Genomic DNA, 137035 nt, shown 5'->3' on the forward strand with positions numbered 1-137035 from the left:
CCTTGACTATGTTCGGACTGACCCTGGTATTGACCCCTGCTTTTGCTGACCACTTTTGGACTGATATATTGGCTTTGACCCTTGCTTCTCTCGGACACTCTCTTCTGGCCTTCTGTGACTATGAGACCATCCTGCTTGGAATCCATCTGCGGCCTTTATCCGACCAGACATGCAGGCGCTGCCTGTCTCACCCGGAAGGCCTTCCTAAAATGTTACCTCCCTGAGGTCTCCAAGCTTCCAGTTCGGGTCTGGTCTATCCTCTCTGCATCAGCTGCACACCCTTTCTCGTGGTGGGCACACCCCTCCGCTACCTCTCCGGGAGATCACCTGCGGAAATGCTGGACTGTTATTGGCGAAGCTCCAGCTAACCTCTGTCTCCTCGTATGCTCCGCCTCCTGGTGGCAGGAGCTCTCTGGGTCTGACCAGAGGGCCGTACCAATCCTGCACCAGGCCAAAGGTCCACCTCCAGTGCAACAACTGGAAGCTGGGTCCTGTCCTGATTAAAAGGGGCTCAGCCTGCCTCCCCCCATTCCTGTCCGCCCACCCACAAGAAAAAAAGGGCCTGCAAATGCAAATTGATCAGCAACAGGCATTTCAAGAGCAGGTAATGCAGTAAAACACAGTATTAACTCAGACAACAGAGGCCTTGAAAACTGCTCTGAGCAGGATACCGCAGGCAAATTCAATTCCTCGCATTCTGTTTAAAGTGAAGGCTGGTGAAAACCCAGAGGTCTTACTGAAAATCTTTGCACGAACCACCCACTTCTCAGTTTGGCCCAAAATGAGCTGGACAACCTACTTGGCTAACTTGTGTTGCGTTCGAGGATCCATGGAGAAGGCCCGTGATCCACAGCTCTTGCCTTCAGCTCTGGGCCCAACACAACTCCTTCCCATGCCGAGGGAGACTTCCAGGTAGATGCGTAGCAGGCTGCCATGCCCTGCTGGCCTCTACTGCCACTTCCGCCGATGCTGACAAATGTCCTGGTCTGAATGTGCAGCAGGCCCCCACGCTCGGCCTGCCTCCCTGGGGATTCTTAAGGCATGCAAACACCTGACTGCGCTCGTCTTAAAGGGCCTTTGGCAGGAAAACTCCAGTGACACCTGGTAATGACATCACTGGTAAGGGCCTATAAAAGGCCACTTCAGCTACCTCTCCTCACCTCGGCAATAGGTTGACTACCCAGGTATAGTGAATTGCCTCAGCGTGTTCCTGTGTATTCGTTCCTGTGTTACTGGTCTTTGTCCCTCCATTCTTCGGCTTTGTCCCGTGTTTGTCCTCTGGTCAAGTCTCTGCTTCATCAGTGTCTTCTCCTGCTCGCCTTTGCTATTCCTTGCCTTCCTGTCTGAGTATCCATCATATCTTCCCTCAGATGGATCTCTGCTTCTGACTTCAGCTTGCCTCTTGACTATGATTGAACTGTGCCTGCCACTGACCACTGCCTGATTTTCATCCTCAGTTGGACTCTGCCTGCCTCTGACTACTGCCTGGTTCTTGACCTCACCTGAACACCACCTGCATTGACTGCTGCTTGTGTCTAATCGCCTGTATTCAGTCTGCACTGGACTCTGGCTTGTGACACAACTGCCTCCAAGGATCTCCAGCTCAGCAACAGAGGCCTGTGCCTAGGTCCTGCCAGTCCTGGCACCTGAGGGCTCAACCTAAGGGAAAAAGAGCTGGTATAGGTGAAGCTCCAGTTGGGCTTCTGCCACAGCCAGCTCCTCCAGCTGATAGTTGGGACCTGCAGAGCTCCTCCCCGCAGGTTGCATCAATTCCACATTGGCACAAGGATCCATGCCCGCAACAGATTGCCAAGGCTGTGGACTCAGCAGATGCCACTGCCTCCAGGCTATTTTATGCCTAGCTCATAAACTCCAAAAGCAGCAGTGCTTCCTTTAACTCATGGAGGCTTCCATGGAGCGACTCATCACCTGTCTGGACACCACCTAGGCTGTGACCACACCATTCCTGCCTGTGGCTGCTTCACCTGGGTTTGCCGCTCTGAGTCGCCCAATCTTGCATCTACCTGCTCCTCCCCGGTATGCTGGGGACCCGAAATAGTGCCATGGATTTCTTAATCAGTGCTTTATTAATTTCTCCCTCCAGATGGCACTCTTCTAGGATGACACAGAGAAGACAACCTTCATTTTATCCCTCTTTGATGGTAAGGCTCTGGCCTGGGGATCTCCGTTATGGCAGCACGTTGATCCACTTCTTTGATACCTGCAGCGGTTTGTATCCTCTTTTAAACAGTCTTTGATGATCCAGGCTGCCTGGCCATTGTGGACACCTCCTATATTTACGCCAGGGCACCCGGCCTCTAGCAGACTTACGCCATAGAGTTCCAGACCTTGGCCATGGAACTCAACTTGGAGGGAGGATTGCCTCCGCAGCATCTTCCTGAAGGGCTTGTCCTCTAGGGTGAAGGATAAGCTGGCTGCCAGTGAGCTTCCGAAGTCCTCGGATGAACTCATTGACCTGTCTGGCAGGATTGACTGCCACCTCCAAGAATGGACCAGGGAGTGCTGCCCTCCTCATAGGGCAATCATGTTGGCTCCCTGCTTCCAACACTCGCTCTCACCACCAGCACCAGTCTCATCTCTCTCTATATGCTCTGGTGAACCCATACAGCTCAGACAGGGCTGCCTCACACCTGAGGAGAGACTCTATTGTGGACCTCCCTCTCTCTAAAGGTGCCACCGTAATCTGGGTGGTTATTGACCACTTTTGAAAGATGGCTTATTTTGTCCCATTCCCGAGTCTCCCTTCCGCCCCAGAGTTAGCTCTCCTATTTATGCTTCATGTCTTCTGCTTACACGGACTATCTAAACACATTGTTTTGGATTGGGGAGTACAGTTCACGGCCAAATACTGGCATTCAATATGTAAAACATTCACTATCACCTTGGACTTCATGACCACATACCACCCACAGGGGAATGGTCAACTTGAGCGTACCAAATGAATGCTAAACTTCCCAGGCTTATGCCAATGAACGACAGGATAATTGGGCTTCCCTTCTCCATTGGGCGGAATTTTCTCACAATTCCCATGTCTGTAGCTCTACCAGATCTTCACCATTCCAAGTGGTCCATGGGAAACAACCTTTGCCTCCTTTTCCTTTCCCTGTGGCAGTACCTTCACCAGCAACTCAGCTATCTGCCCAGGAACTCCAGGATCTCTGGACTTGCATCAATATCCTCCTTCAAAAGGCCGTCCAAAGAGCCAAGAAGACCACTGATGCATATCAGAGGCCCACTCCTCAATTCAAAGTGGGTGAGATGTGGCTAAGCATGAGCCGGATATACCTCAGAGAACCCTCTATGAGGCTCACCGCATGGTACATTGGACCTTTTGCTATTCTCCACCAGGTAGGACCCGTGAACTACCAATTAAGACTGCCCCTCATGTTGGGTATACACAACATGTTTCACATATCTCTACTGAAGCCTTTAATCCTCTCCTGGCCCTCAAGAGTGCCACTTAAACCTCAAGAAGTGATTTCCGAAGATAGCATGATATATGAGGTGAATGAGATTCTGGATTCCAAGCATCAGGGCAAGAGATGGGAGTACCTCATCTCCTGGAAGGGGTATGGCCCTGAAGAAAATGTATGGGAGGCCACTTCCAACATCTTGGATGCTAACCTGCTAAAAGGATTTTCATGCTTCATACCCCAAGAAACCAAGACCCTCAGGGAAGGTGTTTAAGAGGGGAGGTTGTTACAATCGTCAGTCTTCGACGGCTTCTCCCCGCCTACCTCTCACTACTTGCGGCTCCTCCCGCTCACCTCGGACTACTGGCTGCCGTGGTGTCTGTTTGCCGTCCTCTCTGGTGTCCCCGGACTGGCTTTGGTGCTGCCTCCCGCCATGCTCCTCCAAGGTACCTTAGGGCGCACGCCGCCCTCATCTTTATTTCCACGTTGGCGCGAACCTCAGGGGCGTCCCCCTGATATGACGTCACGGTGCCCGGATATTTAAGCCTACAGTATTTGCTAGCTCATCGAATTAGCAACGGTGACTCTACAGATGGGATTCGCTCTCCGTACCGAAGCTGCTCTGCCACTCCAGCGCTATCTGGAACTCTTACACCTTTGGGGTTGCTAACGGGGTACCTGCTCCTCGGGGGCCTCTTCTGCTTCTTTCAGGTGCTATCAGGAAACCGCTACTTGCTCTTCAAGGGCCCATGTTCCCTGAGTCGCTGACTACATCTTCAAACCCTTCTACTTGGAAGACTTCACTAACAGTTTCCATCTGTGAGTACAACTACCATCTATTCCACAGTACTGCTTTACTGGAACCAGGTACTCGCTCCTTGAGGGCCTGCCTTCTGTTCCGGTGCCAGACCTCTCCTCTAGTGGAATCTCTGTTACTGCTACGTGAGTACAATACAACTGAGTCTCTCTGCTCTAAGTGATCAGGTACTCACTCCTCGAGGGCCTGCTCTCCCTGTCTCAGAGCTTCTCCTAATTCTACCTGGGACTCTGAATGCTTCTTATCGTGTATTCATATCTCTCAGTCTCTTTCCACTACAGCACAGCCTAGCAGAGGATTCGTTGTTCCAGTGTTCTGTGGGAGACCTGCCCAGCAGGGTTCAACATCTACTACTCACTACTACCACCTCTGGTGGTTTCCAAAACTATTTAATAAAAGATTCAAATCTGTGTTTGTGTGTCCAGAGTCTAGCCTGACACTGTGGTCCCTCACGGGACTGCCCCCTGTGGGCATGGTCAGCTGCCACAGTGTCCAAGGATCCACCCAAACATCAATAACCATAACAGATTGCTAACTCCATGGATCTGGCTCAGCTCAATGCCTTGCAGGCCATTCCAGGCCTGGCCTTGCGCATTGGAAAAACTCACTACTGCTTTTCATCAGCTGCACGCACAGAAGAATCAAGGCTCTACTTCCAGTAATGAAGGTCAGATACCTGAAGTAACTGTAAAGACTACTGTGCCTCTTGCTGCTCCAATACGTTTCTCTGGGGAGATTCAGAGAACTAGAGGCTTCTTAAACCAGTGTTGTATGCATTTTGCATTACAACCTTCTCACTTCCCTACAGCCTATGCCAAGACTACTTACATTCTATCTTATCTTGATGGAAGGGCCTTGTATTGGGCTTCCTCGCTGTGGGAACACAAAGACCCTATACTTCAGGATATTGATGGATTTATGGACTTGTTCAAATCCGTTTTTGATGATCCTGCCTGACACACTGTTGCTGGTTCTGCCTTGGTGGACCTGAAGCAAGGCAACCGACCACTGGCTGATTTCACTGTAGAGTTGAAGACTCTTGCAACTGAGTTACGTTGGGACCCCAGATGCCTGAAAACTCTCTTCTTCAGAGGTTTGGATTCCCGCTTGAAGGACGAGCTGGCCACTCGTGAGACACCTGACTCGCTGGATGAGCTAGTGGCCTTAGCTACTAGAATTGATCACCGGCTTCATGATAAGGTGCAAGAACTCAAGCCTGGTAAAGGTCCTGTTCAGAAAGAAGTTCATGCTAAGCCTGCACTCAGGATGGTTCCTGTAATGCCTGTTGCCAGTGATGAAGATCCGATGCATCTTGGTCGCAGTCACCTGACATCCAAAGAGAGAAGACTTCGGAAGAGGAATGGTTTGTGTATGTACTGTGGACAAGCTGGTCATGCAGTCCAAACATGCCCCATATGTCCGGGAAACGGATGGGCCTAAGTCCTGTGGGAGGACTTTTCTTAAGGCCTTACTACACTCTCTCCTCCGCTCTCTCTTCCTGTCTCTCTGATCTGCGTACCTTTGGAATTCCAGACCCTTGCCCTGGTGGACTCAGGGGCAGGAGGTAATTTTATTCTACAATGATTAGTGGAACATATGAGGATTCCCCTCACCACTTTGAAGACTCCACTACTCTTATCGTCTATACATGGAGAGCCGTTACCAGGTGATGTTACCTGTTGTACCGAACCGGTATCCTTCCACACCGGAGCCCTCCATACAGAGTCAATTTCCTTCTTTGTGTTAGATAAGGCCATGCACCCTATCGTTCTGGGGTTACCCTGGTTGCAGCTGCACATGCCACAATTCAACTGGGCTACGTTAGAACTCTCCCGTTGGGGCCCAGAATGTCATGGCAAATGCCTAAAGGAAGTCTCTCCTATTCTCTGCATGCCTACAACTCCAGTGATGCCAGGAGTGCCGCCTCAGAATGCATCATTTCATGATGTTTTCTCCAAAGAGGCTGCTGACATCCTTCTGCCACATAGATCTTATGACTGCGCAATTCGAATGAAACCTAATGCTGAACCTCCTAAGGGATGTGTCTACCCGCTGTCAGTGGTAGAGAACAAGGCCATGTCCGAGTTCATTGAGGAAAACCTGCAAAAGGTTTCATTAGACCATCTACGTCTCCTGCGGGCACAGGCTTCTTCTTCATGGGGAAGAAGGACGGCACTCTGTGTCCTTGTATCGACTATCAAGGTCTGAACGAGATCACGATTAAAGACCGATACCCCTTACCTCTGATCTCAGAGCTGTTTTATCAACTTCAAGGAGCCAAGATATTCTCAAAACTTGACCTAAAGGGAGCCTATAACTTGGTTCACATCCGCGACGAGTGGAAAACAGCTTTCAACACTCGAGATGGCCATTTCGAATACATGGTAATGCCCTTCAGCCTGTGCAACACTCTTGCCGTGTTTCAGAACATGATGAATGACATTCTGCGGGACCTTCTGTACAAAAGTGTCACTGTTTACCTAGATGACATCTTGATATTCTCACAGGATATGTCTACTCATCTAACAGATGTCAAACAAGTATTACTGAGACTTTGAGAACATCACCTCTATGCCAAATTGTCAAAGTGCGAATTCCACAAAGAGTCTGTGCCTTTTCTTGGCTATATCGTCTCGAAACAAGGCTTCCAGATGGATCCCCAAAAATGAGAGAGTATCAAGAATTGGTCTCAACCTACCTGTCTGAAGGCCCTGAGATGATTTTTGGGGTTCACAAATTACTATAGAAGCTTTATAAAGAACTACTCTTCTTTGACAGTGCCCTTAACTGCAATGACACGGAAAGGGGCCAACGCTTCTAAATGGTCTACAGAGGCCATTTCTGCGTTCGAGAAATTAAAGACTGCCTTTTCCACTGAGCCATGTCTGCATCACCTGGACCCCAATAGACCCTTCATCGAGGAGGTTGACGCTTCAGATGTTGGAGTAGGGGCCGTGTTAAGCCAAACTGGATATTCTAAAGCCTTACATCCCTCCTCCTTTTTCTCGCAACACTTTTCTCCTGCAGAGAACTACTATGGGATCGGAGATAAAGAGCTCCTGGCTATTAAACTGGCATTCGAGGAATGGCGGCCTTGGCTCGAAGGTGCCCAACATCAAATTACCGTATTCTCGGACCATAAGAATCTAGAGTATCTCCGTCACGCGCAACGTCTTAACCACAGACAAGCCAGATGGTCCTGGTTTTTTAATCGCTTTGACTTTGTGCTCAAATATCGCCCCAGAGACAAGAATACCAGAGCTGATGCCCTGTCATGGTCTTTCCTCTCTGAGGATGTCCCTGAAGAACCTCAGCACATCATCGACCCGAAGAAAGTCATCTTGGCGGCTACCCATTCTGTGCCTGCCGGTAAAACAATTGTGCCTAAGAACCTCAGAAAGAAACTTCTATACTGGGCTCATGATTCCAAATTGGCTGGCCATCCTGGTCAATGCCATACCCTGCTGAAATTACAGAAGTACTATTGGTGGCCTACTATTAAGGAAGACACATACTCCTATGTAGCGTCATGCTCCAACTGTGCCAAACATAAGCCTAATTCTGGTCAGCCTTGGGGATTGTTACAACTGCTGCCAGTTCTGGAACAGCCATGGACTCACATCGCTACTGACTTTGTAGTTGATCTACCTCTTTCTGGAGAATGAATACTATCTGGGTGATGGTTGACCGTTTCAGCAAGGTGGCTCATTCCGTGGCACTGCCTGGCTTACCCTCAGCCTTGGAGCTTGCAAAGCTCTTCATCACACACAACTTTCGCTTTCATGGCCTACCGAAGCATATAGTCTCGGATAGAGGATCTCAATTCACGGCAAAATTCTGGAAGGCTTTGTGCAAGCTATTTGACATCTGCTTATCATCCACAATCTAATGGCCAAACTGAAAGGATGAATAGGACCCTAAAACAGTTAATTCAGGCCTATGTGAGTTGCCTTCAGAATAACTGGGCCGAGCTGTTACCATGGGCTGAATTCGCCATTAATTCACATCCAGCATCATCCACTGGATCAACACCATTTGAAGTGGTATATGGACGTTTCCTTCACCGTCACTTCCACTGAAGCTCTCAGTGTCATCCCCAGCAGCTCAATCCACTGCTGATGATATCCATCAATTATGGACTCAGACTAAAGATATGCTAATTAAAGCGGGTGATCGAGCAAAGAAGTCCTACGACGCTCACCATTCTAAAGCGCCTGCGTTTCAACCTGGTGACAAAGTCTGGCTATCAACTAAGCATCTGAGACTAAAGTTACCCTCCACTCGATTCGCTCCTTGCTATGTTGGACCGTTTCCAATCCTCCGACGTCTTGGCAACATTACATACACTCTGAAGCTAACGCTTGGATTCAAAAATCCACAACGCATTACACGTTTCACTTCTGAAACCACTCATTCTCAGTGAGTTCTCATCCAAGTCTCCTGAACCAACTTCTATCAACACAGAAGATGATCTTGAATATAAGGTTGAAGCTATTCTTGATGTAAGAATACGTGGCAAAACTTGGGAATACCTTCTGTCTTGGGAAAGTTACGGCCCTGAAGAAAATTCTTGGGAGCCTCAGGCTAACATCCTTGATAAAGAGATGCTCCATCAATTTCATCTCGCACATCCTTTGAAGCCAAAACCTGGTACCCGCAGAGGAGACCACCCTTTGAAGGGGGGTACTGTTACGACTGTTGCTGTCCGACGTCTCCACTCCACCCACCTTACCTTTTTTGCGACTCCTCCCATGGTTGATGGATGTCTGGCTGCCGCGGCATCTGCCTGCCGTCCTCTCCGGCGTCCCCGGTTCGGCTTGGGTGCTGCATCCCACCATGTTGTCCAGGTACCATAGGTCATGCACGCTGCACGGCCCTCCTTCTTATTCTCTCTTTGGCACGAACCTTAGGGGCGTCTCCCTGTGATGACGTCACACATCCTGGATACAAAAGCCTACACCTTTTGCCATCTAATCGAGTTAGCAAGGGATCTCCTTACAGATGGGATTCGCTCTCCTTACCTAGCTACTCTGCCTCTCTAACTTTTGAACTTTATCCTAATGGGGTACCCGCTCCTCGGGGGCCTCTCTCATTTCTTTCAGGTCGCTATCAGGAACCGGTACTCACTCCTTGAGGGCCCTTGTTCCCTGACTCGCTGCCTGAACTTATCACTTCTGCTTGGAAGAAACCGCTGCCTACATCTTCAGTGAGTTACCAACTTTATTTCCTCCGAGCTGTTCCCTGGAACCAGGTACTCGCTCCTCAAGGGCCTGCCTCTATTCTAGCTTCTGTGTCACCTTCCGGGAGAAACCGCTGTGTGAGTAACTTTACCAACGAGGCTCTATTTCAGAACTCTGTGTATGCTCCACTGTACTCACTATCTCAGTTTTCTCTACTACAGCACAGCCATAGAGGGAATCGCTGTTCCAGTATCCTGAGGAACCCTAGCCCAGCCGGGATTCATTTCTACTCACTATTGCCACCTCTGGTGGCTTCTCAACTCTGTCTAATAAAAGATATAACTCTGTGTTGTGTGTTCCAAAGCTGAGCCTGACCTGTGGCCCCTCACGGGACTTCCTCCCGTGGGTGTGGTCAGCTGCGAAAACCTTACAAACAATAACAGAAAGAGTCCTAGAAATGGCTGAAGCCTTCCACCAGGCACAATTAATGCCCAACTGCATAAAAAGGCTAGAAATGCAGCCCTTACAAACCCCATGGCGAAGTTCAGAGATTGGATGTCCCTAGCAATGTCCCTCAGAGATGGTTAGCTCTTCTTCCATTCCCAGAACCCAGGCTACAGTCTCTTTCACATTCTTTAACTGTGGTTGGAGAGGTCACTTGGCAAGGGACTGTCAGTATGAGGGAAGTGAAGTTATAGACATCGGCCTAGTGACCCAGCCAACACTAGAGGGTAAAATACACATGGGGGTATGAATAACTTATCCTTCTGTGCCTTTTGTGCAGGGAACAGTCATGATGAAGAGCACTGCCTGTATCGACAGATAAAAAAAATGAAGAGCCCTTAGGAGAAATGGCCAAAGAAAAGGGGATCAGTGAACACCAGGAATTCTTTATTCAGCACAGAACATCATAAAAAGCCCAACTCAGGTCGAGTTTCGCTCTTTGAGCTGCTTCAGGGGCTATTACATCTAATGCTGGTGGTTTGTCTCCATACAGCAGTTCAGCCTCTCTGTGTACGAAAGGCTGAACTGCCGGTGGTTTGTCTCCATACAGCAGTTCAGCCTCTCTGTGTGTGAGAGGCTGAACTGCTGTATGGAGACAAACCACCGGCATTAGATGTAATAGCCCCTGAAGCAGCTCAAAGAGCAAAACTCGGCCTGAGTCGGGCTTTTTATGATGTTCTGTGCTGAATAAAGAACGCCTGGTGTTCACTGATCCCCTTTTCTTTGGTCGCTACTGCAATATTGGATCAGTTTCCGGTTTGGTTTTTTGGACCTTCCCTTAGGAGAAATGGGCAATACAAAAAAGCAATCTGCTCCACCAACTTGCTCTTTCTGTAAGTTGGAAGATCATATGGAGAAACAATGTCCCTGGTGTGAAGACCTGGAGTGGGAACGCAAGTTGGCAGTACAACATGAAAGGGAGCCAGAAGTGGGGATAGAGCCCCAGAATGAAAATGACAACTGGGAGCATGAATGGGATTACACTTTGTTAAAGCTCCAAAGCTGCAACTTTGTGGATATTCCTCATTCAAAACTCAAGGACTTTATAATCCAGGTCAAAATGGATGGAATTCCCATCCAAGCATTGGTGGCTTTAGGATATGGCAAGATTCTCATTTGTGATATCTTGCTTCAGGAAGAACACATCAAGCATAAAAGGATAGAGACACGGGAACAAATATAAATGTCCAACCAGTCAGATCCTGTTAATGACTCCAGCAAGATAAGTCATGACGGAAGTAGGAGTCTTTCCCGAACTCCCAAATCCAATAATTCTGGGATGAAATTGCCCCCAATTTTCAACCCCTTGGGGTCAGCTCATGGACAAACAGGACAGAACACCCAGAAAAGGGATGTCCTTGAGGAGGATTTATCCTGGACTCGGCTGGATGCTTGACCTGACAAGGCCAAGACGAGGGGGAGGATAAGTGAGGGAGTCTATAAGAAACTCCCTCATAACACCTTAAAGGACCAGCCACAGGTATCTGGTCCAGTCCTCCTTAAGGACAAACACTGCAAGGAATTCTAGTCGAGTTCCCTTTAGCCTGGGATAAGTTGGCAGGGCCAGGAATGTTAGGGAGGCCCCAGGAAGCAGAGAGAGAGAGAGGGCTGTCGTATGCAAGGACATCCTATGTTTAAAGGACTGTGCAATACTTGAAGTAAGATGAGCCATATTGTTTATTGTGACTCCTGAAGTAAAAGTGAGATGTCATATAAGTTTCTGAGTTTGTTTCACTGTAAATAAAGTGCACTTAAGGAACAGCCAGAGTCTGCCTCTTGTTTCCTCTGGCTATTATCAAGCCACCTACCGCTCGAGCTACCACAGTTATTCATCCTAAAGCATATGGCGACAGACTTAAAGATCTAAACATGTATACTCTACAGGAAAGGTGGGATGGGAAGAAATAATAGAGGCATTTAAAAACCTCAGATGTATCAATGTACAGAAGGTGGGTTTCTTTCAATGGAAAGGAGGGTCATGGAATGAGGGTGAAAGATGGGTAGACTCAGGAATAATCTAAGGACATATTTCTTTACAGAGAGGGCAATGGATGCATGGAACATCCTTCCCATGGAGGTGATGGATACAAGGACTGTATCTGATTTCAAAAAAGCATGGGATAAACACAGAGAATCTCTGAGGGATTACAAAGCTGAATAGTTGGTGGGGATGTGTAGACTAGATAGCCCGTTATGGTCTTTTTCTGCCATCATATTTCTATAATTATCCACACATTCCTTTTGTGGCTTCTTAATTATAACAGTTAATATTAATATGATTTTTTTTTAGCAGTAATAAATACCTGCACCAGTAAAAGGTTCACTGTGAAAAAATATACATAAAAAGGATTGCAACAAGTCCAATGGAAACATGAGAGCTTTTTCTCTTATCAGTGTCTTCTGACAGCAGCATCCATGTAATGAATCCATGTGCGGCGAGAGTGTATCTCCTGCTGCCTAATTGTTGATAGAAGAATGGGAAGCTACTGAAATGCTTTGCCACTTTGTGTAGATGTCACATGCATGTGTGTCTGCTGCACTGAGTTTATTAGGCATTAGTGATGGAAGCTGCTAAAGCCATATGGATACGCTGAGGTTCAACTCTCCCTTTCTTCCCCCTTCAGGGGTCAACTATATCATTTTGTAAATATCGATCTTGCTAAGCCTGTTTTTCTCATTGGAAGAAGAGAAGGGCATAGGCTCTAGGAACAACAGGTAGGACAGAACCAACTGAAAATGATCTGCCCATGTCAACCTTAAGCCCTGTGCATGTATACAGGCTTCATAGGATCCTAGGTAAGAACCACAGGTGGATTACTAAACTGATATTTTTTATCAGAAGTTTGAGCATCTAGCACAGTGAGCTTTGGAATATCAAGGCTTCCTCTGATCTGCACCAAAGGCACAGACTTGTACAGATTTCTTCATGCACCGTTGGTTACAGATAAAAATACAGCCTGCTGTTAGGAAAGATAAAGTTCTCTAAGTGGGAATTTGGATGCGCTTTAGCTGGTCCCAGGCTATTTCTGGAGCCCATAAATGACAGGGCAGGCCAGAGCAGTTCTACCTGACATACAATTAGTGGGTTACACAGCTATGAAGCCAAACCTCTGTTGTAATAAGAGCTATTAAGGTGCACTGAGATCAGTTTCAAGGTACTGGAGGATTTAAAACCCTGTCCACCGACGCCAGTATAACCATTATGGTGAAAGCCACATACAACTGTCTGCTGGAGCTTTCCTGGGCTAATAAAATGCATGCATTCTATTCCAATAAAATAACCAAAGGATATGAAAGGGGCCTGGAATGCAGCTTGGAAACTCTCAAGTCAAATGAAAAGGGATCTTCATACAATACAGGATTGTTCTGTGTTTAAAAAGAATCTGAGCATGTGGCTTTTTTGCTGGCATTTGATTCCTAATTGGGTTAGACAGACTGATGTACACTAAACATTAAAATTTTATGCATATTTGTGTCTAAGCTTCTTCTTTTATCTTATTCTATGGTTTATGTTATTGGGACCCTGTATAATGGAAAGAGAGGTCAGTATTTGTATTTTAGGGATTGATTCTTTGCAGGGCCATCCTTGGGGGAGGAGGATTGGAATGAATTTGAACAATTGCACCAAGCCCCTTGTTTTGGGATGGCCTCGTGCCAGAAAAAAAAGCACACTGCCCCTAAGTTTGTACCTGTTCATAAAACATACTCAGATAAGATCAACAGTGAGACCAGTCTCAATCAAATCAAACTCAGTCAATAATATATACAACATTATTCAGACAGTTATGGTCTCATAAGGGCTAATCATCATTATTATATACACCCACATAATCAAGGCTCACTCCAGGGGTTGCAGGGCCCAAGGCAAATCAACCAGACTGGGGACCTCTTCTCTCTCTCTCATCCTCTCCCTTCAGCCTAGACGCATCTCCTGCTGCACGTCACCTTTCTTGGAGTCCTTAGGCCCGTGTTGAAGAAGAGGCGGCAGCCGAGTCGATATGTCATCATCCCGTGCCAGGAGGTGGAGAGTGCCTACTGGAATCTGGGGAGGGAGGGTAAGGAAGAGGGAAAGTGTTGGCTGGGGAGGGAAGAGGAAGAGTGGTGGTGGTCATGCATGGGGGGGGAGGGGGAGAGAGAATGAGTGAGAGAAAGTTTGCCCAGCCTCCTCCTCTGCCAATCTAGTCTTTCATGGTAGTGAAAGACTGAGCACGTGGTAGGAGAAGAAACATGAAGGGGTTAGACATTGTTTTACCCACCTTCAGTTCCAATCTGGGACCACTAACTTCTTCACTATTTTATAAAAACAGAAGGCTTTCGCCCCAAGAATCACTCACGGGTCACTATATTAATGCGGGTTTCAGCACGAGTTTTTGTGTAGTTTATTACACGAGCACACATTTTTGTTCGTGTTTTCGCATGGGTTTCACTTTTTCATGGATTTTCTGCACGCATCTCATTTGCATATACATCTTTTATTACATTCCACAGAGGCGCCTGCTTTTGTTGCACGCAGTAAAAAAAATACGTGCTGACAACTAGCACCGATTTCACAGCAGGTCTTATTACAACGGCCCCTTAGAGTATAAGCTCGCTGGGGACAGGGAAATACCTCCAGTATCTGAGTATAACTTGTTTTCACCTTGTGTTTGGAAAGGCAAGTAATTACATCTAAAATCCAAGAGGTCCATATTCAGAAGCATTTAGCCCGATAACTCAAATATTATTTGGCAAAATGAAGATTCAGGCACTTACCTGTTATAATTTCAGCTGCTATGCAGTCTCACTGTATCCTGACTACGGTGCCTCCCTGCCAGCAGAGGCCTCCGGTGAGCCCTGTTTAGAACTGTTCTCCCTATTTCGTCCCTGATCTCATGTCTCAGTCTGTCTTGCAGCCTGCCCTTCACCGAGGGACCTCAATGAGCATACACTCTAGGCTGGCCAAGCCCCCCTCCCTGCCTGCAAACACATCCAGACTCCAGCCCTACATAACCCTGCCTTACCAAACATGCTTCTGCATCGAGTCTCCCTTTGCTTCTTGCCCTAGCCACCGTTGCCTTGTGGCTTACCCAGGCCTATCTTGTCTTGCCTTGTGACCATCCGGCACATCTAAGGGCAAGGCTAGATGGATAGCACTGTAATAATCCAGAACAGGCAGCACGGATGCCTGAACTACCATTTTGAAGTCCTCGACTTCCAACAGCATTTTTAAGCCACAGAGCACCTGAAGCTTGAAGAAGCCACTTTTTATAACCATCTTAATATAATGAAGAGCCAGTTTACTATCTAGCCATACCCCAAGGCTTTTGGCATAAGAAAGAATTGGAATGAAGTAATTGCCTGAAACAGCAAATTCTGTTTTCCTGCAACTTACTGAAGGGAATCATAGCGTAGACCCAGAGAAATCTGTGACTTGTAAAGCTATAGCTGTTGATTTGAATCCTGATACAAAAACTTTGAATTCTGGCAATACTAAAATAATTGATCCCTTTACTACCTGCCAGCCCACAGCCATGATTCCCCCAGAGTCAACTAGCTCTGACTTTCCAGCAGTAAAATGTGCACCTGAATTAAAAGAATGAATTTCTATGGCTGGCACAGACACAGCAAAGCCCATCCACTAGGATAACTTAAAATTTTTACTAGTGCTAGCTAACTCGGTTCTTGATTGCAGGGATCCTGTGGCTCTCCCTGCTCCGATCACAGACACCAGACTGTCTAAAGCAGAAAGGATTAATTGACTCAAACAATGCTTAGCTGCCATCAACTGCAACCCAGCTACTACTAATGAGACCTTCAGAGAAGCCTGGGAGAGCAGCGTGTGCCTTTACTTGGACGTAAGCTACGCACACAAAATTCAGGTTCTGAGTCCAACCTTTGTTCACAAGTCCTGCTCCAAAATGCTGTGCCTACACCAGTGAAGGTAGGGGAATTACGTACCTCTGCTCTGCCACCTTGCCATGTGAGGACACCCTCAATAGTCCTTACAAATTCCTCTCTGCCCTGTCAGCCAGAGTGAATTGAAAAATAATCAGAACCTCTGTTTGTTGCAACTAAGCCTCTGAAGGCCACCGCTCCTGCAGAACCAGCCCAGAAGGGGCATTCTAGCTCAGGAGAGTCTCCTGCTCCAGAGGTCCAGACTCAGGACAGATCTGCCTCAGACACTCAGTGCTCAGGAGGAAGCACTGTCCACATCCTGCGCCCAGCCACCAGGCACCATGCACCAGATGCTGGTTATGTTGTCTCTCTTTAAAGAAACCCTGTGCCAGTGGTTACACTCTTCGCACTCCCTGCACCAGTGGTCCAGTCGTTTAAGGATCCTGAGCCATTCCACATACCCCCAAGAGAGTGGGCCAACTCTTCACATACCCTGTGCTGGTAGTCCCATCCTCTAAGGATCCTAAGCCAGTGGTCTTACATCTCAGTTACCTGTGCCAGTGGCCCTGCATATTGGACACTCCAAGACAGCAGGCCCCTTATCCAGCTCTGACCCAGTAGGCCAAAGAGAGGGCTCCAGCTCTTATTCAGCCAACCCAGCAGTGGGTTCCAGCCTGGATTCAGTCAGCCCAGCAGTGGGCTCCAGCTCTGATCCAGTCTGCCCAGCAGGGGCTATCTGACCAGTCAGTCCGCCTAGCAGGGGGCATCTATTCCCAGTCAGTCTGTGAGGTGCCTGTCCACAACCAGTCCACCCAGGAGAGGGCGCCCACCTACAGTCAGTCCACCCAGGAGAGTCCGCTTACAGCCAGTCCACCCTGCAGGGGGCGCCTTTCCACAGCCAGTCCATCCAGGAGAAGGCATCTGCCCACTGGCAGTCTGCCCAGCAGGGGGAGTCCGCTCAGAGCTAATCTGCCTAGCATGGGGTGCCTACCCTAGCAAACAACTCCTCAGCCAAGCCTCACCTTCCTCACCTAACTATGACCCCCATGGAAAATGGGACCCAGGAGGATTTCAGCTGCTATGCAGTACCCTTACTACAGCGCCTCTCTATCAGCAGAAGCCTCTGGTGAGCCCCATTCATAACTATTCTTCCTATATCGTCCCTGGTCTCATGACTCAGCCTGTCTTCCAGCTTTCCTCCAGCAGGGAACCTCAATGAGCATATGCTTCAGGCTGGCCAAGCTCCTCCTCCCTGCCTGCACCACATGTAGACTCCAGCCCTATATAACCCTGCCTTTCCAAACCCAAGATGCTTCTGCACTGAGTCTCCCTTGGCTCCTTGTGACCTACCCAGGCCTATCCTTGTCTTGCCTTGTGGCCATCCAGCCTTCTGCTCCTAGCCTTGCCTTGTCTTGAGGCCTAAGAAACTTCTTGCTCTTTGCCTTGTTCTCTGGCCTATCTAGGCCTTGTCTTGTTCTGTGGCCCTCTAGGCCTACCCCTGGCCTATTATTGGCATCTCCTTGCCTTGCCCCAGGGGTCTTGCCTTGTCTAGCCCCTACAGACGTCCTGAATTGCTGTCCTTGGGCCTGTAAGTTCCATGTTCTGTCTTGTCCTTGTGTCATTCTATCCTGTCTCATCTTAGCCTGTTCCTGTCCAAGCCTCACTTCCAGCCTTATCTGCATGCTGTTCTTGTCCAAGCCTTGCTTTAGCCTTACCAGCCTATCCAAGCCTTGCTTTAGCTTTGTCATGCCGTCCTGCGCCACTCCGAGGGTGGTGTGCCCTGTGTTCTGCCTGAACTGGAACCATAACATTACCCAGCTAAATTCTGGTTGGATAACTTTTAATCCAGCTAAAATTAGGCTGGATAGGTCAGGGGCATCCCAGGGACGTAACTGGGAGGAGCTGAGTTAGCCAGATACGTTATCTGGCTAAGTTTGGTCATCCCATAGATCTGTCCAAATTTGCAGACATGTCAATAATTGTGCCAATATATAAACATATGTCACTGGGATCTTTCTTCCCCCAGTAGCATATAGTATCATTGTGGATTTCAACAGAAAAGGACCATTTGGCCTATCCATCTGCACAGCAACCCCTGCTTATAATACCCCTGCTCTGGCCATTACCCTTCCTTGCCCTTACCATTGCCCTCTGTGTTAAAGGAGATTCCCCAGCTGTCACCATAGAAGGCATCGGACATACAAGTGGGACCACATGCTAGAATTCACTCGTTCTAAATGAATGCCAAGAGGAGTCTTTTGCTCTGTGGTAAATGAGAATAAAATGTGTTCCTGAGATTCCTCACTGCCTTTCTGCAGCATATGCACCACTGACTGTCTCCTGCTTCTTTGTTTTCTTTTCTCTCACCATTTTGTAATACCAAGATGCTTCACCCTCCCCCCCATCATCTTGCTGGCTTTGAATTAATATGCCAAGAATAGCCCCTGCTAATTAGATTCAGGACATGTAAGGGCCACTGTGCAGCCAAACTCCACCGCTGGGGCCTCAGAGCAAACCCATTGCACACTTGTGCAGAGACACACAGAATGCTGCACGTTATAGAAATGTGTCCCTTCTGCAAACTAAGAGGTGGATTAAAAACTTTGAAGGCAGGTAACAAGGAGGTTATTGCATGGTTTCGCAGATTTGCATTCACTAAATGCATAATAAGGAAAGCAGAAAGTAACTGAACGCTGAAGAAAAGTGGATTCTTTATAGGCTGTGACATCTATAATTGCACCAACATAAAAATTCTCCAAAGGCATCCAGCCCAGTAGCTCTGTCACAACTGTGCACAGCCACAAGAAGAACCTGGGTTTGATTAACAGGTTGGGTCTTCTGCTTTCCAGGTCCACTGGACTAGGGATGCCGCAGAAGCAGGGTTCACATCTCCTAGGGCAGAGAAGCCCCGTCATTGCACAATGGTGTCACCTAGTGGCTGGATTTAGGTCTAGAAGGAGTCTTGGGGTGTGACCCCTGACCAAGGACTGTTGTGGCAATGACTGGCCTAAGTGAGTGAAGAAGGGATATAACACAGAGGGGAAAAAAATCACCAGGTAGCTGCGAATGAAGTCTCATGGAGCCAGATCCTAGCCCTTGTTCCTATTAAACTGGAAGCCCCAAAAAAGCAGGAGGAAAGGGCTGAATCACAAAGAAAAATTATTCAAAGTTGCTACTGTACCTGAGCTTTTCGGCCTATAAAGATTCCTCTTTCTTTGCTGTTTTGCTGGACGATAACAAAAGGCTGACAACTAGAATTAATCTGAACTGTTTTGATCCACAAAATATAGGTTTAAACTATGTGCCTATTTAGCAAAAGAGCACCCTGCACTTTACGTTTCTTTTGATAGACTGAAAAACAAGTGAATATATACACAATCTTTTCACAGAGTCCAAGCAGTGGAAAGCTAAAGCTTCTTAAGCTCGATTGTAAAGTCTGGCAGCCGTTTGGTAGGCTGAAGGTTTAAGGACTAGAAACTATTGCAGCCACCAGAGTCCCCTGCTGCAAAGACAGCAGCATCAACATTGGGAATGGATTAAGTTCATTTAAAATGAAGAGATTAGGTGGCAGCTTCTCCTGCCTGTTCTCTTCTACTTTCCTCTAGCCTTTCACCCCTTCCATTTTAATGCCTGGGGCAGGCAAGCTTATTTGCATTACCCTATGCCCACTCCTGTCTCCCTCTTCTCCCCCTTGACTCTGATCCCCAGTCCTTTTTCACTCTCTCGTCTCATCCTCCCCCCCAACCTGGATGGTAAGAGGACAATGCCACACTTCCTGGCCTTTGTATCTGCTTCCAGCCCAGGGCCACATTTCTTTTTCAATTATTTTTCCTCCTCCAAAGGGCTTTGCGCCCTAGGTGGTCCATATTCAAAATGGCCTGCCCGGCTAAGTTTGGACTTGGCTGGAAAAAAACTGCAGGATGCCTGTTTTATCTGGGTTTATTCAGCAGTGTGGCTCTTGTCCATGTTATCCGAGTACGTTTATCCAGATAACTTAGCCAGACTGCCCGTAGCTGAATACTGAGTTCAGTTGTATATGTCTGGACTTGCCAATCTATGGGTGTAAGTAACCAGGAAGTAAATAACGCTCTCACAGGCGTTCCTGCTTCTCCAGGGCCACACGTCTGTATTTCTTTTTTAATTACCCACCAGCAGGTTTTTAATTAGAAGCTACTCTGATTAGAAAATCTCCAGATAGTGTTTACTAGATCATAAACAAATGCAATCATAACATGCTGAAATATGAACCTACTTCTGTGAGCACCAATAAGCAGGCCTCTGTCATTGCAATTTGCTGACAGTTTCACTTCTCCAGCAAGTTCCTGCATTTTGCACAGGTCCTCCCTTTCCTGAGAATGAGGCAGCATTTCCTTGAAAAAAGCTTCTGTTATGGATTCAAAGAAACAGTTTGTAAGAGAGATTTATAGCACCAGAATATGCTGTACCTAGAATAAAACATAACTACAATTATGAATCTGGAAATAAGAGAGTGATGATGCAGGGCCAGAGAAATAATTGTTTCCAAGAATCACTGTATTTACAGTGAAATGTGTGTGTATTGGGGGGCCGGGTTTCATTCCAGTGTTCTGAAGAGAAGGGAAAATCACTGGTTGCCACATCTTGAGAACGATATAGCAGAATAAGAAAAGGTACAGAGAAGGGGACCAAAATGATAAGGGTGATGGAATGATTCCCCTATAAGGAAAGACTAAAAAGGTTAGGGTTCTTCAGTTTGGAGCTATGACAGAGGTCTGTAAAATCATGGCCATTTCACACCTATGGCCAAGGGAAAAAGTGCACCCTCAGCCTGAACACAACATACAATACCACGAGTTGGGAAGCTCTGTTAAATTTACTGGGCTTTAAATTTTATTTTAACTTAACAATTTTCTCCCACTCCTTTGGGCTTCCAGCCCAGTCAGAACCAGTTTAGGGATCCTGGTGCTGTGAGCCTTTATCTACAACTACTAGGGATCTTTTTTTCCCCCTTATTTTATATCCCCTCCCAACTTACATTTATTCCAGTCTTTGCGTTGGCAGTTCTAGAACACTGCAATCCTGGTCCCCCACTCCAAGCACTAGGAGTCACCCTTAGGTAATGACCATGACTCCTTCCTCCCTGAGGGCGTGAACACAGCCTCTGCAACATCCCCAGACCTGGCCGAGCCAGTGATTTACGCAAGGCAGAACGCCATTGGCATAAACATCAATCATATACGAATTTTTCAGTTTATCAGATTAAGTTGACTGTTTATAAAGCCTCTGCTGACCAAGCAAATTGTGAGTGGCATGTCTCTGGTATGATGGCAGCTGCTTCCCAACCACGCAAACTGTTAAAAATTGTTCATTCTCTAACCATCACTCCTGAGCAGAACTCCCTTCCATCTATTCATGCCACTTGTGAGAGGTTTGCCTCCTCTTTCCTTATGAAGATGGATTCATTTTCCATCTCCTTGTCATCACTCTCTCTGCTGGCTTCTTCATTAGCATTACCAACTTCACCTGTGCCTCAGCATGTTTCTGTTGAGGTGTCTTCTGCCCTAAATAGGATGAAGGATAATCACAGTGTCGTTAACTCTTGTTCCTCGACCTTGATAAAAATCTTATGCTCTGACGTTGGAGGTTTTATGGCTGGTCTAGTGAAGGTCTCCCTTTCAGAAGGTCTGTGTCTAGCTGCATTAAAATCTGCAGTTATGTGTCCTTTATTTAAAAAGAAACCAAATTCAGATCTCATAGACGCAGGCAACTACCATCCCATCTCAGCTTAGCCTTTACTGACTCAAGTAATTGAAATGATAGTGTTTATCCAAGTGCAAGAATATATCAATACCAACTAGCTTCGTGATAATTCTCAGCTCAGATTCTGCCTGCTCCACAATACAGAATCACTCCTATTGAGCAGTTTACAATTCCATTCAGCATGATTTTGACAAAGGAACTCAATTCATTTTAGTTGTATAGATATCTCTTCTGCTATCAATACAGTTAATCATGACATACTGTTTTCTCACCTAAGAGCCTTTGGATTTCCTCCTATGTTCACTTCTGGTTTGCTTCTTTTTTGGCTGACCGCTCTTTTCGAATCATGATCAGAAATAATTCCACTGATCGATATCCACTGTTCGCAGGTGTGCCTCAAGGCTCTTTGCTCTCTGCAACTTTATTTGATATCTGTTTGGCTTCTCTATGTTCAGTTTTGGCACAGCTAGATATCTCTTTTAAATTACATGCAGATGATATACAGTTCTTTTTTTCTATCTTCTCCTCTCTTGAGCTTGTATTTAAGAAATTATCTTTTTATCACAGATTAATACTTGGCTCACTGCCAATAAATTGGCATTGAACATCAGCAAAACTGAAATTGTGTAATTATCTCGGGCTCCTCTAGTTAATACTCCCTCCAGCTTTACATTAAATAGTTGCTCTATTCCTATTAGATCACATACCTGTGACTTTGGAATATTGGTTGACTCATCCTTGTCACTACGTTCTCACATGCATGCCTTATTTATTTATTTATTTATGTATTTGTCACATTTTCTATATCGTCATTCACACATGCCATCACAACGGTTTACATATTTGAAAGAATAAAAGACAGGGTTACAAAACTAAAGAGTCAAGTTAATATTAAAAACTAAGGGGCGGATTTTAAAAGGGTTACGCACGTAACCCTTAACCCCCCCCCTGTGCTCGCCGAGCAAGACCCGGGACGCGCATATGTCCCGGGGCTTGCAAAAATGGGCGGGGCGTGGGCAGGGCCATGGGCGGGGCCACAGTCCGGGGGCGTGGCGGTGGCCCAGGGGCGGGGCCTGCTGCGCCAGCAGACAGCCGGCGCGCGCAAGTTACACCTGCCAGAGGCAGGCGTAACTCAACAAAATAAGGTAGGGGGGATTTAGGTAGGGCTTGGAGGGTGGGTTAAATAGGGGAAGGGAGGGAAAGGTGGAAGGGAACAAAAAAAAAGTTTCCTCCAAGGCCGCGCCGATTTCAGAGCGGCCTTGGAGGGAACGGAGAAAGTCATCGGGCCTCCCCTAGGGTTTGGCGCGTGCAAGGTGCACATGTGTGCACCCCCTTGTGTGTACCGACCCCGGATTTTATAACATGCGCGCAGCAGCGCGCGCGCATGTTATAAAATCAGGTGTACATTTGTGTGCGCCGGGTAGTGCGCACAAATGTACCCCCCCGCGTAATTTTAAAAATCTGCCCCTAAGAAAATAAAACGCCAATTCTCAGGCTTAAGTACTTAAATATAAATATAACACAATATAAAAGACATAAATATCAAAATCTAGAGTAAATCACATAAAAGTAAGGTAAAATAAAAATAATAAAATGATCGTGAAAATGTCAGCAGAGGGGAAAGAGGATGAGTGTTTTTTTAGGCTGGCCTCATACACCTCCCTTATAAGCTATGCTACATAGCCATGTTTTTTAATTTCTTTAAAGATCTTAAAATGGGGTTGCTATCTTATATCAGTGGGTAACTCATTCCATAATTTTAGACCGGCTAGCAAAATAGCTCTCTCTCTAACTTGACTTAAACAGGCAGAGTTTACAGACTGAATAGTCAAAAGGCCTTTATTTGCTGATCTGAGGTTTCTCTGTGGGGTGTGTAACCGTATAGCCGCTTTTAACCAGTCTCTCTGGTCTCCGTAGATTACTTTGTGTAAAATACACAGCACTTTGAATTGAATGCAGTATTCAATCGGGAGCCAATATAGGGCGATTAAGATTGGTGTTGTATGGTCCCTTTTCCTAGTACCCGATAAAACTCTCACTGCAGCGTTCTGTAATAGGGATGTGAATCGTTTTTTGACGATTTAAAATATCGTCCGATATATTTTAAATCGTCAAAAATCATTAGGGCCACGATACAATACCAATTCCCCCGATTTATCGTTAAAAAATCGTAAATCGGGGGAAGTGGGAGGGCAGGAACTTACTTACTTGCCCTAAACCAATGGCAGGAAAACCGGCACACTAAAACCCCCTAAAACCCACCCCCGACCCTTTAAATTAAATCCCCCACCCTCCCGAACCCCCCCCAAATGCCTTAAATTACCTGGGGGTTCAGCGGCGGTCCGGAACGGGCTCCTGCAATTAAATTGTGTTGTCTTCAGCCGGCGCCATTTTGCAAAATGGCGGCGGCCATAGACCAACACGATTCGACTGCAGGAGGTCGTTCCGGACCCCCGCTGGACTTTTGGCAAGTCTTGTGGGGGTCAGGAGGCCCCCCCAAGCTGGCCAAAGGTCCCTGGGGGTCCAGCGGGGGTCCGGGAGCGATCTCCTGCCGCGAATCGTTTTCCGTACGGAAAAAGGCGCCGGCAGGAGATCGCTCCCGGACCCCCGCTGGACCCCCAGGGACTTTTGGCCAGCTTGGGGGGGCCTCCTGACCCCCACAAGACTTGCCAAAAGTCCAGCGGGGGTCCGGAACGACCTCCTGCAGTCGAATCGTGTTGGTCTATGGCCGCCGCCATTTTGCGGCCGCCATTTTGCAAAATGGCGCCGGCTGAAGACAACACAATTCAATTGCAGGAGCCCGTTCCGGACCGCCGCTAGACCCCCAGGTAATTTAAGGCATTTGGGGGGGGGGGGGTTCGGGAGGGTGGGGGATTTAATTTAAAGGGTCGGGGGTGAGTTTTAGGGGGTTTTAGTGTGCCGGTTTTCCTGCCATTGGTTTAGGGCAAGTAAGTACTTCCCTCCCAAAGTTGATGAAGTATTAAGGCATTTGGGGTGGGGGATTTAATTTAAAGGATCGGGGGTGGGTTTTAGGGGGTTTTAGTGTGCCGGCTCATGATTTTAACGATTTTCACGATATTTTAAACACCCAAACGGCAACAATACGATTCCCTCCCCCTCCCAGCCGAAATTGATCGTTAAGACGATCGAGGACACGATTCACATCTCTATTCTGTAAGACCTGCAGTGGTCGGATCGTAGAGGAAGGCAAGCCAAGTAATAAAGAATTGTAATAGTCAGTGCTTGAGAAAATCAAAGATTGTAAGACCTTTCTAAAATCATTTTGTGATAATAATGGTTTTAATCGTTTTAAGGTCCTTAATTTGACATATCCTTCTCTCACTTAGTTCAGTCATCATATTTTAAGTTATGCCTTTTGCACTCTTGAGCCTTTTCTCAGTCATTCTGACTTTCGTACAGTAACCCAGTTGATTATCCTCCCTTCCCTTAATTTCTGCAATGCACAGTTGATAGGCCTACCACAGTCCCACCTAAAAGCATTGCAGATGATACATAACTCTGTTGCATGCTTAAAAGTGAATTTTCAACGCTGGACTGCACCAAAATCAGGAGATGGGCAAACATTTAGTACTTGATACGTGAATATCTCTTACTGAAAAAAGTAGCAGTGTATAGGAAAAGCATGAGCATTTCAGGACATGGCCAAGAGATGTGCGTCCAAGTAATTACACGCCTGTTATAAAATACCCTCACTTGTGAGTCCATAAGCTGACTTAGGCTGCTGGACATGCACAAGCTTAAAATTAAGTGCACATATAGGCGCGCCTAGGCTATTTTATAATATTTATAAGTATGTGTGTGCATATTATAAAATTGCCATGCATTGGGTGTGTGCCAACACACATGTCTATATGTGCGTCCACGTACCCATTTGAAAGGTACCATTCCTATCTCTGTCTCTTCTTTGAAGGAACATACACCCACTCTGATTAATCTGCACTGGCAACCTATAATGTGGAGAGTAAGATTTAAAATCCTCACTCTTGTATTTAAAGCCTTTCATAACTTGCCTCCTTCTTGTCTCCAATCCAATGATATTTCCCAAAATGGTCTCTTCACTCTGCTTCTAAACATTTGTTTGAAGAACCATCTCTCAAGTATACACACTTAGCCAGCTCTAGAGAATGGATTTTTAGTAAAGCTGGTCCCACTCTATGGAATGCCTTACCACAGGAAATCAGATCAAAAAATGACATTTATTAGTTTTGTTGGATGTAACTCCGACATTTAATACACTGAGCGCCCGTCGCTCCCTGTGACAAGGTAAGGGCAAAGGCGATCGGCGCCATACTGGCAGTCTATCGCCTTTGCCCTTACCTTGTCACAGGGAGCGCCCGTCGCTCCCTGTGACAAGGTAAGGGCAAAGGCGATCGGCGCCATTTTGAAACCTCCAGCACCGGCACGATTGAAGGGATGGCTCCTGGACCCCCCGCTAGACCACCAGGTACATCTAAAAGGTTTTTGGGGGGGTCGGGAGGGTGGGAGAAGCAAAGGGGTAATTTGAAAAGGGTCGGGGTGGGTTTTTTTTTTCGGGCCATCGGCGCCTTTTTATCAGTGGTAGCCAAAATGGCGCCGATGGCCCGAGAGCGGGAGATCGCGCCGGGGACCCCCCCCCACTGGACCACCAGGTAATTTAACATTTTGGGGGGGTTCGGGAGGGTGGGGGAGTGTAAGGAATTTGTTTTAAAAGGTCGGGATGGGTTTAGAGGTTGTGTTGGTGTGCCGGTTTTCCCAGCCTCCCCCAAATAATTCCCATGCCCTATTTAACGATACAATATAAATGCTCCTGACGATAAATCGTGGGCATTTGTATTGTATCGTGTACTCTAACGGTTTAGAACGATTTTAAAATTATCAGATGATAATTTTAATCATTCAAAAACGATTCACATCCCTAGTGATGACTTCCAGGCAAAAGAGAATACCGAATAAGTCTGGGAACGAGGGCCCTCGAGGAGCGAGTACCGGTTCCAGACTGTCACCTGAAAAACAAAGGAGAGAGCGAGGCCCCCAAGGAGCGGGTACCCCTAGTAAGTCCGAGGAGGCAGAGTAGCTTAGGTAGAGTAACCCTTGCTAACACAAGGAGCAGAGTAGCTTGGAAAGTCAAAGCGAGTCCATAGTCATTCCTTGCTAACTCGATGTGTTAGCAAATTCTAAGACCTTAAATATCCATCGCGGGTGATGTCATATTCGGGGGATGCCCCCGAGGTTTGCGCCATCACCGGTACTTCAGTTGGGGCCGCGTGTGCGCCCCTAGGCCTCCAGGAAACATGGCGGTTTGCAGCGTCTAGCCGGTCCGGGGACGCTGGAGGACTTCGACAGAACAACGCAGCAGCAGCCAATCTTCCCGTGGATGAGGAGGGAGGCACCAAAGAGGTAAGGAGGGCGGAGAGAGGGCGTCGGCAACCGACGGACACAACAGTGAGAGGCCTCCTGTGGCACAGCTACAGGAGGAATCGTAACAGTCTCATGCGCATTCATTGTGGATATTCTGAAAACTAGTTTGGCTAAGGTTACTCAAGAACCAGATTGAGAACCATTGATCTAACCCAGTCTTTGAGAAGCACACATCCAGTCATGTTTTCAGAAAAGCTGCAATAAGTAAAGTATGCCTAGATATACCTGAAGGTTTCTAATGTCTGTGACACTATAGTGTATGTATTGTTGAACTGATTATAAATGGTGAACCTCTGATACTTGTAGATGTAAAGGGTTATACTTAGTGTAAGATCTACCTCATAGACTGATAAAATGTAAGGTTTCTTTTGAATAGTTCTTACCACACCTGCTTCATAATCATTTGCTTGTCCTTTAAATCGGCAGTTGCAGTTGCAAATTATAGGCTGAATTTAAAAGCCTTTAATGTTTTAAATTAGCATGAGATGAAGAAACTATTTTTTTGATGATGTGATGGTGCCTGGAAAATGGTATACAATTGTTTGATGCAAAAAATGTTTAAAAACTCTGTAATAGTGGTTTTACAGAGGTAATTTTGTTTGCAAGAGAAAGCTTGACTCACTCGCTAATAGCAAATAATATAGGTCTAATTGTATGCCCCTTACACTCAATTCATTCATTATTAACTGCATTAAATATGTGCTGGGTGCTTATCCAGGCTAAGCCACTGACTCACAGATTACATGAAAATACTTGTCCCCTTGGTCAACCCTGCTGTAGACATAGGATAAGACTGAAACCTCACGAGAGAAAACAGAGGTGCTGCATCCAACTAGAGCTCACCCTAGCACATTTTATGGTATGCATAGATGTGCTACAAATTTCTTACGCAGGGGCTTCCTCCTGTCCTGCCCCATTGGTTTAAATATTATTTATTATCATAAAATAATTTAGAAAGGAGATCTCAGGAGCCGCCATCCAGAACATCACTTACTGAATGAAAACATTTAAACAAAGAAGCACTGAATATGATGGCAGAGAAGGACTACAAGCCCTATCTAGCCTGTTGCTGCAATGACTGTGGACTAAAGTAAGTTGTTGGGAGGGGATATAAAATAAGGAAAAAAATCCCTGGGTAGTTGTCAAGGTTCATGGAGCCGGATCCCAGCCTTGATTCCAACTGGGCTGAAAGCCCAAAGCAGCAGGAGGAAACTACCAGACCCAAAGAAAGAGAATGAAAGGAAGTGCTGAACATTTCACACCATCATTTTGTTCTTTTTGTTGAGTTGGGGGGTTTTCGTGTGCCCTTGGGCCTCAGCTGGACCCCAGGCGGATCCAGGGCCGAACCGAGGGTTGACAGCGTGTTCCAGCATGGCAGACGGTCTTACCCTCTGCCAGGCCTGCAAGCTCCCAAGGCCAACAACATGATGTTGGAATGTGAATGGTCCTCCGACCATTCCGAGCCCTTTTGGACCTGCCGCTTGGAACAGCATGGAGCAGCAGGCCTGGCCAGAGGACGAGGGCAGACGGGCCTTGACATGAAGACATTACACCAAGGTTAATGCTACGGCATCATAGACAAGGATTGTTGAAGACATGACACCAGGGCTATTGAAGACGTGACACCAGGACTATTGAAGACATGACACCAGGGCTGATGCGAAAACATCACGGACCAGGGTCAATGCGACGGCATCCCGGACCAGGGTCAATGTAACGGCATCAGAGACATGATGAGCAACTTGACAAAGTCCAGATGAGACGAGAAGCTGGGCAGGAGGACATTGGCACTGTCTCTCAGGGCGCCCTACTCAGCCCACCTTCACGGGCAGACCCAATGGACTGGTCGTGGACCACCCTGTCCCACTGCGCGCCCTCCACAGCCCGAGGAGGCTGGTCATGGACCACGCGGAGAGCGGGACGAGCGCAGGGAAGAATCCAGTCGAGGTGGGACTCCGACGACGGAGCCAGATGTTGTCCGAAGCACCACAAAGGCTGGCAGGACATGACGGCTCAGGAGCACAGGAATGAATTCCACCTGCAGGCCACTCCACGCTTGGGAAAGACGTTGTCCGAGGGAGCAAGGCCTGACAGGACCAGAAGGCTCAGGAGCGTTGAAGCGAGCACCAAGAAGGACAGGACACCAGGAGGTGAAACACCAGGAGACGAAACACCAGGACCCCTGGACGAGGACCTCAGGCATGAAGACATGGCATGACGAGAAAAAGACAAGACGAGGAACTCCATGGAGAAGATAGAAGACCTGACGGAGCTCTGGCAGGCAGGAGCCTCCAGAGAGAAGTAACTCCGATGCAAGGCGAAGACGTAATGCGAAGACAGCCCTTTTATAGGGCTAGCACAGGAAATCAGTCCATAGGTGGGGCCACCACACTTCCTGTGTCTGGCCCTTTAAATTCAATAGAGAGGCGCGGCCGCGCGCCTAAAGGAAGAAGCAGGAGCTTGTGCAGGACCACGGACAGCGGCCTGCACCGACGTCGGCGTCAGAGGCAGCTGGGCTGGGCCTGAACGCAGGCCCCGATGACGGCAGCAGCTCCAGCCACTGTAGGAAGCCTCGGGGGCGGCTCCAGCCGCCAATCCAGGCCGGGGCTTGCAACCTCCTGCGCCAGGAGTCCCGAGGACGTCGGCGGCGGCTCCATGCCACGTGATAGAAGGCAGAAGTCCACGGCTCCGGCCGCGGTGAAGACCAGGGCTAGATGGGCGGCCTCTGGACCACGAAGATAACTGAGGCCGCGGCTCCAGCCACACAGGAGGGCCCAACTTCGGCGGCTCCGAGCCTCGTCGGGCATGGCAGCAAAAACGAGGTGAGCAGTGCCTGCTCATGGGGGTTAGCTCCGTGGCAGGTTCATAACAGTACCCCCTCCTCAAATACCCCCTCCTCAAATCTCCTGTCAACAGTCCGAGGAAAAGGGTATCAGTCCATACTGGATGGAGGTATTCGAGGGCCCAAAAAACGGAAGCTGGTAAATCCGGGGACTGCATGAAAAAAGGCAAGAAACTACAGACACACAAGAAGACCACGACGAGAGACCAGAGAAGACAAGACCATGGGAGCACGAGACCAAGGGAACACGAGACCGAGCGAGCGTTGACCGCGCGAACGACAATACAAAATACACAAAAGAGGGAGCAAGGGAACAGAGAGCAAGGGAACGGAGAGCGAGAGAGCAAAGAGTGAGAGTGTGGAAAGCGAAGGAGCAAAGAGCGAGGGAGCCAAAAACGAGGGAAGGGAGAACGAGGGAGCGAAACACGGGAACAAGGAGGACGGGAAACACGAGAATGGAGAGCAACAAACGGGAAACAAAACAAACAAACAGAGAACAAGACAAACGTGCAACAAAGAACAAAAGCAGAAACAAGCAACAAGCTAGAAGCACCAAGAAACACCAAGAAGACCTGGGGGAGGGAACCCAGGGTGGGCAAAAAAAACAGCAAAACCAGTAGGGGTGCAGGCACCTCCTGCAGGTCGGAAAAGCCCCAAACTGGCAAACAAGACAAAAAGTCTGGATGCAGGCGCCTCCTGCGGGTCGTATTATCCAGACAGCTGGCGCCTCCAGCAGGTCATAGCAATGGCAAAGCTGGCGCCTCCAGCGGGTCGAGTACACAAAATCTTGAAAAAAAATTTCGGTCCCATAACCAGTCCAGGAACAAACAAGACTCTGGAACAAGGCGGATCCATCGCCGGAGCACAATCATCGGGCACATGGCCTTGCATTCTGTCGAGTTGGGGGGTTTCCGTCTGCCCTCGTCCTCTGGCCAGGCCTGCTGCTCCATGCTGTTCCAAGCGGCAGGTCCGAAAGGGCTCGGAATGGTCGGAGGACCATTCACATTCCAACATCATGTTGTTGGCCTTGGGAGCTTGCAGGCCTGGCAGAGGGTAAGACCGTCTGCCATGCTGGAACACGCCGTCAACCCTCGGTTCGGCCCTGGATCCGTCTGGGGTCGGGCCGAGGCCCAAGGGCACACAAAAAACCCCCAACTCAACACTTTTCTCCTCTCTAGCCCTCTGCAGCAGACTCCTACCATCACCTTGATTTGTGCTGCTCCCCTGCCCCCTTCACCCTGTCCTGCTTATCTCTCTAATCCCTCTTTGATGTAGTCATTACAATCTGATTCCTAGCACTCCTAATATGGCTGCAGACATTAATTCACATTTAATATATGTAGTGAGCAATCACAAAGACATCCACTGTCACACAATGTGTCTCTTATCTGCCTTTTGTCAGTGTAAACAGATGCTTTTTTCATGTGGCTTTTAATGTTTTATTCAATAGAAATTAGGCTTGTAAATAAGCCCTGCAGGTTCCAGTCTCAGGTTCAGAAAACACCCTCCACACTCTGATGTGTTGTGAGAACCGGAACTACTGGGACCATTAGGCCCCTGGATTTCAGGACCATGTCCACTTTTCATCTGCAATACTCAAGCTTAATGAAGAAAGATTCCTTCACCCTTCAAAAGCCTGATATAACGAATCCCTTATCACTTGACAAGGTGAGAAAACAACTGCTTTAGCTTTTGAAAATCATAATATTGCAAAAATGTGGTGAAATTAAATTTATAATGAACACAGAATAATAAGTAAGTGTTTTAATTCAGGAAAATAATATTTTAGAAACAAAGAGTAAGCAGGAGAGCAGGACAATTACTTGGGTAAAGCTGCCCAGATAACTTTAGGCAGATGTTCAGCTGAACTTACCTAGTGAAGCATTCCACTGAATATAGTCAAAGTTATCTAGATCTATCCAGATAATTTTAGGACAGGTATTTATCCAACCAAATGTACCCAGCTAACTTTATCTGGGCACTGCTGAACACCCTGCTCTTATTCTAGGCTTTCTTGAATCCCATTACTGTTTTTGTCTCCACCACCTCCATTGGGAGGCGTTCTTGCATCTACCACACTTTTTGTGGAGAAATATTTTTCTGATGATGCTCCTGAGTTTAGCCCTGAAGATCCTCATACTATGTGATTTCTTGTTCTTGTGTTTATTTAATCATTTGAGGTATTTGAATGTCTCTATCATATCACCCCCGCCATCTTTTCTCTTCACTAGTGCATACATATTTAGGTTCTAAAGTCTCATTTCATATTATTTTTGGTGTAGACCCTGTACCACTTTGGTAGCCTTTCTCTGAACCAATTCTAGCCTGTCTATATCCTTTTGGAGGAATACCCTCTAGATCTAGACACAATATTCTAGGTGAGGTCTCATCAACAAACTGTACAAAGACATCACCTCCTTTTTTCTAGTGGTTATGCCTCTTTATGCATTTGAGCATTGCTCTGGCCACTGCCTTATCATAGTTTTGCTATCTTGAGATTCCCTGAAGTCTCTCTCCTGGTTGGTGCACATTTGTAATTTTGTATATCCCCCTCCCTCATTGTGCACCATTTTCTCATGTTTCTGCAACCTAAATGCAGGATTCTGTCCTTTTTTTGCATTGAACCTTAACTGACTAGCCCTTAACCACTCAAGTTTTCTTAGCTCACCTCTTACTCTGTCTACTCTCTCAGGGGTGTAGTATATTTGGATTTTCAGAAGGCATTTGACAAAGTTCCTCATGAGAGGCTTCTAGGAAAAGTAAAAAGTCATGGGATAGGTGGCAATGTCCTTTTCTGGATTACAAACTGGCTAAAAGACAGGAAACAGAGAGTAGGATTAAATGGACAATTTTCTCAGTGGAAGGGAGTGGGCAGTGGAGTGCCTCAGGGATCTGTATTGGGACCCTTTTCAATATATTTATAAATGATCTGGAAAGAAATACCACGAGTGAGATAATCAAATTTGCAAATGACACAAAATTGTTCAGAGTAGTTAAATCACAAGCAGATTGTGATAAATTGCAGGAAGAACTTGTGAGAATGGAAAACTGGGCATCGAAATGGCAGATGAAATGTAATGCGGATAAGTGCAAGGTGATGCATAAAGGGAAAAATAACCCATGCTATAGTTACACAATGTTAGGTTCCATATTAGGAGCTACCATCCAAGAAAAAGATCTAGGCGTCATAGTGGATAACATATTGAAAACATTGGTTCAGTGTGCTGCGCCAGTCAAAAAAGCAAACAATATTATGAATTATTAGAAAGGGAATGGTGAATAAAATGGAAAATGTCATAATGCCTCTGTATCACTCCATGGTGAGACTGCACCTTGAATACTTTGTACAATTCTGGTCGCCGCATCTCAAAAAAGATATAGTTGTGATGGAGAAGGTACAGAGAAGGGCGACCAAAATGATAAATGGGGATGGAACAGCTCCCCTATGAGGAAAGACTAAAGAGGTTAGGACTTTTCAGCTTGGAGAAGAGAAGGCTGAGGGGGGATATGATAGAGGTGTTTAAAATCATGAGAGGTCTAGAACAGGTAAATGTGAATCGGTTATTTACTCTTTCGGATAATAGAAAGACTAGGGGGCACTCCATGAAGTTAGCATGTGGCACATTTAAAACTAATCAGAGAAAGTTCTTTTTCACTCAACGCACAATTAAACTCTGGAATTTGTTGCCAGAGGATGTGGTTAGTACAGTTAGTGTAGCTGTGTTTAAAAAAGGATTGGATAAGTTCTTGGAGAAGTCCATTACCTGCTATTAATTAAGTTGGCTTGGAAAATGGACACTGCTATTACTAGCAAAAGTAGCATGGAATAGACTTAGTTTTTAGGTACTTGCCAGGTTCTTATGGCCTGGATTGGCCACTGTTGGAGGCGGGATGCTGGGCTTGATGGACCTTTGGTCTGACCCAGTATGGCATGTTCTTATGTTCTGTTGTAGATTTTAATGTCAATTGCAAGAAGGCAGCCTTTTTTTTCTAACCTGTCTGCAACATCACTCATAAAGATATTGAACAGAACTGGCCTCAAGTCAGATCCTAGCGATATGCACACAAAATATTTTTGGATCCAATAGATAATTTGGCTCATCCTTTTTTTTTGTTTTTCGGGGGGGGGGGGGGGGGGGCCGTTTGGTGTATTTCTTTCAGTTTGGTTCATTCCTTTTTGAAGTTTATATGTGTAAATACCTTTTTATGTGCATAAAATTGGATTTTCTGTGCATAATTTACACTTATGTGCAAAAAATCGAATTTTATGCATTTAAAAAAATTATGGGCCAGATTTTAAAACTTATGCACGGGCGTAGATTTGTGCGCACAACCTGGCATGCACAAATCTATGCCCGATTTTATAACATGCGCGTGCTATAAAATCCGGGGTTGGCGCGCACAAGGGGCGCACACTTGTGTACCTTGCGCATGCCAAGCCCAAGGGGAGCCCCGATGGCTTTCCCCGTTCCCTCCAAGGCCGCTCCGGCCAGCCACTGTGCCGGAGGACTTGGAACCACCCTTGTCCCCACCTCCACGCCCCGGCCCCACCCCCGGCCCCCCGCCATGCCCCCGGCCCCGATCCACCCATTTTCGAAAGCCTCGGGATATACGCACGTACCGGGGCTTGCGCGCGCCTCCAAGCCTATGCAAAATAGGCTCGGCGCGCGCAGGGGCAGATTTTCTTGGGTTACACACGTATGTTACTCATGTAGCCTTTGAAAATCTGCCCCTATGTGCATAAACTCTAAAATCCAATAAAATCAAATGCACATCCCTAACTGATCCCTGAGGCATTCAACTAATCAACTGTCTTTACTCATTGGGGTAGATTTTAAAAGAAGCGCGATCAGCCTACTTTTGCTTGCGCATCAGACTCAAGCAAAAGTACGCTGGATTTTAGTAGATACGCGCGGAGCCGCGCGTATCCACTAAAATCCTGGATCGGCGCGCGCAAGGCTATCGATTTTGTATAGCCTGCGCGCGCCGAGCCGCGCTGCCTCCCCCCGTTCCCTCCAAGGCCGCTCCGAAATCGGAGCGGCCTTGGAGGGAACTTTCCTTTGCCCTCCCCTCACCTTCCCCTCCCTTCCCCTACCTAACCCACCCGCCCGGCCCTGTCTACACCCCCCCCTTACCTTTGTCGGGGGATTTACGCCTCCCGGAGGGAGACGTAAATCCCCGCGCGCCAGCGGGCCTGCTGCGCGCCGGGCCGCGACCTGGGGGCGGGTACGGAGGGCGCGGCCACGCCCCCGGGCCGTAGCCACGCCCCGTACCCGCCCCCAAAACGCTGCCGACACGCCCCCGGAACGCCGCGACGACTGGCCCCCGACACGCCCCCCTCCGAGAACCCCAGGACTTACGCGAGTCCCGGGGCTCTGCGCGCGCCGGGAGGCCTATGTAAAATAGGCTTCCCGGCGCGCAGGGCCCTGCTCGCCTAAATCTGCCCGGTTTTGGGCGGATTTAGGCGAGCAGGGCTCTGAAAATCTACCCCACTGTGAATTCCATTTACCTCTGGACCATCCCTCAACAGGTTTCTAGTCCAGTTCACCACCTTGGGACCTACGACATGTCTGCTCAGTTTATTTATGATCGTCCTATGTGAGAAAGTATCAAAAGCATTGCTGAAATTTGAGTAAACCTAAACCATATGTAATACATGCCCTTGATTTAATTCTCTACCCACCCAATCAAAAAATAGATCGCCCTCTGATAAAATCATTCTGCTTTGAATCCTACACCCTGATTGTGTTGTATTTGAGACACTGAGTTGTGGACCCCTGGTCACTACAAGAGATAACTTCTCTGTGGGGACTTGTAGTGAGAGGCTGGTTCTTAGCAGTAATACACACAGCTGAATGATAGGCTTTATTATACAGCAATGTAGTTGGTGGCCCAGGGAACGGGCTGTGAACCCAGCCAGAGGAGAAGAGTCTCTGATGGTGTAGTCCAGTCTGTACTCTGCAGTGCAGATAAAGAGTCACACCAGGTCTTGAGAGGATTACGGGTCCGGTAGTGATCCGTAGAGCAGATAGGCCAAGAACCTGGGTACAGATGATATGCCAGAGAGGGTAGATCCGGTAGTGGTCCACGAAGTGGGGTAGGCCGAGAATTTACAATAGCAGAGATGAGACAAGTCAGAGATAGATCAAGAGTTGAGGTACTCACTCTGAGGCTGGAAGTTGCTGTAGAGTGAAACCCCCCGAGGGCAGAGGTCCGGGACGGAGCAGGGTCCCCGAGAAGCAGGTACCTTAAGCGTCCTGCAGAAGTTTGTAACCCTGGAGGATAGGAAGGAGCGAGGCAAGGCCCCTGAGGAGCGAGTACCTTGAGAGTCCTTGGTGGTAGCTGGTATCCCCGAAGGGAAGGTAGGAGGAAGGCAAGGCCACCGAGGAGCGGGTACCTAAGTCGTTCTGGAGCGAAATTACACAGAGCGGAGGCGTCTGGTAACAGGCAGAGATCAGCAGGGAGATTCCTTGCTAACTCGTAGCTGGAATTGAGAGCGGAGGCTAAATACCCGGAGGTAGTGACGTCATGCGGTGGGGACGCCCCCTAGGTTCCCGCCATGACCTACTCAAAAGGAGGGCCGGCGCGTGTGTGCCCTAGGTGACCTCAGAGGGAAAATAGCGAACGCAATCGCCCATGCCGGACCAGGGACGCCGGAGAGGTCGGCGAGGAGAGGCGGAGGCAGCCATTTTGCCCACTGAAGTGGAGAAAGAGAAAAGAGAGGTGAGGCAGAGAGGGCGCAGCCATCTACGACCGACAGACGCAACAGATGGACACTTTCTTTCAGTATTGTTTTCATTAATTTTTCCATCACTGAGGTCAGATAACTAATCTGTATTTTCCAACCTCCTTGCTGTTACCATTTTAATGAAGAGAAATAACATTCCTCCTTTTCCAGTCCTGCAGAACCATTCCTATCTCCAAAGATCTACTGAACAGATCCTGTAATGGACTAGACAGAAGCTCTCTGAGCTGCGTTATCTCCTAGAATATATCTGGCCCCATTATTTTGTCTATTTCAGAAAATGGCATTGGACTATACTTCTTCACTAGAAAATCACTGAGGACCAACTCGCTGATTCCACCCCCCCCCACCCCCCATGGCTGGCAAGGGTACCCCAAGGTGAGGAGCAATAGGTAGGCCTGGACCGTGTAGAAAAATGCTAGGGATTTTCAAAGCCCCAGATTATCTGGGAAACTAATTATTTTTTACCTAAAAATCTACTTCATAACCTAGCACTTCCCCCTTCCTCCCTACATCTCCGAAGTACTGGGTCTACTCTATGCAAATTACCTTTCAATAATATCACCCATTTGTAGGTTCTCATTGAAATGACATATAAAGGACCTGATTTTCAAAAGCATTTACGTTTAAACTAGGCTTAAGTGTGTAAATGCACTTTACTTTTATAAGTGGGCTTTTGAAAATTGCTACAATATATGCCATAGAAATGTCAATAGATTTTATCTGAGGGCGTATACAAAAAAATCCCTCGAAACACTTTAAAACACAGGCTAGAGCCATCTACTCCAGTAAGCCTTAAGGATTCTGGGTCCCGGGAGGTTCCCTCCCTAACAGTATAAAAGCTCAGGGCCCAGAAGAGTTAGGAAGGCCCTGACGAGCTGCTTCGACTCCATGGTTTGGAATATATATAACTGATTTGGATGTTTAAAGCGAGGTGAGCTACTGTTTTTGTTTTGCGGTTTATTTGAAGTCCTTTAAATAAACCTTTGCTCCTGACCAGAGTACCCAAGTCATGCTGTCTTCCTTGGCTGTTCCAGGCACCGTGGCCGGCCCAAAACGCTACAATCACTTAATGGGGATAAATGGCTTTTGAAAATTGCGACAATATTATGTTACATTTATACACGTAATGCCTGTAAAAATTCACCTATACCTGTATATCTTAAAAGCTGTGCTTATCACTACTTATCTAAGAAGTACACCAATCTTAAAACTTCTTACTGGATAAACTGTACCATTAATACATTTAGTTGTCTAGTTGTAAACCATAAAACAATTATTGGTTGGTATGGATGATTGATCTTTTCCAAAATGGGTGGGATTTGAATGGGTAATATAGTGATCAGCAAATCTGTATCTCTGACACCAAGCTTCTCATGTCCAAGAAACTAAAAACCATATTCTGCATAGATTGTTGTGAGTGAACTGTTTAGTGGACCCTTGGGCCGACCTGTGAGAGACTGGAGAGAGGTGTACTATAGTCTCTGGTGAGTGACAGGTCGGGAGGCGGATACCAGGCAGGAGCTGGACGTGAGCTTCACCCTGGAAGCTGGTACTCCCCCGGGAGGAGCCCGTAGGAGTCCAGCCGCTGGGACTTAGGTGATTCACCCTGGAAGCCGGTACTCCCCCGGGAGGAGCCCGGCCGCTGGGACTTAGGAGGTCACGGAAGCTGGAGCTGGAGCAGGCAGGCAGGCAGGGATCAGGTGACAGGCAGGAACTGAAGCCGGCTAAGACTGAAGTAAGCAGGAACTGAAGCGGAACTGGCTCCTGAAACCAGAAAGGAGCTGAAGCAGGACTGGCTACTGGAACCAGACAGGAGCTGAAGCAGGACTGGCTACTGGAACCAGACAGGAACTGAAGCAGGACTGGCTACTGGAATCAAGCTGGAACTGAAGCAGAACAGGTTACTGCAAGCAAGCCAGACAAAAGCAAGACTTGGGCACAGAGCGAAACAAGTCTCAGGCAGGAATGGAGTTGCTAATGCAATAGCACACTCTGGGGCACGGCGCAACAGAGGACCGCAAGGAACCCCGTTGCAAGGCAAGGTTCTGGGCTCCACGGCGGCCTTACGTGGGCCGTGGCGTCTGACGTCGTGGATAGGGCGGAGCTTCCAGTGGCGGTAAACGGCCTTCATGAGGGCGGATTGTGTGTGCGCGCGCGCCTAGGGAGAAGGCATCCAGGCAGGGCTTCGCAACGGTGTCCCCCCCGCGGGGATGCCGCAAAACAGGCCGCAGATCCTCGGAGACGGGCCGGGACCAAGGAGGTAAGGGCCTAGCCATGGCTGCTGCGACTGGGACCGCAACATAGATGCAGTATATTTATTAATTCATTCAGTCAACTAATTAATAAAATGTAGAATTGAATTTGATTGAATACTCTTGTAGGGCCGTATCATAAATATATTTTCTTGGTAGACATTTGTTTACCCAGGAAATTTTTGCTGAAAATACTTCTTTATTATTTTGTGGAAGACCATTTTTTTGTGTCAATATTTTCCAATATTAGTTAATTTTCCTAGTTCAACTGTGTGTATGATTTGCAATCTCAAGTTGACAAGCAACTTCACTCTTAACATCACACCATATAGTTGCTATGTGTAAACAAGCTGTAGCAGGTAAACACTTTCTTTATTAAGTGTTTGATCTTGGCTTTTGCTTATAATCTGAGAAAACGTTACTCTGATAGGAAATTGTCTCCTGTGTAACTTCAGTGATAGAGCTGTTGTTTCGTATGTGGACCCTTGGACTGAGGTAAGGTTAGCACAATCTGCAGAGAGAAGCCCTCCGGGTCCCCACAGTCAGCAAGCAGACTCTGACAAGACAGCGGCCCAAGTGGAGCTTTGCCTATACCAACCCACATACTCCTTAAGTTGAGCCCTCAGGTGCTGGAGCCATCAGGTCTTAGATGGGGGCCTCTGCCGAAGAACTGAATATCTGTAAAAGAAACTGGAATGAGAAGATAAAATAGAAGGAAGGCTCAGGTCAAAGGCAAGCAGAGTCCATGAAGAAAGCTGAGGTAAAATACTGGGAAGTCCATCCAAGGGAAGATGGGATGGCTAGGGAGGCAGAAAGGCAAGAAACAGCACAGGAGGCAAGACACACTGAAGGACTGAAGATCATGGAGACTGACAGAGAGTATGAGGACCATAGGAGAGGGAAGATGAAAACACCAAAGAACACTGGAACTGAAAGAGGACAACGGAGGTTGGTGACAAGGACAAGAAAGCTGGGACTGAAGACAGAGACAGATGCTGGAGCAACTAACACTATTTTAGGAAGTAGAGAACCTGTTGCCAAGGCACCGACTGCAGGGAGCAAGGGCCTTTTATAGGCCAGCATGTTCGACATCATCAGCAGGGGCCACAGGGAATCTCCCTCCGTGGCCCCCTTAAATCTCACAGAGTGTCGCACGCGTGCGCTTAGGGGAACACGATGCATATGAAGTTGGTGGTATCCAGCCGCATCAGAGTCTTTGGCGGCATCTCGGCACAAAAAGGAGTGACCGGTCCAACTAGGATTGCCTATGATGTCCTGCCGCACGCTGTGACCGGGAGTGGAGGTCTGCGGGGTGACCTGCAGGCCACCGATCGCTACAGTACCCCTCTTATAAGCCCCCTTCCTACAGCCTTAGGTTTGTGTAGGTACCAACAGTGAAGATTCCTTCAGTTCTCTGCAGTTCTCTTGGCTCAGGTGGTAGCTTCTACAACCATATGATTGATTTTCTCCCCTAGTTCATACAATTCTGGGGACTGAAGTGGAGCCTCAAGCGAAGGGATAGTCTCTTTTTTCAGTGAAAGAATGAGCCAGAACAAGAGGTCTCCAGAGGGGTAGACTCAGGAATATCATGAAATATTTCTTCACAGAAAAGATGGTGGCTATATGGAATAGCTTCCTAGAGGAAGTGGTGAAGACAAAAGTGGTAAGAGAAATCAAGAAAGGTGGGATAAGCACAAAGGTGGTAGATGGTGAAGGGAAAGCTGGATATCAACTGGGCTCTATGGCATTGCACCAGGAATGAACTTGGGTAAACTAGATGGGTCTTTTGGTCCTTATCTGCCATCATATTCTCTGAAGTCTATATTCAGTAGGCCAGATACTGGACAAGTTATCCGGCTAATCCCGTATATTCAGATGGATAAAATTCCTGCTGAATGTACTCACTTAAATTTATCTGGCTAACTTTAGCCGAATAATTAAAAATAAAAAACTAACTATGTTTGAATATAGCCAGTTATGGTTTTTAATTCTCTGGCCTTGAGTGGCTAGATAACTTGCTACTTATCCGGATATCTTCAAAAGTTATCCGGGTAAGTAGCGCTTTGAAAAAAAAAAAAAAAGAGAACTAAAGGGGTCTATGGCCGATTTCCTCTCTCCCCCACAACCAAATAGCACAGATGTCCTATTGGGCATTGCCCCCCCCCCCCCAAACACTCCACATCTTTTAATTACAAAAAAATGCCCCAGGATTACTTTCTGGCCGTCCTCACCCGCCCACCCCCCTGAAATCCCTTCCTCAGATTATATGTCATTCTTAATGGCATTGTAGTATTCATTTTTGGTGCAAAGAATTGCAGAATTTGAACTGCAGATAATGAATCTTTTGAAAATTAATTGCTATAGTCCGACTCAGGAAGAAAGGATTGGCAAAGTGGATAAGCAAGGTGACAAAACATTTTTCAAATATATCAGAGAAAGAAGGAAAATCCGAAGTAGTATAGTGAAATTGAAAAGTGACAAGGAACAATGTGTGGAGAGAGAAATGAAGAAATGGCAGAAATATTGAACAAATACTTCAATTCAGTATTCGCTAAAGAAGACTCTGGAGAAGGACCATTTCTGGTAGACAAAATCGTAGATGGGGATGAAGGTAGACAAAACTCCATTTATGGAACAGAATGTATGGGAAGAGTTAGGCAAACTGAAAATGGGCAAGGCCATGGTTCCAGATGAGGTACATCCCAGAATAGTGAGGGAGCTCAGTGATGTGCTGGTGGGTCCGCTGAAGGACTTTTCAATAGATCCCTGGAAATGGGAGTGGTGCTGTGAGATTAGAAAAGAGCAGTGGTGGTCCCATCTGAACAAGAATGGTAGCAGAAAGGAGGCTGGAAACCACAGGCTGGTTAGCCTCACATTGGTAGTGGGAAAATTAATGGAGACGCTGCTGAAGGAAAGGATAGTAAACTATCTACAATCAGGACCCAAGGCAACATGGATTCACATGCTGGACCTGAGGCAACATGGATTCACCAGGGGAAGGTCCTGTAAGACAAATCTGATTGATTTGTTTGATTGGGTGACTAGAGAATTGGATCGAGAAAGAATGCTCAATGTGATTTACTTGGCTTTCAGAAAAGCTTTTGATACAATCCTGTGTATACTTACGAATAAAATGAGAAGCTAGGGAGTGAGCGCCAAGGTGATGGGGTGGATTACAAACTGGTTGACCGATAGGAGACAGCATGTAATAGTAAATGGAACCTACTCTGAAGAGAGAGCCATGTTGACAAAGTGCCACAGGGATTGGTGTTGGGACCGGTTCCGTTCAATATCTTTGTGAGCAACATTGCGGAAAGAAGATAAAGTATGTCTATTTGCAGATGATACTAAGATCTGCAACAATTACTGTCATGATTGTATGAATGTGATTTCTTGATTCATTCATTGGCAAGCTTATATTGCTGTCCAAGATTGTAAAAAATGCATAATTAAAAAAAAATAAAAAATTAAGTTTGAAAAATGGTTGAAGATTTGGCAGCTGGGATTCAATAAGAAGAATTGCACAGCTATGTGGGAGTGAAAGAATGATATGCATGTACCAAGAGATGGATCTTAGGGTGATAGTGCCTGGGGATCTGAAGATGGCAAAGCAATATGACAAGGCAATAGCTAAAGCCAGAAGAATGTTGGGCTGCACAGAGAGAGGTATAACCAGTAAGAAAAAGGAGGTAATAATGCCCTTGTACATGTCCTTGGTGAGGTCTCACCTGAAGTATTGTGTTCGGTTCTGGAGCCCGCATCTCAAAAAAAGATGGAGGTGGTCCTGAAAAAGGCAATGAAAATGGTGTGGGGTCTGTATCAGAAGACCTATGAGGAGAGGTTGAAGGATGTGAATATGTACACCCTGGAAGAAAGGAGGTGCAGGGGAGATATGATACAGACCTTCAGATACCTAAAAGGTTTTAATGATGTATAGACTTTGAACATTTTCCATTGGAAAGAAACACTAGAACTAAGGGTCACGAAATAAAACTCAAGGGGGATGACTCAGAACCAACGTCAGAAAATACTTCTTAATGGAGAGGGTGGTGAAGGCCTGGAATGCCCTTCCGGAGGAGGTGGTAAAGAAGAAAACAGTCAAAGAATTCAAAGGAGTATGGGATAAACACTGTGGATCTCTAAAGGCTAGAGGAAGAAATGAGATAAGTGTGCAGGAGGGTAACTTGTTACTATGGTGGTTACTACCCTTAGCAGAAGGCAAGATTACTACCCTTAACCAATACGCTTTGATGCTTTTAATGCAACTGCAACAATGCTCCCCACTTAGATGGCAGAGAGAAAAGAGTAATTGGATTTAGATGATAATTGAGGGCCGTCTTCCATGGTCTGGGATACTGATATGCAGATATAAGGGCAAAAGCACAGGACTGCTTCTATGGCCAAGTTCTAAAGGAAACAAGGAAAGTGTGCATGGCGGTAACTTGCTGGTGTGGTGGTTACTACCCTTAACTAATTAGCCTTGATACTTTTGATGCAGCTCTAACATTGCTCTCCTCTTCAACGGCAGGGAAAAAGGGGAATTGGATTTAGACAGCAACCAACGAGGGCTCTGACTTTTACATCTGGGGAACTGATAAGCATGGGGGTAACCTGCACAGAGCAGCAGTTACTACCCTTACCAGAAGGCATGGATTACTACCCTTAACCAATAAGCCTTGTTGCTACTGATGCAACTGCAACATCGCTCTCTGCTTTGAAGTGGGGGGGGGGGGGGTAGAGGGAAAGAGGAATTTGGATTCAGAGACTTTTTTTTACAGTTTGGAGTACTGATGTGCAAATATTAAGGAAAAAAACACAGGACTGCTTCTACCGCCAAGTCCATAAACAAACCACATGAAGCAGCACTAGAGATGTGAATCGTGTGATCGATCATCTTAACGATCGATTTTGGCTGGGGGGGGGAGGGAATCGGATCGTCGCGGTTTTGTTTCTTTTAAAATCGTGTAAATCGTAAATCGGGGGAGGGCAGGAAAACCGGCACACTAAAACAACCCTAAAACCCACCCCGACCCTTTAAATAAATCCCCCACCCTCCCGAACCCCCCAAAATGTCTTAAATTACCTGGGGTCCAGTGGGGGGGTCCAGGTGTGATCTTCCACTCTCGGGCAATGGGTGCGTTAATAGAAATGGCGCCGGCGCCATTTTGGTTCCTGTCCCCCGACGTCACGAGCGCAGGAGTTCGCTCCCGGACCCCCGCTGGAACCCCAGGGACTTTTGGCCAGCTTGGGGGGGCCTCCTGACCCCCCCAAGACTTGCCAAAAGTCCAGCGGGGGTCTGGGAGCGACCTCCTGCACTCGAATCGTATTGCAAAATGGCGCCGGCATATGGCTGGCGCCATTTTGCAATACGGCAATACGATTCGAGTGCAGGAGGTCGCTTCCGGACCCCCGCTGGACTTTTGGCAAGTCTTGTGGGGGTCAGGAGGCCCCCCCAAGCTGGCCAAAAGTCCCTGGGGGTCCAGCGGGGTCCGTGAGCGATCTCCTGCGCTCGTGACGTCGGGGGACAGGAACCAAAATGGCGCCGGCGCTACCTTTGCCCTGTCATATGACAGGGCAAAGGTAGCGCCGGCGCCATTTCTATTAAAGCACACGTAGCCCGAGAGTGGAAGATCACACTGGGACCCCCCACTGGACCCCAGGTAATTTAAGACATTTTGGGGGGGTTCGGGAGGGTGGGGGATTTATTTTAAAGGGTCGGGGTGGGTTTTAGGGTTGTTTTAGTGTGCCGGTTTTCCCGCCCTCCCCCTTCCCCCGATTTACGATTTTTGACGATAAATCGGGGGAATTCCTATTGTATATCGCCTCTAACGATTTTTGACGATTTAAAATATATCAGACGATATTTTAAATCGTTAAAAAACGATTCACATCCCTAAGCAGCACTGACTGAAACATGGGGATAACTTGCACGGCGTGGCATATACTCCCATAAGAAGCTTGCTGGGCAGACTGGATGGGACCATTGGTTCTTTTCTGCTGTCATTTCTATATTTCTTACTCCTGGGGGAATTCTATGCACAAAAACTTCAAATTCTGCATACAAAGGGGCAGATTTTCAAAGGGGTACGCGCAAAAGATACGCGCGTACCCCCCAAAAACCTGCCCCAAACTCCCCCTGCGCGCGCCGAGCCTATGTTGAATAGGCTCGGCGGCGCGCGCAAGCCCGGGACGCGCGTAAGTCCCTGGGCTTTGCTAGGGGTGTGTGTCCGGAGGCGTGTCGGGGGGCGGTGTGACGTTCAGGGGCATTCCGGGGGGCGTGCTGCCGGCCCAGGGGGCGTTCCGGGGGCGTGGCTGCGGCCTCCGGACCAGCCCCCGGACCGGAACAAGGCATGCCGGCAGCTGGCCCGGGGTGCGCAAGTTACGCCTGCCTCAGGCAGGCGTAACTTTTCCAACAAAGGTAGGGAGGGGTTTAGATAGGGCTGGGGGGGTTGGTTAGGGAGGGGAACGGAGGCAGGCTGCGCGGCTCGGCATGCGCAGGCTACCGATTTTGCACAGCCTTGCGTGCGCCGACCCCGGATTTTAAAGGATACGCACGGCTACGTATCTATTAAAATCCGGCGTACTTTATTAAAATCTACCTCATAAACTTCAAATTCTGCAAAATTCTGCAAACTTTATATTGGTCAAAAATAACACAATTTACATGGCAGTCTTTAAGTAATTACATTTTAAATTAATACACACATCCCCTCATACAGGATCCCTCTCTCTTGCATACACACCCACACAACTCCCTTTCTCTCTCACACATACATCCTCATATAGGCTACCTATGTCTCTCTCTCATGCACCCCTTCACACAGGTTCTGTCTCACACACACAAACCCTTCAAACAGGCTAGCACCCTCACATACACATGATCCTTTTCAATCACACGAACTCCCAATCTCTCACGCACATACACACTCCTTCACAATCTCCTCATATAGGCTCCCTCACTCTGGCACCCACACTCCCACACTTAAGCAACCCACCCCCCCGCTCTCTCACCTTCCATGCTCTCTCTCACACTCTACCGCTCACCACCCTGCTCTCTCACCCTACCCTCCCTTCTTTCACACCCCTCTCCCTGCTCTCACCCTCCCCCACACCTCTCTCCCTCTCCTCTCACACACGCACATTCAGTCTCAGCCTTCATCTTCGCCGCATGCATAGCACACTCCGCGGCACATGGGAGCTTTCATCTTCGTTGCAAGCGGAGCACACTCTGTTCGCGGCATGCCGTGGTTTCCTCTGCCATTTTCTGCGCAGAATTTGGCAATTCTGTGCAGAAAATGGCAATTCTATGCAGGGGGAGAATTATGCACTCCACAGTAGCACAGAATTCCCCCAGGACTAAAATTTCTATATTTCAATAAAATTGCCTTCATTTAAAATACAGTTTTCTGGTATTCAGATCAGTTTAGACCAATCCACATGTGTATGATTAAACCAATCTGCATCTATTTTCTTTCTGATTTTCTTGAGATACACCACAAATTAATTTGCTTCAGTCTTTTACTCTTAATGTTACGATAAAGTTTCAATAATCAAAAATTTCACCTCATGGTGAAATTTGTTATAGTTGTTATAGATGGATGTGTGCATTGAGGAAAGCACAGGTAATCCATGCTGTGAATTCCCTTTCAAACTAATAACTATCGTGTCAGAAGGAGTCTCTATATTAATTTTGTGTTAGAGATGGAGAATGAAGAGTAGTGTCAAAGTTGTTGCAGTCTGATACTGCAGGCGAAGAAGTGGACCCTTTGGCCGGCCTACCTTGAGTGATAGGGTAGGCTGGGAGGCAGAGCCAGAGGCTCGAGGTGTTCACCCGGGAACCAGGAACCCCCCCAGGAGGAGCCCGTAGGGTTCTGGCTCCTTGGAACTTGGGCAATAGAGAGAGTCCAGTAACAGGGGTGAGAGCAAGGAAGTCCAAAGGTACTTGGTAGGCAGGAGACCGGATACTGAGGCAGGTGGAGGACAGGAATAGAGTCTCTGTGGCCAGCGGGAACAGGAGCAGGCGTAGCCTGAAACAAAGTCTGTGATGAGCAGGAACTGGCGCACGCTGTAACCTGGAACGGGTTCCGTAGCAAGCAGGAACTGGAGCAAGCGAGGACTGAAGCAGGACCAGAGACGAGCAGAGATCAGTGGCAGGCAGCAGGCTGGGCAAACAGGAACAGGCCAAGATCAGGGCAGGCGGCAGGCAAGCGGAGTCAGGAACAAACCAGGGTCAAAGGCAGGCAGCAGGCAAAGCGTAGTCAGGAACAAACCAGGGTCAGAGGCAGGCAGCAGGCAAAGCGTAGTCAAGGCAATCCAAGGTCAGCGACAGGAACTCAGTGAAGACGATGCGCAACTCAGAACTACAAGGCAGTAGTGAACCTCGTTGCAAGGCGATGAGACGGCGTCCGGGCGCCGGTTATATCGCCCTGGGTGCGTGACGTCATCCTCGCAGGCGGGGCTCGACTTCCGGGTGCTGGACGCACAAAGTGAGCGTACTCGCGCGCGAGCGAGGCTGCGGCGAAACAGGCAGGAAATGGCGGACGCCACATGGAGCCATCGGCGTCTTGGGATCCTGGGGTTGCGGAGCGTGGCGTCTCCGGCCGCGAAGGTAGGCACTGGTCAGGCACAAGGGAGAGGAAGTGGTGCAGACCGCAACAAAAGTAGGAGCTACTGGAACCTTGTCCCAAATCATGAGTTTACCCTGATAAATAAAATAAGCGTCTATGTTTTGGAAGTTGATATTGAAGTTGAAATTTCAGTTAAATTCAACAGGAGCTTAAAGTCATTATGCACAGTGCTTTATCCTTTAAATAACATTGCCACAATGCTACTCCGTGCATGAATGGTGTGGTCAGTTTACCAGTGGCATGAGTATGTTGGTGAATTGCACATATGCACTATTTTGCATAAAGGTAGGTTCACTGATATTGGTTTATTGGTGAAGAGCAAGGTAATGCTCTGTTTCTGTCCTCATTTCCCCTCCCCTCCATCTCCTATCCTACCTCTTCCAACATTTCACAACACTGGGATCCTGCCAGGTACTTGTGACCTGGATTGGCCACTGATGGAAGTATGATACTGGACTTGATGGACCCTCAGTCTGACCCAATATGGCAAATCTTATATTCTTTCTCTCTTTCACCACTCAGTCTTCCTCCCTCTCCCTTCCAGTCCTCCTCCTCCTACCTCTCTCTCTTCCAGCTGTCATCATCCCCTTTCCTCTTCCAGCTCTCCATCAACCAACCTTTATCATCCCAATTCTTTTTTCAGCCCCCATCTTTCCTCTTCTTAGAGTCTCCCCTTTACCTCTCATTCCCCACTCCTTCATCTTCCCCTTTCTCTCCCATCCCTCCTCTCCCTCTCTCTCTTCCTTCCTCAAATCCCCCTTCCAGCTCTCATGTCCCCCTCTCTAGTCTCTCCATCTCTTCCCTCGCGCCAATCCCCTTTCCCCATTGCAGTTAATCTTCCTGCTCCTTCCAACCCTTTGCAAGATGATCCGCTGACGTAGTTCCTGCTAAAGGAGCAAAGTCCCAGCAGACCCGAGCACAGACGGCAGCAGAGTCTCTTGGAAGATGCTGGAGACTTGGGCAAGTCACGGCCTTGCATCACCTCATCCTTGCACGGTCCCTTAGCAACAGTGCAGGCTCCAGCGGATTCCTCCTGCCCAATCAGAAGATACGTTCCATTACTGACCAATGGGTAGCTAGCATGATAGCGAGGCCGGCGAGGGACGCGATAGCCGCCATTTTGGCTCCATAGAGACAAAAGAGACGAAGCAGCGTAGGAACAGAAAGAATATTTGTGAGGTAATTTGTAATTTATGTTTTTAAGAGCGCTTCGGTTATGTTAGTGATTCATTTCTTTTGCTTTCGTTTTGTATGTACAACAGTTTATAAACGGAACTTCTCATACAGCAACGTGAAAAAAAAATATATACGTGAATGTCAAGAAAACATGTCCTCTTGTGTCCGAAATATTCGGTTGCGCTATTCAGTTTCGAAGTAGTTCCGAATCCCCTTCTTGTTTATTCAGGGATATTTTCTCTTGTGTTTTCACGTTCTGAATGCTATTTTTTAAATGTATAAATGGGAAAGGAAAATGAAACTGGCGGTTGTTAATCTTTTTATGTAGCTGATCTGGTCATATTAAAACGTTCCCATTTGAGTTACGCAGAAATTAAAGTCAGTAAACAAAAACAATTACATAAGGTGGTATCTTTTTTTTATTGGACTAACTGAAGAGATATTTTGACTAGTATTTCTGGAGGTAATAACTTCCTTCTTCAGGTCAAAACAACGCTTGAATTGGTAGTTTATGAGGATCTGATAAAGGGGTTAATAGGAAAGACGGTCAAAATCTTATAATCGGACCATGTAAACTCATCATGGCCTTTGATTACCGCAATAACGAATACTTCCTTGTCTTTCAGTTTGTACTGTTAGTCCTTAATTATGTATATTGAGCTCTGCATTTACCTGGCATTAATTCGTGGATCCCAAATAGATTAGGCTTAACCAAGTAGTAAATAGAAGAGAACAAAGGACCTTGTTAGCGGTTTGCTTTTATTTTTTTACTTTATCTCCCTTTTCAAGACTTTCTTGTTTCTCCTCCCCATTCCTCGCACACACTTTCACGGTTTTGTTTCAAAGACCTCAGAGTAGAAACATGAACCTTGTATTAGTTGCCTTTTGGTAAATACGAACCACAGGGGTTAAGGAGGGACTAAATTTCTCATCTTTGTTTGCAGTGTTTCACTTGCTAGCATCTGTTACTATTAATATCAGATTGAAAAGATGCGGCAATAATTTTGAAATATCTGAATAATTGTCAGGATGTAACACCCACACACTTGCTTTCTAAAGCTAAACAGCTTGTTGTGAATTTTTAAATAATTTTATACTAATATACAATTTTTCAGTATTTATTAAACTTGTGAGTTCATGATGTCATAAACCAGTATGATAGGCTACATTTTTGTGATGCAACATTTAAAAAATTCATTAAAAGCATAGAAATGCACACTGTTTTCTGTTGGTGGTTGTTGGATATGAGGATGGCTCATTTTACTATAGTGGAGTGTAGAGGTTACATTAGGTAAGATTTAACAAAAATGCTCTCTCAAATGTTAAAATACATTTAATTTGATGTCATGTTTCTTTTAACCTCTAAGGAGGAGCTGTTTACAAAATGAAGGATTTTGTGATCTGGTATCAACAATGGTCATTAGAATTTTGATATGTATTACTTTTTTTTTCTCAATTAGATATTTTTCTTTTTTCTAATAACACAAAATGTTTACAGATAAAAAACAGTATAACTAATATAGCAGACTGTGTACATGTGATGCCACATCATAACACCTGCTTCGTGTCTTTAGACTTTCAAGATGTGTCCTATCTCTTCTAGAAATATGCACTCTGGAATGTATTGGTGAATTTATGAAATATTTTCCCCTCTTTCTATTCCCCTAGCACAATATGAAGGTATAAAAGCTCAGAGCTGTGCTTTTTCTTCTGTAATTTTACTTGGTTTTATTCAGATGAAGATATGAATTAACCAGGATACACCATTTTTAAAGAATTTTGTTAAAGAATAAATATAAAGAACAATGTTATGTCTAACATTAATTAGGTTTAATATAATTGCAAAGTGGGAGATTGTCACACATTAAAAATAAAGTACATTTTTAGTATACAATGTCATTTGTACAGCTTTTCAGTTGTCTAGCTTTGGCTTCCCTCCTTGTAGCATAAGTGAACTAGTTGTATGTACCATGTTGTATGTACCATAGCAATATCATTAATAGCCATCTCCTACAATGTTGTTATATGTAATTATCTGATCTTCATTTTCCTTCTTACTCCAAGTTCTATATTTCCTTGTTACATGTAACTGCTCCTTCTGCACTATTGTTCAAGTTGTTAAGTTTATTATAATTGCACTCCTGTTTCTTGTGAACCAGCATGATGGGACAATCGTCTTGAATGTTGGTATATAAAAAAACTTAAATAAATAAATAAATGTGGCCGCCATCTACAGTTTTCAAGGTGCTTGAATTGGGCACATTGTTTGTAAACATTTGAGAGAAAAGTAGCATTTTGAATGATCGTGTTACATTTTGTTAGAATATTTTATTGCATAGGTTTGTGTTTAGTTTTACAATATATGTTCATTTTAAATTGATATAGTGTGTTGTTTTTAAGAAACACAATAGCATACATTCCAGTGCCTCCAAGGAATATAACATGTATTGTCCATATTTTGGTTATTGCAGAATTTGTGGGCTTGTATACATTCCTTTTGAACAGATATATTTTGCTAGCACCTATTAACATTCTGACTGTCGTAAATCATTACTAAAAAGTATGTTTGACATTCTGTGCTTTAATGTAAGATAGACTAAACAAATTAAAATTATAAAGAAAATGCCTACTTTTACAGATTAAAAAGGTTGAGCAGAAAGTTTCACTGGCTGGGCTTGGTCACTTCCCAATTGTTTTAGTTACTGATGCTTAATATTTTTCTCTGCTGGCAGCAAATGCCTTTGGTATCTAGGCAACCCAATTGTAGCTCAGCATCTCTGCTTGCCTGAAGAGACAAATTTCCATTGTAATATGTATAGATTATAGAGGAAATATACGCTGCAAAGACTCCTGCATTTATAACACATTTTTTATTACTCAAGGTTAAAATTATTTAAAATCATGCCATACCACAGTGGGATGTAAATTAGTGTTTTAGATCAGACAGGATTCTAGAATTCTGAGGTATTCTGTTTCTAAACAGAAAAAAGTTAACGTTCTTAAGTTTTGCATACATAATTCTGACCATAGAATTGTCATTTGTGATGTAATGATAATGCAGAAGGGTTTGGAACTATGATGGATGTGGCAGCCACAACTTTATTTCCTGCTTTGTTGGTTAGAACCATATTACTGTAACAAAGGTATTTGAGTTAAATTTCCACTTTCTAAAATCTTTTTTAAAAATCTTCAATAGTCCATATCCAGAGCTGGAAAAATCCCAGGGGCCAGGTTGCTAGGGCACCTAAAATTTAGCAGCTGGTGCATACTGTCAGCCTGAACTGAAGAGGAGAAACCTCTTTGAGTTGGGTTGGAGCCTGGCCAAGGAATCACTGGTGTGGTCAGGCCAGGCCCAGATAGAGAGGCTGCAGTTGGGCAGCAGAAGAGTAGAGGCTGGAAAGAGAAAGTAAATATAAGTAAAGAGATGCTATTTCCCTGGTACCTAAAAACTTGAACTGGCACAAAAGGTTTCCAGTTCTGTTTTTATTGACCTATTATAATTATATTTGTATTACTTTGAACATTTGGCAGTATTAACAGAATGTAAAACCTTTCATGGCATGCTAAAAAAAAAAAAAAAAAAAAAAAGTCGGGGCAACTAACATCTTGCTGTACATTTACCATTAGAACTTATACATTTTTTTGTGCTCCTAATGCTGTTTAATGCTAAGGAAAGATCTGCATTCTGCAGTGCTGTCGCTTTTAAACTCAGAAAGCACATCTATCAGTCTGTCTTTTGATTACCCACTTATTTTGGAAAACAAATCGCAAAGGGTACAATTAAAACGTTAATTGCACAAAACCGAGCCCAGGGTCACACCCCCCCCCCCCCATCCCTGCAACAATTCCTTCTTACTTTATTACTGTAAAATGAAACCAGCAACCTCCCTGGAATCAACCCTATCCCAAGTGCCCATCTTAGAAACAGAGCCACAGGTGACATTACACAGCGACCAACATCCTGCATTATCAGTTCTGTGAGAGTAAGGTAGCTTTTTCCATCCTTGGCCTAGTGCCAGGAATCATGTGCCTGTATTGTCAGTCCTGAAGGGTGCTTTCTTATCTAGAAGGTAATAATTACATTTTGTCAGCCCTGAAGGAGGTGTCTATTGCTGGATATAGTGCCAGATTATAGGTGCCCCTTTAGCATGACTGGAAAGAAGAATTTTTTTCCCTATCCTGGACATATAGATCTCCTGTTTCCTTACAATAAATGCTGAGCATTGTTTATCAGGAAGATGTTTGACTATTTTTAATCTAAATACTTTAAAACTTTTATGTTGAAGCTTTTATTGAGTTTGTTTAGAAATGCTGTTCTACTTAGTGTAGGTGGAGATGATGGCAAATATGTACTAGAATACAGATTTGTGCAGCGATTTGTTAAAATGTCTTCTATGCAGAGACTGTATGTACCCAATTAAGTTCTACATTGTGCAGCAGTAGAGCCAGATCTTTCAGAGAATTAGGTCAGGAATGTTAGCGAATTATTGGTTGTAAATTCTTCTTAAAACAATATAGCCTTTAAAAATATGCTCATTAACTGTTAAAATGATTGGTAATTACTTGAGGCAAGTTCATTTTGGGGACTCTTTAAATATATGTTAATGTAGTTAATAGAAGGATTTGTTCTTTTGGGCATATTGTCTGTTGAGGATTCTACAGAAGTTAAACATAGTAACAACGGCAGAAAAAGACCAGATGGTTCATCCAGCCTGTCCTGCAAGTTTCTTATGGTAGTAACTGCCGCTCCGTGCAGTTTACGCCTATGTTTCTGTTAAGGATAGTAACAGCAGCTCCATGCAAGTTACATCCAAGTCTTATGTTAAGGAAAGTAATACTTACAATCAAAACCAAGCAACTATCAAACCCATAACAAAATTACTGCTAGCAACATCTTTATGTGGTGAGAAGCCTTCCTGATAATTCATACAATGCTGCTTGATTGTGCTTTGCTTTTGGACTAGGCTGTAGAAGCAGTCCTGTGCTTTATTCCTAATGCCAGTGTATCAGTACCCCAGACCTGGAAAAGTCTGGCCCTAGCATTGGCTGTCTTCAGAATCCAATACTTCTTCCCCCCCACTGTCAAAGTGGAGAGCGATGTTGCAGTTGCGTCAAAAGCATCAAGGCTAATTGGTTAAGAGTAGTAATCCCCCATGCCTTCTGTTAAGGATACTAACTGCTACTCTGTGCAGGTTATCCCCATACACCCTTTTCTTCAGTATCATTCACAAGCCTTTAGGGATCCAGTATTCTTCTGGCTTTAGCTATCATCTTGTCACATTGCTTCGCCTTCAGATTGCCAGACACCATCACCTCAAGATCTTGCTCCCAGTTGGTGCACATTAGTCTTTCATTCCCCTCACATACAGCTCTTTTAAGAACATAAGAAATCGCCATGCTGGGTCAGACCAAGGGTCCATCAAGCCCAGCATCCTGTTTCCAACAGAGGCCAAAAATCAGGCCACAAGAACCAGGCAATTACCGCACCCCAGATACAGGACTCTGCACTTCTTGGCATTGAATCCCAGCTGCCAAATCCTCAACCAGTCTTCAAGCTTTCTTAAATCACTTTTCATTCTCTCTACTACATAGGGGTGTCCATTCTGTTGCAGATCTTAGTATCATCTGTGAATAGACAAACTTTACCTTCTATCCTATCTATCCATTGTCAGTCTATGTTGGGAATCCTGGCCGCGGGCGGCTGCGGTCGGGTCCCCACTTACCGGCAGGCTCTTCTCTTGCGCCGCAGGATGCCCCGGCCGTGCTTAGGCCACAGCGAGGAGGCTTCTCTGTGTTCTCCCCACGAGGGAGACGCCGTCGTATTCCTTGGGCGGCTCCGCCCACTAGGTGCTTGCACGCCCGACTTTTTCAAATTTAAAGGGGCCGTGGTGGGAAACCACGGCCCGGCCACTTTCTCCACGTCATCACTCCTGGCCTATTTAAAAGCTGCACGAGACACCAATGCTTTGCCTTGGCAACAGATCGCCTCCTTGGAGCTCCGATTTGCTGATTCCTGCTGTCCCTGATTCCGCTCCTGTACCCGGTTGGTTCCTGTTTTCCTGCCTACTCCGCTCCCGCTCCTGTGTTCTGGTCCCTGTCTGCTGGCTTCTTCGGCTTGAATTCGGCTTAGTCTTCTGGCTTCTCCTCGTCTGCTGCCCACCTCTAGACCGTCATCGACTCTTCTCGACTGTTGCCTGCCACGACTCGGACTATTCACTTCACTCCTCTCCTGGTCTTGATCCACTTCCTGGCTACGAGTACCACTGCAGGCCTTCCTTCAGTGGTTCATCTCTCACTCTAGCCGGCCCAAGGGTCCACGCTCTCAACAAGTTTGCTAAGGCCATGGACCTGGAGGACCTCTCTGGCCTCCAGGCCATCCCCGGCCTGGCCCAACGGATGCAGCAGCAACACTGCTTAGATGTCTTGACCACTACAGTCAAAAAAACTATCTAACCACCTGGATTCAACACTCCCGATGGTAGCCCCGCCACCGGCTCCTCCAGTCGCCGGTCCGGCCGCATCTACGCACCTACCAATGTCACCTCGCTATGCAGGAGAAGCCAAGCAGTGCCGGAGTTTCATCAACCACTGCCTCATGCGTTCTCCCTTCAACCCACGCAGTTCCCATCCGATCAAGTGAAGACCACCTATATTCTGTCTCTTGGATGGAAGGGCCCTGGCATGGGCCTCCCTGCTATGGGTGCGAGGTGATCCACTGCTGGGAAATCTACAACGATTTTTGCACAATTTTAAGTTAATATTCGATGAGCCAGCTTGTCAGTCTACTGCAGCATCAGAACTCTTGCATCTCCGCCAAAGCTTCCGGCCGCTGGTCTACTACGTGGTAGAGTTCCATACCTTGGCATCGGAGCTAGGATGGCGGGAGGACAGTCTACACAGCATCTTCCTAGAAGGACTATCCCCTCGCATTAAAGATGAGCTTGCGGCAAGGGATCATCCTGGCGACTTCGAAGGGCTGATCGACCTGTCGGGAAGAATTGATCGCAGGCTTCAGTAACGGGCCCGAGAAGTTAAACCTGTCCGTAGACCCGTTACACTGGCTCCATCCTTCTCCAGACCGATGGCACCACCTCCGGAACACCAATCCAGTCAGGGTGTGGAGCCCATGCAACTCGGCCACAGTCCCCTCACCCCAGAAGAAAGGAAGCGCCACTGTACCCTAGGCTTGTGCTTGTTCTGCGGTAGTAAGGGACACATGCTAGTACAATGCTGGGAGTGACCGGAAAACTCCCAAGCCTAGGTGTTACTGGGGAGCTAACCCTAGGCTGTGTGAGTCTTGCTCCCCAATGCACTGTTCCAGTCACCCTGGAGTATCCTGGGGGAACTTTTGCCACCTTGGCTCTTATTGATTCTGGGGCCGGGGGCAACTTCATTCTTGCTGATCTGGACCAACAGTTACAACTGCCCGAGGTTCCCCACTCGCCACCGCTACGAGTGTCTTCTATTCATGGCACTCCTCTGCCAGGCAGCATTTCATCTACCACCGCTCCCGTGATCCTGCACACCGGAATTCTCCACAAGGAGAAGACCTCCTTCTACATCTTGAACAAATCCATCCATCCCATAGTTTTGGGCCTACCCTGGCTTCAGAAACACTCACCACTCATTGATTGGAAGTCTCTATAAATCACATCCTGGAGTCCAGCCTGCTTTGCGATCTACTTGCCGAATCTGCCATGGCCTAGTTTACCTTTGGCCGTTACTCCTCTGACACTGCCGCCACAGTACACAGAATATGCAGATGTCTTCTCCAAAGAGAAGGCTGAGCTTTTACCAGAACACCGGATCTTCGACTGTGCCATTGATTTACTACCTGGCGGTATACCGCCTCGAGGGAGAGTTTATCCATTGTCATTACCTGAGACTCGGGAAATGTCCTAATACATCCAAGAGAATCTGGATAAGGGGTTTATCCAGCCATCTATGCCTCCAGCTGGGGCCGGATTCTTTTTTGTTGCCAGGAAAGATGGTTTCCTTAGGCCCTGTATAGATTATTGGGGTCTCAACTCCATCACCAGCAGGGACAGATATCCTCTTCCACTCATCCCTGAGCTTTTGGACCGTTTACAAGGAGCAAGGATCTTTACTAAATTAGATCTCAGAGGAGCATATAATTTAATATGAATAAAGCCAGGCGATGAGTGGAAAACCGCCTTCAATACTTGTGATGGACATTACGAGTATTTAGTCATGCCTTTCGGACTTAGTAATGCACCAGCAGTTTTTCCAAAATCTGATCAATGAGGTTTTTCAGAACATGCTCCATTCTTCAGTAATCGTATACCTTGATGTCCTCATATTCTCTAAAGATATCACCACCCATTGACAAGTACATCAGGTGTTGCAACGGCTCCGCAAGAATCGCCTATTCACCAAATTGGAAAAGTGTGTATTTGAACAATCATCTTTACCCTTCTTGGGATACATCGTGTCAATCTCAGGATTCCATATGAAGCCAGAAAATGTATCAGCAATTAAGGATTGGCCTCGCCCAGTTGGAGTGAAGGCCCTTTAACGCTTTCTGAGATTCGAAAACTTTTACCGACATTTTATTCACAATTACTCACAGAAGGTAGCACCACTTACTGCGTTAACCAAAAAGGGGGCCAATGCCAGAGAATGGCCTACAGATGCAATCCAGGCATTCGAGGAACTAAAGCAAGCCTTCCTGCTCGATTCCTGCCTACATCATCCAGATCCCACACGACCTTTCGTATTGGAGGTAGATGCTTCGGATATCGCGGTGGGGGCTGTTCTGTCAACTCTCTGACAAGGGATCACTTCTTCCTTGCTCGTACATCTCACGGAAGTTTACCCCCGCAGAGAAGAATTATGGAATAGGGGACAAAGAACTCTTAGCCGTAAAAATGGCGTTTGAAGAGTGGAGCCAGTGGCTGGAGGGGGCTCAACATCCAGTGGTGGTATACACAGATCATAAAAACCTGGAGTATCTGTGTCGTGCACAGCACCTAAACCCCCGACAGGCTCGCTGGTCCCTGTTTTTTAGCTGCTTTAATTTCTCCTTATGCTACAGACCAGCCTCCAAGAACATACGAGCAGATGCCCTCCGTACCCCAATACATTTTCGACCCCGCTAAGGTCCTCCTTGCAGCCACTGCCGTGGTGCCTCTTCGCTTACGCAAGAAGGTCCTGTCTTGGGCCCATGATCTACTCACAGCAGGACATCTGGGGAGGCTTCGTATTCAAGAACTCCTGTCTCACTGCTATTGGTGGCCACACGTAAACCAAGATATCAGAGCATATGTAAACTCTTGCCTAAACAAAAACTCTTGCCTAAAAACCTGCGCTAAACAAAACCCCCTACCGGGACGTCCTTGGGAGTTGCTGTAACAGCTCCCTATTCCCGTGGAACCTTGGACTCGTGTTGCGACCGACTTCATAGTTGACTTACCACTTTTGGAAGGGAAACAGGTCATTTGGGTCACGGTAGACAGGTTCTCCAAGATGGCACACTTTGTGGCCCTTCCAAAACTTCCGTCAGCATCTGAACTCGCACATCTCTTCACTGAACAACTCTTCTGCTTACACGGACTACCCCAACACACATCCTCTGATCGGGGGTCACAATTCACTGCTAAGGTTTGGAGAGCTTTGTGCAAAAAATGTGGAATCCAGCTCGACTATACAACTGCATTTCACCCACAAGGAAACGGACAAGTAGAACGAACAAATCGCTCACTAAAGAACTTTCTTCGTTTCTTCATAGACAAACAAGACAACTGGGTGACCTTGCTCCCTTGGGCAGAGTTTTCTTACAACCACCATGTTCACTCCGCAACTGGATCTTCTCCTTTCCAGCTCGTCTTTGGAAAACAGCCTAAGCCACCCTTACCGCTCCCAGTAACAGTGTCTTCTCCGGCCGTGCAACTCTTGGCTCAACAGCTTAAAGCCCTATGGGTTGCTACTCAAGACAACTTGTGGCGAGCAGCTAACTCTGCCAAGAAAGATGCAGATAGACATCGTCGCAAGGCACCCACATTCTGCCCAGGTGATTGTTTGGTTGAGTACACGTCCTATTTGTCTCCGGGTTCCTTCTATGAGACTTGCCCCCAGGTACATTGGACCTTTTGTAATTGCTGAGTGAGTGGGGGCAATATCCTACCGTTTATGCCTGCCTTCTAGTCTACGAATACACAATGCATTTCATGTATCCCTGCTAAAGTCGCTAGTTCTCTCCACATTTCATAGTGAACTCAACCGCTGATGCTGACATTATCTACCAGGTACAGGATGTTCTAGATGTCCGGTTCCATCACCGATGGTGGGAGTACTTACTTTCGTGGGAGGGCTTTGGCCCAGAGGAGAACACAAGGGAGCCTGCCTCCAACATTCTTGACAAAACTCTACTTCTTCAATTTCATCAAGACAACCCCAGTAAGCCCAGAGCCCCAGGGAGGGGGGCGTAAGATGGGGGGTACTGTTGGGAATCCCGGCCGCGTGCGGTCGCAGTTGGATCCCCCCTTACCGGCAGGATCTTCTCCTGCGCCACGGGATGCCCCGGCCATGCTTAGGCCGCAGCAAGGCCTTCTCTCAGCGTTCTCCCCACGAGGGCGATGCCGTTGTATTCCTTGGGTGGCTCCACCCTCTAGGCACGCCCGACTGTTTCAAATTTAAAGGGGCCGCGGCGCGAAACCACAGCCCGGCCCCTTTCTCCACATCATCATTCCTGGCCTATTTAAAAGCTGCATGAGACACCAGTGCTTTGCCTTGGCAACAGGTTGCCTCCTTGGAGCTCGTGAGTTGCTGATTCCTGCTGTCCCGGACTCCGCTCCTGCTTTCCTGCCTACTCCACTCCCGCGTTCCAGTCCCTGTCTGCTGGCTTCTTCGGCTTCGTCTTCTGGGTTCTCCTCGTCTGCTGCTCGCCTCGAATCTCTGGACCGTCACCGATTCTTCTTGACTGCTGCCTGCCACGACTCGGACTGTTCACTTCTCTCCAAGTCTTGATCCACCTCCCGGCTACGAGTACCACTGCAGGCCTTCTTCATTGGTTCCATCTCTCACTCTAGCCGGCCCAAGGGTCCACGCTCTCAACAGTCCATAAATGGAAAAAGCTGAGCCTGCAGTGACTAGCTAGGAGTGATTGTCCTACCATGGTCACCCCAAGAGCAAACTGGAAAATCATCCACAAAGTCACAACCCCTCCTTACACATACACACCCACGCACCAAATAACATGTAAGCTTTGCTTACTGTGGCTGACTTGAGGATTTGTGTGTCAATTATCAGGAAAAAACTAAATTGGAATGGTGTTCATTGGAAGATAGCTAGGAAGATAACACCTCTCTTTTAAAAAGAACATTGCTGCCCATCTCAGTTTTGCCAAAGAGCATCAGGATGACCCACTCTGGAATAATCATTTCTGGAGAGATGAGACAAAAATACTTTTTGGTTAAAACAATAGTATTTTTTTTGGCAAAAAACACATACTGCCTTCCAAAGTAAGAACCTTATCTTGACTGTCAAGCATGGTGGTAGAGGTATTTATGGTATGGGGCTGCATCAGAACCTGGATCGCTTGCCATCATTGATGTAACCATGAATTTTGCTTTATATCAGCAAATTCTAAAAGAGAATGTTGGGCCATCAATCATGTGAGCTGAAGCTGAGGTGAAAGTGGATCATGCTGCAAGACAGTGCCCCTAAACATTAGAATAATGGCTGAAAAATTTGGTGTTTTGGATTGGCCCAACCTAAACCCTATTGAAATGTGGCAAGACCTGAAGCAAATTGTTTAGGCAAAGAAACCTTCAAATGTCATAAAGTTAGAGCAGTTCTATAGCTGAAATTCTCCAAGAGCATTGTGAGAGACTGATCAGCAATTAAAGGAAATATTTAGTTGAAGTTATTGCCAATCACGGAGGTGCCACCAGTTACTGAATGAAGGAGTCACATACTTTTGTGCTCAAGAATACTTATTTTTGAATTTTTCTGTTGCATGAATAAATCAAAATATATTTTCCTAGTGTGTAGCAGATGGACTCAGGACCAATGGGTATAGTGTACTCCTGTTAGCAGTTGGAGACGGATCAGATTTCAATCTGACGTCAGCCCCTAGTACATATACCCCTGCAGGAAGTGCAGTGCTTCAGTATTTTCCGTCTCCATAGCAGGGGCTATCTGCACGCTCTCAGAGCGTTAGACCAAAATTAAAGAACAAAAACCGAAATTTAAAGAAGAGACCTACCTGATGACGAGCCCCGCACTCCTGCGGTGATACCCTCTGGTCCCTCCCCCAGTTGTTTCCAGAGGTGATTTCCGTGGTCCCTCGGAGGTAAGCCTCGGTCCGGTAGCTGATTCGCGGCAGGGACCTAGCCCCCCGAATCCTCGGGTGCGGCGTAGAGGCAGCCTCTGTTCAGCGGCCGAATCGCGGCGAGGACTTAGCCCCCGATCCCGGGCGCGGCTGAGAGGCAGCGGGTGCACTCCTTGAGCGCGGCGGTGAAGGTATTTGCTCTCTCCCCCCGCAGCCGGAGACCGCCCGGAGCGAAACCGGTAAGCGCCGAAGACAAGGTAAGGTGGAAATCTTCTACTTTAAGCCGGTCTCTGAAGATCGAGGAGGAGCACAGGTTGGCGATCGGAACCTGTGCCACCGGGTTGATCCGCCCTAGCAGGGCTAGGCCCCGGCTGTTCCAGGGTCTGCCCACGTGGAGACCCTCCCTCGCCGTCGCCATCTTGGCCCTGTTCGCCGCGCCACCCGCCGTCCGATCCGAGCGTACAAAATTACTTGTGCGCATAATCTTAGCCGCACATAAAACCTTACGCTCATAAGTTACGCGCACAGAGCAAGGCACACATCCACGGCTAGGCGCACACCCGCGCGTACATATCAGATGCAATGGAGCGCATCAGAGCTTATGCGTCCACAGAAATAGCACCTCCAGAAACAGGAATAAAAGCTCAAGGCCTCTGCCCAGCATGCCACATCAGAGCCACACAGAGCGAGGAAGCTGACGCGCTATGCGCACACTGAGGAGGCCCTGGGAGATCCAGGTCAGGGCCAGCCCCACCCAGGGCCCAGTGCTAGCTCCTCAGGGGGCACCCCGGACCTAGCAGGCCCCAGTGAATCCACTCCACAGAAGGGGACCCCCAGGGAACCAGTGCCCCTCAACTTAGACCCAGCGTCGATCTCTTGGGTGGAGTTGTTTAAGGGGATTCACGCCTTTGTCAAAATGCAAACTGAACCCCGGGCGGACCAGCCATATGCGCCACCGGAAGACCCTCATGCCCCAGAACCCTCGAGGCCTAGGTACAGGCTCCACCACCCAGAAGCCCCACCTACGGGGACACGGATTTCTCCGAAGAGGAAGTCGAGCCCCTTGAGGAGGGGGAACTCCCCTTGGGGACGGAGCCACACTGAACCATGAGACGCTTCTTCACAAAGGATGAGCTTCCGGACCTTGTATCCCAATGCCTATCGGAGCTCGCTATCCCGGGCCAAGGCACCTCGGGGGAACCTAGAATGAACCCCCTTCTCACCGACTTTCCAGTTTTTATTGCTTCCCTTCTATTATCTGGCTGGTTCTCTGCATCTGCCCCAAGGTGCTTATCTTCAGGTTATGGTGAGCAGAGACAGTGAGAGGGAATCGGTATGGGGCTTATGAACTGACTCCCAGGCTCCACACCGATTTATTCTCTCTTGCTGCCTCCCCCCCACCACTGCTGGGCAGCCAGGGAGATGGGATGAAGGGGGTAGAGAGAGTCAAGCAGGAGAGCCAGGGAGCACAGAAGAGAGGATGTGAGGGGATCAGGAATGCTGGACAGGGATATGACTGTGAGCGGATGATTGAAAGGGAGTAATTGGGGAAAAGTAAAAAATGATGGAGGCATGGAAGGGGAGTGATGGGGTGTAAGAGCCATAATATGTCAGTTTTGGGAATGTGCATTTCTTCTATCTTTGTACTTTGCTTAGTGCAGGCGGATATGTATTTCTGTTTCTAGCTTTACAGTTTTGCACTGCATGCAGAGTGGCTTTTCGAGGTTTCCATTCAAGTTTTTGCTTCTACATTTGTAATTTGTGGTCTCTTCTGTATTTGATGAAAGTCGGATCTGTATGTGTGACTGAGGTGAGGTATTTTACAAGTAGGTAGGGATTTGTATCAATCTTCTTTGTTGTTTTCTCATTCTCAATAGGACATTGAGGCAAAAGGTAACAGTGGTATGGAAGGTTTGCTACATATGTCCTGAGTGTTGGTTTTTTTTTTTTTTTCAGGTTTTACATTGCATCTGGTTGTAAAGAAGTTTGTGTTTCTGCTACTGAGAGAGCACCAGAATCAGAATATCTTTTTTTATATAGTGGGTTATATTTGAAATATCTTAGTTTTGCTCTGCATCCATTGTTTTTTGGGGGGAGGGGTCCCTGTGGATGCAGAATTTGTTTACATTTAGCCCCGTGATGGTCAAGTGTTCACTGTCATGCCTGTAAACATTATCTGCCAGATGTGTCCCAGTAGAAAAAGGTTGAGAACCACTGCTTTATTTGGTAAAGTAGAAAAGGAGGGTTGTTATAACCAAAATACTTATTACAGTATATATTTTTATACTAAAGCAAGTGCAATTTAAAGTGCTTTATGGGAGGTACAGACAGCAAACCACTTCTTAAATAAGAAAAAAAAAATCTAAGGGAAAACACTTTCTAAGGGTAAAACTTTTTTTTTTTTTTTCTGGTTGTGAAAGTTTGATTTGATGTCTTCTCTTTACTTGTGGCTGCTTAATCTAAAAGAAAAATAAACGATCTAGCACTGATGGAGGATAGGGGGACTTAGCAGTCCCAGACACTTGCATCTTAAACAGTTGCTAGCCTAATATAAAGTATCTTGATCCAACTGCTTCTTTGATTTTCTTTTCATAATTATTTTTTTACATAGATACAAAATTAGGAAAACCCTTTAGTTCATTTTGTTTTTGCCTTTCTTAGAAAAAATTCTCCAACTGCCCTCAGACCAAAAAGCAAAAAACTTATACTGTATTTAAAAATGTAGATAAATAGGTAAAAACAGTCAGACGTAGAACAAAACCAGTTTTCTTAGCATTTAGGCAGATGAATCCAGAACCAGTAGGTTATACACCACTACCAGCAGATGGAGATGGAGCAAAGCTGACATCACAGTGTATATATATATCCCTGCAGTGACATCAGCCCGCCAGTATTCTGTCTCCAGCAGATGGTGGATGTGCATGTGTCCCTACTGGAGATTGCTTTAAAAAAATTTTTTTCAAAGGAGAACAGAAGAATTTTTCACCCCACTCTCTTGTGGTGATCACCTCAGGAATTCTCAACTGAGGGAGGGGACCATAAGGTTATTTCTTGGATCCTTCCCTCAGATGAGTGCCTTGGTCTGTTAGCCGTTTTTTCAGCTGGTGTGGACTTAGCTGTAAAAAACAAAAACAAACCTGAAAGGCAAGCTGAGCGCAGTGGTGATGGTCCTTACCCTCTCCCCCTGCAGCCGGAGACCGATTTGTACTCAGCCAGGATGGGCTGAGCTCAGGTAAAGGGGTAGTAAAAAAAAAAAAAAAAAAGGGGGGGGGGAGTTAAATAGGGATTCCTCTCCCCTCCCCCTTTTCTGTGCTCAGTGCGCTGATCCAACAGTCATTCCCGTCTCCGGGGGGGGGGGGGGCTCAAGGAACATGGGCAGCTTGGTGGGTTGAGTAGCCTATTTTTTTTTTTTGGCTAGACCCCTCAGTTAGGCTTGTCTTATTCGCCACATGGTAGGCCGCAGCGGCGTTTTCACATGGCTTTTTTCGGCGTGCAAAACTGCCCTCTTCAGTTCCGTCAGTTTGTGTTTGTGTGCTCTGTTGTGTGCTCACTGTTCACCCAGGTTGTGTACCTGGTTGTACACCTACGGGGTGCCCAGTTGTGTGCACATGCACGCATTTATTTGTACACACTATGGGGCGGATTTTCAGAGCCCTGCTCGCCTAAATCTGCCCAAATCCGGGCGGATTTAGGCGAGCAGGGCCCTGCGCGCCGGTGAGCTTATTTTACATAGGCCTACCGGCGCGCGCAGAGCCCCGGGACTCGCGTAAGTCCCGGGGTTCTCCGAGGGGGGGCGTGTCGGGGGCGGGCCCGGTCGTCGCAGCGTTTAGGAGGCGTGTCGGCAGCGTTTTGGGGGCGGGTACGGGGGCGTGGCTACAGCCCGGGGCGGTACGGGGGCGTGGCCGCGCCCTCCGTACCTGCCCCCAGGTTGCATCCCGGCGCGCGGGGATTTACGCCTCCCAGAGGGAGGCGTAAATCCCCCAACAAAGGTAAGGGGGGGGCTTAGACAGGGCCGGGTGGGTGGGTTAGGTAGGGGAAGGGAGGGGAAGGTGAGGGGAGGGCAAAAGAAAGTTCCCTCCGAGGCCGCTCCGATTTTGGAGCGGCCTCGGAGGGAACGGGGGTAGGCTGCGCGGCTTGGCGCGCGCCGGCTATACAAAATCAATAGCCTTGCGCGCGCCGATCCAGGTTTTTAGCAGATACGCGCGGCTCCGCGCGTATCTACTAAAATCCAGCTTACTTTTGCTTGCGCCTGATGCGCCAGCAAAAGTAGGCCAATTCGCGCTATTTGAAAATCTACCCCTATCTGAGCATCCTGCTTATCAAGGCACAGTGTTGAGCGCCTAAAATTTGGGTGCCTAGTTTTTTGCCACGTTTTAAAAAATAAAATAAAATAAACCAAAACAAACAGCTAAGCCACTATTAACAGAATGGTGCTCGTTGCAAAGAAGCCTAAGCGCCTTGTCCTATTCGGACATCCCAACCTGGCGTTCCTGCTAACTTTTGTCAGTGCTGTTTGAAGGCTCTGGGAGAATTGCCTCTGAGTTTTCTGGTTATTCCAAGCCTGGTAGAGGAATGGAGAAAGAGCTGAGCTGTCAGAGGTGTCACCTGAATTTGGAACTCCCCTAAATGGTTCATCAGCGGAGGAAGGCAGTTCAGTGAGCGCAGGTCTGATGCCCCCCTGGGTTTGGCATGGATCCATCTGTCTTTTCTTGGGTAGAATTTTTTTTTGAGGATTGCAGTCTTCTTTTCAGGCGCAGGCCTTGGCCAGACTTGATAAGGCAGGATTGCAGGCTGCAGATTCCTGCATGCCTGGTACTGTGGGTAAGCGTCAGAGTAAGCCTGGATCTGCTGCGGGCTTCCTGGATAAGGGACCTAGATGGCAAGGATGATGAAGCCGATCCTTCCTTCCTGGAAGATGGAGAAATTCCTCCGGGTTTGGCGCCATATAGAACTGTTGTGTTTCTTTCATAGAGGTGAGTTACTAGCTCTGATTTCCAAGACATTGAAGGTGCTAGGAGTTCATGGGCTGAATCTGTTTGAGCCAAAGAAAGATCCCATTTTGATTTCTTTGCATAAAGCGTCGTTTCTTCCGTATTATGGAGGCCATTCAGAAATTGATTGATCTTCAGTGGGGAGCCCTGGAAGTTAATTTTAAAGGAGGACAAGTCTTGGAAGGACTGCATCCCCTGAAACCAGTTGCGAGAAAGCAATTGCGTTTTCTGAAAGGTGGATGCGTTTTTGTGTGCCGTTACCAAGTGGACAACTATCCCCATAGAAGGGGGGAGCAGAGTTGAAGGATGTCTGACATTACCCTTGATATGCTGAACACATTACTATTGACCTCCCCTTAGACTCCCTCTCCCTCCGCCTATCCTGCTATTGTTCCTCTAGAATAAATCCACCTTTATATATTTATTACACGTATCTCAAATATGATATTTTCTTTTGTACTGTAAAGCCTGCTGCATGTATTTCAATGATAGTTCTCTAAGTATTTTATTGTAAAGCTTGTTGCTGCATTATTGTTCCTTGTAAACCGCGGTGATGTTCTGAACGTGCCGCGGTATATAAAAATCTCTAAATAAATAAATAAATAGGAGAATTGAGGCTATCCTTAAGCAGGCTTTTGAAGCAATGGCAATGAATTTGCAGATAGCTTCCTTTTGTTCCCTGGTTTACTGCTCTCTCAGGAGATCGATGAATCTGGTGTGAATTCCAGAGCAGTGATGGAATTAGCAGCCACCTTTTTGGCAGTTGTGGGCTGCAATTTGGTCCACACTTTGGCCAGAGGGGTAGCTTTGATAATAGCAGCTAGGTGTCAGCTATGGCTAAGAAATTGGTCAGCTGATAAAACCTTGAAGTCTAACCTTATGAAGAAAAAGCTTTCTCTTGTTTGGGAGTGAGCTGGAGAAAATGGCCAATAAGTGGGGTGAGTCCCAGGTTCCTTGATTACCAGAGGATGATAAACAGGTGCCGCCCTTCTTCAGCACGATACCTCGTACTAGGGGGTTCAGACATTTTTGACCCTACAGAGGAGCGGCTTTTCAGTGGACTCTACCTTTTAGGTAAAGCTCAGTTCTTTCATCCCAGGCAACTCTGACAAGGCTCAGGTAGTGGAGGATCCTGAGCCTCCCAAAGAAGATGTTGTCCTACCCCTGAGAACAGGAGATAGGTTGCCTCTTTATTTATTTATTTTTAAATCAGTGGTGGGTCTAGATCATGTCAGCCAATGGGATGGCTATGCACTGAGGTTTTGCAGTATTCCCTGGGACGTGTTCATGGTGTCTTCCTGCACCTCTCTGCAGAAGAGACAGGCAGTGGAGTGTATGTTGTCAAGACTCTTCAGCCTGCGGGCTATGGTTCCAGTGCTCATGTCTCAAGAAAATACAGTGCAATATTCCATTTTGCCCAAGAAGGAGAGCTCTTTTCATCCCATCCTAGATCTCAAAGTGGTCAACCGTCATTTGCATATGACTCGTTTTAGCATGGAAACCTTGCGTTCAGTGATAATGGCACTACAATCGGGAGAGTTACTGATATCTCTGGATTTGTCCGAGGCATATCTGCATATTCCCATCTGGCTGGAGCATCAACTGTTTCTGTGTTTCACGGTTTTGGGGCATCATTATCAGTTTTGAGTGCCACATTTTGGTTTGGTCACCGCACCCAGAACTTTTTCCAAGGTTATGCTGGTGGTGGCGGTGGAGTTGAGAAAGGATGGGATCTTGGTATTATACCCATACTTGGACGACTGGATGAATCGGGCCAAGAGTCTAGAAGAGAGCCAAGTTGGCGTGAACTTGGCCAAGAGCAATCTTCAACCATCACAGTCGCTAGAGTAACTCTCTTCAGTTCAACAAGAAACAGGGCAGGATGTTCCTTTTAGAGGGCTGTATTCAGAAGCTGATGGCATAGGCGCATCTGACGAACACAATACGCCCCACAGTGAGGTCCTATCTACAGGTGCTTGGATTGATGGTAGTGACCCTGGAGATAGTCTAGGGCGCACATGCATCCTCTTGCATCTTCAGTGCACTCTGCTGTCTCATTGGAATCTACATTCTCAAGACTCTTTGATTTGGCTTCACCTGCCGACTGAGGTCTGCATTGAACTGCAGTGGTGGTTAAAAGCAGATCATCTAAGAGAGGGGAGTTCTCTAAGATCACTGGACTGGCTAGTACTCATGACAGATGTGAGCGTCCAGGGTTGGGAAACTCACTGTCAGGAGCTGACAGCGCAAGGGCACTGGAGTGCAGAAAAGTCTCCCTGGAACATCAGTCGCCTGGAAACCCGTGCGGTCCGGTTGGCATGTTTGCGGTTCATCAGCAGATTCCAGGGTTGAGCAGTCGAGATAATGTCGGACAATGCAACGACAGTAGTTTACCTCAGTTGGCAGGGAGGAACCAAGAGCCAGCAAGTGTCGCAGGAAATAGCCCGACTTTATGGAATGGGCGGAAGTGCATCTTCAGGAGATCTCAGCCTTGTAGATTGCAGGAAAAGACAATGTAAGAGCGACTTTTTCAACAGACAGTCTGGATCCAGGAGAATGGGAATTATCAAATGGATCACTGGGTCTTCTGTTTATGGACCTACTGGCAAATGTTGACAATGCAAAAGTTCCTTGCTTCTTCAGTCACAGGAGAGATCCATAGTCTTTGGTCATCGATGCCCTCATGCTGGAGTGGCCGGAGGACAAGCTGTTGTATGCTTTCCCCCGTGGTCCTTGTTGGGCAGAATTATTCGGAAGATTGAGAGTCACGGAGATGGTGCTTCTGGTGGCAGTACATTTGGCCCAGAAGATTGTGGTATACAGATTTGTGAAGGCCCCTGGTGGATTCTCCCCTTTGGTTTCCGGCACACAGAGATCTGCTATAGCAGGGACCTGTTCATGAAGTTCTGACTCTGTTTTGTCTTACGGTATGATCCTTGAGAAGGCTCAGTTGCTGAAGCATGGATATTCTACTGTGGTGATTGTTGCCTTGCTACGAGCAAGAAAGTTCTCCACTTCCTTAGTCTGTGTGGGCTTGGTGAGCGTTTGAGGCTTGGTGTGAAGATGGAGGGGTTCCTCCTTGTTCGGTTAGGATCCCGTTCATTTTGGAATTTTTGCCAGACTGGATTGAGTAAAGGATTGGCTCTTAATCAATGAAGGTATAGGTGGCTGCTCTTGTCTGTTTCCGAGGTCAGATGAATGGTATTCCCTTGTTGGCTCATCCAGATGTGGCCCGTTTCTTACCAGAATGAAGCATCTTTGTCCTACCTTGTGGTTAGTGGTGCCCTTGTGGAGTCTTAATCTAGTTTTGAATTTTTTACCAGGCCCTACTTTTTGGCCGATGCGTAACCTTTTCTTGAGGTTACTTACCTTGAAAACGTTGTTACTTATGCAATTTGTTCTGTGTGTCGAGTTTCCAAACTACAGGACTTGTCTTGCCGGAAGCAGTTTCTACGAATGACTGCAGGGGTGATACAGCTGCATACTGTTTCTTCCTTTTTGCCAAAAGTGATCTCAGAATTTCACTTGATTCAGTCTATTTCCCTGCCATCTCTGGACAAGGAAAGAGATGTGGAGGCATATCAGCCCTTGGATGTCAAAAGGCATATCTTGAGGTATTTAGAGAGTTCTGAACCTCTCAGGAAGAAGGACGGGCTTTCTATACTCCATGATGGGAGTAAACAAGATGAACTGGCATCGTGGGCTACAATAGCCCACTGGATTAAGGAGAACGCCATGGCCGCAAATGTGGATGCTGAGCAGCCGTCGCCTAGTCAGGTTAGGGCTCATTCCCCTAGGGCTTAGGCAGTTTCATGGGCAGAGGTTAGACTGTTTACTGTCGACATTTGGCAAGCCGCAACGTGGTCCTCTTTACACCCCTTTTCCAGACATTATCGTCTGGATGTGCAGGCCCGGGAGGATGTAGCCTTTGCACGTGAGGTTTGACTGGACCGCGGACAGCCTCCCGCACTATTCGGGAGTAGCTTTGCTACATCCAACTGGTTCTGGATTCACATGTCTGAACGCTAAGAGAGGAGAAATGACTACTTTCCTAATACTTTCTTTTTCTTTAGTACGGACAGGTGAATCCACCTTCCCGCCCTTGGCTGCCAGATGGTTGTGCTGTTGTCATCCTGCATGGCTGCGTGTTCCAGGGCTACTGGTAAGTGTTGTTACACACTTTGTCTAAACTCAGTGTTTTTCTGTTGGCTGAGTGCTGGAATGGTTATGTATTAATAATGAAGTTTTGTTAGTTTGTCCACAGTTGGCTTTTGCAGAGAATACTGGCGTGCTGATGTCACTGCAGGGGGGTATATACACCATGATGTTGGCTTTGCTCCATCTACTGGTAGAGGTTCATAACCCACTGGTTCTGGATTCACCTGTCTGAACTAAAGAAAAGGAAATTAAGTAAGTAGTAATTTCTCCTTACATTTCTAAGCGGCTTGAAGAATTTCCTAAAATGGCACTATGTACATGTGTACAAGTATGCCTTCTCTTCCAAGCTCAAGAGCACATTAAATGTAATCCTTTATCAGTTTCTAATGTGCCCTTGTGCTTTGAAGAGAGAATACACTTGCATACATTTCTATGCTGTTTTTGTTCTGTGTATTTATGACTTTGTTTATATCCACTTATCCACATTTTTTAAACTACAGTATTTTTTAAACTACAGTATGCAAGACTGCTATTGCATAAAGCTAGATAGATGGCAAGGTCAGAGATACTGTAGTATCCATTTAGGCACAGTGATGAGGGTAGTGTTTTCTCAACGTCCTTTGTGGCAGGTACCAGGACAATCCAGGTTTCTAGTGTAGTGTTGCAAGTTAGACTTGCTAAATAATTCACAGCACACATTAAAAATGTATGTGAGGTGGTACTTCTATCCCAACAGAATATTGGTGGTCTTTTGTTATTTAAGAGTAACATTTATTTTTCTTGAGAGAAAAGCCTTCTATTTGGTTAAATGTATAAAGATTTTTGTGTATTCTGATTGCTTTTACTTTGAATGCTTATCATTTGAGATTGTGAAATGTTGTGTTTTAAATAGTAATCTTTGCTGGACAAGGGATTTACTGTCAAGTAATGTAACCCAGAATAGGGCATTAAATGACAGTAAATGTACCATCCAGAGGGGAATATTGCTGTTATAAACTAAGCTGTTAGTCTGAAACTTGAACATCCTAATACAAGGCAACAGTTTAGTGTAAGAGGATCCACTATATATAATGAGTGGAAGTGGCCATCTTTATTCAACCTATTTTGATTTGAATAAAATTCCTATAGTATGCCATACTTTAAACTATACATACTGTCCCAAATAAGAGAGCCCCATGCCTGCCTCCTCTGACAGTGATCTATCTCCCACTGTTCTACAAGTATGGGAGGGTAGGGTATGTGTCTCATTTCCTTTCACCTGCAACTTCTTCCTCCACTCTCCTTTTATTCCCCTTGTCCCTGTTGCTAACCCTACCTTATAAAAACTGAGCAATGATCTGATATCCACTAGACCTCATGGCATGATCTAAAGTCCATGCTTGATTGAATCAGTGGTTGGAAAAAGATAGAGAAAATATTTCTTCATGGAAAGGATGCATGCATAGAATAGTTTCCCACTGGAGGTGGAAGAGGCAAAAAGTAACAGAATTTGAGAAGACAAGGAATAAATATAGAAAATACTTAGTTTGTTTAGCTTTTGAAATGTTTGTTACTGACAATCCCTTTCACCATTGTATATCTAATTTATGAGGACACTGCTGTGCTGATTTTTATCAGCATCCATGCAGGCATCATATGTAAATTTAAAACAAAATTATGCTAATAAAGAACAAAATTTTCTGCCTAAGCAGGCTGAATTAACCATGATAGTCATCAGGTGGCACCAAATGGACTCATCTCTCCAAGCTATTAGAGCTTCGAGCTCTAGTGGGCATATGCTGCTCGAGAGCTTCGAGCTCTAGTGGGCATATGCTGCTCGAGAGCCTCCCCAGTCATTTTTTGTCCACAGACACACTCTTTCTCATTACATTTTTTTCTAGAATTATCAAAATTCATTTCTTCTCTAACTTTTCTTTCTTTTTTTTTTTTTTTTTTGTTTCCTTGCTAGCTCAGTAACACTCCCCAACAGTTCTTTTCATTGCTACCAAAAAAAAAAGAAAAATGTTTTCCACAGAGGAAGGGAATAGCTACCCCTCTTCTTTGTAACTTTTTTTCATTGGTGCAGTATGCCTTCTAAGAGAAAAGGAAGAGTGAGTGTTTACTGCTGTGACTTCTCCCCTTCCTGATCGGTGGTCCATTGTGGAGTTTCCGTCTCCCTTGTTCTCCATGGTCCGGGCTTTGAGCCCCATTGGTGAATATGCGAGAGGAACTATGCTTTCGCCCAGGAAATTTCACTCAGCCTGCAAGACAGTCTGCCACCAATGCCTGTTGCAACATAGGAAGCATCTGCTAAGCTTTGGGCATGCAGAGATGATCTCATTGCTGACTTCAGCACACAGGGGCTTTGGCATTACTATGCTTGAATTTGATTCCCCTCAAAACCCGTTTGAGGATGTTGGTGTGGAGGCCGGAATTATTGGTAACTAACATTTTGGATTTTGTCCCAAACGGATTATCTGGGCTTGTTCAGCCAAAGGCTGAGTCAGCAGTTGTTAAAGTTATTTTTCCTGTTAGTTACTAAGTCGGAGGTGAAAACGCTCTGCCTTATGGGATTTGGTTGCCAATTTGTCTCATTCCTTCATGGTCCATTCTCAAAGAGTGCATGCTATCTCTCAAAGATTGGATCTGGTGGTACAAGACCATCAGCGTATATTCCAAGAACATTTTGGAGAAAATTCAAGTTATTGAGAAGGATGTTCAAGATGTTAAAGCTGTGAATTCAGTTGTTCGTGAGCAAGCCTTTCTAACTAGAAGCGTGGAGAATATGGAAAACCAGCTACAGTGTTTGAATCTGAGGCTAACATTTCAAGGTTATTGGAGAACTTCTTGATTAACCTTATATCTTATTGGGGGGGGAGCCAAGATGGCCGCCTGTGAGGAATACTGAGAAGAGCTCCTCTACTGTGATTTTCCTAGTTATCTTTTCAGATTTCTGATGCCGCATACAAAACAAAAGGCAAAGTTGTGGGGTGCTAATGTAAGCTCCCTGTCACTGGAAAACCTACAGCCGCGGATTGAGGGGTTTTTCTCTCCCAACCCAAGAATGGCTCCGGAAGCAATCGCTTTAGGGAATGACGCTGAGCAAATGCTGTCCCTTTTGATCAAGGAAACATCACTGACCCCGGGGCGCCTACCACGCCTTCTCCCCCTAAATGTGAGCTTTCTGAAAAACTGCTTATGGAGAAGCTGTAGCGAGCTGATCTGAAATTGAGGAGCCTTAATCCACTCTTGTCTGCTGTTAGGGGGATTGAGTCCCGATGGAAAAGCTTTGGAAGGGGCTATCTCCTTAACTGTAGGTAAAACATCTACCCCACTGGATCAGCTTGAGGGCGGAATAAGGAGCAGAGGTGGTGTAGACTTGGCTGCTATATTTCCAAATTTGGGTTTAGTTAAACCCCCATAAATAATGCTAGAAGTTTTGTGGCAAGCTATTGTCCTTAGAATCTTCTGTTTCTAATCTCACAAAGATCTTTATGGACATTAACTCTAAGTTTTTGGCTAATGTTAATTGTTTCAGTTTGGGACAAAATTTGAAGTGTGGACTCACTGTTTACTGCAGTGGAGCAAATTCAACAAACTTTGGTTCAATCTGATCTAATTACATCAAATAGGCTGGAAAATATTGAAAACACTCTGAGGAGCTGCAACTTGCTTGTTTTGAACTTCCCGGATATAAAATCTCTGCCTTCTACTGATTTATTTAAAAGTTACCTTTCTCATGTTTTGAACATTCCTGAAACAGCTATGCCAGTGATTACCAAGTCATATTTTCTTCCTAAGCCTGATGGAATGGTATCAACAGATTCTCCTGAAGAAGCCTCAGTGAATTTAACTCAATTTCTGGAACAATTGCATGAGATGATAGTTTTAGAAGAGAAACTCTATTTGTCTCATTCGCTTTTCTCGCTGATCGAAATACTATTCTTTGATTCTTTTTCTGCAATCGTGAATCCATGTTTCATGGTCAGAAGATATGAATTTTTCCAGACATTACAAGATCAACTCAACTCCGGAGGAAAAAATTTCTATCAGTTCGTGATGAGGTTCTTTCAAGGGGAGCTTATTTTTTATTGCAGTATTCATGGAAATGTCGTGTTAAATTTGGGAAAGCTTACTATCTCTTTTTTTGAGTCTTCACAACTTCGTGCATTTCTAGATATGCACACCTAATAAGGCTCTGACGTTAGGCAATAGATGATTATTGGGGTGTTTCCTCATCTATTTCCTTTTACATATTTCACTGTTTGCTCTTTATAACCCTCTCTCCCCCTTATTTCCTTAGTCAGGCACAGATTACAATTTAATCTTTTTCCTGTTGGATATCATTTTCTAGCGAATTATGTATATTCAATTGTAACTGCATCTCTTTATTCCTTGACATCATATATGATGTATTCCTTGGTTGTCTTATTGTAAATGTAATCAAAAAGAAATATCTTACAGATATTCTACAGATTCCATCTGATCAAATTCCTACCTTTAATAAGGTACATTTTCTCCGTTAAGTCTTGAACTGATATTTTAGCCAAAAAAAAAATCCTTCAAAAATTGAAAGAAGGATCCATCTGAAGAAAATAGGATAAAACAAAAGCATTGTGAAGTTAAGTGTAAAACATTGATAAGACAGGCAAAGAGAGAATTTGAAATGAAGTTGGCCATAGAGGCAAAAACTCGTAATAAAAACTTTTTAAAATATATCCGAAGCAAGAAACCTGTGAGGGAGTCAGTTGAACCATTAGATGACCAAGGGGTTAAAGGGGCTCTTAGGGAAGATAAGGCCATTGCAGAAAGACTAAATTAATTCTTTGCTTCCATGTTTACTAATGTTGGGGAGATACCAGTTCCAGAGATGGTTTTCAGGGGCAATGAATCAGACGAACTGAACGAAATCACTGTGAACCTGGAAGATGTAGTAGGCCAGATTGACAAACTAAAGAGTAGCAAGTCACTTGGACTGGATGGTATGCATCCTAGGATATTGAAGGAACTCAAAAATGAAATTTCTGATCTATTAGTTAAAATTTGTAACCTATCATTAAAATCATCCATTGTACCTGAAGATTGGAGGGTGGCCAATGTAACCCCAATATTTAAAAAAGGCTCCAGTGGCAATCCAGGTAACTATAGACCAGTGAGCCTGACTTCAGTGCCGGGAAAAATAGTGGAAACTATTCTCAAGATCAAAATTGTAGAGCATATAAAAAGATATGTTTTAATGGAACACAGTCAACATGGATTTACCCAAGGAAAGTCTTGCCTAACAAATCTGCTTCATTTTTTGAAGGGGTTAATAAACGTGGATAAAGGTGAACCGGTAGATGTAGTGTATTTGGATTTTCCGAAGGCGTTTGACAAAGTCCCTCATGAGAGGCTTCTAAGAAAACTAAAATGTCATGGGATAGGAGGCGATGTCCTTTCGTGGGTTGCAAACTGGTTAAAAGACAGGAAACAGAGTTGGATTAAATGGTCAATTTTCTCAGTGGAAAAGGGTAAACAGTGGAGTGCCTCAGGGATCTGTACTTGGACCAGTGCTTTTCATTTGTGTGTGTGTGTGTATATAGCTAGCTCCTAATATGGATGTGTATATATACACACATCCATATTAGGAGCTACCTGGGTGGTAGTTCAAAATTTGTTGATTGCTTTTCAAAGACTGGGAGCAAACATGATTGTCAAATTACATTTCCTTGATAGCCACCTGAACTACTTACCCTCAAATCTTGGAGCTATGAGTGAAGAATAAGGAGAACGCTTCCATCAAGGTCATGGAACATGGATATCAAGGCAGATGGAACACAAACATGATGGCAGACTACTGCTGGTGTTTACAGCACGACAACCCTGATCATAACTATTCCAGAGCATCCAAAAAGAAAGTTTCTCCCTAACAATTAAAATTTACACAACTATTGCTCTCTTGGTTAGACGATAGACTCATTTTTTGCATGAAACAAATATATTACGTGCTATCGCTTCTTCTGAACTTATTACCCTTGATATTAGACTTTATAATCTTTAATCAAACATTTCTCATTTGTGAAAAAATTTGACGTATTGCATATTTTTTTACTTCATATTTGGAATCAGCACCTTTCATTTGGGTAAAATCAGCAAAAATAGGTCAGCAGAAAACATTTTTTCAAATGTAGACCAGTGTTATTTGATTTCCTCCTGCCATCGATGAGCCGGCACTACCCACTCTGGGGCCTACTCCGGCTTCCCCTCTAGACTTCACAGGGTGTTCCAACCCTGCTCGGAATAGAGAGGCGTTTGCAACTTCGGCATTCATTCCCGCCGTCAGCTCACCCTGGGCTCTGGAGGCTGCCGGGTTTGCCGGTGGAGCCCTGAAGATCGGGGATAAAGATGTTGATGTCCGGGAGAGAGGCCAACAGTTCTCCTCCTGCCACCTCCCCCGTGGAGAACGCTTCCGATCTTGCTCGCTGAACGTAGGTGTCCATAGGGCCCGAAGTGGGGGCTCCTGAGAGGACTGTGGGGTCAGCCCTCTCCTTCGTCCGACTCTTCTGGGCTGTATGCGGCATTCAAAATAGATTGGCGGCCGGGCGAGCCCGGTACCAAGGAAAAGGAAAATGCCGAGGCTCCCACTAGCTGCTTTAAGGCGCCATCTTGGATCCTCTTACCTGTATGAACCTTTTGTTAATATTGTGTATTGCCTCCTGTTGCATCAGTGATAGCTTGCAGTCTTTTTTGATAGTTGTGAATGAGGCACTTTATTTTCTTATGTAGTAAAGCTGCCCATTCCTCTTGATGCAGAGAATCCAGATCCTGTAAATTCTTTGTTTACCATGAACTGCATGTTTTGAGTTCTCCCCAAAGTGGCTCAATGATGAGGTCAGGAGACTGGATGGCCATTCCAGAACCTTCAGTTTCTTCTGCTGCAGCCATTGAAGGGTCAACTTAGCCTTTATGTGTTGGATCATTGTTATATTGGAAAGTCCAAGTGCGCCCCATGCACAGTTTTCTGGTTGATGAATGCAAATTCTCCTCTGGTATTTTTTGATAAAATGCTGCATTTATCCTGCCATCTATTTTGACTAAATTCCCTATGCTGCTGTACCTCACACTCCCTCCCCCCCCCCCCCCCCCAAACAGCAGAGATCCACCTCTAGGCTTCACTGTAGTGATGGTGTGCATCTCTTCATAGGCCTTGTTGACTCCTCTTCAAACATAACTTTATGGTCACAACCATAAACACTCAATTTTGGTCTTGTAAGCGGGCTGTTTTGTAGTGTTGGTACAGCAATGGCTTTTTTTTCTAGCAACTCTACTATGCAGCCCATTTTTGTTCAAGAATCTCCTTATTGTGTATGCTGAAACACACACACCACTTTGTTTCAGAGAAGCCTGTAACTCAGTAGAAGTTGCTTGTGTATTTTTCTTTGCATCCTGACAAATTTTCCTTTTAGTTGCCTGAAACCTTCCTTGGTCTACGTGACCATGGCTTTGTATTAACAGAACCCCTAATTTTCTATATCTTCCTTTTTGCGGACAACACTAAGATCTGCAACAGAGTGGACACGCCGGAAGGAGTGGAGAGAATGAGACGGGATTTAAGGAAGCTGGAAGAGTGGTCGAAGATATGGCAGCTGAGATTCAATGCCAAGAAGTGCAAAGTAATGCATATGGGGAATGGAAATCCGAATGAACTGTATTCGATGGGGGGGGAAAGGCTGATGTGCACGGAGCAGGAGAGAGACCTAGGGGTTATAGTGTCTAATGATATGAAGTCTGCGAAACAATGCGACAAGGCGATAGCGAAAGCCAGAAGAATGCTGGGCTGCATAGAGAGAGGAATATCGAGTAAGAAAAGGGAAGTGATTATCCCCTTGTACAGGTCCTTGGTGAGGCCTCACCTGGAGTACTGTGTTCAGTTCTGGAGACCGTATCTACAAAGAGACAGAGACAAGATGGAAGCGGTACAGAGAAGGGCGACCAGAAAGGTGGAGGGTCTTCATCGGATGTCATACGAGGAGAGATTGAAGAATCTGAATATGTACACCCTGGAGGAAAGGAGGAGCAGGGGTGATATGATTCAGACCTTCAGATACTTGAAAAACTTTAACGAGCCAAAGACAATGACAAACCTTTTCCGCCAGAAAAAAATCAGCAGAACCAGGGGTCACGAGCTGAGGCTCCAGGGTGGAAGACCAAGAACCAATGTCAGGAAGTATTTCTTCACAGAGAGAGTGGTGGATGCCTGGAATGCCCTTCCGGAGGAAGTGGTGAAGTCCAAAACTGTGAAGGACTTCAAAGGGGCGTGGGATAAACATTGTGGATCCATCAGGTCTAGAGGACGTGTATAAAGAGGAGGCAGCAAAACACTGCACAGAGCGGCAGTAGCCACAGAGGCATTCACGGAGCGGGATGCCAGTGGCCAGTGGTTGGTGTTCCACCTTCACGGAGCGGAAGGATGGAGGGCTACCATCTCCAAATTAAATTTAAAAAAAAAAAAACATGGGTGGGCAAGAGCATATAAAATTAACAAAGTTCATAGGCTATAGGTATTACCAATAATTAGGCTTATTCAATATTTGTTGATAGTTAATGTGGCTTTCAATGCATACTTCACTTTCAATGTATATCCAGCATAGCGCTCTGCTTCAACGGCAAGGGAGAAGAAAAACTAATACTTCACGCATATCCAGCATAGCTCTCTGCTTCAACGGCAGGGGAGAAGAAAAACTAATACTTCACGCATATCCAGCATAGCTCTCTGCTTCATCGGCAGGGGAGAAGAAAAACAACCAATAAGGGCTGAATAATATAGTCTGGTTAAACAAATAAGTATGGGTGTAGCTTGCTTGTTGCGGCGGTTACTACCACTAACTAATCAAGCTTGATATTTCATATTTCACTTGGATGGAACTCCATCACTGCTCTCTGCATTCATGGTGGGGGTGAAAGGGAAATAGAACCAAGGGTTGCTAAGAGCCAAGAGAAACAGATAAGTATGAAAGGAAAGAAGTGTGAAGCTTGCTGGGCAGACTGGATGGGCCGATTGGTCTTCTTCTGCCGTCATTTCTATGGATGACAAACTGGTTAAAAGACAGGAAACAGAGAGTAGGATTAAATGGTCAATTTTCTCAGTAGAAAAGGGTAAACAGTGGAGTGCCTCTGGGATCTGTACTTGGACCGGTGCTTTTCATTAAATATATAAATGATCTGGAAAGGAATATGACGATTGAGGTTATCAAATTTGCGGATGACACATAATTATTCAGAGTAGTTAAATCACAAGCAGACTGTGATACATTACAGGATTACCTTGCAAGACTGGAAGATTGGGCATCCAAATGGCAGATGAAATTTAATGTGGACAAGTGCAAGGTGTCGCATTTAGGGAAAAATAACCCTTGCTGTAGTTACACGATGTTAGGTTCCATATTAGGAGCTACCACAGAGGAAAAAGATCTAGGCATCATAGTGGATAATACTTTAAAATTGTCGGCTCAGTGTGCTGCAGCAGTCAAAAAAGCAAACAGAATGTTAGGATTTATTAGGAAGGGAATGGTTAATAAAACGGAAAATGTCATAATGCCTCTATATCGCTCCATGGTGAGACCACACTTTGAATATGTGTACAATTCTGGTTGCTGAATCTCAAAAAAGATATAGTTGCAATAGAGAAGGTACAGAGAAGGGCAACCAAAATGATAAAGGGGATGGAACAGCTCCCCTATGAGGAAAGGCTGAAGAGGTTAGGGCTGTTCAGCTTGGAGAAGAGACGGCTGAGGGGGGGATATGATAGAGGTCTTTAAGATCATGAGAGGTCTTGAAAGAGTAGATGTGACTCGGTTATTTACACTTTCGAATAATAGAAGAACTAGGGGGTATTCCATGAAGTTAGCAAGTAGCACATTTAAGACTAATCGGAAAAAATTCTTTTTTACTCAACGCACAATAAAGCTCTGGAATTTGTTGCCAGAGGATGTGGTTAGTGCAGTTAGTGTAGCTGGGTTCAAAAAAGGTTTGGATAAGTTCTTGGAGGAGAAGTCCATTAACGGCTATTAATCAAGTTTGCTTAGGGAATAGCCACTGCTATTAATTGCATCAGTAGCATGGGATCTTCTTAGTGTTTGGATAATTGCCAGGTTCTTGTGGCCTGGTTTTGGCCTCTGTTGGAAATAGAATGCTGGGCTTGATGGATCCTTGTTCTTATCTTTAGCAGCCCCCGGAAAGGAGAGGTGGTTTGGCCTATGTAGTGACAAGAAAACCTGAGAGCTCACTCCACTAGAGCACAGATATTTTCTTGGACAGAATGCAGGCTGGTGTTGCCAGGGAATATCTGCAGGACAGTGATGTGGTCATCCTCATATTCCTTTAGAAAGCATTTCAGACTAGATCTACAGGTAAAGGATGGCACAGTTCTTGAAATGAGTGTCCTTGAGGTAGCATTGGCTTCCTCACACCTTGGATAGATACTGCTTTGGTATAAATCTGAACTGGACTGTGGGACACTATGGAAGATGAAATTAGGTCCTTTGCTGCTAATTTCCTTTCCTTCAGTCCTGCCAAACCAGTCTAAAGCCCACCCGGAAGCCATGATAGAGACAGTACTCAAAACAATGATAATATAGAGAACGAGTGAAGATATGGAGAAAATAGAAGACTAACTCCAAATAGCATGTACCTGGACTGAAAGGATGCCTGGAGAAAGAAGAGCAGACTCTAGGGCTCATGTTTTGTTTGATTGGGGAGGAAAGAGGGAGAAGATTTTACTTTAGGTATTCCAATGTTTCTCATCTTGGGCAAGAGACTACTGAAGGCCTCCCTTGCTGCACCAGGCTATATAGGACAAGTTTTAGATAAAAGGTTTAGTTCTGTGCCTCCATCTGCTAGGAGGAGGAATATAGCCCACAAGCCTCATCTGGTCTGGCAGGACTCAAAGATATGAAATTAGCAGGTAAGGACCTAATTTCACCTTCATGTATCTTCATAGCTTTTAGTATCTTCAAAAATTCTTTAAATGTTGCATTTTTTAAAATTTACTTTCAGTTCACCTTCTTACTCAGTTATAGTCCTATACCTGCAAGGCTTGAAAAATTCTAGATGTCTAAAAATTTGGGAAATGGACTCCAATGGAAGAGAAGCCTTCGGAGCTTGGAAACTTTATAGCAGTTTCTTGAAGGGTCCTTTTGCTGGTCTGAAGGGGGGGGGGGTGTGTGTGTGTGTGTGTGGGGGGGGGGGGGGATGAGATGGATGAAAGAGTGCCTGAAATGAGGGGAGGAAGCTAGGAGTAATGTGAATTTTTGGGGTGAAGGTGCTCAAGCAGGAAAAAGTGCAAGGAATATGGGTGGGTTGGGGAAGCTACCTGAAAATAGAGCAGTGTTTCCCAACCTTTGTGCTGCGGCACACTAGTGTGGGGTGACTGACTTGCAGGTGAGCTGCGAGAAGAGTTGGGTATGAAAAGAGGCACCGGCAGTCTTCCGTTTTTCTTCCTAGCCTGCAGGCTGTCGTCCTGTCGGCAGAGAGTGTGGGAGAGCAGAGCCTATTTGCTGCTGCTTTCCTCTGCTAGCTCTCTTGCAGGACACGCTGGCTGCATGCTGTTACAATTGCAGAGGGAAGCCGGCAGAGGAGGAAATAGCAGCAGCAGGTCAAGGTGCTGTTCAGACTTGTGCTGGCTCTGGGGGTAGGGGGCTGCAAGGGGGAGAAACGACTAAATATGCAATAGAGTGTGGGGGGAAGGTGATAATGCCAGGGAGATGAGGGGATGGAAGGTAATGTCAGGGGATGGGAAAGAAGGAAGATAAGGGCTAGAGGGTGACTGCCCAAGGAAGGCAAGGGGGGTAGGAGGAGAGGGAAGGGAAGAAGGTGATAATACCAGGGGAGAGGGAAGATTAAGATGGGGATGGATGGAGAAAGTGATGATGCCAGGGATAGAGGGAGAAGGGAAGAATGTGATGTCAGGGAAAAGGCAAGTGAAAGTGATGATACCAGAAGGATGGAGAGAGGGGGAAGGGAAGAGAAAGTGGTGAAGATGTCAAGTGGGTTGAAGGAGAAGGTGGTGATGTTTCCAGGGGATGGAGAAAGAGGGGGTTTGTAGGAGAGGGAAGGTGGTAATGATGCCAGGGGAGAGAGAAGATTTAAGGTTATGATGCCAGGGGGTGAAGGGAGAAAAGGAAAAGCAGGTATGCCAGTGGGTAGAGGGAGAGGGAAGAAAACAAGGTGGACAGGAGAAAGGTGAGAGAAGGTGATGATGCCAGAAGGGTCGAGGAGAAGGGATGATGATGATGCCAGGGTTTGGTGGGGGAGAATAGGGAATAAAAAGTGATAGTCGGGAAAGGAAAAGGAAGGTGATGACAAGGTGGTGGGGAAGAGGGAAGGGAGGATAAGGTAATGATGCTAGGGGGTTAAAGAAAAAGAAGAGGTGATGCTGCCGGGAAGGGGGGGGGGGGAGAAAAGAGAGGGTGTTGATAGCAAGAGGGAGAAGGAAAGTGATGGTGCTAGAGGTGGGATTACAGGGAAGAGATGATGATGATGATTGTGAAGGTGGTGGTGGGCCACGATGAAATGATCTCTGTTCTAGGTGAGCCACGACACTTAAAAGGTTGGGAAACAAAATAGAAGATAGGGAGACAGGATCCCTGGAGGGAGGAGAGGGAAATGGAGAGAAAAATGAAACATAAAGTAAACAAAAGCCAAAAAATAAAGAAACTAAAAAATAGACAAAAAATAGAGTAAGAAGGAAGTGATGTTATCTCCTGAGATGGAAACCTAATCTGCTGGCTCCCGTTCACTGTGATTAAAAAGTTAATTCTATGACTCAGTGTCAAACCAACTCCTCTTTGCAAGATCCCAGTGGTTTCTAAACGAGGGGGAATGGCAACCTGCAAGAAAACACTGGAGGGCAAGTGAATATTTGAGACATGCGGTGAGATGGGGAGGCCATCATGCAGGTGCCCTTGCTGTAGGAATTGGATGAGGAAAGTGTGCTGGGCGAGAAAACGGAGACAAGTCAGCAGTTAACTCAGAAAGAGATGAAAAACTGGCTTCGAGAACTCCGCCAAGATATTCTGGCTGTTAAAAGTGAAATATTGGAAATGGTATCTGAGATGAGAGGGGAGATGACAGATTTTGGCAGCAGAGTGCTAGAGGCTGAGCAACTATTGGACGATTGGCTGGGTATATATAACAGACCTGCAAAAGGAGCTAAGTTCGGTACAGCAACAACATATGGTGATATTTGACAAAACGGAGGATCTAGAAAACAGATCCAGGCAGACCAACATTTGGATTCGTGTTTTGCCTGAGGGAGAAGGTTATGAAGATGCCATGAAGGGGACACAACAGATCAGCTAGGCTCTCTTGAATGTTATCGACTCGGAAGGATAAGATGCTACTCTAATTACAGTGGAACATGCACATTGGGAGCTAGGCCCACAACAGGGTAATCTACCGAGGGACGTTGTGGCATGTTTAAAAGATTTTCCTATTGAAAAAAAGATCCTTTCCCGGGCTAAGATGCAGGGCACATTTTCTTGGCGAGGACATATATTGGCCGTTTACAGCAACCTTGCGCCTGCTTCATTGACACGGAGAGTGGAAATGAAGGAAGTAATCAATAAGTTGAGAAAAGAGAATGTTAGATATTGATGGCTCTTTCAGTATTTTATTCTCTGTGGGTGGTATCAGTTACAGGGCTAAAACTATGGTGGAGGCAGTAGTAGCCATGAAAACGGAAGAGCTGGGATGTGCCTGACTTATCCCAAGAGACTACAAAAAAGGCTGCAGGATTATCTGCTTCCACTAAATAGGCTTTTTGTCGCTGGCAGTGAATGGGACTAGGGAAGAAACAACAAATCATTTGAACTGCGTGTCATCTATATGAAGATATGGGACAATGCTATATGATTTTGTCTTTCTGGAGATCTTTATATTTTAGTCTGAGTCCATAATACACCTGGTTAATGCATAACAAGTTTGGTTTATAGATTGGGTCACATCTGGGAGATCGGGTCATTCTTTAAGGTTTCTGCCAGAAGGCAGATACGGGACTAGGGTTTTATTATGGGGGGGGGGGGGGGGGGAGGGGATTTATAGGGAAAGGCAAACTATTGGGGAAGATGAAAGTTGATGTTGGGAGGGATATTAAATTGGGTAGGTTTGGGGATGGAATTTATGGGATAAGTGGTTGTGAAGGGAATCTAGAGGTGATGAATGGTCATGAGATGAGGGGGAGGTTTAGGGGGTTTATTGGAAAATGGCGACTAAAAGTATACCATTTTTTAGTGTGCGGGGCCTTAACATTACTACTAAAAGCTTTTGTTTAAAGAATTGATCGGTTGAGGGTGGATATAGCATTTGTCCCAAGAGACACATTTTAGAAAATGTGATTGATTATTGAAACATAAAGATTATATTCAAATTGCCTTGGCTTCTGCATGTAGTAACAGGAAATGTAAGGAGGTTGGAATTCTTTTTCATAGATCTCTTAATATTTCTATGTTGAACACTTAAGGATAAAGATGGAAGATATCTGATTCTTAAGTGTAAACTAGATGGAGAGGAGATATCCCTAGTTAACAAATATGCCCCTAATCAAGATCCAAGGTATTTTCTTTGATTTCCTTGGAGAATTAATATTGGATATAACCACAGGTCCGGTTATATTGGGGGGATTTGAATTTGACTGTACCTCCACAATTTGATAACTCGTCACCGATGGATGGTCCAGGCCTCCAAGAAGCATAGGAATAAATTACTTAAATTGATGGAAACTATAGGGTTAGTGGAGAGTTGGAGGGTCATGAACTCTACCTCAAAGATTATACATATTTCTCAATTCCTAATGGAACCTATTTCAGGGTTGACATGCTGCTGTGTTCCCTTGGGCTTACGAGCAAATTGAGAGGCGTAGGGATAGAATCACAATCTTGGACTGATCACTCGCCTATTTTGGGAGAATTTGCTAACTTTAGTATGTTTCAGCCACAGAGATACTGGAGATTGAATGATGCTGTGCTGCAGGATGAAATAATTGGTGTAAAGATAGACGAGGAAATTTTGGATTATTTGAAAAATGATACTGGTGATGTTAGTGAAGAAATTTTGTGGGATGCGTTAAAGTGTGTCTTGAGAGGGAAACTAATCTTTTTAGCCTAAGATGCCCACACAATTAAAGGAGACAGAACATCTATGGCAGGCTATAGGAGATATGGAAAGATTGCATAAAGAAAGGGGGGGGGGGGGGGGGGGGGGGGGTCTCAAAAGTTAGGTACAATTTGATAAGGCAAGAAATCAATTAGAAACACAATGCTGGATCACATCAAACATCAGATGATGAAGTTGAAATAAACATACTATGAGCATGGGCATAAAGCGTCAAAATGATTGGCATCTAAATTGAAAAAAAACCAGATGGTACTAACCCAGGTTCAAGGGATATAAGAGACAAGGAAGGGCATTTGTTATATGAACCAAACCAAATAATATCCAGTTTAGAGAATATTATCGAGATCTTTACAAAGGTGAAAAAGGGGTAGGTGAGGAAGATATGGATGCCTATTTAGCAGGTGTGAAACTTCTGATGCTTACACCTGACCAGCAGAATAGGCTAAACAAAGAAATGACAGAGTTTGACATTTTACAGGCAATTACAGATCTGAAACCTGATAAATCGCCAGGTCTTGTTGGCTATTCGGCGAGATTTTATAAACAATTTGCGAGCTGTTTAGTGGGACCTCTACGGAGACTGTTTAACAGCCTTTTGGTTGACTGGGCACTTCCTCCTTCGATGCACTTGGCAAACATCACAGTGTTACCTAAAGGTGGGAAAGATAAATCGGTATGTGGGTCTTATAGGCCTATATCATTATTGAATATATATATATATATTTATTTTTTACTTTTATATACCGAGGTTCCTGTATGGGATACAAATCACCCCGGTTTACAAAAAACTGCAACTTCGCACAAAGGCAGTACATAAAACAAGTGAATACAAGAACTGGTACAGTGAACATAAGCTGAATATTCTGTAATATGAAACGATTCAGGAGACCGCATCATTGAAATTAATGGGAGAGATTATACAATCAAGAATAAAACGGGAATTGTATGAGGGTAAAAAGTTACGTGCGTTGAGTTATAGGATGAGAAAATACACTGGGTGAGTGTATATTGGGACATGGATAAGACTGTTATTGAACCAAGGCAAGGGTTAAGTGGAAGTACATTGAAAACTGGACAAGACTGTTATTAAACCAAGGCCAAGGTTAAGTGTCAGGGAAAGCTTGGATGAAAAGCCAAGTTTTTAGTTTTGTTTTTTTGAAAGCCGAAGGGCATGGTTCAAGTCGTAGATGTAAATGTAGATGTAAAAATATTGGCAAAAATACTACTTGACCATTTGGCTGCAGTTATGCTGTTTTTTTGATACATAAAGATCAGTCTGGTTTCATATTGGGGAGGAGCACTTCAGATAATATCAGACAGGTATTGAATTTGATCTGGGCCTTGGATAAATCAAGACAGGAAGCTCTTCTGTTGGCCATAGATGCTGAAAAGGCCTTTAATAGGGTCCATTGGAATTTTATGTAGAAAGTATTAGATAAGTATGGGATAGGGGGGCCTCTTCAAGTATGATTTTGGATATTATATGATTCTCCCCAAATCAGGGTAAAGGTGGGGGTGGGGGCTTGGGTGGGTTTACTCTGGAAAGGTGTATGTGTCAGGGTTGTCCCTTGTTGCTGCTTTAGTTTGCTCTGGTGATGGAGCCCATGGCGGAGAGAATTAGACAATTTGTGGATATTGAGGGGGTTAAGGTAGGGTAAACGAACTACAAGATTTTGATGTTCGCTGATGATGTCTTGCTTATTTTGACTAGCCCATTGACAATCTATGCCAGTTGTGGAGGCGGAGTTGACACTATGGTAGGGTTTCTGGGTTTAAAGTTAATGTGAGTAAATCGGAAATATTAAATATTTCTATACTGGTTGGGTTAGTAGAGCAACTGCAGGATAATTTTCCCTTTTAAGTGGGCCAGACAGTATGTAACACATTTGGGAGTCCGGGTAATGAAGGATATCAATTGGCACATTTAAATTACTCTCTTCTATTCTAAGAATTGACTTCTGGTTTACACACTTGGGATAAATCCAATCTTTCCTGGTTGGGCAGAATCTCTGTGCTGAAAATGAATGCGCTGCCGTGTTTGAGTTATCTCTTTCAAGTTTTGCCTCTCTCCATACCAAAGGACTTGATGAAAAGGTTGCAGAGATGTTTCTTGGAATTTCTGTGGCAGAAAAAGAAACCTACGATCTCACAATACATTATGTATCTCCCAAAGGGTTGGGATGGACTTGGGGTCCCAAACATTGAAAGGTATTATAAAGAGGCTCAGATAAGGGCTATAATGGAATGGCACAGAGGGAGTTCCCAGAAATAGTGGGTGGTGATAGAATGGGGATTTCTTGACCATATACAACTTTTTACATGTACGTGGCAACCATTTGGTTTAAAAATGGAGACCTTTAAGAATCCTTTTACAAAATGGACTTTGACAGTATGGGCTCCACTCAAGAATAGAATGATGTCCTGGGGAAATTTTTCGCCATTAACGCCAATTCGGTATAATAGGGACTTTGTTGAGGGTATGGAAAATTTTTAAATTTAAGCAATGGGAAATAAAAGGGATTACTCAGCTTAAACAACTTCTGGGAGCACAGGGTTGGGTACCCTTTTCTGAGCTAAAAATTAAGGCCTAGATTCATCAATAAAGCATGGATAATGCATGTGTTATCCTAAAAGGGGCGTGTTTAAGGAAATTTGAAAGTTATCGCACCATGCGCAAGTTACAGCTTCGCATAGATATTGCATGGTGCGCTAACGTAACACTTCGCATGGTGCAGTAAATGTAGTACACCCTGCGATGTGAGAGAGAGAGAGAGACTGACTATCTACAAGGCCCTCATGCTAGTTAAGTATTTATATCTCTATAGGAAGGCCACTTGATGTCGAGATGAGGTGTTATTGGTGGTATAGGGTTTAGGGGCCAGTTTCCCATGTAGAGTATGAGACATACAAACCCCACAAGTACACCTTGGTGAAGATTTGACGTGATTTTGAGTGAGGAAAATCTCAAAAAGATGAAATTTCTACTATGTTCTCTCACCCTAGCTTGATGGACTCAGAGTCCATCAAGCTAGGGTGAGAGAACATAGTAGAAATTTCATCTTTTTGAGATTTTCCTCACTCCAAATCACGTCAAATCTTCACCAAGGGGTATGCGCGTAAGTCCTGGGGCTTGCATGGAGGGGCGTGTCGGGGGTGTGCCGGGAGTGACGCGGCATTTCGGGGGCGTATCGCGAGTGACGTGGCATTTCGGGGGGCGGCGGCGCGGGCGTGGTTTCGGCCCGGGGGCGTTCCGGGGGCGTGGCTGCGGCCTCCGGACCAGCCCCTGGACCGGAACATGGAGCGCGGCAGCCAGCCCGGCGCACGCAAAGTTACGCCTGCTTCCAGCAGGCGTATCTTTGCCGACAAAGGTGGGGGGAGGGTTTAGATAGGGCCGGGGGGGGTGGGGAAGGGAAGGTGCGGGGGGGGGGGGGGGGGTTGGAAGGAAAGTTCCCTCTGAGGCCACTCTGATTTCGGAGTGGCCTCGGAGGGAACGGAGGCAGGCTGTGCGGCTCGGCGTGCGCAGGCTGCTGATTTTGGGCAGCCTTGCGCGCGCCGACCCCGGATTTTAATGGATACGCGCGTATCTATTAAAATCCCGCGTACTCTTGTTCGCTCCTGGTGCGCGAACAAAAGTACGCGTGTGCGCAGATTTATAAAATCTGCCCCCAAGTGTACTGTGCTGTTCGTCCGTTTCCAAACGTTTCGGACAAATGTTGGAGAGGGTGTGGGGGGACTGGGCTCTATGGTCCAAATTTGGTGGAGTTGACCGGTAATTAAGGCATATTGGGATATGATATTACAATTGTTAAAGGATATAACATTGGACAGAAATCTGATGGTATTCTTGTTTTCAGCTCTGGTTTATTTATCGAGTTTTATATACCGTCCAGTTTTGCCATCACAACGGTTTACAAAGTATCAATGATCAACAGAGTTTTCAAAAAGGTTTGTAAGGTTGTTAATGTAGAAAATATCATTTTATATACTTAGGATGTTGGTTAATCTATACATGTTTTGGTTTTGTGTTGTAATAGCAATTTGTAATGAGTCCACCAGTTTTCATAGTGTTGATAAGGAGGGGAGTGGTGTTTTAGAGACAATAGGTGAGTTGGTAGGCTTTGGTAAACATCCATGTTTTTAGCTCTTTTTTGAAAGTTTTTAAGTTTTCCTGTGTTCTGAGATAAATTGGGAGAGTGTTCCATAGTTTAGGGCTTCCTAGTGAAATTTCTCTGTTTTGAGTTGATGTGAGATGTTTAGCACGAGCAGGTGATATCTTTAATAGTCCTTTATTTGCTGATCTGAGGGTCTGTTTGGAGCATGCAATTTTATGGATGAACTTAGCCAGTTTGTTTGTTTTTCATATATTATGTTATGTAGTATGGAAAGTATTTTGTGTTCTATCCTGAATTTTATTGGGAGCCAGTGTAGTGATATCAGAGTAGGAGTAATGTGATCATGTTTTTTGGCTCCAGTGAGTATTCTTGCCGCTGCGTTTTGTAGGATTTGGAGTGGTCGGATGGTGTTAAGAGGTAAATTGAATAGGAGGGAGTTACAGTAGTCAAGGTTAGAGAAGTTGAGTAGTTGAAGGACTGATCTGAAGACGTTGGAGAGGAAAGGTTTTAATTGACGTAGAGTTAGAAGTTGTGATATCCGTCTTTGATTTTCATTGTGATGTGGTTCTTGAATGAAAGATCCTGGTCTATTATGACTCCTAGGTTGCGGCATGATTGACCGGAGAGAGAGCCACTTTTTGGTTCATTGGGTTGAGTGGTGGTAGTTTAGGAGCATTGTTCTTTCTATCTAGTATGATTATTTCAGTCTTATCGACGTTAAGGATGAGTTTCATGTTAGTATTTGTTTTATTTTGTTTAGGTAAGTGGCTGTTTTTTTGTAGGTTTCTTCCAATGAGTTTTGTATTGGGATTAATATTTGTATGTCATCTGCATATATGAAGGGGGTCAGATTAAGGTTTGAGAGGAAGTGGCATATCGGAAGCAGATAAATGTTGAAGAGTGTTGCAGATAGAGCGGAGCCTTGGGGAACTCCGGTATCTAGGTTTATTTTTTTTGAAAGGGTGTTGTTGATAGACACTTGGTAGGTTCTTTGTGATAGATATGATGTGAACCATTGTAGGGTTTTTTTCTTTTGCACTGATTTCAGATAGATGGTCAATCATGATAGAGTGGTTTACTGTGTCAAAGGCTGCTGATAGGTCGAGTAGGACTAGAAGGTAGCTGTAACTGTTTTCGAAACCTTTGAGTACGGTGTCATTTTAATGATAGTAGTAGTGTCTTCGTGTTCAGTTGTTTCCTGAAGCCAAATTGCGAGGGTAGTAGGATGTTGTTTTCTTCAAGGTGGTTGCTGAGACGGGAATGGACGATTTTCTCAATGAATTTGGCAGTGAAGGGTAAGTTTGATATGGGTCGGTAGTTCAGTGGGTTTTCTGGATCAAGGTTGTTCTTTTTCAGTATTGCTTTGATGATTGCAGATTTTAGACATTCTGGGTAGATTCCTTCAGTGGGGGATAGGTTTACGATGTCTGTTATCGTTGAAGGTTGAAGGTATACCAAGGACAATTGACATCGCAGATGCAGATTTTAGTAGCTGCAAGATGTGAGAGAGCAGCTCACTGGAAGGTGAAAATGCTGCTGGACAAGCAGAAATTATATAAATGGCTCCTATTATATATATATATATATATATATATATATCAGATGGAAAAACTTATGGCAATACGTAGAAACACTATGAAGGTGTTTGAGAAGCAATGGAACTTGTTCCAAATTTGGGATACAAACCACCATGCAATGTTTTTGATTGAATGAGGTCTGTCTGCAAGGTTTATGTGCTGGGTTTAAAACTGTACATTTACAAATTACTGTATTGAGTGTTTCGTTAACTTGTAAAACTTTCAATAAAGTACAATTACAAAAAAAAACAAAACAGTGGTAAAGTAAAAAAAAGAAATTTTCTTGGCTCCTAAAATTTGTTTGCTGCTTGTTTTCTAAATAATTTTCTACATCTATATACTTGCACATAACACAATCTCCACTGTCCCTCCTTAAAAAATAAATCTCTCAAGATACCTGAAATTGTCAAGCTAAAGTTTTTAAAAAAGCTTTTTTATTGAATGTGATGTACATAGTACTATTTGCACAGCAACATAAGCTATAAAATTGTGAATGAACATGTGTGAACAAATATGTCAAATATTAAAATGTAAATGAAATATTTAATAGATGGAAGAACATATTCTGTGTGGTGATGCTGAACCGAGGCATACCCTCTCATATAATAATTTTTATGTATGACTCGTATTCAGGAGAGAGCATTTTCTCTGCTTGGGTAATTTGAGATGCTCTAAAAGTTAAACCAACTTTTTCATTTTATTTAGTTGCGCATTACAGTTTTCATTTAACATTTTTGACAAACTTTGAACTTTAGTGCTGCATCACTCACTGGGTATCTATGCCCACCCAATTGCAATTAAAAAGAATACAGTGGAGGATTCTGTAATACATGCTGGTAAGGAAAATAACACAAAACAGGTTGTCAAGTCATGCTGAATTTTATAATGAGATCACTAGGAATCCCGAGGGAGTGGTGTGTTTCTTTTCTGTATGCTTTCTTTTTTTGCCTCTTTACCTGCTTCTCTGAGTACCATTTTCTCTTCCTTACTCTCATTCACTTGCCATATGTTAGTCATATTACTATATTGTCAATCCATATTAGACAATCTCTCAAAAATGTGCTACAGTTCTCACCTCCATATTAAAAAATTTTTTTTTTTTAATTGTTAAACCGTGCCAATCTCTTGTCCAAATATTCAAAAATAAAAACGGCCAATCATATTTTATCATGCCTAATCAACCACAGTGAAACATCTGTTCACTCTCTAGCCCTCCAAATATAATCTTAGGTTTTTAATTTTTATGTATTATATTTAAAATAAAAAAAATATATCACTGAGAGCTACCTAACAACCCATGTTTCGGAATATTTCCTGTTTTAGGGGAGGTTATCTTTGTCCATTCTCGATTGGTGTAAACACCTGGCAGAAAAAGTGATGTTTTACATTACTGAGTATGGATGAAGATAATCTCCCCTGAAGTAGGAAATATTCCAAAATACATGCTGTATTGAATAGTTCTGTGATATATTAAGATAAGTAGCTAAGTATTTTATGGTTTTATTTTTTTTACAAGCAAAGAAAATTTGCAAAAGTATACACAGAATAATGGACAACTGCGTATACTTTCAGTTGTCCATTATTTTATGGTTTTAAATACAGTACACAAGTTTTAAAATGTAAATTTATGATTATTTGAAGGGCTCAAGAGTGAAAAGATGTTTCTCTGTGGCTGATAAGGCATGTTCTCACAGGACAAGCAGAATGGTAATCCTCACATATGGGTGACATCACAGGATGGAGCCCAATCACGGAACACTTTTGTCAAAGTTTCTAGAACTTTGACTGGCACCTACTGGGTATGCCCAGCATGGCACTAAACCTGCAGCCAGCAGGAGTCCCCCTTCAGTCTTTTTTCCACGCAGCAGTAGCCACGCGGGCTAAGGAGCTTCACAGAGATTCCTGACAGGAATTTTCCTCACGGAATTACTAAAAACTTTCATAACCCACAGGGGTTCCTCCTTCGAATTTTTGACTCTGTGGTACTCTGGTAAGTTTTTTACCTTTTTCGATGGCAAGAAGATGGGCCTGGCTTAAGTCTTCGGACTTGCGCCCTGAGGTACAAGACAGATTATCTGATCTGCCCTGCATAGGAGACTATCTGTTTGGTGAACAGATTCAGCGGACGGTGGCGGAACTCAAGGAGCATGATGAGACCCTTCCCCTGCTCGCTCTGATGCCCCCTCTGAGTATTCCTCCAAACAGCCATTCAGGAAGGATACTAAAAAGTCATTCTTCCGTCCAAAGAAGTCCTATCCACCACCGTCTAGAACTAGTTCCACGAGATCTTTCAAAAAAGCCCAGTCTCGACAACCTCGTAAACAAAAGCCACAAGCAGCTCCTCAGCCGGGCCCTGCTTCCGGCTTTTGACTCCTGCATAGAGTGCAGCAGCCAGTTTCCACTGCCTCAGATACCAGTGGGAGGTAGATTGAGTGCCACCTGTTGTTGAAATGGCACAATCACCTCAGACCAGTGGGTCCTTGCCATAATCTCTCAGGGTTATCACCTGAACTTTCTCTCCATCCCACTGGACTCTCCACCTCTACCGACGTGGAGAACATCAGACCACTCACTACTCCTGGAGCAGGAGGTCTCCCTCCTCCTCGAGTCCAGAGCAATAGAGCCAGTGCCCTACTCCCAACAAGGCCTAGGATTCTATTCCTGGTTCTTTCTAATCCCCAAAAAAATCAGGCAGCATTCGTCCAATTCTGGACTTACGTGCCCTCAACAAGTACCTCCACCGAGAAAAGTTCAAGATGGTAACCTTGGGTTTCCTCCTTCCTCTTCTGCAAAACGGAAACTGGCTCTGCTCTCTCGATCTCCATGACGTGTACACACACATTGTGATAACTCCATCTCATCACAGGTTCCTGAGATTTCTGGTAGGCCCCAAGCACTATCAGTACAGAGTGCTACCATTCGGCCTGGCATCTGCCCCACGAGTCTTCACCAAGTGCCTCTTAGTAGTAGTAGGTTGATCAGGGCTCCCACTCAGCAAGCTGCTGTGTCTTCCCTACATCTTACTTTACACACTGATTTTGCTAGGATTTCTCGTCAACTACGCGAAATCCTGCTTAGTCCCATCTCAAACTTTATCATTCATAGGGGCAGACTTGGACACCTTGCAGGCAAAGGCATTTCTGCCTAGACAGCGAACTCTCACTCTCATCTCTCTCGCACACCAGCTACAGTCTCAGCACCACAGGACTGCACACCACTTCCTCAGCCTGCTGGGACACATGGCATCCTCAGTACAGGTTACCCCAGTGGCCCACTTGGCCATGAGAGTCATGCGGTGGACTCTGAGGTCACAATGGACTCAGTCCGCCCAACCTCTATCGACCACTGTCCACATCACCAACTCACTTCGTCAGTCTCTAGCCTGGTGGCAAAATCAGATCAATCTCCTCCAAGGCCTACCCTTCCAGGCTCCAGACCCTCAAATAATTCTCACCACCGATGCTTCCAACCTCAGCTGGGGAGCCCATGTCGCCGATTTGCAGACACAAAGAACTTGGTCTCCAGAGGAAGCCAAACACCAAATCAATTTCCTGGAGCTGCGAGCAATCAGATATGCTCTCAGGGTGTTTCAGGATCGCCTTTCCAATCAGGTCATCCTGATTCAGACGGACAACCAGGTGGCCATGTGGTACATCAACAAACAGGGAGGGACGGGCTCCTACCTACTGTGTCAGGAAGCTGCGCAGATATGGGCGGAGGCCCTCTCTCGTTCGATGTACCTTAGGGCCACCTACTTGCCGGGAGTGGACAATGTGTTGGCGGACAACCTAAGTCGCGCTTTCCATCCGCATGAGTGGTCCCTCAACCCCACAGTAGCGGTCTCAATATTCCAACGTTGGGGTTATCCTCGCATAGACCTCTTTGCATCACCTCAAAACCACAAAGTAGAGAACTTTTGCGCTCTCACTCGCAGCCAACACTCAGCCAAGAGATGCGTTCTCCCTCTCATGGGCAACTGGTCTCCTATATGCATTCCCTCCACTTCCACTTCTCTCAAAGACTCTCATGAAGTTATGTCAGGACAAGGGATGCATGATCCTGATAGCACCTCACTGGCCTCGCCAAGTTTGGTTTCTAGTACTTCAGGATCTCTCCATTCGCAGGCACATTCCCTTGGGAACGGACCCGCTTCTGTTCACTCAGAACAATGGGTGCCTATGCCACCCCAATCTTCAAGCTTTGTCCCTGACAGCCTGGATGTTGAAAGGTTGATTCTTCAGCCACTTAACCTTTCGGAGCCAGTTTCCCATGTCCTGATTTCTTCATGGAAGCCTTCCACGAGAAAGTCTTACCTCTACAAATAGAACAGGTTTAAGTCATGGTGTTCTTCTCAGTCCCTTGATCCCTTTACATGTTCCACTACGAAGTTTCTAGACTATCTATGGCACTTGTCAGAATCAGGTCTAAAAATTTCCTCCATCAGAATGCATGTCAGTGCAGTGGCCGCCTTCCATAAATGTCGGGGACGTTCCTATTTCGGTACAACCCCTCGTAACACGTTTTCTGAAAGGCTTGCTTCACCTCAAGCCTCCACTGCGTCCTCCGGCCCCTTCTTGGGAACTCAATCTGGTTTTGGGTCAGCTCATGAAACCACCATTCCAGCCTCTCCAATCCTGTGATCTTCGCTATCTCACATGGAAATTGATTTTTCTTTTAGCAATCACATCTGCTCACAGAGTTAGTGAGTTACAGGCCCTAGTTACCTATCCGCCTTACACTAAACTTCTGCAGTACTCCGCACTCACCCTAAGTTCTTACCTAAGGTAGTATCGGAGTTTCACATTAATCAATCCATTATACTACCTACCTTCTTTCCCAGGCCCCACTCCAATCCAGGAAAACAGGCTCTGCATATCCTTGATTGTAAATGGGCTCTAGCATTCTATCTAGACCGTACAGCTGCCCACAGGAAAAGCACTCAATTTCCTAGCGTGTAGCAGATGGACTTAGAACAAATGGGTATAGTGTGCTCGTGCTAGCAGTTGGAGACGGATCTGACGTCAGCACGTAGTACATATACCCCTGCAGGAAGTGCAGAAGCTCAGTAATTTCCATCTCCAAAGCAGTTTGGAGCTACCTCACGCTCGCTGAGCGTTTTTCCAAATTCTAACGACTAAATTCATAGAAGCATCCTACCTGAAGATGAGCCCCGCACTCCTGCAGTGATACCCTCGGGTCCTTCCCCCAGTTGAGTTTCCCGAGGTGATTTCCGTGGTCCCTCGGAGGTAGGAGCCTCTGTCCGGTGGCCGAATCGCAGCAGGGACCTAGCCCCCGAGCGAGACTAGTTCGGGCGCGGCCTAGAGGCAGCGGGTGCACTTCCTCGAGCGCGGCGGTGACGTAATCACCCTCTCCCCCCGCAGCCGGAGACCGCCCGGGTCGCAGCCGGAAAGCGCCGAAGATCAGGTAAGGCGTACATCTTTACTTTTGCTGGTCTCCGAGGAGCGAGGATTAGCGGGGTTTGCCTACGTGGCAGCCCACCAAGGAGGTCGCCATTTTGCCTGCCCGCTCGCCGTCACCACCTGCCCTGGATCGCCGCCTCGCTCTAGCGCTCAGACCGGAGCTGGCTATCCCGGGCCAAGGCACCCCAGGGAAACCTAGAGGGCCTTCGTCAAACGGCTCACCATTTTCCCCTCCTACAAGCAGCACAGCAGCTAATCGATCTGGAGTGCAATGCGCCGGAGGCCTCATTCAAAGGGGGTCAGGCCTTGTCTAGCATGTATCCCCTGGACCCGGCAACCAAGGAGCTGCTGGCGTGCCCCAAGGTGGACGCCATAGTTTGCGCAATTGTGAAGCGCACCACCATTCCAGTGGAGGGAGGGGCGGCCCTCAAGGATGCACATGACCGGCGCCTGGACTCCATTCTGAAACAAGCCTTTGAGGTGGCAGCCATGTCCCTACGAATCGCGACCTGCTGCACCGTGGTGACACGTTCCTGTTTATCACAAGCCAGGAACAACACCCCGGGAGAAGAAATTGAATCAGCTCTATTGTTCCTCACTGACGCTGCCTCCGACCTAGTCCGTACGGCAGCCAAGGGAGTGTCATCCTCAGTGGCAGCCAGGAGACAGCTCTGGCTACGAAATTGGTCGGCTGACTCCTCCTCCAAGACACGTCTCACGAGAATGCCCTTTAAGGGATCCCTCCTGTTCGGCAACGACCTCGAGAAACTGGCTAACAAATGGGGCGCCTCTCCATTACCCCGTCTACCAGAAGACAAGTCAAGGAGGAACCAGCGCCCTTTTCCTAGGCCATCCAGAGGTAGAAGCTCTCAACGCTTCAACCCTTACAGGACTCGCTACCAAGCACCTCGTTCTCAGACCAGGAACCAGTCCTTTCGGACCAGGCACAACAAGAGGGGAACCGGCTTGGGTTCGGGTCCCGGCCGCACCCCACAATGAGAAACAGCCGACCCATCTGGGGGAAGAGGCCATAGGGGGCAGGCTAACCCTATTCTACCACAGATGGGTCGAGATTACTTCGGACCAGTGGGTCCTCGCCATTGTCCGAGAAGGGTATTACCTGGACTTCCTTCGTCTCCCTCCGGACAAGTTTGTGGAATCTCGTTGTCCGCCCCTCAAGAGGGCGGCACTGGAAGCTACCTTGGGGAGGCTCCTGTTCCTAAAAGCCATAATCCCAGTGCCTGCATGGGAGATAAATTTTGGGCATTACTCCATTTATTTCATTGTACCCAAAAAGGGGGGCACCTTCAGACCCGTCCTGGACCTCAAGTCAGTCAACCGGCATTTAAGGGTCCCAGGATTTCACATGGAAACTCTGCGGTCAGTCCGAAGCGCAATACAGCCAGGGGAGTATCTCACATCCCTGGATCTGTCAGAGGCTTACTTGCATATCCCAATCCATCGGGATCACCAGCGCTACTTACGCTTCAAAGTCCTGAAACCACTTTCAGTTCCGGGCTCTACCCTTCGGGTTAGCCACCGCACCGCGGACCTTTACCAAGGTAATAGTAGTGGTGGCGGCATCAATCAGGAAGGAAGGAATTCTCGTCCATCCCTACCTAGACGATTGGCTGATCAGGGCAAAGTCACCGGAGGAGAGCCACCAGGCAACCAACAGAGTTATATCTCTTCTGGAAAGCCTAGGGTGGGTAGTCAACACAAACAAGAGTTCCCTACAGCCTTCGCAGTCGCTGGAATACCTAGGAGTCTGATTTGACACCCAGGGAGGCAAAGTCAGCCTGACCTCCAAGAGGAAATCAAAACTCCGGAATCGTTTACAGACCCTGCTGAGCGCCACCCGGCCCACAGCTTGGGATTACCTACAGGTCCTCGGCCTAATGGCCTCCACTCTGGAAGTGGTACCATGGGCACGGGCTCATATGAGACCGTTACAACGCGCCCTCCTATCTCGGTGGAGCCCACGATTACAGAACTACACCGTGCATCTACCTCTACCGGCCAGAGTACGGCATCAGTTACGGTGGTGGCTGCAGCCCGGCCACACGAGCCGGGGGTCAAAAATGTCCTCTCCAACCTGGACCCTGCTCACTACAGATGCCAGCCTGAGCGGCTGGGGAGCACACTGCGAAGAACTAACCGCCCAAGGGCGGTGGCACAGAGAAGAGTCGGGGAGGAACATCAACCGACTAGAGGCACGGGCAGTCAGGTTAGCATGCCTGCGATTTGCCCACAGACTTCGAAACAGAGCGGTCAGAGTGATGTCTGACAATGCCACCACGGTGGCATACATCAACCAACAGGGCGGAACCAGAAGCAGACAGGTATCCTTAGAAATAGCCCCCCTGATGGCTTGGGCGGAGGCAAATCTCCAGGACATCTCCGCCGTCCACATCGCCGGGAAGGACAACACCACGGCAGACTTCCTCAGCAGAGAAAGCCTAAACCCGGGGGAATGGCAGCTGTCATCCACGGCCTTCCAGATGATTGTGGATCAGTGGGGGACTCCGGGCATGGACCTACTAGCGGACAGGTCCAACGCTCAAGTACCCAGATACTTCAGTCGCAAGCGAGATCCTCTATCCCACGGGATCGATGCCCTGGTACAGCCATGGCCTCAGGGGATCCTGCTATATGCCTTTCCCCCATGGCCCCTGCTGGGCGCCATTATACACAGGATTCAGCGGCACAGAGGCCTAGTTCTTCTGGTGGCCCCGGACTGGCCAAGAAGACCCTGGTACGCAGACATGAGAAGACTACTGGCAGGGGATCCTCTACCCCTGCCCCTCACAGGGACCTGCTGTGACAAGGTCCCCATCCTCCACGAGGATCCAGCTCAATTCTCTCTTACGGTCTGGCCATTGAGAGGGCTCGACTGAGGAAAAGGGGATACTCTGGGCCGGTAATAGATACACTCCTCCATGCACGCAAGTTCTCCACATCACTAACTTATATAAGGATCTGGAGAGTATTTGAAGCCTGGTGCGAAACTCGCAGCACCAATCCACATGCCGCTAAAATCCCCATCATTTTGGATTTCCTGCAAGATGGGCTCCAGAAGGGTCTGTCCCTCAATTCAATCAAGGTTCAGGTGGCAGCGCTATCCTGCTACGGCCCCAGGAGTGACGGCAACAGCATTGCCACACACCTAGACGTTTCACGTTTCCTGAAAGGAGTCAAACACATTCGCCCGCCACTGAAGTGGCCAGTGCCCCTGTGGAACCTCAACCTAGATTTGGAATTCCTAGCGGGACCTGCCTTCAGACCCCTCCGAGGCCTGTCCCTCTGTTTGTTAACCTTGAAGATGGTGTTCTTGCTGGCCATATGCTCAGCACACCGCATCTCAGAGCTACAAGCGCTGTCCTGCCGCGATCCGTTTCTCAGAATCACCCCAGGGGCTATCCATCTTCGCACGGTTCCTTCCTTCGTACCCAAAGTAGTCTCACACTTCCACCTTAACCAAACCATATCCTTGCCAACCATGGACGGGTTGAAGAAATCGGAAGAAGGTCGAATACTGCGTCATCTCGACATCGGCAGGCTGCTGTCCAGATACCTGGAAATGTCAGAAGCAGTACGTAAGACGGACCACCTGTTCGTCCTTCACAGTGGGAAGAAGCAAGGGGAAGCGGCCTCACGGGCAACCATTGCCCGCTGGATCAAAGAAGTCATCAAGGCGACCTATGTAGAAGCAGGAAAACCACCACCTCTACAGGTCAAGGCTCACTCTACCAGAGCACAAGCGGCCTCCTGGGCAGAAACTAGGATGCTGTCGCCTGCAGAGATATGTAGAGCGGCAACGTGGTCCTCCATCCATACCTTCTCCAGATTCTACCGTCTGGACGTCCAGGCCAGGGAGGACACAGCATTTGCAAGGGCAATCCTAAACGAACCTCGAGCAGCCTCCCACCCAGTCCGGGAGTAGCTTTTGTACATCCCATTTGTTCTGAGTCCATCTGCTACACGCTAGGAAATGGAGAGATTACTTACCTGATAATCTCGTTTTCCTTAGTGTAGGCAGATGGACTCAGCATCCCGCCCGGCTGCCGATATACATGGGGATTCACCAATTCAAGGTAAGCCATGTTTTCTTACATAGGGCATCCACCCTGCCGGGTGTCGACGCCTTCTGGTTGAGAACACTGGCGGTCTCCAGCTACTGTCAATCAGTCAGGTTAATCATGTTCTGTTAATCAATCGGTCAGTCACACATATATCCAAAATGCTTTTGCAAGGAAGATTACTGAGCTTCTGCACTTCCTGCAGGTGTATTTGTACTACGTGCTGACGTCAGATCCGTCTCCAACTGCTAGCACGAGCACACTATACCCATTTGTTCTGAGTCCATCTGCCTACACTAAGGAAAACGAGATTATCAGGTAAGTCATCTTTCCATTGTTTGTCTCTTTCCATTCTATCAAATTGGGTCAGTCTGTGGGTAAGCAGACTCTCTCCTCCTGGTTAGGGGACTGCATATCCTTTTGCTATCAGCAAGCAGGCATTCCGCTTCAAGACCGTGTTAAAGCACACTCTGTATGGGCCATGGCTACTTCAGTAGCACACCTACGCTCGGTGCCGCTTCCTGACATTTGCAGGACTGCTACCTGGAGTTCTTTCCATACCTTTACAGTCCATTATTGCTTAGACAAGGCTGGAAAACAAGATTCTATCTTCGGCCAATCTGTCTTGCGCAACCTTTTTACAACTTGACATACCAACACCCTTCCGCCTGCCCGTTAGGGTTCAGGATGCCCTCTACCAAATTCCACCCCAGTCCTTGTGCCTATTGCACATCTTGGGTACATTTGGTGCATTTCTCGGACATCCTTAGCTCGGTACTCACCCATATGTGAGGACTACCATCCTGCTTGTCCTGTGAGAAAGCAGATGTTGCTTACCTGTAACAGGTGTTCTCACAGGACAGCAGGATGTTAGTCCTCACGAAACCCGCCCGCCACCCCACGGTGTTGGGTTTGTTTTCTTATTTTATTTTTTGGCACTTCCTGTAGCTTTAAACAAGACTGAAGGGGGACCCCTGCTGGCTGCAGGTTTAGTGCGATGCTGGGCATGCCCAGTAGGTGCCAGTCAAAGTTCTAGAAACTTTGACAAAAGTGTTCCTTGATTGGGCTCCATCCTGTGATGTCACCCATATGTGAGGACTAACATCTTGCTGTCCTGTGAGATCACCTGTTACAGGTAAGCAACATTTGCTATAAAATGCCTGCTGATACGATAATCCAATTTGTTTATGAATATTTGGACAAGAGATTGGAAAGTGTTTTTTTGTTGTTTTTTGGGGGTTTTTTAAACAATTTTAGAAATTTTATATGGAGCAGAGAACTGTAGCACACTCATGATAGTAATATTTGCATATATATGTTCATGGGATGAGTACTTGCTATATAAAAATTAGTGTGGGATGATAAAAGTAAACCCAAACCATAAATGTATAACATTTACCAGTAAGAGAGAGCTCATTTTGAGATGTATTTGGCATCAGATTCAAAAAAGCAGACTTGATTTGGTTTAATCAGCAGTTTTAATAATAATCAAATTAGATATTTTGTCATATCCTATTTACTTTGTATGTCACTTTTGGGAAAAAATATTTGTATCTCTATTGATCCTAGAGTATAAATTAGATGTATTGATGTCGTACAGTTCTGTTAGCTGTTTTAGTTATTTAAGGCTGATACACAAAATTTATGAAAAAAATTGTAGTTCATGGTACCTTCATTTCTTATGTTATCTGTTACACACAGAAATTTGTATAGAAAAATTTGCTGCCATTATGTTATATTTCTTTGCTCACAGAAAAATGTGTGCAATTATTGGACCCATGATCAAAGATGTTCAAGGAGATTATGCTGATTAATATCTGTTAACTTAGATACATTGAATAATGCTTTAATGTAATACTATGATGCATTTTATGTATCCAGAGTCTAGAAAAGCAGTGCAGCAGAGAGCAAGTACATAGACAACTGCCTGAAAATGAAGGCTCATTACTGAAAGCATTGTAATCTGTTTTAAGTGCAAGCAGCTAAGAGTGCCCTCTACTGGGTAAAATACTGTTCAGGCAAGCAAGCATTCTGTATGTTGAAGATGTAAATGCTGGCAAGCTGCTAAAGCAAGAAATATCCCAATTTATGCTGCCTAGTAAAGAAACTCATTTGTTACACCAGTCTTGCCTGTACTAATTCACTTTTCCCTGTTTGTACCCAGATCAGCCCAGCTCCTGCAGTCCTGCAGTCAGGAGACTGTTTGGATTTGAGCCTTCCTCCCAGGGGGGTTTTGGGTCCTAGTGGGATCCTTCTCTCTCTAGTCAAGGTGGACAAGCTGGGGGTTGTTGACCCTTTTGTACGCTTGCTCCTTTCTTCCATGGGGTGAAAATCTGGTGGTCCAGATCCCTCCCCTTCACAAGGCTGCTGAGGCAGCTATAATAGGCTCAGGGTGGCTGTGTTCTGCAGAACTTCAGGAGTCTGGACTGATTTGTGGTACTACAGGAACAAAAATGATCAGGTAAGAACCAGTTTTTCTTTCTTGTGTCTCTGCCTTAAATACTGGTTATTGGGTTAAACTGAAAATTTATATGGTCTTAATTTTAGAATGTGTAGGCAGACTACTGTTAAATTTTAAATCTGAACATTTTTTGCTTTTTAAGAATCAGAGGTAGTCATATTTAACATGCCTAGTTACAATTTTCTATAATTTTAAAACCCTCTTTGGTTGATTTAATCTCATGATTATAACCAGACACAACTGGCAAACAAGATTTATGCTTTAATAGTAAAATTGTTTTCAGCTCGTACTGTAATTGTGGGTTGTGGAAGGCAGTAGCAATGTAATTACGCAAATTAAACTTATTTTCAAGACTTTTGTAATATAGCTCAAGTATATAGTGGCATCATCAATGACATGTTCTGTCTCAGTTCAGGTTAATACCATTGAAATAGGGTTTTACTTTTCATCCTTTGCATCCTTTGAGAGATGTATCTTACAGAGGTGCCTAGTGGTAAAATAATACTGCAGTGACAAACTACTGTATTAACATTAAGGCTTCTATTTTTCCAGTAGTTACATGTTTTGGAGTTTTAGTTGATATTAAAGCATGAATATATTTTGGTTAGAGCACACGCAAAAATAGGGTTTGAACCTCTTTCATTCACGGTAGCATGAGAAGGAAAATGTTTGAAAGATCAGTTCTAGCTCCCTTTTTGCACTATGACCTTATTTTGTTGATTAAAAAAATGTTTTGAGAGTTGGCAAAGCAGAAATGGCTGAGAACAGCAGTGTTTTCCTGCCACCACCTTCTTTTGTGTCAGCAGTCTGTCTTTGCATTTCCACCCCACTTCCAAGTGAAATTGAGGATTGGCTAACACTTTAGTGGGAGGAGAAAATGAGATTTGTTTTTCTTCTCTTGTGTGACATCACTCTATTTGCCTTGGTGCTCAAAGCTCCCAAGGCTCATTTGAGTTTCTGCTGGCAAAGAAGAGAGTGGATTGTGTTTTGGGTTTTTTTTTTCCTTTTTCTATGTAAGGAAGAAACTGTTAGCTCAGTTGGGTGAAAAAAAAATTGAACACAGGAATTTTTGTTTATTTTGACAGAATCACAGAACTGGACTAAGCTGCATTTAAGAAATAGTCTGAAACACTCTGCCTGTGTGCTGTTTTCACCACTGCTGCGTTGCTCAAACTAATGTGCTACAAGGATGAGCCCAGCATTTGGAGCCATGGAAGTAGAACACTATGCGAAGGGCGTTCTGCTCGAACCTTTCCTCCATCAGGTTGGGGGCCATTCCTGTGTCCTTCGTTTTAATGACAAGACTATCTGTAAACCTCTCATCCAAAGGGAGCACCAGTTCTATGAAACTCTTCCTACAGAAATACGTAGATTTACACCTCAGTATAAAGGTAAGATTTAAAAAGTGTGTGGGTGTGAGGTGGTATGGATATTCCTAGTCTGTTGTTTGTTCCCTAAAAACCCTCTTCATTGTTGAAGAGATTTTAGGACTTTTCTTTTGTCATATCTGTTGATGTTGTCAGGGGCAGGCTGTGAAGCGAGGGGCGAGATGCTTGCCCGTGTGACTCTGGGCTGACTAACAGCATTAGAGCAGCGCAGCTCTGCTGACGATAGCCCTTGTATCACTCACAGGTTCTAATAGGTAAGTGATATCCACAGAGACCGATGTTTGACACATTATGATTATTCTCGGTCATATGGACTATATTCATATTTGTTTTTTCCTTCCCTTTTTTGTTCTTTGTACTTTTAAACCTTTTTTCAGGTGTTGGGTAAGGTTACTTGATTTCAGATTACATAGAAGTTTGGCTGTGTTTTGTTTAAACTTGATTTAGCTCAGCTGTCTTAACCACTGCAAATGACCAGCAAGAGAGCACCAAAGAATGTTTGCAGTTTGTTTCAACCTTTAAGGAAATGAAACTTCGTGGAAATTAGCTAGGCAAGGATCAAGTAGTCATCATGAAGCTGAGTCAGATGGTACGTAGGCATGGAAATTCCAGTTTTAACATTGCAGTAGTTGGCATCCTTTGTTCTGCCTAGAAAACTTAATAAACTGCAGCCTGAAGGTAATTAATTTATACAATGTTTTAATGCATTTTTCTTTTTAAAATTATAAATGGTAACCTTATTAAATATTTTATGAATAAAGCAAAAAGGTAACCATTTTTTAAGATATAGTTCATAAACTGTAATTATGTAATATGCATTTAGTGTATCTTTTCATAGTGGGGGGGGAGGGGGAGGCCTGATTTGGTCTCTATTGTTTTTGTTTTTTCAGGATAAAAGCCAAAGAGCATTTGCTAGCTGGCTCCCCTCCCCCTTTTTTTTTTCCTGTAGTCTATCCTTTCACACTTGGCAACAGGGCTTCTGCTCTCCCTTCCCAGCTACTGTAAGTCCCAGTGCTGCCTGCTCTGCCTCAGGAAGGCGAGTATATCACCTAGAACTCTCCCATCCGGCCCAGTGATGAGAGCGGCAAGAACTGTGCACTGTGTTGTAAAGAAAAAAAAGAGGCAGAGTTAAAAGACTGTAAAGAGAACCACTCTGCCAGTTTGTACCAGCATTTCATCGATAACAGCTGAACCGGTCATATATACTGCCTCAGAGACTCTTAAGATACAATACTGTGCACTAGAGACTCTCTTTGTGAACAGAAACAAGAAATTAAATGCTTTCAAAGTTCACCATGTTTTTATGTACCATAATCTGATTTTATTTTGTATTTTGTGTGTTCACAATACTGCATAACCAACATCAGTAATTTGTGTTTTCCTTATTAAAAAAAACAAACAAACAAAACAACCCTTCAAAAATAAAGCAAACTTGTAAATAAACATAGCAATTCCAAGTGGAGGGCTTTTAACTAGTATTTGTTGTATTGTGCTGTTTTTTTTTTTTTCCCTGGTTTGGCTTTTCCTGCCTTCTCCTTTTACCTTTGAAAACTATTAACCTTCCACCAGATTTGTGTGAGAGGTGAATGCTTTTGGCTTTGCTGTACTGCAAAACTGAAAAGCTTTCTTGATGTTTCTGTGCAGGATATCTTTTCTCTGCAAGATGTAAATAGGAAATGTTTTACAATACTTTCAGGGCTAGATGAGTCCATCAATAATAAAAAGATTAATAAACATTTTGAATTGAAAATGTCTCCTGTTATTATTTAGTCCTTATTTGCCCATGTGCATCAAAGGGAGAAGACTTGTCTCAATATTGCTTTTGTCTTGATGATGAATTGTCTTTGTCAGATGTGTGTCTGTCCAGGTGTTTTGGTATTTGTTAGGTTGACAGATGAGTTTTGGCCTGTGGCAGGATAAAAACTAAGGACTGGGTAAGAGACATGGTTGCTTGTTGGAGTATAATATTGTTGCATAAAACATGTTCACATGCCATCACTGTGATCTTTAAATAGTTTCTCTTCCCCCTCCTTTCTCCCTCTCCCAGGTGTGGTGTCTGTAAGCTTTGAGGAAGATGAAGATGGAAACTTGTGTTTAATAGCATATCCATTAAATGGGGACCAATCCAACTTGGAAAATGTAGATAATTCTGACTGTGAACCTAAAAATAAAGTCTCACGATGGACTAATAAGAAAACTGTTTTATTAGAAAATGATAATATTACCAAAGAGCGGGTTAGACAACACAGGAAGGAAGAGAAAATGAAAAGGTGGGTCTGTGGTATTGATTACAGCTCTAAGTATCCTATTAGTACCAGTGATGAAGCACAGTGAATCTCGTAATTTAGTAGAAATCTTGTATATACATTGCGTTGTTGAAAAATAATTCTGTTTGAGATGTTCAGATTCTACCATACAATCTATTAAGATCTGTCAGATGGAGTTGTAAAAGTCCACCGTAGCAGGTGCTCGGATTAGGACACAGCCCAGGCCAAAGATAAGCAAAAGTTCAAGTTGAATAGTCCACAAGAGAGGAAGGTTGATTCCATCCACTCTTTCTCAAATCCAAGTATAACATTCAGAGACAGAACTGCAGGACATTCTTTCCCATTACAGCTATCAAACATGTATCAAACAGTGCTTCCTCAGGAGACACTATTAGTGTATCTAGTGAAGTAGAGAAGCAGCATGTTTGTTAATGCACCGATTGCTTTGCCACTGTCTTTTGAAGTAATGACTGAGTGGAATGAACTAGCTCAAGATGAGTTTTTAGTGGAGTCACTGAACTTTTTTACTCTGAGCAAATAATGAGTTTTTTTGTTCATTAGTTGCATAAACAATGTTTAATGTTTACAATGTCTTGCACTTACTTGTTCTTTGCATAAAATTATTTATCCCAAAATGCTAAAACACATTTGATGTGAACACCTTGCTTTCAAGTTTGCAGTGACTTCTGCTAAGAATTTAATGTCACTTTTGGTTATTGCTTTCCTGATTAAAGAACAGTTTTGAACTTTGTTTATATTTCTTGTTTTCCAGTCATAAATTAGATGAAGAATTTGAGTGGTTGAAGAAATCTGAAGTCTTATATTATAGCGTAGAGAAAAAAGGAAACGTTAGTTCACAGTTTAAGCATAATCCTTGGAGTATGAAGTGTCATCAACAGCAGTTACAGCGCATGAAGGAGAATGCAAAACATAGAAATCAATACAGTATCCTTTTACAGAAAAAATTTACCACTGTTAGATTTACTGATCTCACTTTAATAATTCTTGTTTGAGATGTAGGGAAATAGTAGTAAATTGCTGAAGATGGCATTCATTCTTCCAGTAGTCTGCTGGCAGGATTTGTGGTTATTTTATAAAGCTGAAGTAGATGAATGAAATGACCCTATGCTACATTTTGTAAAAACTAAAAGCTGTGGCAGTCATTTCAGATAACAAGAGATGGGTGTACGAGTTAACTAGAAATTCATTCTTGGTAAGGATAGCAAGACAGTACCAGGATTATACTCTACTGCTGCCTTCTGTTAATGGCATTTCAATTAAGTTAGATTTACTTTTAATTGTGGCCCCTCTGAACTGGGAGTGATATTGTGAGACAGTGCTGTGTCATTGTTTAATGATCTCTACTACAGAAAGGATCATCCCAACGCCTAATACTTTATTTTATTGTATAATAACTGAACTTGTAAAATAAGTGATTATTAATCACTAAACTGAACCAGTATGAGACTGGTAGGTTACAGAAGAATTTCATCTAGGAAATTCAAGGTCTTATTTTGTGAGGGAAGCATCTTTTTAATAAAACGTAAAATCATTTGAAACAGCTGGCATGTACTTTTATGTTCATCACCAGTTTCAACTTTGCTGTTTTTCTGGTAGTAGTTCGAGAGCAGGAATAAATAAAAGTATGCAAAACCTAATTTGAAAGTAAATTTGATGGAGAGGAGTACTTTATTCAATCTGAAATTAATCCAGTTTTGCAGATGGCAGTGTTTGGGACTAGTTCTGTCTCCTTACTATCTTTGTACCCCTGGTTTTGGAAAGCTGCTTTTGTAAATCTGAATTCTATTATCAAATTTTGAAAGAGAAGAAAGGGCTTTCAGTTTTGATGTATTTTGGTGCAAGTTACCTAGAGAGTTAAGTACAGGCAGAAATCTTCCTTTTTTCCTTTCATCAGTTTTAATTTTTACTTTTCACCATGAATGGTGATAAGCAGCATGTATGTTTGAACATCATGTGACTCATTTAACAGGGCACTACTGTCTGAACTCAGCAGCTAGCCACTTGCTTCTTTTGGTCAAATATGTTCCTTTTGGGAACAAATAAATATAATTTACATTATTTTAATCAAAGAGCAGAGTGATTATCCTAAATACCTTGAAGTAGAAGGATTATTATACTTCGGTATTTTGTATAACTATGCTTTTACTTTGTTAAAGTAGATTTGGAAAAATGTCTGTTTTTACTTGTATTCTTATGGGGTACTAGAGTCCTTCTAGCTGAAAGTTGTATGCATGAGCCAAACCTTTCATATATGTCACTCTCACCCTAGCATGTTTTTTTGTTTTTAATTACTAAGTTGAGCATTTGGCATGGTAGAAATGTCAAGTGCTAATTTTGGAGCTTTACATGGTGAGCTGTAAGTATACTATACCTTCTGTAAAATGATGCAATATAAAGGACTAGAGAAAACAGCCTGCAATATAGTGGGGTAGCAGCTTCCAGATTGCCTCTGAACTACAGTGGCCAACTCCATTTTCTCAGGACAGATTGATCCAGATCTGGTTTTATCCTGTTGTGTGCATGGCCTTGTTTGAGTTCCCTAAACAAAGCAGGTCTACAAGTCTATGCATGCTGTGCAGTAAAACCAGGACTGTCCTGAAAAATTGGTTCCAGTTAGCTACCCTACTCTAAACTTCAGTTAACCTTACCGTTTTCCTGTCGATAGCAGGGCTGAATTAGCCATGCTGTCATAGAAACTGTCATTCAGGGCCCAGGAGGTGGAGCTTTACCAAGCAGAGGATAGAGTTTTTGCTCTCTGTGGCTGTGCGTGTGTTCCCGCGCAGGAAAGTAACAGATTCTCCTCGGTCTGTTTTTTTTTCCGCCGCGCGCGGGATCGCACGCAGAGCTTTTTTCTCCTCACGAAAATGTTTTCAATTCGATTTAACATGTCCAAAAAACAATTAGGGTTTAAGCCCTGTAGATGTGGTAAGGTGTTGTCAGTCACAGACTGACACGACCGCTGCTGCTACCGATGCCTCGGGCCAAATCACAGTCAGACTGTGAATTTTGCGCGAGAATGTCGCCGAGGGCCCAAAGACAGTGGGCCTACAAAATGAAGGAACTTCAAGGCCTTCATACACCTTCCAAAGCACACTCTTCACCAGGGCTGTCAAAAGTTCCAGCCCCAACGATGAAGAGGGCCGCGTCGTGGGACCCCAAACCCTCCAGGCCTGGAGGTAAGGAGGAATCGCAGCATTCTCGGCTTATTAGAGATCAGGGACCTGATCCTCAAAAGCCGGAGAAAGATTCAGCCTCGACAACAAAAATAGCGTTGAGGCCCAAACTTATTGCGCCATCCCCAAAGCAGGCGCCATACCATGCATCGAGATCAGAACAAACTGCGCAGGCGGAACAGAGGAAGACGCCACCAGTGTCGAAGATGGTGCATCTAAAATCCAAACCGATGCATACGGTGCCGGAAGAACATCACAAGGCGCCGGAGACAACACACATGGCGCAGAAAACGGCGCTGAAGACAACACGTACGACGCAGGAGCCGGCGCATATGGCGCACAGACCATCCCATCGGGAACCACATCTGTCTCAGACAATCCAGTCACCATTAAAACGGAGACATGAATCTCCAAGGACCTCATTCTACATCCAGGGATTCGACGCCAAACTGCTCCCACAGTTCATTGTCTCTAACATCGAGACCCACTGAACATCACATTAAACAAAGACTACTTTCACCGACTAGAAGAAACCCCCGTCGAGAAAAACATGGGACTACCTCTACTGGTCAACATCATAGACATTCCCACCATGAACGGAAACATAAAAAGGAGGTCCAGACAGCTAGCAGTTGGGACCTAGGCCCCTCGGTTTCTACTTAATCACATATACGAGGTTCAGAACCATCATATGCATCGGAAGAGGACATAGTACGCATCCCTTCCTCCAATGCCGCGATGTCTTCTCATGGTCTATCAGGACACTTAACTCCCTCTACTTTACGAGATAAGGAAGACAAGAGGTCACATACGTTGCCTAAAAAGAAAAAACAGGAGGAAGATGTCCCATATAAAGCACCAAAGTCCATCCCTTCTGACCCTGGCACACAGAATACGTTACCACCACCTATGCAACCAGGTCGTCCAACCAGTGCCGCCTCAGACAAGGAAAGCGTTTTTCAATCTCTCACAATCATTGTCAGGATTTTTTGAAGTCCTACACTCATCCTTCAAAATGCCTATAGAACCTTCCGTAGATTCTCCGGAAACAGTACAAACTTCCAAGGAACCATCAGTGGAGCCTCCGTCATCCCCAACATGGTTTCTCCCGGCTTCACCAGTTCAAAACCCGTAAACTCCAGTTGACTCAGTTTCCCCGCAAACTTCACCAACTTCTTCTACTGGGTACCCATCTGACCCACCAGATCAACCACAAGAGCCATATTCCCCACCTGAAGACCTAGCTTACCTGAAATTTTTAGAAAAGTTGTGAACAATATTGCACTTGGAGGTCCAAAAGGTTCCTGATCCCAGGGCAGAAACTATAGGTCTTCTAAAGATCTATGATGCTCCAGGAGAGCCGACATCTCTTCCACCACAGGAAGTCTTACACAGCGTTTTTCAAAAATCTTGGGAAACGCCATTTTCTCTCTCGGCTGTATCAAGCAAAACTGATCTACAGTTCCGAATGCGGAAAACTTCACTACACTGTGCCCCAATTGCCACATGCATCAATTGTGGTCGAATCCGCGATGCAAAGATCTAAGAAATCAAAAACTCACACCTCCTACCCTCCGGGCCGGGATAACTGGTATTTAGATGAGTTTGTGAGACAGATTTACCAGAACGCAATGTTAAATGCTTGCATACAATACCATCAATTCTATATGGTATAGTATATGTATGAGTGCATCCAAGCGACCCAAGGGCATGCTTACATCTACCGGAGAACAAATACCACCTCCTCTCCATGATATGGAAGAGTGTTCTAGGCACCTTTTAAGAGCAGTGTACGAAGGGTTTGAGACATCTTCCAGGGCTTCTTCTACAGCCATTGCAGCCCGCAGAATGGCATGGCTTTGGGTACGTGCCATTAGGGAAGATCTCCATGAAAAGCTCGCCAACTTCCCATGTACAGGAGACAGTTTGTTTGGAGAACGTTTCCAAGATACAGTTAGTAAACTTAAGGGCGAAGCTATTGTGGTTCAATCCCTAATTGCTCCATCCCAATTTTCTTCTTCTCGCGGTTATTTCGGCACTGCTCGTAGACAATTTGCCCACAGACCGTATAGATCGTACCAGCAATACAGGACACCTTATCAATGAATATCAGCGTCCACAGCCGCAACAACATCATCCACATCAGCGGAAGGGCAAACCATAAGGACATGCCATACTGGGTCAGACCAAGGGTCCATCAAGCCCAGCATCCTGTTCCCAACAGTGGCCAATCCAGGCCATAAGAACCTGGCAAGTACCCAAAAACTAAGTCTATTCCATGTTACCGTTGCTAGTAATAGCAGTGGCTATTTTCTAAGTCAACTTAATTAATAGCCGGTAATGGACTTCTCCTCCAAGAACTTATCCAATCCCTTTTTAAACACAGTTATACTAACTGCGCTAACCACTTCCTTTGGCAACAAATTCCAGAGTTTAATTGTGCGTTGAGTGAAAAAGAACTTTCTCCGATTAGTTTTAAATGTGCCACATGCTAACTTCATGGAGTGCCCCCTAGTCTTTCTATTATCTTAGTTATTTGTTTATTTATTTATTTATACGTTTTTTATATACCGTGTCACATAAAGCACATCACCTCGGTTTACAGCAAACATTAATTCAGCCACAGGCTTTACAATAAACATATTAAGTGGAGAAAACCAATTGCTTGTTTAACAGTTAACTAGGAAAATATATATCATAGATGTATGAGTAACAAGGATAACTGAATTAATCAACATAAAACATATCCCGTAGAGCAGGGGTGGGCAAGTCTGGTCCTCGAGGGCTGCAAACCAGTCGGGTTTTCAGGATACCCCTAATGAATATGCATGAAATAGATTTGCATACAACTGAGGCAGTATGTATGCAGGTCTCTCTCATGCATATTCATTAAGGATATCCTGAAAACCCGACTGGTTTGCAGCGCTCGAGGACCGGAATTGCCCACCCCTGCCGTACAACCTGTAGCCCCTATAAAATCAACACAATCTGAAAGAGAAAATAACCGATTAACATCTACCCATTCTAGACCTCTCATGATTTTAAACACCTCTATCATATCCCCCCTCAGCCGTCTCTTCTCCAAGCTGAAAAGCAGTCCTAACTTCTTTAGTCTTTCCTCATAGGGGAGCTGTTCCATTCCCCTTATCATTTTGGTAGCCTCTGTACCTTCTCCATCGCAATTATATCTTTTTTGAGATGTGGTGACCAGAATTGTACACAGTATTCAAGGTGCGGTCTCACCATGGAGCGCATTATGACATTTTCCAGAGGCAGCCAGCCCAACAACCTGTAGCCCCTATAAAATCAACACAATCTTTAGGATCACAGCCGCCACCACAGCACTAAGCACCCACAGACAGAATCAACTCTTGCCTATCAGCCTGGGAAAATATAACGTCAGATCAGTGGGTTTTAGAGTTTGTAAAACACGGCTACCAACTCCAGTTTACAACGAAACCTACATTGTGATATTAGAATTGTGAGATGGGGCAGAGATCTCATTACCAGCTTGGGGAGGAGATTGCTTTACTTCATAAACAACAAGCGATACAACTAGTTTCCCTGACAGCCCGAAACTCAGGCTCTTATTCCCCATATTTCCTCATTCCCAAGAAATCTGGAGGCCTTCGCCCAATACTGGATCTTCGAGAGTTGAACAAATTCATGGTCAAAGAATAATTCAAAATGGTATCATTGAAATCCATTCTACCCCTAATTCAACCCAACGATTGGATGTATTCAGTAGATCTGAAGGATGCCTACACACACATTCCGATCCATCCATCCTCTTGGCAATACCTATGCTTTCGATACAAACATCAACACTACCAATACAAGGTTCTTCCCTTTGGCCTATCGGCTGCACCCAGAGTATTCAGCAAATCATGGTGTTGGTGGTGGTGGCTCATCTCAGACAACAAGGTATGACAATCTTTCCATATCTGGACGATTGGTTGATAATAGCCTCGACTCCTGATATTTTGATCGACCACCTTCGGGTAATAAATTGCTTACAGGAGTTGGGGTTAGTTATCAATTTTCAGAAATCACATCTGCAGCCAGCTCAAACTCTACAATTCATCGGAGCTTGTCTGGACACCAGACGAAACAGGGCGTACCTGCCGGAAGACAGGAAACAGATGTGTCAACTCCTACATTCTCTGAACTTAACACTCAGACCTTTGGCATGACAAGTTTCAATTGTTTTGGGCCATATGGCAGCAGCTATTTTCATGGTTCCAAACACCAGGCTACATATGAGATGCCTGCAGTGGGGGTTAAAACGTCAATGGCAACAACACTCACAACCATTGACAAACCGTCTGTCATTATCATCCGCGATGAGGAAGGATATAACGTGGCTCCTCGGCTCCACCCTTTCCAAAGGGGAATTGTTCAGTCCCCCTACTCACAACGCAGTGTTGACCACCGATGCATCCCGCAAGGGCTGGGGAGCGCATCTTGAAGTTTACGAAACACAAGGTCTATGGAAATATCAGAACAGGCCTTGCAGATAAATTTATTGGAACTCAGAGCGATTCGAAATACACGCCCAAGTATTTCAAAACCACCTGAAGGGCCGTAGAGTCATGATCTACACGGACAATCAAGTGGTGATGTTTTATATAAACAAACAAGGAGGTTCCGGTTCATGGTCCCTTTGCAAAGAAAACCTGATAATCTTCGAGCACACTCATCGACATTCCATACATTTACAGGCAACTTACCTACCGGGAGTAGCCAATACGAGAGTGGACAAACTAAGTCTCATATTTCATACACGCGAATGGTCCCTCAATCCACACATAGCCCAAAGCATATTCATACAATGGGGGACACCATTGATAGATCTCTTTGCCATGGAGATAAACACTCAAGTTTCCCGCTTCTGCTCAATAAGACCCAGCCAGCTCAGAATCGCTCAGGATGCTTTCCTCATTCCATGGACAAAAGGCCTCCTGTGTGCCTTTCCTCCCATACCACTCATTACCAGGACAATTCAAAAGTGCATAGCAGACAAGGCTCAACTGATCCTCATAGCCCCAGCCTGGCCCAGGCAACCATGGTACAGCTACCTTCTACGTCTGTTGATCAAGGACCCAATTCAACTACCGAATCAACCAGATCTGCTGGTCCAAGAACAAGGGACACTCCTGGATCCGCTACACTCGTGTCTCCATTTGACAGAGCAAGGAGTTTCCACTTCAACCCAGTTTATATTGTTGTAGTCCAGGAAACTATCAACTAGAAGGAATTATAGTTATAAACGGAAACTCTACTCTAGCTGGTGTTTTCCCAAGGGCATTGCACCGTTGGACTGTTCACCTGAGCTGCTCATGGATTACCTACATACCCTGTACACATCTGGCCTAGCAACATCATCTATAAAAGTTCATCTCAGTGCCATTGCGGCATATCATTGGTCAGTTAACGATCACCCTATCTCCAACCACCCCTTGCTTTCTCGTTTCGTTAAAGGGCTAACTCACCTTCACCTGCCAATCTCTAAACCTCCAGTTCCTTGGAACCTCAACCTCGTTTTGGAACAGCTAATGATTTTCCCATTTGAACCTGTGGACTCGGCACACATGAAATACCTTACATGGAAAGTGGTATTCCTTGTAGCAGTAACGTCTGCACACCGAGTCAGTGAATTTACAAGCATTTGTTCACTATGCTCCATATTTACAATTTTATCATCACAAAGTGGTTCTCAGGACTCACCCATCTTTCCTTCCAAAGGTGGTTTCTCAGTTTCATCTAAATCAAGCCATAGAACTACCAATCTTTTTCCCTAAACCTCATGCTAATGATAGAGGAAAATTACTACATATGCTGGACTGCAAAAGAGCATTGGCATACTATAAAAGACAGAACATAATCCAACTCTCGTGTCTCTTAATTATTCATTTCTTTCGACCCAAAAGCACCTTGCCTACTGGTGGCTAAACGCACCATCTCAAGTTGGATAGCACAATGCATCAAATTCTGCTACGAGAAACAGAAGCTACCTCTACATTCTGTTCCAAAGGCTCACCAAGTTCAGGCAGTGGCTGCGTCATTAGCACTGCGTCATTAGCACATCTCAAGAATGTGCAACATGTAGACATTTGTAAGGCAGCTACATGGTCATCGCTTCATACCGTCATGTCTCACTACTGCCTTGACCAACAAGCAGCCACTGATGCGAAGATAGGGCAAACAGTCTTGCAGTCTCTATCCTCTGGTCCACGGTGACTGCCACGTTACATGGATCACGCGGCCATATAGCCATCACAAACATCGTGATTGGGAGCTTGGGACTCCCATGATAGCATGGCTAATTCAGCCCTGCTATCGATGGGAAAAAGCAAGTTTGCTTACTGTAAACGGTGTTTCCGTAGATAGCAGGATGAATTAGCCATACTGACCCTCCCTCCTCCCTGGCAGTCGACTGTCTACTTGATTACATTACAGCTTAATTACAGACTGAGGAGAATCTGTTACTTTCCTGCGCAGGAACAGATGCGCAGCCGCAGAGAGCAAAAACTCTATCCTCTGCTTGGTAAAGCTCCGCCTCCCGGGCCCTGAATGACAGTTCCCATGGCAGCATGGCTAATTCATCCTGATATCTACGGAAACACTGTTTACGGTAAGCAAACTTGCTTTTATAGTATTTTCCAAAATGTACTAGTTACATCCTTATGCTAGAAAGAAAAGAGACTTATTACTGTAGATGTCTGGCATTTTTATTTTTTTATTCAAGCAGTATAATTGCTATTGTAAGATTTTTCCTTAACAAACAAGAATTTATTCTGTTGGAAAATTTAACCAACCGATATGAGGTACCATGTGTATTGGATCTAAAGATGGGGACCCGGCAACATGGAGACGATGCATCAGAGGAGAAGAAGGCCAATCAGATTCGAAAGTGTCAGCAAAGTACTTCAGCAATTATTGGGGTCAGAGTTTGTGGTATGCAGGTGTGTATCATGTGGGAAAGCAGTGTGCGATTCAAAAATGAGGACAAACCCTGTATTTGAACAGAAACAATGTAAGAGCTAGATAAACTTATAATGAAATTTATAAAGTCATACTAGCATTTTTCTGTCTTGCATAAAACACAGAAGTTCTTGAACTCATTATTGTAGGAAGAAAAGTAACACAAATCTATCCATTGGAACAGGACTAAGAATTAGACAAGTCATATTTCACTAACTTGCAGAAACATATTTAGGGCCAGTTAGTAATTATGATTGTGGTGAGAAAACTATTTGTTTAGAACAAACTTGGTATTAAAAATCATTAAAGAGAATTCACATAATCATAGGTCAGTCTGTCTCATCAACTGTAAAACAGTAGTGGGGCCTTAATTCTTCTACTGATATGTCCTAAATAAAATTGTATATTTTTAAATGTTTTTCATCAGCTTTAGTTATAGCTTATTAATTTTGTGTATTTAAAATACATCAGAGATGTTTCACCAGGGATTTTCCTTATTCTGGGTCAAGGAAAGCTAAACCCATCCTACTTTTAAATTTTGGATAGTTTTAAGATGATTAAATAGTGATGAATGTTAGGTAAATTTGACAACATATAAATAGATGATCTTTAAACACAAGAGATATATATATATATCTATAGATATATATATCTATAGATATATATATATATATATATATATATATATATATATATATATATATATATATATATATATATATATATATATATATAGTTGAACCAAAGGAACTGTCTTGTTTGCTGTTTCAGAAGTCCTAATATAAAAATATTTTAAAACTATCAGAATGTAGACATTTGACTTTATCACTATTAACCTTTCTGTTTGAAGTCTGTATTGAAGGTTTTTGACAAAGTACAGAACCTAGTTTTGTTGTTAGAAATCTGATTCATTTTATACCAGTAGTATTAAGAAAGCTTATTACTTCTCTATATTCATTCCATCTGCTTATTAATCAGTAATGTATAAGGAGACAGTAAATAAGGTGAATTAGCATCAAAACAGTTGAATTCAGCCTTATTGACTCCCTAGGATAGGTACAATTTTTATTCTCTTTCAAGATTGATTCCTGTTTTGCCTATCCATTCTGGTTATGAAAACTGTTGGACAATTTATATTTAGGAGAACTTTTTTTGTAATGCGGGACATATCCAAGAGAATTTTCAAAGGTGTTATGCGTGTAAATGTAGCATACTATCATATCAGTTTTCAAAAGCCACTTACATGGGTAAATCCTATGGATAATTCAATGGTATATATTATAGCAATTTTCTAAAGCCCACTTACATAGGTAAAGTGCATTTACACATGTAAAACCCAGTTTTAAGCATATAAATGCTTTTTGAAAATCAGGCCCAAAGTCCGGGCAGTTTAAATGGCCAGTGTGCAGTAATAGCAAGTGCACACTGTAGTTGGTAATTAGAGGAAGAGGGAGGCAGAGTACATCATAATTTGATTTTAAAAATCCCCAGTCTTTATATTATCACTTATTCTTCTGATAAAAATGGAAAAGCCCAAGTATAAATATCTCAAGAATTCTGTTTGATTAAAAGTACCACAAAATTGTTAGTAATACTATTTCTAGGCTTATGGGTTTATTTGTCCTCTTTAAGAAACAATTTAAATGATTAAAAACATTCTTAATATTTTCAAACATCTACAGTATAGTGCTATATTTTTTGCATGAGTGATCCTCTGTCACTATTCATGTTAACTCATCTTCTCTTTATTTTCCCCTTCCAGGTTTACCAAACAGGCACTGGCCAATTAATGTTTATGAATAAATATCATGGACGAAAGCTTTCTGTTCAAGGTTTTAAAGAAGCACTTTACCAGTTTTTTCATAATGGGAAATACCTACGTCGGGAGCTCTTTGAAACTGTTGTAAAGAAACTAACTGAATTAAAAACTGTTTTAGAAAAACAGGAATCTTACCGTTTCTATTCCAGCTCACTTCTCATCATTTACGATGGGAAGGAGCTGCAGGAGGTGGCTGTGGACTCAGACTCTGAATATTTGGAGGACCTTTCAGAGGAGTCATCGGATGAGTCAGCAGGAGCATATGCCTACAAACCTACCACTAGTACCGTTGATGTCCGAATGATAGACTTTGCACATACAACCTGCAAATTTTATGGTGAAGATAGTGTTGTTCATGAAGGCCAAGACATGGGTTACATTTTTGGACTTCAAAATTTAATAGCTATTATTAAAGAAATAAGAGACGAAAGCAGTGAATAAAGTTGTTTGAACGCAAATTGAATTTGTACAAAGCACTATCGTGACTGTATTCTGAATTATTGACCACTTTATGGTGGTAGGAATCTCTTCAGCATTTGATGGGATGGACCCATCAGAAATAGAATTATTCAGAAAAGGGCATTTGCATACTGTGGTACTGGACGTAGCACTGACAAATCCTAGTATCCTTATTTATTTGAAATATTTCTTAAACATTCCATATTTGATGATTCAGATACCTCTGTTATTCATGTGTGTATATGTTCAAATAAAATTTTTTGTTCATTGTAAATTATGTGAAAGTCATTTATGGGGATCCAAAGAGTAATGTTCATAGAGCCAATGTACACAGTATTGTGCAAGATTATTCATAGAGTTAAGAAAAATGCTATTCTATGTGTTAAAGAGAATTCATATATTATTAAAGTCCCACAAGGAAAAGGTGCATACTGTACAAGTGGTAGCCTTATCCAGTCAGCTGAGATTGAGCATATGTTTAAAAAAAATTTTAAATTACTGGTAAACGGACTTCAAATTCTGGTACAGGAGATTCTGGGAGTACCCATTTTGTTTCCAGCAGCCAAAGCAGTTTGTGATGCTGTATTACCCACACCACCTAATTCATTATACAGGTCAACAGCAGGGGATATACTGTGGACAGAAAGCAGGATGCAACTTTTTACAGAGCCACCTATTGACAAGTCAGTAGCATATATAGCATTTTTCAAAAGCCCACTTTGAGCATGTAAAGTGCACGTATGCGTGTAAATCCCAGTTTTAAGCACAAATCCTTTTGAAAATTACTCCCATGCTATGCATTAGAGCTCACAGTTCAGCTTAGTGGTCAAAGAGTAAAGTGGTGAATTCTATAAAACCAAGTTCAAATCCAGCTCACTGTGTCACCTTAGTCATTTAACCTGTAATCAATTTTTGGCATGGTTTCATTTGTTAGGACCACAATTGGTATATTCGGCATCATCTAAAAATGGAAGCTTCCACGTGCTGTCATGAATGTGATCTGAGCCATATTTTGGAAAATATGAAATGACTGATGCCATGATCTATCATTTGCAGTGGTTGGGTGTTTCTTTATTGTTGCATTTCCCTTCGTTGAACTTCTGTGTCACTGGGCAAATTTCACGCTGAAGGTCATGGACCGAGGCTTTCTTCAGAGGTTGGAACAAATGTGCGCACAAAGGATAGTCTCAGGAGTCAAGCATGGATGCTTGCGGCCACACGCAGTTTCCTATGAGAAATCAGCTAGCCTCTCTTCCTAAACTGAAATGGCATTTTGCATCATGAAGCTTAGTGGTGGTGGTGGGTTTCTGCTAACAAATATCTGTTATCAGTGTCAACTTCTTTTACAAATCAACCAGTATTGGCAACCTACCTGCACATAACGTGAATATTTGACAACAGCATAATGGAATTATGTCCTGTCTGAATCCTAGTTACACTGTTAAGTTAACTGAGCCTTGTGTACTCAATTCAATTGTATTTCTGTAGGTGACATATACAGTATCCTATCTAGGTAAATAAATATTAAAGCCAAACATATAGAAATGAATACAAAATAAAATTCACTTGATATAGTGCAACCAAATTAATGAGCTTACAAAAATTGATGAAAAAGTAGGAGTGTATCAAATAAGATCACTGCACTGGAAGCTGTAATTGCTAAAGGTCCGGTACTTTGTTATATAGCTCCTTCCTGCCTACCTAATGACTCATATCTACTTACTACTTTTTCTGTTAAATTTCTAATATGTGATAAAATTGATATAACTCTTGCAAAAATCAGTCTTCGTTATTAAATCTAAGCTAGAAGCGTGCAGCCAATGAAAGTATTGGAAAAGGAGCAGTAGTTCAAAAATACTTCTTTTCATAGCAGGTATGTGGTCGATTTTAAAAGCGCGCGTCCATGTGCATGCCAATTTTATAATATGCATGCGCATGTTATAAAATCCATTGACTGCTCGCGGGGGGGGGGGGGGGGGGGGGGGGGGGTCGGGAGGATTTTTGCAAAATACATGCGGTGATGTTTCCCCAGTTCCCCGCCCGCCTACTTAACCTTACTCCCTCTTTTCTTCCTCCTCGCCCTTTAAACCCTAACCATCTATACATTTTTTATTTTAGTACTTACTGCTCCTCTGGAGCAGAAATAATCTCTGCGCACCAGCTGGTTGCCGGCCCGTGTTTCCCTGGGACAGCTTCGAATGGCACTGTCCCAAACCGGCACTTTGGCGCGTAAACCCTGAAATGTACGCACGTAGCCAATTTAAAATTTACTTGTATATATTTAACTTGAGATGGCTTCTATGCTAATTCTGAATCAGATAAACACACTGTTAACTTGGCCAACTTGTCTTACTGCTGGCTGTGTTTCATGCAGACTTTATTGGGGGTGACTCTTGTAATGCTGGTCCTCATCTACCAAGTGTTTGAAAGGTTGCACAGACCCTCACTTGGATGACATTGAAATATGTTCCAACTGTGGAAAGCACCATTCAGAGTACAGTGGATATTTAGATATCCAAATGATGTAAACTGCATGCTAAAAGTGCTAAATTAATGACATTCAATCCAGTAGAAACCATGTGTTGGAAGTTTATATATCCAAAACTGCTCATGGTAGTTTAACTTTACGTATCTATCAACCCCTCTCTTTGATACCCCCATTTGTTCTGACACTGACCATTGAAGTTGACTAAATTCATGAGCAAAGTCAAGACAATGTTGATTTATTGGAACTCGTAATTTCCTAGTGTTAAGACAGCTTTGACATTCTATTAGTATTGTCTGATTAGCTCTTATAGTTTTTCCTGTGTATATTGTTGGACAGGAACAGATGATCACATACATGACAAAAGAGGACATGATCTGTGCTAGAATACCAAGTGAGAGTATGCTGTGTTAGAGGATATGACCATACTTTGTCTATTAAAGTGTTGAAACACATATCACACTTGGAACAAGCTGGTGTTCAAAATTCTCCTGTATCAATATCTCATTTGCCTTAAGCAAGGCAGTATGAACCACAAGGTCAAATATATTGGTTCCCAAATATGCTATTGGAGGAAATTCTTTGAACATTTTGTATAATGCAAGGACGTGCCAATGATGTTACTGGCCACTACTATACTAGTGGCTTTTGTACTGTAGTGTACACAAATTCTGTTCTGGATTCTGATCAGCATGCTGTATAGTTCAGTAAGCTGCTACGATCCAAAATCAGCTCTGTGATTGGCTTGCCATATGACATCCAGGATATCTTTGCTGTAAAAATCGAGATTTGAAAATTTGAGCTTGTCTTGAAATCTGCCATGTCTGATCAAATGCAGGGGATGATGACAAATGTACAATATCAAGAGTTTGAAGCAGTATGGAAATTTGGCTGGTTGACTTTTATTCCAGAGTTCTGAATGCTGTTCGCACCACTAATACAGTATAATCTAAGCTTCATGGAGAGTTTGAGCAACAGGGACATCTGTTGAAAATAGAGCAGCAATTTGGCAAAATATGCATTATGACTAATGTAGCAATTTGAGAACCTGCTCCTGGGAAGGAATAATTTTGATATCTTTATAAAGAACTCAGATTTTCATGATAAAAGAATGGAAAGGAATTTGAAGGTTCACATCTTTTCAATTTATGGCAGCACCACTTAGTAGTGGAGGAGGTAGGATTTGACAGAATGATATCAAAGTGCCATTAACATTAGGCTGCTACTGGTACTACTGCCAATTTGGATTTCCTAGCATGTAGCAGATGGACTCAAGACCAATGGGTATAGTGTGCTCCTGATAGCAGTTGGAGACTGAGTCAGATTTCAATCTGATGTCAGCACTACATATACCCATGCAGGAAGCTCTGCTCTTCAGTATTTCTCCGTCTCCTTAGCAGTTCGGGACTGTACACACGCTTGCACAGCGTTAGAAAATCCAAACCAAAATTCCAAAATGAAGAAGAAATAATCTTACCTCTAGAGGCGAGCCCCGCTCTCCTGCAGTGATACCTGAGCGTCCCTCCCCCAGTTGAGAATTCCTGAGGTGATTTCTGAGATCAGTCAGAGGTAAGCCTCTGTCCGGTAGCCGGTTCCCGGTGTGGACTTAGCCCCCAGGCACGGGAGTGGCTGAGAGGCAGTGGGTGCAAGACCGAGCACAGCGGTGAAGGTAATTTCCCTCTCCCCCTGCAGCCGGAGACCACACGGCACCAGACTGGGAAACGCCGAGACAAGGTAAGGTAGAAAACTTTTGTGTTCAGGCTCAGATAACCGTACAGATTGCTAGCCGGTATCTATCCCATTGGGTTGATCAGCCCAGTCTGGGCTAGACCCTGATCCGGCTCAAGGGTCCTCCCACGTGGCGACCCTCCAGGGGGATCGCCATCTTGCTCGTGAGGTCGCCAACGCCATTTTCCCCCTTTGATCGCTGTGCGCATAACATACTTGTGCGCACAGCGGCGCGCGCATAGGCGCCGCACACACAGCGAGGCGCAATAGGGTGCCGGGCAAATAGCACCACGCTCAACAGCGCTGGGGGCACACCTTGATGGAGTTGAGAGACAACCCCTTCTTCAATCCATCCTACAGGAATTCCAGGATCATGGGAATTTTGACTGTCCGCAGAAGGGTGTCGTGGTCTTCACACCAGGCTTCGAATATTCTCCATATTCGTATGTAAGTTAAAGATGTGGAAAACTTGCATGCTTGGAGCAAGGTGTCAATCACTGCTCCCAAGTATCCATCCTTCTTCAGGCGAGTCCTCTCAATGGCCAGACCGTAAGAGAGAATCGAGTTGGGTCTTCGTGGAGGATCGGTCCTTGCTGGAGCAGGTCCCTGTGTGGAGGTAGACACAGGGAATTCCCTGCCATCTAACTGGCAGATGAAATTGATTGTGGATATAGGAAAAAAGAATTCTAACTTAGGTGAACAATGCTGAGTTCTGTATAAGGCATCGCCACCCAGATAAAGAATCTTGGAGTCATTTTGGACAATATATTGAAATCCTCAGCTCAGTGTGCAGTGTCGGTTAAGAAAGAAAATAGAACTTGGGCCTTACGTGGAAAGGAGTAGAGAATAAAATGGAGACTATCATAATGCCTTTGTTGCAATCCATGGTGTGTAGTTCTGGTTGCTCTATCTCAAAAAAGATATAGTGGAACTAGAAAAAGTCCAGAGAAAGGCAACAAAAATGATGGAATGGAACAGCTCCTGTAGGAAGAAAGGCTAAACAAATTATGGATCTTTAGTTTGGAGAAGAGACATTTGAGGGGATATTATAGATTTATATAAAATCACAAATAGGGTGGAACAGATAAGTAGGGAATGGTTATTTACCCTTTCAAATAGTACCAAGATTAGGGGCCATTCTATGAAACTAACAATCGCAGAAAGTTCATTTTCGCTCTCAATACGCAATAAGATGTGGATTTTATTACTGGAGGATGTGGTCAAAGCATCTAGCATAGGTGTGTTTTAAAGAGGTTTGGACAACTTCTTAGAAGAAAAATCCCTAAACAATTATTAGATAAACTTGGGAAAGCCACCATTTATTCTTGCATGTGAGCAGCAAGGAATAGATCTACTTTTTGGGATCTGCAAAGTACTTCCTCGTGACCAGGATTAGCCACTGTTGGAAGCAGAATGCTGGGCTTGATAGCCTTTGTTTCTTATGTACTTGTCTACAATACTGGACTGTAAATTCTATGGAACAGGGAGGAGGAATAGCCTAGTGGTTAGAGCAGTGGGCTATGAACCAGGAAACCAGGGTTCAAGTCCCACTGTCACTTTACCCTCCATTGCTTCAGTTACAAAACTTAGATTGTAAGCCCTCTGGGGATAGGGAAATACCTACAGTACCTGAATATAAACCAATGTGATATCTCAGATCAAATGTCAGTATATATATAAAAAAAAATAATAAATAAACAAAAGACAGCAGGTTGATATCCCAATCTTCCTCCTGAAGAAACACAGCCATTTGTCCTAAGGGATCTCAATCAGAGCATTAGTTAAAATACTTAGGACAAGAAGGGACCAATTGATTCTAGCAAAATACACAAACAGTCTGAAAGGCATCCATTAGAATCAAATGAAAATAGTTTGCTGTCTCTTTTCTCCAGTGCTATCTGACCTAGAATTTTTAATAGCTGTATCAGTGATATAAACATAGAAACATAGAAACATAGAAATGACGGCAGAAGAAGACCAAACGGCCCATCCAGTCTGCCCAGCAAGCTTCACATTTTTTTCTCATACTTATCTGTTTCTCTTAGCTCTTTGGTTCTATTTCCCTTCCACCCCCACCATTAATGTAGAGAGCAGTGATGGAGCTGCAACCAAGTGAAATATCAAGCTTGATTAGTTAGGGGTAGTAGGGGTAGTAACCGCTGCAATAAGCAAGCTACACCCATGTTTATTTGTTTTACCCAGACTGTGTTATTCAGCCCTTATTGGTTGTTTTTCTTCTCCCCTGCCGTTGAAGTAGAGAGCTATGCTGGATATGCGTGAAGTATCAGTTTTTCTTCTCCCCTGCGGTTGAAGCAGGATATGCATTGAAAGTGAAGTATCAGGCTTATGAGGGGCAAGTATCAGGCCTATGAGGGGCAAGAATAGACATGGATTTCTGCATTGGGCAATGGATTATGTAGCAAAGTACTACACAGTATGAAGCAGCTGCTTATGAAATAGCTCTATGGTGCTTGTCAAGTCAGAGTAGTCACTTCATGACTTCATGCGAGCCAGAAAAAGTTTAAATAATATATTCTGCTGTGTGTCCACTTAAATGCTACTACAAAGCTATTTGTTTTTGTGTTGTTTTGTACTGTTTAAGACCATTTGAAATTATATTTCTTACAAAATTGTAGTTATATGCAGTCACAATACATCAGCAATTTCAGTGGGGAAGGCATATAATGTACAGAATGAAAAGATAGATTATAAAATGTATTTATTTATTTTTTATTTATTTATTTATATAAAATAGTATGTCACATAGAATGGGCTGTACTGCCAAACTCAGGGGCTGCAGAGCACAGCTATTTTTTTTATTTTATTATTTTTATTTAAATTCTTTTAAATATTATGAAATACCCTATTGACCTATACATAAATCTCAGCATTTGATTCTATCACTACAGTGGCCTCTAAGACAGGCCAAGTCTGGAAGAAAACAAAGGCATTTCCTCACTATAAAGTTCACATCAGGTCTTGTGTACCAGTTCCTATCCAGCCCACTAATGAATTCAGAGAAAACATGCTGAAACCACTATCCTGGAATCTCCTGTGACTCTTGAAAACAGCTTATCATGAGACAACTTGACAGCAAATAATAAACTGAAACTTTTATGCAAATGGCAACTGAGGCTTCTGGTGCACAGGTGACGGCCAGCCTGGTTGCTAGCTGGCTTGTCATAATTTACCATTTCCCCCACCATCTACCATATTTCATGACAGCATATTGGGAAAGGCAGTAATAACCAGCAGAGACTTTGCTTTCTGTGTGGGTTATTGAGAGCTGAAACTGGTGAAGCAGGTTGAAGGCTGGAACACTCTCTAGATGACTTCCAGAACTATGAAATTTCAGATATGGGACTCTGGCCATCGAGTAACTGGAGTTCACTAAATATGGAGGAAGAAGAGAAGGTGGAAGAATAGATATTACAGTACCCATTTTTTGTACTTTTCAACATGTAAAAACTGCTTATGTGGTGCTGTAGTCCATTCCATCTGTAATTTAATAACTTTTGTTAAACTATACCAATCAGTTTCTCTTGAAACTTTCAGCTTTAGAGTTAATTTTTTAAAGAAGGATCTTGGCAGAATTTCATATGTAATATTTACTGTCCTGATTATTTTAACATGAGTTTTCATTATATAAAAATGCTGAAAAACAAACATTTTAAGTGCAACCCCATTGTTTACCATTTGATGTGAAACCCATGGCTGAATGTTGGTATAAAAAAGCAAATAAGTTTTATTTATTTATTTTATTTATTTATCTGGTGCACTCCTACAAATAAAGTTGGGAGAAACTACCTTATTCCATAGTAAGAACATAAGAACATGCCATACTGGGTCAGACCAAGGGTCCATCAAGCCCAGCATCCTGTTTCCAACAGTGGCCAATCCAGGCCAATCCAGGCCATAAGAACCTGGCAAGTACCCAAAAACTAAGTCTATTCCATGTTACCATTGCTAATGGCAGTGGCTATTCTCTAAACCTACTCCAAATCCCCCCTGCGCGCGCTGAGCCTATTTTGCATAGGCTCGGCAGCGCGCAAGTCCCGGGGCTTTGCAAAGGGGGCATGTCGGGGGCATGTCGGGTGGGCGGCACGAATTTCGGGGTGGGGCGGGAGGCGTGTCAGGGGCGTGATGCCGGCCCAGGGGCATGGTCGAGGCCTCCGGACCAGCCCCCGAGTCGGGTGATGGCTCGCCAACAAAGGTAGGGGGGGTTTAGATAGGGCCGGGGGGGTCGGTTAGGTAGGGGAAGGTGAGGGGAGGTGGAAGGAAAGTTCCCTCCGAGGGAACAGGCAGCGCGCGCCATGTTCGGCGTGCGCAGGTTGCACAAATGTGCACCCCCTTGCGCGCACCAACCACGAATTTTATAAGATACACGCGGCTACGTGCATATCTTATAAAATCCAGCGTACTTTTATTCGCGCGCGTGTAAATTTATAAAATCTACCCCTAAGTGAACTTAATAGCAGGTAATGGACTTCTCCTCCAAGAACTTATCCAATCCTTTTTTAAACACCGCTATACTAACTGCACTAACCACATCCTCTGGCAACAAATTCCAGAGTTTAATTGTGTGTTGAGTAAAAAAGAACTTTCTCCGATTAGTTTTAAATGTGCCCCATGCTAACTTCATGGAGTGCCCCCTAGTCTTTCTACTATCCGAAAGAGTAAATAACCGATTCACATCTACCCGTTCTAGACCTCTCATAATTTTAAACATCTCTATTATATTCCCCCTCAGCCATCTCTTCTCCAAGCTGAAAAGTCCTAACCTCTTTAGTCTTTCCTCATAGGGGAGCTGTTCCATTCCCCTTATTTTGGTAGCCCTTCTCTGTACCTTCTCCATCGCAATTATATCTTTTTTGAGATGCGGCGACCAGAATTGTACACAGTATTCAAGGTGCGGTCTCACCATGGAGCGATACAGAGGCATTATGACATTTTCCATTTTATTCACCATTCCCTTTCTAATAATTCCTAACATTCTGTTTGCTTTTTTGACTGCCGCAGCACACTGAACCGACGATTTCAATGTGTTATCCACTATGACCCCTAGATCTCTTTCTTGGGTTGTAGAACCTAATATGGAACCTAACATTGTGTAATTATAGCATGGGTTATTTTTCCCTATATGCATCACCTTGCACTTATCCACATTAAATTTCATCTGCCATTTGGATGCCCAATTTTCCAGTCTCACAAGGTCTTCCTGCAATTTATCACAATCTGCTTGTGATCTAACTACTCTGAACAGTTTTGTGTCATCTGCAAATTTGATTTTCTCACTCGTCATATTTCTTTCCAGATCATTTATAAATATATTGAAAAGTAAGGGTCCCAATACAGATCCCTGAGGCACTCCACTGTCCACTCCCTTCCACTGAGAAAATTGTCCATTTAATCCAACTCTCTGTTTCCTGTCTTTTCGCCAGTTTGCAATCCACGAAAGGACATCGCCACCTATCCCATGACTTTTTACTTTTCCTAGAAGCCTCTCATGAGGAACTTTGTCAAACGCCTTCTGAAAATCCAAGTATACTACATCTACCGGTTCACCTTTATCCACGTGTTTATTAACTCCTTCAAAAACGTGAAGCAGATTTGTGAGGCAAGACTTGCCCTGGGTAAAGCCATGCTGACTTTGTTCCATTAAACCATGTCTTTCTATATGTTCTGTTATTTTGATGTTTAGAACACTTTCCACTATTTTTCCTGGCACTGAAGTCAGGCTAACCGGTCTGTAGTTTTCCGGATCGCCCCTGGAGCCCTTTTTAAATATTGGGGTTACATTTGCTATCCTCCAGTCTTCAGGTACAATGGATGATTTTAATGATAGGTTACAAATTTTTACTAATAGGTCCAGGTGATTTACTACTCTTAAGTTTGTCAATCAGGCCTACCACATCTTCTAGGTTCACCGTGATTTGATTCAGTCCATCTGAATCATTACCCATGAAAACCTCCATTACGGGTACCTCCCCAACATCCTCTTCAGTAAACACCAAAGCAAAGAAATCATTTAATCTTTCCGCGATGACCTTATCTTCTCTAAGTGCCCCTTTAACCCCTCGATCATCTAACGGTCCAACTGACTCCCTCACAGGCTTTCTGCTTCGGATATATTTAAAAAAGGTTTTACTGTGAGTTTTTACCTCTACAGCCAACTTCTTTTCAAATTCTCTCTTAGCCTGTCTTATCAATGTTTTACATTTAACTTGCCAACGTTTATGCTTTATCCTATTTTCTTCTGTTGGATCCTTCTTCCAATTTTTGAATGAAGATCTTTTGGCTAAAATAGCTTCTTTCACCTCCCCTTTTAACCATGCCGGTAATCGTTTTGCCTTCTTTCCACCTTTCTTAATGTGTGGAATACATCTAGACTGTGCTTCTAGAATGGTATTTTTTAACAATGCCCATGCCTCTTGGATATTTTTTACTTTTGTAGCTGCTCCTTTCAGTTTTTTTCTAACAATTTTTCTCATTTTATCAAAGTTTCCCTTTTGAAAGTTTAGCATGAGAGCCTTGGATTTGCACACTGTTCCTCTTCCAGTCATTAAATCAAATTTGATCATATTATGATCACTATTGCCAAGCGGCCACACCACCATTACCTCTCTCACCAAGTCCTGTGCTGCACTGAGAATTAGATCTAAAATTGCTCCCTCTCTCGTCAGTTCCTCAACCAATTGCTCCATAAAGCTATCATTTATTCCATCCAGGAACATTATCTCTCTAGCGTGTCCCAATGATACATTTACACAGTCATTATTGGGGTAATTGAAGTCTACTATATAAGAACAGTTAATTATTAAGTGCAACGAACTACACTTGTCTCACAAAATAAACGTCGCATAGATTATAATTTTTTAGATTTTTTTTATGTGCATAGAATTTATCTGGAACAGTGGACCATCATAACACCCTTGGTTTTTTAGGCAGTAAGCCACACTTTCAACCTTACAGGGTCATGTTTAATCATCGGTCCATTAAATGTCTTTTGTCTTCTTTATTCAAATGTTCTCTTACTCCTTCTTTTTTATCTTTTTTATAATTAGTAAAATCCTTTGTAATAAATTCAAAGACGGAATTGCCTTACTTGTGCGGAGCGCCGCTGCGCTTCCGACCTTTATCTCCTGTGCCGCCGCGCTATTATCTCCAGCGCTGTCGTGCTTTACTTTGCAATAAATTTAAGACGGAATTGCCTTACTTGTGCGGAGCGCCGCTGCGCTTCCGACCTTTATCTCCTGTGCCGCCGCGCTATTATCTCCAGCGCTGTCGTGCTTTGTAGGCGAAAAATACTTCTGGGTTTTTTGTTGAACTTCCGATTGAATGTGCTCACACACTTTAGAGCTCCTGCAGTCCTGCAGGAGCTCTAAAGTGTGTGAGCACATTCAATCGGAAGTTCAACAAAAAACCCAGAAGTATTTTCGCCTACAAAGCACGACAGCGCTGGAGATAATAGCGCGGCGGCACAGGAGATAAAGGTCGGAAGCGCAGCGGCGCTCCGCACAAGTAAGGCAATTCCGTCTTAAATTTATTGCAAAGTAAAGCACGACAGCGCTGGAGATAATAGCGCGGCGGCACAGGAGATAAAGGTCGGAAGCGCAGCGGCGCTCCGCACAAGTAAGGCAATTCCGTCTTTGAATTTATTACAAAGGATTTTACTAATTATAAAAAAGATAAAAAAGAAGGAGTAAGAGAACATTTGAATAAAGAAGACAAAAGACATTTAATGGACCGATGATTAAACATGACCCTGTAAGGTTGAAAGTGTGGCTTACTGCCTAAAAAACCAAGGGTGTTATGATGGTCCACTGTTCCAGATAAATTCTATGCACATAAAAAAAATCTAAAAAATTATAATCTATGCGACGTTTATTTTGTGAGGTAATTGAAGTCTCCCATTATTACCGCACTACCAATTTGGTTAGCTTCCCTAATTTCTCTTAGCATTTCACTGTCCATCTCACCATCTTGACCAGGTGGACAGTAGTATACCCCTATCACTATAGTCTTCCCCGACACACAAGGGATTTCTACCCGTAAAGATTCAATTTTGTCTTTAGTCTCATGCAGGATGTTTATCCTGTTGGATTCTATGCCATCCCGGACATAAAGCGCCACACCTCCTCCCGGGTGCTCCTCTCTGTCATTGCGTTATAATTTGTACCCCGGTATAGCACTGTCCCATTGGTTATCCTCTTTCCACCATGTCTCTGAGTTGCCAATTAAGTCTATGCCATCATTCACTGCTATACATTCTAATTCTCCCATCTTACTTCTTAGACTTCTGGCATTAGCATACAAACATTTCAAAGTTTGTTTTTGTTTGTATTTTCATTCTGCTTTTTAATTGATAGGGATAAGTTAGAATTTTTTAGCTCAGGTGAGTTTTTAGCTACAGGCACTTGGACTACTTTTCTAAGTATTGGAACCTCACTGTCGGGATGCCCAAATTCTAATGCATCATAGTATCCTTTGAAGATACCTCTTTCCGAACCATGCGCTGCTGAGCGACTGTCGGCTTTCCCCTTTGTTCTAGTTTAAAAGCTGCTCTATCTCCTTTTTAAATGTTAGCGCCAGCAGTCTGGTTCCACCCTGGTTAAGGTGGAGCCCATCCCTTCGGAAGAGACTCCCCCTTCCCCAAAAGGTTCCCCAGTTCCTAACAAAACTGAATCCCTCTTCCTTGCACCATCGTCTCATCCACGCATTGAGACTCCGGACCTCTGCCTGCCTCTGGTGACCTGTGTGTGGAACAGGGAGCATTTCAGAGAATGCTACCCTGGAGGTTCTGGATTTAAGCTTTCTACCTAAGAGCCTAAATTTGGCTTCCAGAACCTCCCTCCCACATTTTCCTATGTCGTTGGTGCCCACATGTACCACGACAGCCAGCTCCTCCCCAGCACTGTCTAAGATCCTATCTAGGTGACGCGTGAGGTCCGCCACCTTCGCACCAGGTAGGCATGTTACCAGGCGATCCTCACACCCACCAGCCACCCAGCTATCTACATTCCTAATAATCGAATCACCAACTATGACGGCCGACCTAACCCTTCCCTCCTGGGCAGTAGGCCTTGGGGACATATCCTCAGTGCGACAGGACGATGCATCACCTGGAGAGCAGGTCCTTGCTACAGGATCCTTTCCTGCTGCACCTGGTTGGTGTTCTCCCATCATGAGACCTTCTTCCTCCAAGGCAGCACCAGGGCTGCCAATCTGAAGTTGGGACTTGACTACTATGACCCTGAAGGTCTCATCTATAAACCTCTCTGTCTGCCTCAGCTCCTCCAGGTCTGCCACTCTAGCCTCCAGAGATCGGACTCGTTCTCTGAGAGCCAGGAGCTCTTTGCATTGCATGCACATGTACAACTTCTCACCGGTGGGTAAAAAATCATACATGTGACACTCTATGCAAAAGTCTTGGAAGCCCCCCTCTTGCTGCTGGACTGCTGCCTTCATCTCAATTTTGATCAGTTCCTAGTTAAGTTTTAGGTTGCTATGGGAGTAGGAATGTGTGTAACGTCCTTTAAATGTATTAGTGAATTCACTATTTGTCTGGTAGTGGCCTACCGGGGTCTGATCGAATTCTCAATAAAGTTTTTGTTGATGGGTTTTTTTTTTGTTTGTTTATTTGTGAAAGTGGCACCTGCCTATAAATTAAGGGATGAGCTAGGGGTGGGTTGGGAAATTCAAACAGTCTAACTTCAGTTAGTCAGCCAGAGTGACTTACTGCTGTCTTGATTAACAAATGTTGGTCCCTATTCAAACCCAATCACACTACCTCAACACCTTTCCAAGGTGAGTAACTGAGCTGAACTATTCAACTTTTTTACTTAGGTATACACTGCTCCTAGCTTATTTCTAGCTTCTGGCTACTTTTTGGGTTTGTTTGTTTTTTTGTGGGGGTTTTTTTTTTTCAATACAAACACTCAGTTCTGCAGACTTTAAAAATAAACACACTACCTTCTGCTTATTAGCTACCTTATTGACTGAGTATTTAAAAATACAGTCTAACTTGTTTATTCACTGCCTTTCTATTAAAGGCACAAATACACAAACACACTAAATAATATTCCCAGATAGTTAACTTTGCCCCAATACTTTTGAAAAAGACCATGTCCCAAGCAAAAACTTACTGATTCCTTTCAGCCACCAGCAAGGTGATCCTCTCCTCTCAGTGTTCCCACTGGAACACTAGTTCCCACTAGTTCCCACTGGAACACTTGTGCCCACACCCTATTTACATTATTATGGGATGGACGGGATATTGATTCTGAACTTCTATAAAAGATATTTTTGGCTTTGCTTTCACCTAGCAACATTTTGTTGAGAAGGCATTCTGACACATTGATCCTTTATTTGTGATATCACCACCAAAACGGCATGGGATAAACACTAGGTATGTGCAGAGGGACGCCATATGTTGCATTCGGGATTCAGTTTCGTCGGGGAGCAGATACGTTGCATTTGGCCGTATGGCGCCCCGATGCGTTAATAAGGCGATTTCTATTCCTGTCCCAGCTAAAATTAAAATTAACTACAACCCCCCACCCTCCTGACCCTCCCAAGACTTACCAAAACTCCCTGGTGGTCCAGCGGGGGGTCCGGGAGCCATCCCCTGCACTATCACACCCTTGGTGCCGGTTTCATCATGGCGCCGATAGCCTTTGACCTTTTATGTCACAGGGGCTACCGGTGCCATTGGTCAGCCCCTGTCACATGGCCATCAGTGCCATCTTGTGCTCCTACCATTTGACAGGGGCTGACCAATGGAACCGGTCGGCCCCTGTGACATAGTGAGGGCAAAGGCCATTTTGAGTACTGGCATCCGACGGCTGGCGTGCAGGAGGTCGCTCCCGGACCCCCACTGGACTTTTGGCAAGTCTTGTAGGGGTCCCGGAGTGATCTCCTGCCCTCGGGGCATCGGTAGCCCCTGTGACATAGTAGATCAAAGGCTATCGGCGCCATGATGAAACCGGCACCGAGGGTGTGAGAGTGCAGGGGATGGCTCCCGGACCCCCCGCTGTACCACCAGGGAGTTTTGGTAAGGGGGGGGGTCAGGAGGGTGGGGGGATTTGTTTAAATTGATTTATTTAGGCGGCCGAATAATTCGGCGAAAATTGGTATATTTGTGGGGAATCGTGATACGTTTCGCTTCCCCCACGAATACAACAGATATGGCAACATCCGTTGCGGATTGCCAATACGTAGGGACTGAATGCACACCCCTAATAAACACTATGAATCCCTACAGGCTAGAGGATGGAAATGAAATGATAACATTAGGTGTATTACTTCTACATGGGGGTAACCTGCATGGAGTGGCAGTTACCACCCTTAACAGAGGAATGGGGGTAACCTGCATAGAGTGGCAGTTTACTACTCCTAACAGAAGGCATGGAGATGAATTGCATGAGCAGCAGCTACTACCAAACACGGGGGTGAGCTGCACAGAGCGGCAGTTGCTGCTCTTGATGGGGGAGACCTGGAGAGAATGGCAGTGTCTACCAACAGTGACTTGCTTGGCAGACTGGGTGGACTATTTGGTCTTTATCTGCTGTCATTTACTGTGTTACCATAGTTATTTATTTATTTATTTATTTATTTGTTATTTTTATTATACCGAGTTTCATGATAGGAATCACATCAACCCGGTTTACAATTAACAATGTGAGTAAAGGCAGAGAGTAACAAAGTAAAGAACATTTCCCAATACAAGAACAAATATAGTATGAAACTTAACAAATATTATAACAATATTTTGGATGTGAGAAAGTTACAAAAAACATGGAAAAATAACTTGGATATGAAAGGGGAGGAATTGTAGAACGACTATAAGCATTTTAACCAGCTGTATCAATTAATAAATATGTATAATATTATAAAATGTAGATGTGTAGCAAAATGATTAGATAAGATATTGTTGTGAAGTATAATAAAATGTTGCTGTGACTGCGTGTGAAGTTAGTGGGATTTTTTTTTTTTTTTTTTTTTTTTACAGTTCCTAACTTTTGTGTTTATGCTGATGATGAGTGGGGAATTTAATCCAGATCTGGGAAAGCTTTTTTAAAAAGCCAAGTTTTTAGTCTTTTCCTAAAAGTTGGAGCGCATGGTTCTTGTCTTAAGTCCGGTGGGATGGAGTTCCAAAGGATTGGACCTGCTGATGAGAGAGCTCTTGAGCTGTAGGATTTATGATGGTAGGTTTTGGCATGTGGAACCTGTAGTGATTCTTTGTAGTGTTCCCTGATGGGTCTGTCTGATGTGTGTTTTTTAAAAGGGATTTGTAGGTCCAGTTGAGTGTGTTGATGGATGTTCTTGTAGATAATCATGATGGTTTTATACATAATTCTGAAGTGGATCGGTAACCAATGAAGGTCTTTGAGGATGGAGGAGATGTGGTCGATTTTCCTGGAGTTTGTGAGGATTCTGACTGCTGTGTTCTGTACCATTTGTAGAGGCTTGGTGTAGGAAGCTGGGAGGCCTAGTAGAAGAGAATTGCAATAATCTAGTTTGGAGAAGATTATTGCTTGCAGGATTGATCTAAAGTCATGCGCGTGGAAAAGTGGCTTTATTCTTTTCAGGATATGTAATTTGTGGAAGCAGTCTTTGGTAGTTCTCATGGGACCTTTTGGGTTCTTAGATAAGGGAATATTCAGGTTAAGGATTGGGGGGAGAAGGGGGGGGGGGGTTCTTCTTTGGAGTTTGAGATCCCACTCCCTTTTCTGGAATTCTAATTTTATCTTTATCAGTTCATTTAAAATAAATATTCCTTACAGATTTTATTTTTAAATTAAAGAATAGGAGGCTTTGGTGAAAAAAAAAATAAAACCAACCAGGAGTCAAGACCTTATCTATTCCCATTTCTCCACCTCATTCAATATCTGTTTGTGTTCAAACAGGTCTGTTTAAACTGAGCATAATGGTTCTGTCTTCAGGGGAGTCAACACTGTGTCTGTTAAAAAACAGAACAACCGGTCAATCACCTTTTCAGACATTTTTTTTCATGCCTTTTGTTCCTTTCTGACTTGAGACCTGTTTAAGGTTCTATACAAACTCTCAGCAGCACTAGTTCTAAAGTTTCTGTTCCCAAATTCTTCCCAACAGGAAGCAATTTGAACCTCTGTTCTCTCATCCTGGGGTGGGATGCGCAGACGTGCTGAAAGATTCCAAATGATGAGCAGGTTGTTAATACAAACAAGAAACGTACTTTGAAATGTCTGTATACAAATGCTAGAAGTCTAAAAAATACGATGGGAGAGTTAGAGTGCATAGCACTGGATGAAAAGGCAAATATAATTGGCATCTGAGAGACCTGGTGGAAGTAGGATAACCATACCAATGGGACACTGTGATATCAGGGTACAAATTGAGGTAGATTTTCAAAAGGTTGCGCGTGTAAGATCCGCGCGCAACCCCCGAAAACCTACCCCTGCCTCCCCCTGCACGCGCCGAGTCTATCTTGCATAGGCTCGGCGGTGCGCGCAAGCCCTGGGACGCGCGTAAGTCCCGGGACTTCGAATAAGAAGGCTGGCCGGGGGCGTGCCTGGGGTGTGGCGGCGGTCCGTGGGTGGGGCTGGAGGTGTGATGGTGGTCCGGGGGTGGGGCCTGTGTCAGGGCAGGGAGCCAGCGGCGTGCGCAAGTTGCAGGCGTAACTCCACGAAATCAGGTAGGGGGGGATTTAGTTAGGGCTGAGGGGTGGGTTAGATAGGGGAAGGGAGGGAAAAGTGGGGGGGGGACAAAAAAAAAAGTTCCCTCCGAGGCCGCTCCGATTTCGGAGCGGCCTCGGAGGGAACGGAGACAGGCTGCTCGGCTCGGTGCGCGCAGGTTGCACAATTTTGCACCCCCCCTGCGCGTGCCGACCCTGGATTTTAT

General features: G+C 44.8%; 1 protein-coding gene across 3 annotated transcripts; it reads left to right on the forward strand.

The window, feature by feature from the left end:
- The first annotated feature begins 48482 nt into the window (after positions 1-48482).
- Positions 48483-119215, forward strand: IP6K2 (inositol hexakisphosphate kinase 2). Of its 3 annotated transcripts, none has more exons than XM_029601280.1 (6): positions 48483-48614; positions 103916-104221; positions 106266-106488; positions 107258-107430; positions 116469-116644; positions 118426-119215. In XM_029601280.1, the coding sequence occupies exons 2-6, from the start codon at positions 104020-104022 to the stop codon at positions 118921-118923; spliced, it is 1272 nt and encodes a 423-aa protein (XP_029457140.1). In that variant the 5' UTR covers positions 48483-48614; positions 103916-104019; the 3' UTR covers positions 118924-119215. The 3 variants fall into 3 exon arrangements, with proteins under 3 accessions (XP_029457140.1, XP_029457142.1, XP_029457141.1); XM_029601282.1 differs by lacking the exon at positions 48483-48614 and adding an exon at positions 49884-49902; XM_029601281.1 differs by lacking the exon at positions 48483-48614 and adding an exon at positions 70038-70056.
- The last annotated feature ends 17820 nt before the right edge of the window (positions 119216-137035 follow it).

This window comes from Rhinatrema bivittatum, chromosome 4 (assembly GCF_901001135.1).
Source record: "Rhinatrema bivittatum chromosome 4, aRhiBiv1.1, whole genome shotgun sequence".
Classification (NCBI taxonomy): domain Eukaryota; kingdom Metazoa; phylum Chordata; class Amphibia; order Gymnophiona; family Rhinatrematidae; genus Rhinatrema; species Rhinatrema bivittatum.

Bases quoted from the DNA above. Each gene is read 5' to 3' on its own strand.
- IP6K2 (XM_029601280.1), top strand. From the start codon at position 104,020: ATGAGCCCAGCATTTGGAGCCATGGAAGTAGAACACTATGCGAAGGGC. The intron at 106,489-107,257 runs GTGGGTCTGTGG...CTTGTTTTCCAG, and splicing joins AAGGAAGAGAAAATGAAAAG to TCATAAATTAGATGAAGAAT. The intron at 116,645-118,425 runs GTGTGTATCATG...TTCCCCTTCCAG, and splicing joins TCAGAGTTTGTGGTATGCAG to GTTTACCAAACAGGCACTGG.